The sequence below is a fragment of the Pristiophorus japonicus genome, chromosome 6 (genome assembly GCF_044704955.1).
Source record: "Pristiophorus japonicus isolate sPriJap1 chromosome 6, sPriJap1.hap1, whole genome shotgun sequence".
Lineage (NCBI taxonomy): Eukaryota > Metazoa > Chordata > Chondrichthyes > Pristiophoridae > Pristiophorus > Pristiophorus japonicus.
Window position 1 is genome coordinate 152,796,324 of NC_091982.1, and position 144,179 is coordinate 152,940,502.

Below are 144,179 nucleotides of genomic sequence, written 5' to 3' on the forward strand. Positions count from 1 at the left end.
TCAGTCTGAGCATTGTATGACATCAGTCTGAGCTTGTATGACATCAGTCGGAGCTTGTCTGACATCAGTCGGAGCTTGTCTGACATCAGTCGGAGCTTGTATGACATCGCTCTGAGCTTGTATGACTTCTGACTGAGCCTTGTATGACATGTCTGAGCTTGTTTAACATCAGTCTGAGCCTTGTATGACATGTCTCAGCTTGTATGACATCAGTCGGAACTTATAGACATCAGTCTGAGTTTGCATGACCTCAGTCTGAGCTTGTATGACATCAGTCGGAGCTTGTATGACATTAGTCTGTTTGCATGACATCAGTCTGAGCTTGCATGACATCAGTCGGAGCTTGTATGACATCAGTCTGAGCTTGCATGACATCGCTCTGAGCTTGTATGACATCAGTCTGAGCCTTGTATGACATGTCTCAGCTGATATGACATCAGTCGGAGCTTATAGACATCAGTCTGAGCTTGCATGACATCAGTCTGAGCTTGTATGACATCAGTTGGAGCTTGTATGGCATTAGTCTGTTTGCATGACATCAGTCTGAGCTTCCATGACATCAGTTGGAGCTTGTATGACATCAGTCTGAGCTTACATGACATCAGTCTGAGCTTGTATGACATCAGTCTGAGCTTTTATGACATCAGTCTGAGCTTGCATGACATCAGTCGGAGCTTATATGACATCAGTCGGAACTTGTATGACATCAGTCGGAGCGTGTATGACATCAGTCTGAGCTTTGTATGACATCAGTCTGAGCCTTGCATGACATCAGTCTGAGCTTGTATGACATCAGTCGGAGCTTGTCTGACATCAGTCGGAGCTTGTATGACATCAGTCGGAGCTTGTATGATATCGCTCTGAGCTTGTATGACTTCTGTCTGAGCCTTGTATGACATGTCTGAGCTTGTTTAACATCAGTCTGAGCCTTGTATGACATGTCTCAGCTTGTATGACATCAGTCGGAACTTATAGACATCAGTCTGAGTTTGAATGACCTCAGTCTGAGCTTGTATGACATCAGTCGGAGCTTGTATGACATTAGTCTGTTTGCATGACATCAGTCTGAGCTTACATGACATCAGTCGGAGCTTGTATGACATCAGTCTGAGCTTGCATGACATCGCTCTGAGCTTGTATGACATCAGTCTGAGCCTTGTATGACATGTCTGAGCTTGTATGACATCAGTCTGAGCCTTGTATGACATGTCTCAGCTGATATGACATCAGTCGGAGCTTATAGACATCAATCTGAGCTTGCATGACATCAGTCTGAGCTTGTATGACATCAGTTGGAACTTGTATGGCATTAGTCTGTTTGCATGACATCAGTCTGAGCTTCCATGACATCAGTTGGAGCTTGTATGACATCAGTCTGAGCTTACATGACATCAGTCTGAGCTTGTATGACATCAGTCTGAGCTTTTATGACATCAGTCTGAGCTTGCATGACATCAGTCGGAGCTTATATGACATCAGTCGGAACTTGTATGACATCAGTCGGAGCGTGTATGACATCAGTCTGAGCTTTGTATGACATCAGTCTGAGCCTTGCATGACATCAGTCTGAACTTGTATGACATCAGTCTTAGCTTGTATGACATCAGTCTGAGCTAGTATGACATCAGTCTTAGCTTGTATGACATCAGTCTGAGCATGCATGACATCAGTCTGAGCTTGCATGACATCAGTCGGAGATTGTACGACATCAGTCTGAGCTTGTATGACATCAGCCGGAGCTTGTCTGACATCAGTCGGAACTTGTGTGACATCAGTCGGAGCTGGTATGACATCAGTTGGAGCGTGTATGACATCAGTCTGAGCTTTGTATGACATCAGTCTGAGCCTTGCATGACATCAGTCTGAACTTGTATGACATCAGTCTGAGCTTGCATGACATCAGTCGGAGATTGTACGACATCAGTCTGAGCTTGTATGACATCAGCCGGAGCTTGTCTGACATCAGTCGGAACTTGTGTGACATCAGTCGGAGCTGGTATGACATCAGTTGGAGCGTGTATGACATCAGTCTGAGCTTTGTATGACATCAGTCTGAGCATGCATGACATCAGTCTGAGCTTGCATGACATCAGTCGGAGCTTGTATGACATCAGTCTGAGCTTACATGACATCAGTCTGAGCTTGTATGACATCAGTCTGAGCTTGTATGACATCAGTCTGAGCTTGTATGACATCAGTCGGAGCTTATATGACATCAGTCGGAACTTGTATGACATCAGTCGGAGCGTGTATGACATCAGTCTGAGCTTTGTATGACATCAGTCTGTTTGAAAGACATCAGTCTGAGCTTGCATGACATCAGTCTGAGCTTGTCTTACATCAGTCTGAGCTTGTATGACATCAGTCGGAACTTGTATGACATCAGTCTGAGCTTGTATGACATCAGTCTGAGCTTGTCTTACATCAGTCGGAACTTGTATGACATCAGTCGGAACTTGTATGATATCAGTCTGAGCTTGTATGACATCAGTCTGAGCTTGCCTGACATCAGTCGGAACTTGTATGACATCAGTCGGAACTTATATGAGATCAGTCTGAGTTTGTATGACATCAGTCTGAGATTGTCTGACATCAGTTGGAAATTGTATGACATCACTCGGAGCTGGCATGACATCAGTTGGAGCTTGTATGACATCAGTCTGAGCATTGTAGACATCAGTCTGAGCTTACATGACATCAGTCTGAGCTTGTATGACATCAGTCTGAGCTTGTATGAATATCAGTCTGAGCTTGTATGACATTAGTCGGAATTGTATGACATCAGTCTTAGCTTGCATGACATCGGTCTGAGCTTGCATGAAATTGCTCTGAGCTTGTATGACATCAGTCTGAGTCTTGTATGACATCAGTCGGAGCTTGTATGACCTCAGTCTGAGCATTATAGACATCAGTCTGAGCTTACATGACATCAGTCTGAGCTTGTATGAATATCAGTCTGAGCTTGTATGACATTAGTCGGAACTTGTATGACATCAGTCTGAGCTTGTATGACATCAGTCTTAGCTTGTATGACATCAGTCTGAGGTTGCATGACATCGCTCTGAGCTTGTATGACATCAGTCTGAGCTTGCATGAAATCAGTCCAAGCTGGTATGACCAGTCGGAGCTTGTATGACATCAGTCTGAGCATTGTATGACATCAGTCTGAGCTTGTATGACATCAGTCGGAGCTTGTCTGACATCAGTCCGAGCTTGTCTGACATCAGTCTGAGCTTGCATGACATCAGTCGGAGCTTGTATGACATCGCTCTGAGCTTGTATGACTTCTGTCTGAGCCTTGTATGAGATGTCTGAGCTTGTTTAACATCAGTCTGAGCCTTGTATGACATGTCTCAGCTTGTATGACATCAGTCGGAACTTATAGACATCAGTCTGAGTTTGCATGACCTCAGTCTGAGCTTGTATGACATCAGTCGGAGCTTGTATGACATTAGTCTGTTTGCATGACATCAGTCTGAGCTTGCATGACATCAGTCGGAGCTTGTATGACATCAGTTGGAGCTTGTATGAGATCAATCGGAGCTTATATAACATCAGTCTGAGCTTGCATGACATCGCTCTGAGCTTGTATGACATCAGTCTGAGCCTTTTATGACATGTCTCAGCTGATATGACATCAGTCGGAGCTTATAGACATCAGTCTGAGTTTGCATGACATCAGTCTGAGCTTGTATGACATCAGTTGGAGCTGGTATGGCATTAGTCTGTTTGCATGACATCAGTCTGAGCTTCCATGACATCAGTCGGAGCTTGTATGACATCAGTCTGAGCTTACATGACATCGGTCTGAGCTTGTATGACATAAGTCTGAGCTTGTATGACATCAGTCTGAGCTTGCATGACATCAGTCGGAGCTTATATGACATCAGTCGGAACTTGTATGACATCAGTCGGAGCGTGTATGACATCAGTCTGAGCTTTGTATGACATCAGTCTGAGCATTGAATGACATCAGTCTGAACTTGTATGACATCAGTCTTAGCTTGTATGACATCAGTCTGAGCTTGCATGACATCGCTCTGAGCTTGTATGACATCAGTCTGAGCTTGTATGACATCAGTCTGAGCTTGTATGACATCAGTCTGAGCTTACATGACATCAGACTGAGCTTGTATGACATCAGTCTGAGCTTGTATGAATATCAGTCTTAGCTTGTATGACATCGGTCTGAGCTTGCATGAAATTGCTCTGAGCTTGTATGACATCAGTCTGAGTATTGTATGACATCAGTCGGAGCTTGTATGACCTCAGTCTGAGCATTATAGACATGAGTCGGAACTTGTATGACATCAGTCTGAGCTTGTATGACATCAGTCTTAGCTTGTATGACATCAGTCTGAGCTTGCATGACATCGCTCTGAGCTTGTATGACATCAGTCTGAGCTTGTATGACATCAGTTGGAGCTTGTATGGCATTAGTCTGTTTGCATGACATCAGTCTGAGCTTCCATGTCATCAGTTGGAGCTTGTATGACATCAGTCTGAGCTTACATGACATCAGTCTGAGCTTGTATGACATCAGTCTGAGCTTTTATGACATCAGTCTGAGCTTGCATGACATCAGTCGGAGCTTATATGACATCAGTCGGAACTTGTATGACATCAGTCGGAGCGTGTATGACATCAGTCTGAGCTTTGTATGACATCAGTCTGAGCCTTGCATGACATCAGTCTGAACTTGTATGACATCAGTCTTAGCTTGTATATCAGTCTGAGCTAGTATGACATCAGTCTTAGCTTGTATGACATCAGTCTGAGCATGCATGACATCAGTCTGAGCTTGCATGACATCAGTCGGAGATTGTACGACATCAGTCTGAGCTTGTATGACATCAGCCGGAGCTTGTCTGACATCAGTCGGAACTTGTGTGACATCAGTCGGAGCTGGTATGACATCAGTTGGAGCGTGTATGACATCAGTCTGAGCTTTGTATGACATCAGTCTGAGCCTTGCATGACATCAGTCTGAACTTGTATGACATCAGTCTGAGCTTGTATGACATCAGTCTGAGCTTGTATGACATCAGTCTGAGCTTGTATGACATCAGTCTGAGCATGCATGACATCAGTCTGAGCTTGCATGACATCAGTCGGAGCTTGTATGACATCAGTCTGAGCTTACATGACATCAGTCTGAGCTTGTATGACATCAGTCTGAGCTTGTATGACATCAGTCTGAGCTTGTATGACATCAGTCGGAGCTTATATGACATCAGTCGGAACTTGTATGACATCAGTCGGAGCGTGTATGACATCAGTCTGAGCTTTGTATGACATCAGTCTGTTTGAAAGACATCAGTCTGAGCTTGCATGACATCAGTCTGAGCTTGTCTTACATCAGTCTGAGCTTGTATGACATCAGTCGGAACTTGTATGACATCAGTCTGAGCTTGTATGACATCAGTCTGAGCTTGTCTGACATCAGTCGGAACTTGTATGACATCAGTCGGAACTTGTATGATATCAGTCTGAGCTTGTATGACATCGGTCTGAGCTTGCCTGACATCAGTCGGAACTTGTATGACATCAGTCGGAACTTATATGAGATCAGTCTGAGTTTGTATGACATCAGTCTGAGCTTGTCTGACATCAGTTGGAAATTGTATGACATCACTCGGAGCTGGCATGACATCAGTTGGAGCTTGTATGACATCAGTCTGAGCATTGTAGACATCAGTCTGAGCTTACATGACATCAGTCTGAGCTTGTATGACATCAGTCTGAGCTTGTATGAATATCAGTCTGAGCTTGTATGACATTAGTCGGAATTGTATGACATCAGTCTTAGCTTGCATGACATCGGTCTGAGCTTGCATGAAATTGCTCTGAGCTTGTATGACATCAGTCTGAGTCTTGTATGACATCAGTCGGAGCTTGTATGCCCTCAGTCTGAGCATTATAGACATCAGTCTGAGCTTACATGACATCAGTCTGAGCTTGTATGACATCAGTCTGAGCTTGTATGAATATCAGTCTGAGCTTGTATGACATTAGTCGGAACTTGTATGACATCAGTCTGAGCTTGTATGACATCAGTCTTAGCTTGTATGACATCAGTCTGAGCTTGCATGACATCGCTCTGAGCTTGTATGACATCAGTCTGAGCTTGCATGAAATCAGTCCAAGCTGGTATGACCAGTCGGAGCTTGTATGACATCAGTCTGAGCATTGTATGACATCGGTCTGAGCTTGTATGACATCAGTCGGAGCTTGTCTGACATCAGTCCGAGCTTGTCTGACATCAGTCTGAGCTTGCATGACATCAGTCGGAGCTTGTATGACATCGCTCTGAGCTTGTATGACTTCTGTCTGAGCCTTGTATGACATGTCTGAGCTTGTTTAACATCAGTCTGAGCCTTGTATGACATGTCTCAGCTTGTATGACATCAGTCGGAACTTATAGACATCAGTCTGAGTTTGCATGACCTCAGTCTGAGCTTGTATGACATCAGTCGGAGCTTGTATGACATTAGTCTGTTTGCATGACATCAGTCTGAGCTTGCATGACATCAGTCGGAGCTTGTATGACATCAGTTGGAGCTTGTATGAGATCAATCGGAGCTTATATAACATCAGTCTGAGTTTGCATGACATCAGTCTGAGCTTGTATGACATCAGTTGGAGCTGGTATGGCATTAGTCTGTTTGCATGACATCAGTCTGAGCTTCCATGACATCAGTCGGAGCTTGTATGACATCAGTCTGAGCTTACATGACATCGGTCTGAGCTTGTATGACATAAGTCTGAGCTTGTATGACATCAGTCTGAGCTTGCATGACATCAGTCGGAGCTTATATGACATCAGTCGGAACTTGTATGACATCAGTCGGAGCGTGTATGACATCAGTCTGAGCTTTGTATGACATCAGTCTGAGCATTGCATGACATCAGTCTGAACTTGTGTGACATCAGTCTTAGCTTGTATGACATCAGTCTGAGCTTGCATGACATCGCTCTGAGCTTGTATGACATCAGTCTGAGCTTGTATGACATCAGTCTGAGCTTGTATGACATCAGTCTGAGCTTACATGACATCAGACTGAGCTTGTATGACATCAGTCTGAGCTTGTATGAATATCAGTCTTAGCTTGTATGACATCGGTCTGAGCTTGCATGAAATTGCTCTGAGCTTGTATGACATCAGTCTGAGTATTGTATGACATCAGTCGGAGCTTGTATGACCTCAGTCTGAGCATTATAGACATGAGTCGGAACTTGTATGACATCAGTCTGAGCTTGTATGCCATCAGTCTGAGTTAGCATGATATCAGTCTGAGCTTGCATGAAATCAGTCGGAGCTGGTATGACCAGTCGGAGCTTGTATGACATCAGTCTGACCCTTGCATGACATCTGTCTGAACTTGTATGACATCAGTAGGAGCTTGTATGACATCAGTCTGTTTGCATGACATCGCTCTGACCTTGCATGACATCAGTCTGAGCTTGTCTTACATCAGTCTGAGCTTGTATGACATCAGTCGGAACTTGTATGACATCAGTCTGAGCTTGTATGACATCAGTCGGAACTTGTATGACATCAGTCGGAGCTTGTATGACATTAGTCTGTTTGCATGACATCAGTCTGAGCTTGTCTTACATCAGTCTGAGCTTGTATGACATCAGTCGGAACTTGTATGACATCAGTCTGAGCTTGTATGACATCAGTCTGAGCTTGTCTGACATCAGTCGGAGCTTGTATGACATTAGTCGGAATTGTATGACATCAGTCTTAGCTTGTATGACATCGGTCTGAGCTTGCATGAAATTGCTCTGAGCTTGTATGACATCAGTCTGAGTCTTGTATGACATCAGTCGGAGCTTGTATGACCTCAGTCTGAGCATTGTAGACATCAGTCTGAGCTTACATGACATCAGTCTGAGCTTGTATGACATTAGTCGGAACTTGTATGACATCAGTCTGAGCTTGTATGACATCAGTCTTAGCTTGTATGACATCAGTCTGAGCTTGCATGACATCGCTCTGAGCTTGTATGACATCAGTCTGAGCTTGTATGACATCAGTCTGAGCATGCATGACATCAGTCTGAGCTTGCATGACATCAGTCGGAGCTTGTATGACATCAGTCTGAGCTTGTATGACATCAGTCGGAGCTTATATAAGATCAGTCTGAGCTTGCATGACATCGCTCTGAGCTTGTATGACATCAGTCTGAGCCTTGTATGACATGTCTGAGCTTGTATGACATCAATCTGAGCCTTGTATGACATGTCTCAGCTGATATGACATCAGTCGGAGCTTATAGACATCAGTCCGAGTTTGCATGACATCAGTCTGAGCTTGTATGACATCAGTTGGAGCTTGTATGGCATTAGTCTGTTTGCATGACATCAGTCTGAGCTTCCATGACATCAGTCGGAGCTTGTATGACATCAGTCTGAGCTTACATGACATCAGTCTGAGCTTGTATGACATCAGTCTGAGCTTGTATGACAACAGTCTGAGCTTGCATGACATCAGTCGGAGCTTATGTGACATCAGTCGGAACTTGTATGACATCAGTCGGAGCGTGTATGACATCAGTCTGAGCTTTGTATGACATCAGTCTGAGCCTTGCATGACATCAGTCTGAACTTGTATGACATCAGTCTTAGCTTGAATGACATCAGTCTGAGCTTGCAAGACATCGCTCTGAGCTTGTATGACATCAGTCTGAGCTTGTATGACATCAGTCTGATCATGCATGACATCAGTCGGAGCTTGTATGACATCAGTCTGAGCTTGTATGACATCAGTCGGAGCTTATATAAGATCAGTCTGAGCTTGCATGACATCGCTCTGAGCTTGTATGACATCAGTCTGAGCCTTGTATGACATGTCTGAGCTTGTATGACATCAGTCTGTGCCTTGTATGACATGTCTCAGCTGATATGACATCAATCGGAGCTTATAGACATCAGTCCGAGTTTGCATGACATCAGTCTGAGCTTGTATGACATCAGTTGGAGCTTGTATGGCATTAGTCTGTTTGCATGACATCAGTCTGAGCTTCCATGACATCAGTCGTAGCTTGTATGACATCAGTCTGAGCTTACATGACATCAGTCTGAGCTTGTATGACATCAGTCTGAGCTTGTATGACAACAGTCTGAGCTTGCATGACATCAGTCGGAGCTTATATGACATCAGTAGGAACTTGTATGACATCAGTCGGAGCGTGTATGACATCAGTCTGAGCTTTGTATGACATCAGTCTGAGCCTTCCATGACATCAGTCTGAACTTGTATGACATCAGTCTTAGCTTGAATGACATCAGTCTGAGCTTGCATGACATCGCTCTGAACTTGTATGACATCAGTCTGAGCTTGTATGACATCAGTCTGAGCTTGTATGACATCAGTCTGAGCATGCATGACATCAGTCGGAGCTTGTATGACATCAGTCTGAGCTTGTATGACATCAGTCGGAGCTTATATAACATCAGTCTGAGCTTGTCTTACATCAGTCTGAGCTTGTATGACATCAGTCTGAGATTACATGGCATCAGTCTGAGCTTGTATGCCATAAGTCTGAGTTAGCATGATATCAGTCTGAGCTTGCATGAAATCAGTCGGAGGTGGTATGACCAGTCGGAGCTTGTATGACTTCAGTCTGAGCATTGTATGACATCAGTCTGAGCTTGTATGACATCAGTCGGAGCTTGTCTGACATCAGTCGGAGCTTGTCTGACATCAGTCGGAGCTTGTATGACATCGCTCTGAGCTTGTATGACTTCTGTCTGAGCCTTGTATGACATGTCTGAGCTTGTTTAACATCAGTCTGAGCCTTGTATGACATGTCTCAGCTTGTATGACATCAGTCTGAGCTTGTATGACATCAGTCGGAGCTTGTATGGCATTAGTCTGTTTGCATGACATCAGTCTGAGCTTCCATGACATCAGTCGGAGCTTGTATGATATCAGTCTGAGCTTACATGACATCAGTCTGAGCTTGTATGACATCAGTCTGAGCTTGTATGACATCAGTCTGAGCTTGCATGACATCAGTCGGAGCTTATATGACATCAGTCAGAACTTGTATGACATCAGTCGGAGCGTGTATGACATCAGTCTGAGCTTTGTATGACATCAGTCTGAGCCTTGCATGATATCAGTCTGAACTTGTATGACATCAGTCTGAGCTTTGTATGACATCAGTCTGTTTGCATGACATCAGTCTGAGCTGGCATGACATCAGTCTGAGCTTGTCTGACATCAGTCTGAGCTTGTATGACATAAGTCTGAGCTTGTTTGACATCAGTCGGAACTTGTATGACGTCATTCTGAAATTGTATGACATCAGTCTGAGCTTGTATGACATCAGTCTGAGCTTGTTTGACATCAGTCGGAACTTGTATGACATCAGTCGGAGGTGGTATGACATCAGTTGGAGCTTGTATGACCTCAGTCTGAGCATTGTAGACATCAGTCTGAGCTTACATGACATCAGTCTGAACTTGTATGACATTAGTCGGAACTTGTATGACATCAGTCTGAGCTAGTATGACATCAGTCTGAGCTTGTATGACATCAGTCTGAGCATGCATGACATCAGTCTGAGCTTGCATGACATCAGTCGGAGATTGTACGACATCAGTCCGAGCTTGTATGACATCAGGCAGAGCTTGTCTGACATCAGTCGGAACTTGTATGACATCAATCGGAGCTGGTATGACATCAGTTGGAGCGTGTATGACATCAGTCTGAGCTTTGTATGACATCAGTCTGAGCCTTTCGTGACATCAGTCTGAACTTGTATGACATCAGTCTGAGCTTGTATGACATCAGTCTGAGCATGCATGACATCAGTCTGAGCTTGCATAACATCAGTCGGAGCTTGTATGACATCAGTCTGAGCTTACATGACATCAGTCTGAGCTTGTATGACATCAGTCTGAGCTTGTATGACATCAGTCTGAGCTTGTATGACATCAGTCTGAGCTTGTATGACATCAGTCTGAGCTTGCATGACATCAGTCGGAGATTGTACGACATCAGTCTGAGCTTGTATGACATCAGGCGGAGCTTGTCTGACATCAGTCAGAACTTGTATGACATCAGTCGGAGCTGGTACGACATCAGTTGGAGCGTGTATGACATCAGTCTGAGCTTTGTATGACATCAGTCTGAGCCTTGCATGACATCAGTCTGAACTTGTATGATATCAGTCTGAGCTTGTATGACATCAGTCTGAGCTTGTATGACATCAGTCTGAGCTTGTATGACATCAGTCTGAGCATGCATGACATCATGCTGAGCTTGCATGACATCAGTCGGAGCTTGTATGACATCAGTCTGAGCTAGTATGACATCAGTCTGAGCTTGTATGACATCAGTCTGAGCATGCATGACATCAGTCTGAGCTTGCATGACATCAGTCGGAGATTGTACGACATCAGTCTGAGCTTGTATGACATCAGGCGGAGCTTGTCTGACATCAGTCGGAACTTGTATGACATCAGTCGGAGCTGGTATGACATCAGTCTGAGCTTTGTATGACATCAGTCTGAGCCTTGCATGACATCAGTCTGAACTTGTATGACATCAGTCTGAGCTTGTATGACATCAGTCTGAGCTTGTATGACATCAGTCTGAGCATGCATGACATCATGCTGAGCTTGCATGACATCAGTCGGAGCTTGTATGACATCAGTCTGAGCTTACATGACATCAGTCTGAGCTTGTATGACATCAGTCTGAGCTTGTATGACATCAGTCGGAGCTTGTATGACATCAGTCGGAGCTTATATGACATCAGTCTGAACTTGTATGACATCAGTCGGAGCGTGTATGACATCAGTCTGAGCTTTGTATGACATCAGTCTGTTTGCATGATATCAGTCTGAGCTTGCATGAAATCAGTCGGAGGTGGTATGACCAGTCGGAGCTTGTATGACTTCAGTCTGAGCATTGTATGACATCAGTCTGAGCTTGTATGACATCAGTCGGAGCTTGTCTGACATCAGTCGGAGCTTGTCTGACATCAGTCGGAGCTTGTATGACATCGCTCTGAGCTTGTATGACTTCTGTCTGAGCCTTGTATGACATGTCTGATCTTGTTTAACATCAGTCTGAGCCTTGTATGACATGTCTCAGCTTGTATGACATCAGTCGGAACTTATAGACATCAGTCTGAGTTTGCATGACCTCAGTCTGAGCTTGTATGACATCAGTCGGAGCTTGTATGACATTAGTCTGTTTGCATGACATCAGTCTGAGCTTGCATGACATCAGTCGGAGCTTGTATGACATCAGTCTGAGCTTGCATGACATCGCTCTGAGCTTGTATGACATCAGTCTGAGCTTGTATGACATCAGTCTGAGCTTGCATGACATCAGTCTGAGCTTGTCTGACATCAGTGTGAGCTTGTATGACATCAGTCTGAGTTTGTATGACATCAGTCTGAGCTTGTCTGACATCAGTCTGAACTTGTATGACATTAGTCGGAACTTGTATGACATCAGTCTGAGCTAGTATGACATCAGTCTGAACTTGTATGACATCAGTCTGAGCATGCATGCCATCAGTCTGAGCTTGCATGACATCAGTCGGAGATTGTACGACATCAGTCTGAGCTTGTATGACATCAGGCGGAGCTTGTCTGACATCAGTCGGAACTTGTATGACATCAATCGGAGCTGGTATGACATCAGTTGGAGCGTGTATGACATCAGTCTGAGCTTTGTATGACATCAGTCTGAGCCTTTAATGACATCAGTCTGAACTTGTATGACATCAGTCTGAGCTTGTATGACATCAGTCTGAGCATGCATGACATCAGTCTGAGCTTGCATAATATCAGTCGGAGCTTGTATGACATCAGTCTGAGCTTACATGACATCAGTCTGAGCTTGTATGACATCAGTCTGAGCTTGTATGACATCAGTCTGAGCTTGTATGACATCAGTCTGAGCTTGTATGACATCAGTCTGAGCATGCATGACATCAGTCTGAGCTTGCATGACATCAGTCGGAGATTGTACGACATCAGTCTGAGCTTGTATGACATCAGGCGGAGCTTGTCTGACATCAGTCAGAACTTGTATGACATCAGTCGGAGCTGGTACGACATCAGTTGGAGCGTGTATGACATCAGTCTGAGCTTTGTATGACATCAGTCTGAGCCTTGCATGACATCAGTCTGAACTTGTATGATATCAGTCTGAGCTTGTATGACATCAGTCTGAGCTTGTATGACATCAGTCTGAGCTTGTATGACATCAGTCTGAGCATGCATGACATCATGCTGAGCTTGCATGACATCAGTCGGAGCTTGTATGACATCAGTCTGAGCTAGTATGACATCAGTCTGAGCTTGTATGACATCAGTCTGAGCATGCATGACATCAGTCTGAGCTTGCATGACATCAGTCGGAGATTGTACGACATCAGTCTGAGCTTGTATGACATCAGGCGGAGCTTGTCTGACATCAGTCGGAACTTGTATGACATCAGTCGGAGCTGGTATGACATCAGTCTGAGCTTTGTATGACATCAGTCTGAGCCTTGCATGACATCAGTCTGAACTTGTATGACATCAGTCTGAGCTTGTATGACATCAGTCTGAGCTTGTATGACATCAGTCTGAGCTTGTATGATATCAGTCTGAGCATGCATGACATCATGCTGAGCTTGCATGACATCAGTCGGAGCTTGTATGACATCAGTCTGAGCTTACATGACATCAGTCTGAGCTTGTATGACATCAGTCTGAGCTTGTATGACATCAGTCGGAGCTTGTATGACATCAGTCGGAGCTTATATGACATCAGTCTGAACTTGTATGACATCAGTCGGAGCGTGTATGACAGTCTGAGCTTTGTATGACATCAGTCTGTTTGCATGATATCAGTCTGAGCTTGCATGAAATCAGTCGGAGGTGGTATGACCAGTCGGAGCTTGTATGACTTCAGTCTGAGCATTGTATGACATCAGTCTGAGCTTGTATGACATCAGTCGGAGCTTGTCTGACATCAGTCGGAGCTTGTCTGACATCAGTCGGAGCTTGTATGACATCGCTCTGAGCTTGTATGACTTCTGTCTGAGCCTTGTATGACATGTCTGATCTTGTTTAACATCAGTCTGAGCCTTGTATGACATGTCTCAGCTTGTATGACATCAGTCGGAACTTATAGACATCAGTCTGAGTTTGCATGACCTCAGTCTGAGCTTGTATGACATCAGTCGGAGCTTGTATGACATTAGTCTGTTTGCATGACATCAGTCTGAGCTTGCATGACATCAGTCGGAGCTTGTATGACATCAGTCTGAGCTTGCATGACATCGCTCTGAGCTTGTATGACATCAGTCTGAGCTTGTATGACATCAGTCTGAGCTTGCATGACATCAGTCGGAGCTTATATGACATCAGTCTGAGCTTGCATGACATCAGTCTGAGCTTGTCTGACATCAGTCTGAGCTTGTATGACATCAGTCTGAGTTTGTATGACATCAGTCTGAGCTTGTCTGACATCAGTCTGAACTTGTATGACATTAGTCGGAACTTGTATGACATCAGTCTGAGCTAGTATGACATCAGTCTGAGCTTGTATGACATCAGTCTGAGCATGCATGCCATCAGTCTGAGCTTGCATGACATCAGTCGGAGATTGTACGACATCAGTCTGAGCTTGTATGACATCAGGCGGAGCTTGTCTGACATCAGTCGGAACTTGTATGACATCAATCGGAGCTGGTATGACATCAGTTGGAGCGTGTATGACATCAGTCTGAGCTTTGTATGACATCAGTCTGAGCCTTTAATGACATCAGTCTGAACTTGTATGACATCAGTCTGAGCTTGTATGACATCAGTCTGAGCTTGTATGACATCAGTCTGAGCATGCATGACATCAGTCTGAGCTTGTATGACATCAGTCTGAGCTTGTATGACATCAGTCTGAGCATACATGACATCATGCTGAGCTTGTATGACATCAGACGGAGCTTGTATGACATCAGTCTGAGCTTACATGACATCAGTCTGAGCTTGTATGACATCAGTCGGAGCTTATATGACATCAGTCGGAGCTTATATGACATCAGTCTGAACTTGTATGACATCAGTCGGAGCGTGTATGACATCAGTCTGAGCTTTGTATGACATCAGTCTGTTTGCATGATATCAATCTGAGCTTGCATGAAATCAGTCGGAGGTGGTATGACCAGTCGGAGCTTGTATGACTTCAGTCTGAGCATTGTATGACATCAGTCTGAGCTTGTATGACATCAGTCGGAGCTTGTCTGACATCAGTCGGAGCTTGTCTGACATCAGTCGGAGCTTGTATGACATCGCTCTGAGCTTGTATGACTTCTGTCTGAGCCTTGTATGACATGTCTGAGCTTGTTTAACATCAGTCTGAGCCTTGTATGACATGTCTCAGCTTGTATGACCTCAGTCTGAGCTTGTATGACATCAGTCGGAGCTTGTATGGCATTAGTCTGTTTGCATGACATCAGTCTGAGCTTCCATGACATCAGTCGGAGCTTGTATGATATCAGTCTGAGCTTACATGACATCAGTCTGAGCTTGTATGACATCAGTCTGAGCTTGTATGACATCAGTCTGAGCTTGCATGACATCAGTCGGAGCTTATATGACATCAGTCAGAACTTGTATGACATCAGTCTGAGCTTTGTATGACATCAGTCTGAGCCTTGCATGATATCAGTCTGAACTTGTATGACATCAGTCGGAGCTTGTATGACATCAGTCTGTTTGCATGACATCAGTCTGAGCTTGCATGACATCAGTCTGAGCTTGTCTGACATCAGTCTGAGCTTGTATGACATCAGTCGGAACTTGTATGACATCAGTCTGAGCTTGTATGACATCAGTCTGAGCTTGTCTGACATCAGTCGGAACTTGTATGACATCGTTCGGAACTTGAATGACATCAGTCTGATCTTGTATGACATCAGTCTGAGCTTGTCTGACATCAGTCGGAACTTGTATGACATCAGTCGGAGCTGGTATGACATCAGTTGGAGCTTGTATGACCTCAGTCTGAGTATTGTAGACATCAGTCTGAGCTTACATGACATCAGTCTGAACTTGTATGACATTAGTCGGAACTTGTATGAAATCAGTCTGAGCTAGTATGACATCAGTCTGAGCTTGTATGACTTCAGTCTGAGCATGCATGACATCAGTCTGAGCTTGCATGACATCAGTCGGAGATTGTACGACATCAGTCTGAGCTTGTATGACATCAGGCGGAGCTTGTCTGACATCAGTCGGAACTTGTATGACATCAATCGGAGCTGGTATGACATCAGTTGGAGCGTGTATGACATCAGTCTGAGCTTTGTATGACATCAGTCTGAGCCTTTCATGACATCAGTCTGAGCTTGTATGACATCAGTCTGAGCTTGTATGACATCAGTCTGAGCATGCATGACATCAGTCTGAGCTTGCATGACATCAGTCGGAGCTTGTATGACATTAGTCTGAGCTTACATGACATCAGTCTGAGCTTGTATGACATCAGTCTGAGCTTGTATGACATCAGTCTGAGCTTGTCTGACATCAGTCGGAACTTGTATGACATCAGTCGGAGCTGGTATGACATCAGTTTGAGCTTGTATGACCTCAGTCTGAGCATTGTAGACATCAGCCTGAGCTTACATGACATCAGTCTGAACTTGTATGACATTAGTCGGAACTTGTATGACATCAGTCTGAGCTAGTATGACATCAGTCTGAGCTTGTATGACATCAGTCTGAGCATGCATGACATCAGTCTGAGCTTGCATGACATCAGTCGGAGATTGTACGACATCAGTCTGAGCTTGTATGACATCAGACGGAGCTTGTCTGACATCAGTCGGAGCTTGTATGACATCAGTCGGAGCTTATATGACATCAGTCTGAACTTGTATGACATCAGTCGGAGCTGGTATGACATCAGTCTGAGCTTTGTATGACATCAGTCTGTTTGCATGATATCAGTCTGAGCTTGCATGAAATCAGTCGGAGGTGGTATGACCAGTCGGAGCTTGTATGACTTCAGTCTGAGCATTGTATGACATCAGTCTGAGCTTGTATGACATCAGTCGGAGCTTGTCTGACATCAGTCGGAGCTTGTCTGACATCAGTCGGAGCTTGTATGACATCACTCTGAGCTTGTATGACTTCTGTCTGAGCCTTGTATGACATGTCTGAGCTTGTTTAACATCAGTCTGAGCCTTGTATGACATGTCTCAGCTTGTATAACATCAGTCTGAGCTTGTATGACATCAGTCGGAGCTTGTATGGCATCAGTCTGAGCTTGCATGACATCAATCGGAGCTTATATGACATCAGTCAGAACTTGTATGACATCAGTCGGAGCGTGTATGACATCAGTCTGAGCTTTGTATGACATCAGTCTGAGCCTTGCATGATATCAGTCTGAACTTGTATGACATCAGTCGGAGCTTGTATGACATCAGTCTGTTTGCATGACATCAGTCTGAGCTTGCATGACATCAGTCTGAGCTTGTCTGACATCAGTCTGAGCTTGTATGACATCAGTCGGAACTTGTATGACATCAGTCTGAGCTTGTATGACATCAGTCTGAGCTTGTCTGACATCAGTCGGAACTTGTATGACATCATTCGGAACTTGAATGACATCAGTCTGATCTTGTATGACATCAGTCTGAGCTTGTCTGACATCAGTCGGAACTTGTATGACATCAGTCGGAGCTTGTATGACATCGCTCTGAGCTTGTATGACTTCTGTCTGAGCCTTGTATGACATGTCTGATCTTGTTTAACATCAGTCTGAGCCTTGTATGACATGTCTCAGCTTGTATGACATCAGTCGGAACTTATAGACATCAGTCTGAGTTTGCATGACCTCAGTCTGAGCTTGTATGACATCAGTCGGAGCTTGTATGACATTAGTCTGTTTGCATGACATCAGTCTGAGCTTCCATGACATCAGTCGTAGCTTGTATGACATCAGTCTGAGCTTACATGACATCAGTCTGAGCTTGTATGACATCAGTCTGAGCTTGTATGACAACAGTCTGAGCTTGCATGACATCAGTCGGAGCTTATATGACATCAGTAGGAACTTGTATGACATCAGTCGGAGCGTGTATGACATCAGTCTGAGCTTTGTATGACATCAGTCTGAGCCTTCCATGACATCAGTCTGAACTTGTATGACATCAGTCTTAGCTTGAATGACATCAGTCTGAGCTTGCATGACATCAGGCTGAACTTGTATGACATCAGTCTGAGCTTGTATGACATCAGTCTGAGCTTGTATGACATCAGTCTGAGCATGCATGACATCAGTCGGAGCTTGTATGACATCAGTCTGAGCTTGTATGACATCAGTCGGAGCTTATATAACATCAGTCTGAGCTTGTCTTACATCAGTCTGAGCTTGTATGACATCAGTCTGAGATTACATGGCATCAGTCTGAGCTTGTATGCCATAAGTCTGAGTTAGCATGATATCAGTCTGAGCTTGCATGAAATCAGTCGGAGGTGGTATGACCAGTCGGAGCTTGTATGACTTCAGTCTGAGCATTGTATGACATCAGTCTGAGCTTGTATGACATCAGTCGGAGCTTGTCTGACATCAGTCGGAGCTTGTCTGACATCAGTCGGAGCTTGTATGACATCGCTCTGAGCTTGTATGACTTCTGTCTGAGCCTTGTATGACATGTCTGAGCTTGTTTAACATCAGTCTGAGCCTTGTATGACATGTCTCAGCTTGTATGACATCAGTCTGAGCTTGTATGACATCAGTCGGAGCTTGTATGGCATTAGTCTGTTTGCATGACATCAGTCTGAGCTTCCATGACATCAGTCGGAGCTTGTATGATATCAGTCTGAGCTTACATGACATCAGTCTGAGCTTGTATGACATCAGTCTGAGCTTGTATGACATCAGTCTGAGCTTGCATGACATCAGTCGGAGCTTATATGACATCAGTCAGAACTTGTATGACATCAGTCGGAGCGTGTATGACATCAGTCTGAGCTTTGTATGACATCAGTCTGAGCCTTGCATGATATCAGTCTGAACTTGTATGACATCAGTCTGAGCTTTGTATGACATCAGTCTGTTTGCATGACATCAGTCTGAGCTGGCATGACATCAGTCTGAGCTTGTCTGACATCAGTCTGAGCTTGTATGACATAAGTCTGAGCTTGTTTGACATCAGTCGGAACTTGTATGACGTCATTCTGAAATTGTATGACATCAGTCTGAGCTTGTATGACATCAGTCTGAGCTTGTTTGACATCAGTCGGAACTTGTATGACATCAGTCGGAGGTGGTATGACATCAGTTGGAGCTTGTATGACCTCAGTCTGAGCATTGTAGACATCAGTCTGAGCTTACATGACATCAGTCTGAACTTGTATGACATTAGTCGGAACTTGTATGACATCAGTCTGAGCTAGTATGACATCAGTCTGAGCTTGTATGACATCAGTCTGAGCATGCATGACATCAGTCTGAGCTTGCATGACATCAGTCGGAGATTGTACGACATCAGTCCGAGCTTGTATGACATCAGGCAGAGCTTGTCTGACATCAGTCGGAACTTGTATGACATCAATCGGAGCTGGTATGACATCAGTTGGAGCGTGTATGACATCAGTCTGAGCTTTGTATGACATCAGTCTGAGCCTTTCGTGACATCAGTCTGAACTTGTATGACATCAGTCTGAGCTTGTATGACATCAGTCTGAGCATGCATGACATCAGTCTGAGCTTGCATAACATCAGTCGGAGCTTGTATGACATCAGTCTGAGCTTACATGACATCAGTCTGAGCTTGTATGACATCAGTCTGAGCTTGTATGACATCAGTCTGAGCTTGTATGACATCAGTCTGAGCTTGTATGACATCAGTCTGAGCTTGCATGACATCAGTCGGAGATTGTACGACATCAGTCTGAGCTTGTATGACATCAGGCGGAGCTTGTCTGACATCAGTCAGAACTTGTATGACATCAGTCGGAGCTGGTACGACATCAGTTGGAGCGTGTATGACATCAGTCTGAGCTTTGTATGACATCAGTCTGAGCCTTGCATGACATCAGTCTGAACTTGTATGATATCAGTCTGAGCTTGTATGACATCAGTCTGAGCTTGTATGACATCAGTCTGAGCTTGTATGACATCAGTCTGAGCATGCATGACATCATGCTGAGCTTGCATGACATCAGTCGGAGCTTGTATGACATCAGTCTGAGCTAGTATGACATCAGTCTGAGCTTGTATGACATCAGTCTGAGCATGCATGACATCAGTCTGAGCTTGCATGACATCAGTCGGAGATTGTACGACATCAGTCTGAGCTTGTATGACATCAGGCGGAGCTTGTCTGACATCAGTCGGAACTTGTATGACATCAGTCGGAGCTGGTATGACATCAGTCTGAGCTTTGTATGACATCAGTCTGAGCCTTGCATGACATCAGTCTGAACTTGTATGACATCAGTCTGAGCTTGTATGACATCAGTCTGAGCTTGTATGACATCAGTCTGAGCATGCATGACATCATGCTGAGCTTGCATGACATCAGTCGGAGCTTGTATGACATCAGTCTGAGCTTACATGACATCAGTCTGAGCTTGTATGACATCAGTCTGAGCTTGTATGACATCAGTCGGAGCTTGTATGACATCAGTCGGAGCTTATATGACATCAGTCTGAACTTGTATGACATCAGTCGGAGCGTGTATGACATCAGTCTGAGCTTTGTATGACATCAGTCTGTTTGCATGATATCAGTCTGAGCTTGCATGAAATCAGTCGGAGGTGGTATGACCAGTCGGAGCTTGTATGACTTCAGTCTGAGCATTGTATGACATCAGTCTGAGCTTGTATGACATCAGTCGGAGCTTGTCTGACATCAGTCGGAGCTTGTCTGACATCAGTCGGAGCTTGTATGACATCGCTCTGAGCTTGTATGACTTCTGTCTGAGCCTTGTATGACATGTCTGATCTTGTTTAACATCAGTCTGAGCCTTGTATGACATGTCTCAGCTTGTATGACATCAGTCGGAACTTATAGACATCAGTCTGAGTTTGCATGACCTCAGTCTGAGCTTGTATGACATCAGTCGGAGCTTGTATGACATTAGTCTGTTTGCATGACATCAGTCTGAGCTTGCATGACATCAGTCGGAGCTTGTATGACATCAGTCTGAGCTTGCATGACATCGCTCTGAGCTTGTATGACATCAGTCTGAGCTTGTATGACATCAGTCTGAGCTTGCATGACATCAGTCTGAGCTTGTCTGACATCAGTGTGAGCTTGTATGACATCAGTCTGAGTTTGTATGACATCAGTCTGAGCTTGTCTGACATCAGTCTGAACTTGTATGACATTAGTCGGAACTTGTATGACATCAGTCTGAGCTAGTATGACATCAGTCTGAACTTGTATGACATCAGTCTGAGCATGCATGCCATCAGTCTGAGCTTGCATGACATCAGTCGGAGATTGTACGACATCAGTCTGAGCTTGTATGACATCAGGCGGAGCTTGTCTGACATCAGTCGGAACTTGTATGACATCAATCGGAGCTGGTATGACATCAGTTGGAGCGTGTATGACATCAGTCTGAGCTTTGTATGACATCAGTCTGAGCCTTTAATGACATCAGTCTGAACTTGTATGACATCAGTCTGAGCTTGTATGACATCAGTCTGAGCATGCATGACATCAGTCTGAGCTTGCATAATATCAGTCGGAGCTTGTATGACATCAGTCTGAGCTTACATGACATCAGTCTGAGCTTGTATGACATCAGTCTGAGCTTGTATGACATCAGTCTGAGCTTGTATGACATCAGTCTGAGCTTGTATGACATCAGTCTGAGCATGCATGACATCAGTCTGAGCTTGCATGACATCAGTCGGAGATTGTACGACATCAGTCTGAGCTTGTATGACATCAGGCGGAGCTTGTCTGACATCAGTCAGAACTTGTATGACATCAGTCGGAGCTGGTACGACATCAGTTGGAGCGTGTATGACATCAGTCTGAGCTTTGTATGACATCAGTCTGAGCCTTGCATGACATCAGTCTGAACTTGTATGATATCAGTCTGAGCTTGTATGACATCAGTCTGAGCTTGTATGACATCAGTCTGAGCTTGTATGACATCAGTCTGAGCATGCATGACATCATGCTGAGCTTGCATGACATCAGTCGGAGCTTGTATGACATCAGTCTGAGCTAGTATGACATCAGTCTGAGCTTGTATGACATCAGTCTGAGCATGCATGACATCAGTCTGAGCTTGCATGACATCAGTCGGAGATTGTACGACATCAGTCTGAGCTTGTATGACATCAGGCGGAGCTTGTCTGACATCAGTCGGAACTTGTATGACATCAGTCGGAGCTGGTATGACATCAGTCTGAGCTTTGTATGACATCAGTCTGAGCCTTGCATGACATCAGTCTGAACTTGTATGACATCAGTCTGAGCTTGTATGACATCAGTCTGAGCTTGTATGACATCAGTCTGAGCTTGTATGATATCAGTCTGAGCATGCATGACATCATGCTGAGCTTGCATGACATCAGTCGGAGCTTGTATGACATCAGTCTGAGCTTACATGACATCAGTCTGAGCTTGTATGACATCAGTCTGAGCTTGTATGACATCAGTCGGAGCTTGTATGACATCAGTCGGAGCTTATATGACATCAGTCTGAACTTGTATGACATCAGTCGGAGCGTGTATGACAGTCTGAGCTTTGTATGACATCAGTCTGTTTGCATGATATCAGTCTGAGCTTGCATGAAATCAGTCGGAGGTGGTATGACCAGTCGGAGCTTGTATGACTTCAGTCTGAGCATTGTATGACATCAGTCTGAGCTTGTATGACATCAGTCGGAGCTTGTCTGACATCAGTCGGAGCTTGTCTGACATCAGTCGGAGCTTGTATGACATCGCTCTGAGCTTGTATGACTTCTGTCTGAGCCTTGTATGACATGTCTGATCTTGTTTAACATCAGTCTGAGCCTTGTATGACATGTCTCAGCTTGTATGACATCAGTCGGAACTTATAGACATCAGTCTGAGTTTGCATGACCTCAGTCTGAGCTTGTATGACATCAGTCGGAGCTTGTATGACATTAGTCTGTTTGCATGACATCAGTCTGAGCTTGCATGACATCAGTCGGAGCTTGTATGACATCAGTCTGAGCTTGCATGACATCGCTCTGAGCTTGTATGACATCAGTCTGAGCTTGTATGACATCAGTCTGAGCTTGCATGACATCAGTCGGAGCTTATATGACATCAGTCTGAGCTTGCATGACATCAGTCTGAGCTTGTCTGACATCAGTCTGAGCTTGTATGACATCAGTCTGAGTTTGTATGACATCAGTCTGAGCTTGTCTGACATCAGTCTGAACTTGTATGACATTAGTCGGAACTTGTATGACATCAGTCTGAGCTAGTATGACATCAGTCTGAGCTTGTATGACATCAGTCTGAGCATGCATGCCATCAGTCTGAGCTTGCATGACATCAGTCGGAGATTGTACGACATCAGTCTGAGCTTGTATGACATCAGGCGGAGCTTGTCTGACATCAGTCGGAACTTGTATGACATCAATCGGAGCTGGTATGACATCAGTTGGAGCGTGTATGACATCAGTCTGAGCTTTGTATGACATCAGTCTGAGCCTTTAATGACATCAGTCTGAACTTGTATGACATCAGTCTGAGCTTGTATGACATCAGTCTGAGCTTGTATGACATCAGTCTGAGCATGCATGACATCAGTCTGAGCTTGTATGACATCAGTCTGAGCTTGTATGACATCAGTCTGAGCATACATGACATCATGCTGAGCTTGTATGACATCAGACGGAGCTTGTATGACATCAGTCTGAGCTTACATGACATCAGTCTGAGCTTGTATGACATCAGTCGGAGCTTATATGACATCAGTCGGAGCTTATATGACATCAGTCTGAACTTGTATGACATCAGTCGGAGCGTGTATGACATCAGTCTGAGCTTTGTATGACATCAGTCTGTTTGCATGATATCAATCTGAGCTTGCATGAAATCAGTCGGAGGTGGTATGACCAGTCGGAGCTTGTATGACTTCAGTCTGAGCATTGTATGACATCAGTCTGAGCTTGTATGACATCAGTCGGAGCTTGTCTGACATCAGTCGGAGCTTGTCTGACATCAGTCGGAGCTTGTATGACATCGCTCTGAGCTTGTATGACTTCTGTCTGAGCCTTGTATGACATGTCTGAGCTTGTTTAACATCAGTCTGAGCCTTGTATGACATGTCTCAGCTTGTATGACCTCAGTCTGAGCTTGTATGACATCAGTCGGAGCTTGTATGGCATTAGTCTGTTTGCATGACATCAGTCTGAGCTTCCATGACATCAGTCGGAGCTTGTATGATATCAGTCTGAGCTTACATGACATCAGTCTGAGCTTGTATGACATCAGTCTGAGCTTGTATGACATCAGTCTGAGCTTGCATGACATCAGTCGGAGCTTATATGACATCAGTCAGAACTTGTATGACATCAGTCTGAGCTTTGTATGACATCAGTCTGAGCCTTGCATGATATCAGTCTGAACTTGTATGACATCAGTCGGAGCTTGTATGACATCAGTCTGTTTGCATGACATCAGTCTGAGCTTGCATGACATCAGTCTGAGCTTGTCTGACATCAGTCTGAGCTTGTATGACATCAGTCGGAACTTGTATGACATCAGTCTGAGCTTGTATGACATCAGTCTGAGCTTGTCTGACATCAGTCGGAACTTGTATGACATCGTTCGGAACTTGAATGACATCAGTCTGATCTTGTATGACATCAGTCTGAGCTTGTCTGACATCAGTCGGAACTTGTATGACATCAGTCGGAGCTGGTATGACATCAGTTGGAGCTTGTATGACCTCAGTCTGAGTATTGTAGACATCAGTCTGAGCTTACATGACATCAGTCTGAACTTGTATGACATTAGTCGGAACTTGTATGAAATCAGTCTGAGCTAGTATGACATCAGTCTGAGCTTGTATGACTTCAGTCTGAGCATGCATGACATCAGTCTGAGCTTGCATGACATCAGTCGGAGATTGTACGACATCAGTCTGAGCTTGTATGACATCAGGCGGAGCTTGTCTGACATCAGTCGGAACTTGTATGACATCAATCGGAGCTGGTATGACATCAGTTGGAGCGTGTATGACATCAGTCTGAGCTTTGTATGACATCAGTCTGAGCCTTTCATGACATCAGTCTGAGCTTGTATGACATCAGTCTGAGCTTGTATGACATCAGTCTGAGCATGCATGACATCAGTCTGAGCTTGCATGACATCAGTCGGAGCTTGTATGACATTAGTCTGAGCTTACATGACATCAGTCTGAGCTTGTATGACATCAGTCTGAGCTTGTATGACATCAGTCTGAGCTTGTCTGACATCAGTCGGAACTTGTATGACATCAGTCGGAGCTGGTATGACATCAGTTTGAGCTTGTATGACCTCAGTCTGAGCATTGTAGACATCAGCCTGAGCTTACATGACATCAGTCTGAACTTGTATGACATTAGTCGGAACTTGTATGACATCAGTCTGAGCTAGTATGACATCAGTCTGAGCTTGTATGACATCAGTCTGAGCATGCATGACATCAGTCTGAGCTTGCATGACATCAGTCGGAGATTGTACGACATCAGTCTGAGCTTGTATGACATCAGACGGAGCTTGTCTGACATCAGTCGGAGCTTGTATGACATCAGTCGGAGCTTATATGACATCAGTCTGAACTTGTATGACATCAGTCGGAGCTGGTATGACATCAGTCTGAGCTTTGTATGACATCAGTCTGTTTGCATGATATCAGTCTGAGCTTGCATGAAATCAGTCGGAGGTGGTATGACCAGTCGGAGCTTGTATGACTTCAGTCTGAGCATTGTATGACATCAGTCTGAGCTTGTATGACATCAGTCGGAGCTTGTCTGACATCAGTCGGAGCTTGTCTGACATCAGTCGGAGCTTGTATGACATCACTCTGAGCTTGTATGACTTCTGTCTGAGCCTTGTATGACATGTCTGAGCTTGTTTAACATCAGTCTGAGCCTTGTATGACATGTCTCAGCTTGTATAACATCAGTCTGAGCTTGTATGACATCAGTCGGAGCTTGTATGGCATCAGTCTGAGCTTGCATGACATCAATCGGAGCTTATATGACATCAGTCAGAACTTGTATGACATCAGTCGGAGCGTGTATGACATCAGTCTGAGCTTTGTATGACATCAGTCTGAGCCTTGCATGATATCAGTCTGAACTTGTATGACATCAGTCGGAGCTTGTATGACATCAGTCTGTTTGCATGACATCAGTCTGAGCTTGCATGACATCAGTCTGAGCTTGTCTGACATCAGTCTGAGCTTGTATGACATCAGTCGGAACTTGTATGACATCAGTCTGAGCTTGTATGACATCAGTCTGAGCTTGTCTGACATCAGTCGGAACTTGTATGACATCATTCGGAACTTGAATGACATCAGTCTGATCTTGTATGACATCAGTCTGAGCTTGTCTGACATCAGTCGGAACTTGTATGACATCAGTCGGAGCTTGTATGACATCGCTCTGAGCTTGTATGACTTCTGTCTGAGCCTTGTATGACATGTCTGATCTTGTTTAACATCAGTCTGAGCCTTGTATGACATGTCTCAGCTTGTATGACATCAGTCGGAACTTATAGACATCAGTCTGAGTTTGCATGACCTCAGTCTGAGCTTGTATGACATCAGTCGGAGCTTGTATGACATTAGTCTGTTTGCATGACATCAGTCTGAGCTTGCATGACATCAGTCGGAGCTTGTATGACATCAGTCTGAGCTTGCATGACATCGCTCTGAGCTTGTATGACATCAGTCTGAGCTTGTATGACATCAGTCTGAGCTTGCATGACATCAGTCGGAGCTTATATGACATCAGTCTGAGCTTGCATGACATCAGTCTGAGCTTGTCTGACATCAGTCTGAGCTTGTATGACATCAGTCTGAGTTTGTATGACATCAGTCTGAGCTTGTCTGACATCAGTCTGAACTTGTATGACATTAGTCGGAACTTGTATGACATCAGTCTGAGCTAGTATGACATCAGTCTGAGCTTGTATGACATCAGTCTGAGCATGCATGCCATCAGTCTGAGCTTGCATGACATCAGTCGGAGATTGTACGACATCAGTCTGAGCTTGTATGACATCAGGCGGAGCTTGTCTGACATCAGTCGGAACTTGTATGACATCAATCGGAGCTGGTATGACATCAGTTGGAGCGTGTATGACATCAGTCTGAGCTTTGTATGACATCAGTCTGAGCCTTTAATGACATCAGTCTGAACTTGTATGACATCAGTCTGAGCTTGTATGACATCAGTCTGAGCTTGTATGACATCAGTCTGAGCATGCATGACATCAGTCTGAGCTTGTATGACATCAGTCTGAGCTTGTATGACATCAGTCTGAGCATACATGACATCATGCTGAGCTTGTATGACATCAGACGGAGCTTGTATGACATCAGTCTGAGCTTACATGACATCAGTCTGAGCTTGTATGACATCAGTCGGAGCTTATATGACATCAGTCGGAGCTTATATGACATCAGTCTGAACTTGTATGACATCAGTCGGAGCGTGTATGACATCAGTCTGAGCTTTGTATGACATCAGTCTGTTTGCATGATATCAATCTGAGCTTGCATGAAATCAGTCGGAGGTGGTATGACCAGTCGGAGCTTGTATGACTTCAGTCTGAGCATTGTATGACATCAGTCTGAGCTTGTATGACATCAGTCGGAGCTTGTCTGACATCAGTCGGAGCTTGTCTGACATCAGTCGGAGCTTGTATGACATCGCTCTGAGCTTGTATGACTTCTGTCTGAGCCTTGTATGACATGTCTGAGCTTGTTTAACATCAGTCTGAGCCTTGTATGACATGTCTCAGCTTGTATGACCTCAGTCTGAGCTTGTATGACATCAGTCGGAGCTTGTATGGCATTAGTCTGTTTGCATGACATCAGTCTGAGCTTCCATGACATCAGTCGGAGTTTGTATGATATCAGTCTGAGCTTACATGACATCAGTCTGAGCTTGTATGACATCAGTCTGAGCTTGTATGACATCAGTCTGAGCTTGCATGACATCAGTCGGAGCTTATATGACATCAGTCAGAACTTGTATGACATCAGTCTGAGCTTTGTATGACATCAGTCTGAGCCTTGCATGATATCAGTCTGAACTTGTATGACATCAGTCGGAGCTTGTATGACATCAGTCTGTTTGCATGACATCAGTCTGAGCTTGCATGACATCAGTCTGAGCTTGTCTGACATCAGTCTGAGCTTGTATGACATCAGTCGGAACTTGTATGACATCAGTCTGAGCTTGTATGACATCAGTCTGAGCTTGTCTGACATCAGTCGGAACTTGTATGACATCGTTCGGAACTTGAATGACATCAGTCTGATCTTGTATGACATCAGTCTGAGCTTGTCTGACATCAGTCGGAACTTGTATGACATCAGTCGGAGCTGGTATGACATCAGTTGGAGCTTGTATGACCTCAGTCTGAGTATTGTAGACATCAGTCTGAGCTTACATGACATCAGTCTGAACTTGTATGACATTAGTCGGAACTTGTATGAAATCAGTCTGAGCTAGTATGACATCAGTCTGAGCTTGTATGACTTCAGTCTGAGCATGCATGACATCAGTCTGAGCTTGCATGACATCAGTCGGAGATTGTACGACATCAGTCTGAGCTTGTATGACATCAGGCGGAGCTTGTCTGACATCAGTCGGAACTTGTATGACATCAATCGGAGCTGGTATGACATCAGTTGGAGCGTGTATGACATCAGTCTGAGCTTTGTATGACATCAGTCTGAGCCTTTCATGACATCAGTCTGAGCTTGTATGACATCAGTCTGAGCTTGTATGACATCAGTCTGAGCATGCATGACATCAGTCTGAGCTTGCATGACATCAGTCGGAGCTTGTATGACATTAGTCTGAGCTTACATGACATCAGTCTGAGCTTGTATGACATCAGTCTGAGCTTGTATGACATCAGTCTGAGCTTGTCTGACATCAGTCGGAACTTGTATGACATCAGTCGGAGCTGGTATGACATCAGTTTGAGCTTGTATGACCTCAGTCTGAGCATTGTAGACATCAGCCTGAGCTTACATGACATCAGTCTGAACTTGTATGACATTAGTCGGAACTTGTATGACATCAGTCTGAGCTAGTATGACATCAGTCTGAGCTTGTATGACATCAGTCTGAGCATGCATGACATCAGTCTGAGCTTGCATGACATCAGTCGGAGATTGTACGACATCAGTCTGAGCTTGTATGACATCAGACGGAGCTTGTCTGACATCAGTCGGAGCTTGTATGACATCAGTCGGAGCTTATATGACATCAGTCTGAACTTGTATGACATCAGTCGGAGCTGGTATGACATCAGTCTGAGCTTTGTATGACATCAGTCTGTTTGCATGATATCAGTCTGAGCTTGCATGAAATCAGTCGGAGGTGGTATGACCAGTCGGAGCTTGTATGACTTCAGTCTGAGCATTGTATGACATCAGTCTGAGCTTGTATGACATCAGTCGGAGCTTGTCTGACATCAGTCGGAGCTTGTCTGACATCAGTCGGAGCTTGTATGACATCACTCTGAGCTTGTATGACTTCTGTCTGAGCCTTGTATGACATGTCTGAGCTTGTTTAACATCAGTCTGAGCCTTGTATGACATGTCTCAGCTTGTATAACATCAGTCTGAGCTTGTATGACATCAGTCGGAGCTTGTATGGCATCAGTCTGAGCTTGCATGACATCAATCGGAGCTTATATGACATCAGTCAGAACTTGTATGACATCAGTCGGAGCGTGTATGACATCAGTCTGAGCTTTGTATGACATCAGTCTGAGCCTTGCATGATATCAGTCTGAACTTGTATGACATCAGTCGGAGCTTGTATGACATCAGTCTGTTTGCATGACATCAGTCTGAGCTTGCATGACATCAGTCTGAGCTTGTCTGACATCAGTCTGAGCTTGTATGACATCAGTCGGAACTTGTATGACATCAGTCTGAGCTTGTATGACATCAGTCTGAGCTTGTCTGACATCAGTCGGAACTTGTATGACATCATTCGGAACTTGAATGACATCAGTCTGATCTTGTATGACATCAGTCTGAGCTTGTCTGACATCAGTCGGAACTTGTATGACATCAGTCGGAGCTGGTATGACATCAGTTGGAGCTTGTATGACCTCAGTCTGAGCATTGTAGACATCAGTCTGAGCTTACATGACATCAGTCTGAACTTGTATGACATTAGTCGGAACTTGTATGACATCAGTCTGAGCTAGTATGACATCAGTCTGAGCTTGTATGACATCAGTCTGAGCATGCATGACATCAGTCTGAGCTTGCATGACATCAGTCGGAGATTGTACGACATCAGTCTGAGCTTGTATGACATCAGGCGGAGTTTGTCTGACATCAGTCGGAACTTGTATGACATCAATCGGAGCTGGTATGACATCAGTTGGAGCGTGTATGACATCAGTCTGAGCTTTGTATGACATCAGTCTGAGCCTTTCATGACATCAGTCTGAGCTTGTATGACATCAGTCTGAGCTTGTATGACATCAGTCTGAGCATGCATGACATCAGTCTGAGCTTGCATGACATCAGTCGGAGCTTGTATGACATCAGTCTGAGCTTACATGACATCAGTCTGAGCTTGTATGACATCAGTCTGAGCTTGGATGACATCAGTCTGAGCTTGTATGACATCAGTCTGAGCTTGTCTGACATCAGTCGGAACTTGTATGACATCAGTCGGAGCTGGTATGACATCAGTTGGAGCTTGTATGACCTCAGTCTGAGCATTGTAGACATCAGCCTGAGCTTACATGACATCAGTCTGAACTTGTATGACATTAGTCGGAACTTGTATGACATCAGTCTGAGCTAGTATGACATCAGTCTGAGCTTGTATGACATCAGTCTGAGCATGCATGACATCAGTCTGAGCTTGCATGACATCAGTCGGAGATTGTACGACATCAGTCTGAGCTTGTATGACATCAGGCGGAGCTTGTCTGACATCAGTCGGAACTTGTATGACATCAGTCGGAGCTGGTATGACATCAGTTGGAGCGTGTATGACATCAGTCTGAGCTTTGTATGACATCAGTCTGAGCCTTGCATGACATCAGTCTGAACTTGTATGACATCAGTCTGAGCTTGTATGACATCAGTCTGAGCTTGTATGACATCAGTCTGAGCATGCATGACATCATGCTGAGCTTGCATGACATTAGTCGGAGCTTGTATGACATCAGTCTGAGCTTACATGACATCAGTCTGAGCTTGTATGACATCAGTCTGAGCTTGTATGACATCAGTCGGAGCTTGTATGACATCAGTCGGAGCTTATATGACATCAGTCTGAACTTGTATGACATCAGTCGGAGCGTGTATGACATCAGTCTGAGCTTTGTATGACATCAGTCTGTTTGCATGATATCAGTCTGAGCTTGCATGAAATCAGTCGGAGGTGGTATGACCAGTCGGAGCTTGACCAGTCAGTCGAGGAGGCGGGAGCTCGGAGCAGCGTGAGTCCGGGGTCGGCGAGAGGCCTATAAAGGCCAGCGGGAGTCGAGCAGTCAGTCGAGGAGGCGGGAGCTCGGAGCAGCGTGTGTCCGGGGTCGGCGAGAGGCCTATAAAGGCCAGCGGGAGTCGAGCAGTCAGTCGAGGAGGCGGGAGCTCGGAGCAGCGCGAGTCCGGGGTCGGCGAGAGGCCTATAAAGGCCAGCGGGAGTCGAGCAGTCAGTCGAGGAGGCGGGAGCTCGGAGCAGCGCGAGTCCGGGGTCGGCGAGAGGCCTATAAAGGCCAGCGGGAGTCAGGCAGTTCGAGCAGGTCGAGGAGGCGGGAGCTCGGAGCAGCGCGAGTCCGGGGTCGGCGAGAGGCCTATAAAGGCCAGCGGGAGTCGAGCAGTCAGTCGAGGAGGCGGGAGCTCGGAGCAGCGCGAGTCCGGGGTCGGCGAGAGGCCTATAAAGGCCAGCGGGAGTCAGGCAGTTCGAGCAGGTCGAGGAGGCGGGAGCTCGGAGCAGCGCGAGTCCGGGGTCGGCGAGAGGCCTATAAAGGCCAGCGGGAGTCGAGCAGTTCGAGCAGTCAGTCGAGGAGGCGGGAGCTCGGAGCAGCGCGAGTCCGGGGTCGGCGAGAGGCGTACCGGTGCAGCTACAGGGAGAAGGCAAAGATACAAAGGTGACGTCACAGCCTAGGGGGTAAGTGATTGGCTGGTGATTGGTGAGTAGTTTTTCTTTTTCTTCTTATATTGGTCAGTAACTTTTAACATTGTTATTACCAGTTTAAGTGTATCTAAGGGTTAAGACATGGCAGGAGAGCTCGGTCGGGTGTTATGCTCCTCCTGTACCATGTGGGAACTCAGGGACACTTTCGGTGTCCCTGACGACTACGTGTGCGGGAAGTGTGTCCACCTCCGGCTCCTGACGGACCGCGTTACGGAATTGGAGCTGAGGGTGGATTTACTCTGGAGCATCCACGATGCTGAGAATGACGTGAGTATCACGTGTAGTGAGTTGGTCTTACCGCAGGGAAAGGGTCCACAGCCAGATAGGGAATGGAAGACCAGCAGGAAGAGTAGTGCAAGGAAGGTAGTGCAGGGGTCCCCTGTGGTCATCCCCCTGCAAAACAGATACACCGCTTTGGGTACTGTTGAGGGGAATGACTCATCAGGGGAGGGCAGCAGCAGCCAAGTTCATGGCACCGTGGCTGGCTCTGCTGCACAGGAGGGAAGAAAAAGAGTGGGAGAGCGATAGTGATAGGGGATTCAATTGTGAGGGGAATAGATAGGCGTTTCTGCGGCCGCAACCGAGACTCCAGGATGGTATGTTGCCTCCCTGGTGCAAGGGTCAAGGATGTCTCGGAGCGGGTGCAGGACATTCTGAAATGGGAGGGAGAACAGCCAGTTGTCGTGGTGCACATTGGTACCAACGACATAGGTAAAAAAAGGGATGAGGTCCTACGAAACGAATTTAAGGAGCTAGGAGCTAAATTAAAAAGTAGGACCTCAAAAGTAGTAATCTCGGGATTGCTACCAGTGCCACGTGCTAGTCAGAGTAGGAATCGCAGGATAGCGCAGATGAATACGTGGCTTGAGCAGTGGTGCAGCAGGGAGGGATTCAAATTCCTGGGGCATTGGGACCGGTTCTGGGGGAGGTGGGACCAGTACAAACCAGACGGTCTGCACCTGGGCAGGACCGGAACCAATGTCCTAGGGGGAGTGTTTGCTAGTGCTGTTGGGGAGGATTTAAACTAATATGGCAGGGGGATGGGAACCAATGCAGGGAGACAGAGGGAAACAAAAAGGAGACAAAAGCAAAAGACAGAAAGGAGATGAGGAAAAGTGGAGGGCAGAGAAACCCAAGGCAAAGAACAAAAAGGGCCACTGTACAGCAAAATTCTAAAAGGACAAAGGGTGTTAATAAAACAAGCCTGAAGGCTTTGTGTCTTAATGCAAGGAGTATCCGCAATAAGGTGGATGAATTAATTGTGCAAATAGATGTTAACAAATATGATGTGATTGGGATTACGGAGACGTGGCTCCAGGATGATCAGGGCTGGGAACTCAACATTCAGGGGTATTCAACATTCAGGAAGGATAGAATAAAAGGAAAAGGAGGTGGGGTAGCATTGCTGGTTAAAGAGGAGATTAATGCAATAGTTAGGAAAGACATTAGCTTGGATGATGTGGAATCTATATGGGTAGAGCTGCAGAACACCAAAGGGCAAAAAACGTTAGTAGGAGTTGTGTACAGACCTCCAAACAGTAATAGGGATGTTGGGGAGGGCATCAAACAGGAAATTAGGGGTGCATGCAATAAAGGTGTAGCAGTTATAATGGGTGACTTTAATATGCACATAGATTGGGCTAGCCAAACTGGAAGCAATACGGTGGAGGAGGATTTCCTGGAGTGCATAAGGGATGGTTTTCTAGACCAATATGTTGAGGAACCAACTAGGGGGGAGGCCATCTTAGACTGGGTGTTGTGTAATGAGAGAGGATTAATTAGCAATCTCATTGTACGAGGCCCCTTGGGGAAGAGTGACCATAATATGGTGGAATTCTGCATTAGGATGGAGAATGAAACAGTAATTTCAGAGACCATGGTCCAGAACTTAAAGAAGGGTAACTTTGAAGGTATGAGGCGTGAATTGGCTAGGATAGATTGGCGAATGATACTTAGGGGGTTGACTGTGGATGGGCAATGGCAGACATTTGGAGACCGCATGGATGAATTACAACAATTGTACATTCCTGTCTGGCGTAAAAATAAAAAAGGGAAGGTGGCTCAACCTGGGCTATCTAGGGAAATCAGGGATAGTATTAAAGCCAAGGAAGTGGCATACAAATTGGCCAGAAATAGCAGCGAACCTGGGGACTGGGAGAAATTTAGAACTCAGCAGAGGAGGACAAAGGGTTTGATTAGGGCAGGGAAAATGGAGTACGAGAAGAAGCTTGCAGGGAACATTAAGACGGATTGCAAAAGTTTCTATCGGTATGTAAAGAGAAAAAGGTTGGTGAAGACAAACGTAGGTCCCCTGCAGTCAGAATCAGGGGAAGTCATAACGGGGAACAAAGAAATGGCAGACCAATTGAACAAGTACTTTGGTTCGGTATTCACTAAGGAGGATACAAACAACCTTCCGGATATAAAAGGGGTCAGAGGGTCTAGTAAGGAGGGGGAACTGAGGGAAATCTTTATTAGTCGGGAAATTGTGTTGGGGAAATTGATGGGATTGAAGGCCGATAAATCCCCAGGGCCTGATGGACTGCATCCTAGAGTACTTAAGGAGGTGGCCTTGGAAATAGCGGATGCATTGACAGTCATTTTCCAACATTCCATTGACTCTGGATCAGTTCCTATGGAGTGGAGGGTAGCCAATGTAACCCCACTTTTTAAAAAAGGAGGGAGAGAGAAAACAGGGAATTATAGACCGGTCAGCCTGACCTCAGTAGTGGGTAAAATGATGGAATCAATTATTAAGGATGTCATAGCAGTGCATCTGGAAAATGGTGACATGATAGGTCCAAGTCAGCATGGATTTGTGAAAGGGAAATCATGCTTGACAAATCTTCTGGAATTTTTTGAGGATGTTTCCAGTAAAGTGGACAAAGGAGAACCAGTTGATGTGGTATATTTGGACTTTCAGAAGGCTTTCGACAAGGTCCCACACAAGAGATTAATGTGCAAAGTTAAAGCACATGGGATTGGGGGTAGTGTGCTGACGTGGATTGAGAACTGGTTGTCAGACAGGAAGCAAAGAGTAGGAGTAAACGGGTACTTTTCAGAATGGCAGGCAGTGACTAGTGGAGTGCCGCAAGGTTCTGTGCTGGGGCCCCAGCTGTTTACATTGTACATTAATGATTTAGACGAGGGGATTAAATGCAGTATCTCCAAATTTGCGGATGATACTAAGTTGGGTGGCAGTGTGAGCTGCGAGGAGGATGCTATGAGGCTGCAGAGTGACTTGGATAGGTTAGGTGAGTGGGCAAATGCATGGCAGATGAAGTATAATGTGGTTAAATGTGAGGTTATCCACTTTGGTGGTAAAAACAGAGAGACAGACTATTATCTGAATGGTGACAGATTAGGAAAAGGGAAGGTGCAACGAGACCTGGGTGTCATGGTACATCAGTCATTGAAGGTTAGCATGCAGGTACAGCAGGCGGTTAAGAAAGCAAATGGCATGTTGGCCTTCATAGCGAGGGGATTTGAATACAGGGGCAGGGAGGTGTTACTACAGTTGTACAGGGCCTTGGTGAGGCCACACCTGGAGTATTGTGTACAGTTTTGGTCTCCTAACTTGAGGAAGGACATTCTTGCTATTGAGGGAGTGCAGCGAAGGTTCACCAGACTGATTCCCGGGATGGCGGGACTGACCTATCAAGAAAGATTGGATCAACTGGGCTTGTATTCACTGGAGTTCAGAAGAATGAGAGGGGACCTCATAGAAACGTTTAAAATTCTGACGGGTTTAGACAGGTTAGATGCAGAAAGAATGTTCCCAATTTTGGGGAAGTCCAGAACCAGAGGTCACAGTCTGAGGATAAGGGGTAAGCCATTTAGGACCGAGATGAGGAGAAACTTCTTCACCCAGAGAGTGGTGAACCTGTGGAATTCTCTACCACAGAAAGTAGTTGAGGCCAATTCACTAAATATATTCAAAAGGGAGTTAGATGAAGTCCTTACTACTCGGGGGATCAAGGGTTATGGCGAGAAAGCAGGAAGGGGGTACTGAAGTTTCATGTTCAGCCATGAACTCATTGAATGGCGGTGCAGGCTAGAAGGGCTGAATGGCCTGCTCCTGCACCTATTTTCTATGTTTCTATGTTTCTATGTATGACTTCAGTCTGAGCATTGTATGACATCAGTCTGAGCTTGTATGACATCAGTCGGAGCTTGTCTGACATCAGTCGGAGCTTGTCTGACATCAGTCGGAGCTTGTATGACATCGCTCTGAGCTTGTATGACTTCTGTCTGAGCCTTGTATGACATGTCTGAGCTTGTTTAACATCAGTCTGAGCCTTGTATGACATGTCTCAGCTTGTATGACATCAGTCTGAGCTTGTATGACATCAGTCGGAGCTTGTATGGCATTAGTCTGTTTGCATGACATCAGTCTGAGCTTCCATGACATCAGTCGGAGCTTGTATGATATCAGTCTGAGCTTACATGACATCAGTCTGAGCTTGTATGACATCAGTCTGAGCTTGCATGACATCAGTCGGAGCTTATATGACATCAGTCAGAACTTGTATGACATCAGTCGGAGCGTGTATGACATCAGTCGGAGCTTTGTATGACATCAGTCTGAGCCTTGCATGATATCAGTCTGAACTTGTATGACATCAGTCGGAGCTTGTATGACATCAGTCTGTTTGCATGACATCAGTCTGAGCTTGCATGACATCAGTCTGAGCTTGTCTGACATCAGTCTGAGCTTGTATGACATCAGTCGGAACTTGTATGACATCAGTCTGAGCTTGTATTACATCAGTCTGAGCTTGTCTGACATCAGTCGGAACTTGTATGACATCATTCGGAACTTGTCTGACATCAGTCGGAACTTGTATGACATCAGTCAGAGCTGGTATGACATCAGTTGGAGCTTGTATGACCTCAGTCTGAGCATTGTAGACATCAGTCTGAGCTTACATGACATCAGTCTGAACTTGTATGACATTTGTCGGAACTTGTATGACATCAGTCTGAGCTATTATGACATCAGTCTGAGCTTGTATGACATCAGTCTGAGCATGCATGACATCAGTCTGAGCTTGCATGACATCAGTCGGAGATTGTACGACATCAGTCTGAGCTTGTATGACATCAGGCGGAGCTTGTCTGACATCAGTCGGAACTTGTATGACATCAATCGGAGCTGGTATGACATCAGTTGGAGCGTGTATGACATCAGTCTGAGCTTTGTATGACATCAGTCTGAGCCTTTCATGACATCAGTCTGAGCTTGTATGACATCAGTCTGAGCTTGTATGACATCAGTCTGAGCATGCATGACATCAGTCTGAGCTTGCATGACATCAGTCGGAGCTTGTACGACATCAGTCTGAACTTACATGACATCAGTCTGAGCTTGTATGACATCAGTCTGAGCTTGTATGACATCAGTCTGAGCTTGTCTGACATCAGTCGGAACTTGTATGACATCAGTCGGAGCTGGTATGACATCAGTTGGAGCTTGTATGACCTCAGTCTGAGCATTGTAGACATCAGTCTGAGCTTACATGACATCAGTCTGAACTTGTATGACATTAGTCGGAACTTGTATGACATTAGTCTGAGCTAGTATGACATCAGTCTGAGCTTGTATGACATCATTCTGAGCATGCATGACATCAGTCTGAGCTTGCATGACATCAGTCGGAGATTGTACGACATCAGTCTGAGCTTGTATGACATCAGGCGGAGCTTGTCTGACATCAGTCGGAACTTGTATGACATCAGTCGGAGCTGGTATGACATCAGTTGGAGCGTGTATGACATCAGTCTGAGCTTTGTATGACATCAGTCTGAGCCTTGCATGACATCAGTCTGAACTTGTATGACATCAGTCTGAGCTTGTATGACATCAGTCTGAGCTTGTATGACATCAGTCTGAGCTTACATGACATCAGTCTGAGTTTGTATGACATCAGTCTGAGCTTGTATGACATCAGTCGGAGCTTGTATGAGATCAGTCGGAGCTTATATGACATCAGTCTGAACTTGTATGACATCAGTCGGAGCATGTATGACATCAGTCTGAGCTTTGTATGACATCAGTCTGTTTGCATGACATCAGTCTGAGCTTGCATGACATCAGTCTGAGCTTGTCTTACATCAGTCTGAGCTTGTATGACATCAGTCGGAACTTGTATGACATCAGTCTGAGCTTGTATGACATCAGTCTGAGCTTGTCTGACATCAGTCGGAACTTGTATGACATCAGTCGGAGCTGGCATGACATCAGGTGGAGCTTGTATGACCTCAGTCTGAGCATTGTAGACATCAGTCTGAGCTTACATGACATCAGTCTGAGCTTGTATGACATCAGTCTGAGCTTGTATGAATATCAGTCGGAGCTAGTATGATATTAGTCGGAATTGTATGACATCAGTCTTAGCTTGTATGACATCGGTCTGAGCTTGCATGAAATTGCTCTGAGCTTGTATGACATCAGTCTGAGTCTTGTATGACATCAGTCGGAGCTTGTATGACCTCAGTCTGAGCATTATAGACATCAGTCTGAGCTTACATGACATCAGTCTGAGCTTGTATGACATTAGTCGGAACTTGTATGACATCAGTCTGAGCTTGTATGACATCAGTCTTAGCTTGTATGACATCAGTCTGAGCTTGCATGACATCGCTCTGAGCTTGTATGACATCAGTCTTAGCTTGTATGACATCAGTCAGAGCTGGTATGACATCAGTTGGAGCGTGTATGACATCAGTCTGAGCTTGTATGACATCAGTCTGAGCATGCATGACATCAGTCTGAGCTTGCATGACATCAGTCGGAGCTTGTATGACATCAGTCTGAGCTTACATGACATCAGCCTGAGCTTGTATGACATCAGTCTGAGCTTGTATGACATCAGTCTGAGCTTGTCTGACATCAGTCGGAACTTGTATGACATCAGTCTGAGCTTTGTATGACATCAGTCTGTTTGCATGACATCAGTCTGAGCTTGCATGACATCAGTCTGAGCTTGTCTGACATCAGTCGGAACTTGTATGACATCAGTCGGAACTTGTATGTGATCAGTCTGAGCTTGTATGACATCAGTCTGAGCTTGTCTGACATCAGTCGGAACTTGTATGACATCAGTCTGAGCTTGTATGACATCAGTCTTAGCTTGTATGACATCAGTCTGAGCTTGCATGACATCGCTCTGAGCTTGTATGACATCAGTCTGAGCTGCATGACATCAGTCGGAGCTTGTATGACATCAGTCTGAGCTTGTATGACATCAGTCGGAGCTTATATAACATCAGTCTGAGCTTGTCTTACATCAGTCTGAGCTTGTATGACATCAGTCTGAGATTACATGGAATCAGTCTGAGCTTGTATGCCATCAGTCTGAGTTAGCATGATATCAGTCTGAGCTTGCATGAAATCAGTCGGAGCTGGTATGACCAGTCGGAGCTTGTATGACATCAGTCTGTTTGCATGACATCGCTCTGACCTTGCATGACATCAGTCTGAGCTTGTCTTACATCAGTCTGAGCTTGTCTGACATCAGTCGGAACTTGTATGACATCAGTCTGAGCTTGTATGACATCAGTCGGATCTTGTATGACATCAGTCGGAGCTTGTATGACATTAGTCTGTTTGCATGATATCAGTCTGAGCTTGTCTTACATCAGTCTGAGCTTGTATGACATCAGTCGGAACTTGTATGACATCAGTCTGAGCTTGTATGACATCAGTCTGAGCTTGTCTGACATCAGTCGGTGCTTGTATGACATTAGTCGGAATTGTATGACATCAGTCTTAGCTTGTATGACATCGGTCTGAGCTTGCATGAAATTGCTCGGAGCTTGTATGACATCAGTCTGAGTCTTGTATGACATCAGTCGGAGCTTGTATGACCTCAGTCTGAGCATTGTAGTCATCAGTCTGAGCTTACATGACATCAGTCTGAGCTTGTATGACATTAGTCGGAACATGTATGACATCAGTCTGAGCTTGTATGACATCCGTCTTAGCTTGTATGACATCAGTCTGAGCTTGCATGACATCGCTCTGAGCTTGTATGACATCAGTCTGAGCTTGTATGACATCAGTCTGAGCTTGTATGACATCAGTCTGAGCATGCATGACATCAGTCTGAGCTGCATGACATCAGTCGGAGCTTGTATGACATCAGTCTGAGCTTGTATGACATCAGTCGGAGCTTATATAACATCAGTCTGAGCTTGTCTTACATCAGTCTGAGCTTGTATGACATCAGTCTGAGATTACATGGCATCAGTCTGAGCTTGTATGCCATCAGTCTGAGTTAGCATGATATCAGTCTGAGCTTGCATGAAATCAGTCGGAGGTGGTATGACCAGTCGGAGCTTGTATGACATTAGTCTGAGCATTGTATGACATCAGTCTGAGCTTGTATGACATCAGTCGGAGCTTGTCTGACATCAGTCGGAGCTTGTCTGACATCAGTCGGAGCTTGTCTGACATCAGTCGGAGCTTGTATGACATCGCTCTGAGCTTGTATGACTTCTGTCTGAGCTTGTATGACATTAGTCTGTTTGCATGACATCAGTCTGAGCTTGCATGACATCAGTCGGAGCTTGTATGACATCAGTTGGAGCTTGTATGAGATCAATCGGAGCTTATATAACATCAGTCTGAGCTTGCATGACATCGCTCTGAGCTTGTATGACATCAGTCTGAGCCTTGTATGACATGTCTGAGCTTGTATGACATCAGTCTGAGCCTTGTATGACATGTCTCAGCTGATATGACATCAGTCGGAGCTTATAGACATCAGTCTGAGTTTGCATGACATCAGTCTGAGCTTGTATGACATCAGTTGGAGCTTCTATGGCATTAGTCTGTTTGCATGACATCAGTCTGAGCTTCCATGACATCAGTCGGAGCTTGTATGACATCAGTCTGAGCTTACATGACATCAGTCGGAGCTTGTATGACATCAGTCTGAGCTTACATGACATCAGTCTGAGATTGTATGACATCAGTCTGAGCTTGTATGACATCAGTTTGAGCTTGCATGACATCAGTCGGAGCTTATATGACATCAGTAGGAACTTGTATGACATCAGTCGGAGCGTGTATGACATCAGTCTGAGCTTTGTATGACCTCAGTCTGAGCCTTGCATGACATCTGTCTGAACTTGTATGACATCAGTCTTAGCTTGAATGACATCAGTCTGAGCTTGCATGACATCGCTCTGAGCTTGTATGACATCAGTCTGAGCTTGTATGACATCAGTCTGAGCATGCATGACATCAGTCTGAGCTGCATGACATCAGTCGGAGCTTGTATGACATCAGTCTGAGCTTGTATGACATCAGTCGGAGCTTATATAACATCAGTCTGAGCTTGTCTTACATCAGTCTGAGCTTGTATGACATCAGTCTGAGATTACATGGCATCAGTCTGAGCTTGTATGCCATCAGGCTGAGTTAGCATGATATCAGTCTGAGCTGGCATGAAATCAGTCGGAGGTGGTATGACCAGTCGGAGCTTGTATGACATCAGTCTGAGCATTGTATGACATCAGTCTGAGCTTGTATGACATCAGTCGGAGCTTGTCTGACATCAGTCGGAGCTTGTCTGACATCAGTCGGAGCTTGTATCACATCGCTCTGAGCTTGTATGACTTCTATCTGATCCTTGTATGACATGTCTGAGCTTGTATGACATCAGTCTGAGCCTTGTATGACATGTCTCAGCTTGTATGACATCAGTCTGAGCTTGTATGACATCAGTCGGAGCTTGTATGGCATTAGTCTGTTTGCATGACATCAGTCTGAGCTTCCATGACATCAGTCGGAGCTTGTATGACATCAGTCTGAGCTTGTATGACATCAGTCTGAACTTGTATGACATCAGTCTGTTTGCAAGACATCAGTCTGAGCTTGCATGACATCAGTCTGAGCTTGTCTGACATCAGTCTGAGCTTGTATGACATCAGTCGGAACTTGTATGACATCAGTCTGAGCTTGTATGACATCAGTCTGAGCTTGTCTGACATCAGTCAGAACTTGTATGACATCAGTCGGAACTTGTATGACATCAGTCTGAGCTTGTATGACATCAGTCTGAGCTTGTCTGACAACAGTCGGAACTTGTATGACATCAGTCGGAGCTGGTATGACATCAGTTGGAGCTTGTATGACCTCAGTCTGAGCATTGTAGGCATCAGTCTGAGCTTACATGACATCAGTCTGAACTTGTATGACATTAGTCGGAACCTGTATGACATCAGTCTGAGCTAGTATGACATCAGTCTGAGCTTGTATGACATCAGTCTGAGCATGCATGACATCAGTCTGAGCTTGCATGACATCAGTCGGAGATTGTACGACATCAGTCTGAGCTTGTATGACATCAGGCGGAGCTTGTCTGACATCAGTCGGAACTTGTATGACATCAGTCGAAGCTGGTATGACATCAGTTGGAGCGTGTATGACATCAGTCTGAGCTTTGTATGACATCAGTCTGAGCCTTTCATGACATCAGTCTGAACTTGTATGACATCAGTCTGAGCTTGTTTGACATCAGTCTGAGCTTGTATGACATCAGCCTGAGCTTGTATGACATCAGTCTGAGCTTGTATGACATCAGTCTGAGCTTGTATGACATCAGTCTGAGATTGTATGACATCAGTCTGAGCTTGTATGACATCAGTCTGAGCTTGTCTGACATCAGTCTGAGCTTGTATGACATCAGTCGGAGCTGGTATGACATCAGTTGGAGCTTGTATGACCTCAGTCTGAGCATTGTAGACATCAGTCTGAGCTTACATGACATCAGTCTGAACTTGTATGACATTAGTCGGAACTTGTATGACATCAGTCTGAGCTAGTATGACATCAGTCTGAGCTTGTATGACATCAGTCTGAGCATGCATGACATCAGTCCGAGCTTGCATGACATCAGTCGGAGATTGTACGACATCAGTCTGAGTTTGTATGACATCAGGCGGAGCTTGTCTGACATCAGTCGGAACTTGTATGACATCAGTCGGAGCTGGTATGACATCAGTTGGAGCGTGTATGACATCAGTCTGAGCTTTGTATGACATCAGTCTGAGCCTTGCATGACATCAGTCTGAACTTGTATGACATCAGTCTGAGCTTGTATGACATCAGTCTGAGCTTGTATGACATCAGTCTGAACATGCATGACATCAGTCTGAGCTTGCATGACATCAGTCGGAGCTTGTATGACATCAGTCTGAGCTTACATGACATCAGTCTGAGCTTGTATGACATCAGTCTGAGCTTGTATGACATCAGTCTGAGCTTGTATGACATCAGTCGGAGCTTATATGACATCAGTCGGAACTTGTATGACATAAGTCGGAGCGTGTATGACATCAGTCTGAGCTTTGTATGACATCAGTCTGTTTGCATGACATCAGTCTGAGCTTGCATGACATCAGTCTGAGCTTGTCTTACATCTGTCTGAGCTTGTATGACATCAGTCGGAAATTGTATGACATCAGTCTGAGCTTGTATGACATCAGTCTGAGCTTGTCTGACATCAGTCGGAACTTGTATGACATCAGTCGGAGCTGGCATGACCTCAGTTGGAGTTTGTATGACCTCAGTCTGAGCATTGTAGACATCAGTCTGAGCTTACATGACATCAGTCTGAGCTTGTATGACATCAGTCTGAGCTTGTATGAATATCAGTCGGAGCTTGTATGATATTAGTCGGAATTGTATGACATCAGTCTTAGCTTGTATGACATCGGTCTGAGCTTGCATGAAATTGCTCTGAGCTTGTATGACATCAGTCTGAGTCTTGTATGACATCAGTCGGAGCTTGTATGACCTCAGTCTGAGCATTATAGACATCAGTCTGAGCTTACATGACATCAGTCTGAGCTTGTATGACATTAGTCGGAACTTGTATGACATCAGTCTGAGCTTGTATGACATCAGTCTTAGCTTGTATGACATCAGTCTGAGCTTGCATGACATCGCTCTGAGCTTGTATGACATCAATCTGAGCTTGTATGACATCAGTCTGAGCTGCATGACATCAGTCGGAGCTTGTATGACATCAGTCTGAGCTTGTATGACATCAGTCGGAGCTTATATAACATCAGTCTGAGCTTGTCTTACATCAGTCTGAGCTTGTATGACATCAGTCTGAGATTACATGGAATCAGTCTGAGCTTGTATGCCATCAGTCTGAGTTAGCATGATATCAGTCTGAGCTTGCATGAAATCAGTCCAAGCTGGTATGACCAGTCGGAGCTTGTATGACATCAGTCTGACCCTTGCATGACATCTGTCTGAACTTGTATGACATCAGTCGGAGTTGTATGACATCAGTCTGTTTGCATGACATCGCTCTGACCTTGCATGACATCAGTCTGAGCTTGTCTTACATCAGTCTGAGCTTGTATGACATCAGTCGGAAGTTGTATGACATCAGTCGGAGCTTGTATGACATTAGTCTGTTTGCATGACCTCAGTCTGAGCTTGTCTTACATCAGTCTGAGCTTGTATGACATCAGTCGGAACTTGTATGACATCAGTCTGAGCTTGTATGACATCAGTCTGAGCTTGTCTGACATCAGTCGGAGCTTGTATGACATTAGTCGGAATTGTATGACATCAGTCTTAGCTTGTATGACATCGGTCTGAGCTTGCATGAAATTGCTCTGAGCTTGTATGACATCAGTCTGAGTCTTGTATGACATCAGTCGGAGCTTGTATGACCTCAGTCTGAGCATTGTAGACATCAGTCTGAGCTTACATGACATCAGTCTGAGCTTGTATGACATTAGTCGGAACTTGTATGACATCAGTCTGAGCTTGTATGACATCAGTCTGAGCATGCATGACATCAGTCTGAGCTGCATGACATCAGTCGGAGCGTGTATGACATCAGTCTGAGCTTGTATGACATCAGTCGGAGCTTATATAACATCAGTCTGAGCTTGTCTTACATCAGCCTGAGCTTGTATGACATCAGTCTGAGATTACTTGGCATCAGTCTGAGCTTGTATGACATCAGTCTGAGCTTGCATGACATCAGTCGGAGCTTGTATGGCATCAGTTGGAGCTTGTATGACATCAGTCTGAGCTTGCATGACATCAGTCGGAGCTTATATAACATCAGTCTGAGCTTGCATGACATCGCTCTGAGCTTGTATGACATCAGTCTGAGCCTTGTATGACATGTCTGAGCTTGTATGACATCAGTCTGAGCCTTGTATGACATGTTTCAGCTGATATGACATCAGTCGGAGCTTATAGACATCAGTCTGAGTTTGCATGACATCAGTCTGAGCTTGTATGACATCAGTTGGAGCTTGTATGGCATTAGTCTGTTTGCATGACATCAGTCTGAGCTTCCATGACATCAGTCGGAGCTTGTATGACATCAGTCTGAGCTTACATGACATCAGTCTGAGCCTGTATGACATCAGTCTGAGCTTTGTATGACATCAGTCTGAGCCTTGCATGACATCAGTCTGAACTTGTATGACATCAGTCGGAGCTTGTATGACATCAGTCTGTTTGCATGACATCAGTCTGAGCTTGCATGACATCAGTCTGAGCTTGTCTTACATCAGTCTGAGTTTGTATGACATCAGTCGGAACTTCTATCACATCAGTCTGAGCTTGTATGACATCAGTCTGAGCTTGTCTGACATCAGTCGGAACTTGTATGACATCAGTCAGAACTTGTATGACTTCAGTCTGAGCTTGTATGACATCAGTCTGAGCTGGTATGACATCAGTTGGAGCTTGTATGACCTCAGTCTGAGCATTGTAGACATCAGTCTGAGCTTACATGACATCAGTCTGAACTTGTATGACATTAGTCGGAACTTGTATGACATCAGTCTGAGCTAGTATGACATCAGTCTGAGCTTGTATGACATCAGTCTGAGCATGCATGACATCAGTCTGAGCTTGCATGACATCAGTCGGAGATTGTACGACATCAGTCTGAGCTTGTATGACATCAGGCGGAGCTTGTCTGACATCAGTCGGAACTTGTATGACATCAGTCGGAGCTGGTATGACATCAGTTGGAGCGTGTATGACATCAGTCTGAGCTTTGTATGACATCAGTCTGAGCCTTGCATGACATCAGTCTGAACTTGTATGACATCAGTCTGAGCTTGTATGACATCAGTCTGAGCTTGTATGACATCAGTCTGAACATGCATGACATCAGTCTGAGCTTGCATGACATCAGTCGGAGCTTGCATGACATCAGTCTGAGCTTACATGACATCAGTCTGAGCTTGTATGACATCAGTCTGAGCTTGTATGACATCAGTCTGAGCTTGTATGACATCAGTCGGAGCTTATATGACATCAGTCGGAACTTGTATGACATAAGTCGGAGCGTGTATGACATCAGTCTGAGCTTTGTATGACATCAGTCTGTTTGCATGACATCAGTCTGAGCTTGCATGACATCAGTCTGAGCTTGTCTTACATCTGTCTGAGCTTGTATGACATCAGTCGGAAATTGTATGACATCAGTCTGAGCTTGTATGACATCAGTCTGAGCTTGTCTGACATCAGTCGGAACTTGTATGACATCAGTCGGAGCTGGCATGACATCAGTTGGAGCTTGTATGACCTCAGTCTGAGCATTGTAGACATCAGTCTGAGCTTACATGACATCAGTCTGAGCTTGTATGACATCAGTCTGAGCTTGTATGAATAGCAGTCGGAGCTTGTATGATATTAGGCGGAATTGTATGACATCAGTCTTAGCTTGTATGACATCGGTCTGAGCTTGCATGAAATTGCTCTGAGCTTGTATGACATCAGTCTGAGTCTTGTATGACATCAGTCGGAACTTGTATGACCTCAGTCTGAGCATTATAGACATCAGTCTGAGCTTACATGACATCAGTCTGAGCTTGTATGACATTAGTCGGAACTTGTATGACATCAGTCTGAGCTTGTATGACATCAGTCTTAGCTTGTATGACATCAGTCTGAGCTTGCATGACATCGCTCTGAGCTTGTATGACATCAGTCTGAGCTTGTATGACATCAGTCTGAGCTGCATGACATCAGTCGGAGCTTGTATGACATCAGTCTGAGCTTGTATGACATCAGTCGGAGCTTATATAACATCAGTCTGAGCTTGTCTTACATCAGTCTGAGCTTGTATGACATCAGTCTGAGATTACATGGAATCAGTCTGAGCTTGTATGCCATCAGTCTGAGTTAGCATGATATCAGTCTGAGCTTGCATGAAATCAGTCCAAGCTGGTATGACCAGTCGGAGCTTGTATGACATCAGTCTGACCCTTGCATGACATCTGTCTGAACTTGTATGACATCAGTCGGAGTTGTATGACATCAGTCTGTTTGCATGACATCGCTCTGACCTTGCATGACATCAGTCTGAGCTTGTCTTACATCAGTCTGAGCTTGTATGACATCAGTCGGAAGTTGTATGACATCAGTCGGAGCTTGTATGACATTAGTCTGTTTGCATGACCTCAGTCTGAGCTTGTCTTACATCAGTCTGAGCTTGTATGACATCAGTCGGAACTTGTATGACATCAGTCTGAGCTTGTATGACATCAGTCTGAGCTTGTCTGACATCAGTCGGAGCTTGTATGACATTAGTCGGAATTGTATGACATCAGTCTTAGCTTGTATGACATCGGTCTGAGCTTGCATGAAATTGCTCTGAGCTTGTATGACATCAGTCTGAGTCTTGTATGACATCAGTCGGAGCTTGTATGACCTCAGTCTGAGCATTGTAGACATCAGTCTGAGCTTACATGACATCAGTCTGAGCTTGTATGACATTAGTCGGAACTTGTATGACATCAGTCTGAGCTTGTATGTCATCAGTCTGAGCATGCATGACATCAGTCTGAGCTGCATGACATCAGTCGGAGCTTGTATGACATCAGTCTGAGCTTGTATGACATCAGTCGGAGCTTATATAACATCAGTCTGAGCTTGTCTTACATCAGCCTGAGCTTGTATGACATCAGTCTGAGATTACTTGGCATCAGTCTGAGCTTGTATGCCATCAGTCTGAGTTAGCATGATATCAGTCTGAGCTTGCATGAAATCAGTCGGAGGTGGTATGACCAGTTGGAGCTTGTATGACATCAGTCTGAGCATTGTATGACATCAGTCTGAGCTTGTATGACATCAATCGGAGCTTGTCTGACATCATTCGGAGCTTGTCTGACATCAGTCGGAGCTTGTATGACATCGCTCTGAGCTTGTATGACTTCTGTCTGAACCTTGTATGACATGTCTGAGCTTGTTTAACATCAGTCTGAGCCTTGTATGACATGTCTCAGCTTGTATGACATCGGTCTGAGCTTGCATGAAATTGCTCTGAGCTTGTATGACATCAGTCTGAGTCTTGTATGACATCAGTCGGAGCTTGTATGACCTCAGTCTGAGCATTGTAGACATCAGTCTGAGCTTACATGACATCAGTCTGAGCTTGTATGACATTAGTCGGAACTTGTATGACATCAGTCTGAGCTTGTATGACATCAGTCTGAGCATGCATGACATCAGTCTGAGCTGCATGACATCAGTCGGAGCGTGTATGACATCAGTCTGAGCTTGTATGACATCAGTCGGAGCTTATATAACATCAGTCTGAGCTTGTCTTACATCAGCCTGAGCTTGTATGACATCAGTCTGAGATTACTTGGCATCAGTCTGAGCTTGTATGACATCAGTCTGAGCTTGCATGACATCAGTCGGAGCTTGTATGACATCAGTTGGAGCTTGTATGACATCAGTCTGAGCTTGCATGACATCAGTCGGAGCTTATATAACATCAGTCTGAGCTTGCATGACATCGCTCTGAGCTTGTATGACATCAGTCTGAGCCTTGTATGACATGTCTGAGCTTGTATGACATCAGTCTGAGCCTTGTATGACATGTTACAGCTGATATGACATCAGTCGGAGCTTATAGACATCAGTCTGAGTTTGCATGACATCAGTCTGAGCTTGTATGACATCAGTTGGAGCTTGTATGGCATTAGTCTGTTTGCATGACATCAGTCTGAGCTTCCATGACATCAGTCGGAGCTTGTATGACATCAGTCTGAGCTTACATGACATCAGTCTGAGCGTGTATGACATCAGTCTGAGCTTTGTATGACATCAGTCTGAACTTGTATGACATCAGTCGGAGCTTGTATGACATCAGTCTGTTTGCATGACATCAGTCTGAGCTTGCATGACATCAGTCTGAGCTTGTCTTACATCAGTCTGAGCTTGTATGACATCAGTCGGAACTTCTATCACATCAGTCTGAGCTTGTATGACATCAGTCTGAGCTTGTCTGACATCAGTCGGAACTTGTATGACATCAGTCAGAACTTGTATGACTTCAGTCTGAGCTTGTATGACATCAGTCTGAGCTGGTATGACATCAGTTGGAGCTTGTATGACCTCAGTCTGAGCATTGTAGACATCAGTCTGAGCTTACATGACATCAGTCTGAACTTGTATGACATTAGTCGGAACTTGTATGACATCAGTCTGAGCTAGTATGACATCAGTCTGAGCTTGTATGACATCAGTCTGAGCATGCATGACATCAGTCTGAGCTTGCATGACATCAGTCGGAGATTGTACGACATCAGTCTGAGCTTGTATGACATCAGGCGGAGCTTGTCTGACATCAGTCGGAACTTGTATGACATCAGTCGGAGCTGGTATGACATCAGTTGGAGCGTGTATGACATCAGTCTGAGCTTTGTATGACATCAGTCTGAGCCTTGCATGACATCAGTCTGAACTTGTATGACATCAGTCTGAGCTTGTATGACATCAGTCTGAGCTTGTATGACATCAGTCTGAACATGCATGACATCAGTCTGAGCTTGCATGACATCAGTCGGAGCTTGCATGACATCAGTCTGAGCTTACATGACATCAGTCTGAGCTTGTATGACATCAGTCTGAGCTTGTATGACATCAGTCTGAGCTTGTATGACATCAGTCGGAGCTTATATGACATCAGTCGGAACTTGTATGACATAAGTCGGAGCGTGTAAGACATCAGTCTGAGCTTTGTATGACATCAGTCTGTTTGCATGACATCAGTCTGAACTTGCATGACATCAGTCTGAGCTTGTCTTACATCTGTCTGAGCTTGTATGACATCAGTCGGAAATTGTATGACATCAGTCTGAGCTTGTATGACATCAGTCTGAGCTTGTCTGACATCAGTCGGAACTTGTATGACATCAGTCGGAGCTGGCATGACATCAGTTGGAGCTTGTATGACCTCAGTCTGAGCATTGTAGACATCAGTCTGAGCTTACATGACATCAGTCTGAGCTTGTATGACATCAGTCTGAGCTTGTATGAATATCAGTCGGAGCTTGTATGATATTAGTCGGAATTGTATGACATCAGTCTTAGCTTGTATGACATCGGTCTGAGCTTGCATGAAATTGCTCTGAGCTTGTATGACATCAGTCTGAGTCTTGTATGACATCAGTCGGAGCTTGTATGACCTCAGTCTGAGCATTGTAGACATCAGTCTGAGCTTACATGACATCAGTCTGAGCTTGTATGACATTAGTCGGAACTTGTATGACATCAGTCTGAGCTTGTATGACATCAGTCTGAGCATGCATGACATCAGTCTGAGCTGCATGACATCAGTCGGAGCGTGTATGACATCAGTCTGAGCTTGTATGACATCAGTCGGAGCTTATATAACATCAGTCTGAGCTTGTCTTACATCAGCCTGAGCTTGTATGACATCAGTCTGAGATTACTTGGCATCAGTCTGAGCTTGTATGACATCAGTCTGAGCTTGCATGACATCAGTCGGAGCTTGTATGACATCAGTTGGAGCTTGTATGACATCAGTCTGAGCTTGCATGACATCAGTCGGAGCTTATATAACATCAGTCTGAGCTTGCATGACATCGCTCTGAGCTTGTATGACATCAGTCTGAGCCTTGTATGACATGTCTGAGCTTGTATGACATCAGTCTGAGCCTTGTATGACATGTTTTAGCTGATATGACATCAGTCGGAGCTTATAGACATCAGTCTGAGTTTGCATGACATCAGTCTGAGCTTGTATGACATCAGTTGGAGCTTGTATGGCATTAGTCTGTTTGCATGACATCAGTCTGAGCTTCCATGACATCAGTCGGAGCTTGTATGACATCAGTCTGAGCTTACATGACATCAGTCTGAGCGTGTATGACATCAGTCTGAGCTTTGTATGACATCAGTCTGAACTTGTATGACATCAGTCGGAGCTTGTATGACATCAGTCTGTTTGCATGACATCAGTCTGAGCTTGCATGACATCAGTCTGAACTTGTCTTACATCAGTCTGAGCTTGTATGACATCAGTCGGAACTTCTATCACATCAGTCTGAGCTTGTATGACATCAGTCTGAGCTTGTCTGACATCAGTCGGAACTTGTATGACATCAGTCAGAACTTGTATGACTTCAGTCTGAGCTTGTATGACATCAGTCTGAGCTGGTATGACATCAGTTGCAGCTTGTATGACCTCAGTCTGAGCATTGTAGACATCAGTCTGAGCTTACATGACATCAGTCTGAACTTGTATGACATTAGTCGGAACTTGTATGACATCAGTCTGAGCTAGTATGACATCAGTCTGAGCTTGTATGACATCAGTCTGAGCATGCATGACATCAGTCTGAGCTTGCATGACATCAGTCGGAGATTGTACGACATCAGTCTGAGCTTGTATGACATCAGGCGGAGCTTGTCTGACATCAGTCGGAACTTGTATGACATCAGTTGGAGCTGGTATGACATCAGTTGGAGCGTGTATGACATCAGTCTGAGCTTTGTATGACATCAGTCTGAGCCTTGCATGACATCAGTCTGAACTTGTATGACATCAGTCTGAGCTTGTATGACATCAGTCTGAGCTTGTATGACATCAGTCTGAACATGCATGACATCAGTCTGAGCTTGCATGACATCAGTCGGAGCTTGCATGACATCAGTCTGAGCTTACATGACATCAGTCTGAGCTTGTATGACATCAGTCTGAGCTTGTATGACATCAGTCTGAGCTTGTATGACATCAGTCGGAGCTTTTATGACATCAGTCGGAACTTGTATGACATAAGTCGGAGCGTGTATGACATCAGTCTGAGCTTTGTATGACATCAGTCTGTTTGCATGACATCAGTCTGAGCTTGCATGACATCAGTCTGAGCTTGTCTTACATCTGTCTGAGCTTGTATGACATCAGTCGGAAATTGTATGACATCAGTCTGAGCTTGTATGACATCAGTCTGAGCTTGTCTGACATCAGTCGGAACTTGTATGACATCAGTCGGAGCTGGCATGACATCAGTTAGAGCTTGTATGACCTCAGTCTGAGCATTGTAGACATCAGTCTGAGCTTACATGACATCAGTCTGAGCTTGTATGACATCAGTCTGAGCTTGTATGAATATCAGTCGGAGCTTGTATGATATTAGTCGGAATTGTATGACATCAGTCTTAGCTTGTATGACATCGGTCTGAGCTTGCATGAAATTGCTCTGAGCTTGTATGACATCAGTCTGAGTCTTGTATGACATCAGTCGGAGCTTGTATGACCTCAGTCTGAGCATTATAGACATCAGTCTGAGCTTACATGACATCAGTCTGAGCTTGTATGACATTAGTCGGAACTTGTATGACATCAGTCTGAGCTTGTATGACATCAGTCTTAGCTTGTATGACATCAGTCTGAGCTTGCATGACATCGCTCTGAGCTTGTATGACATCAGTCTGAGCTTGTATGACATCAGTCTGAGCTGCATGACATCAGTCGGAGCTTGCATGACATCAGTCTGAGCTTACATGACATCAGTCTGAGCTTGTATGACATCAGTCTGAGCTTGTATGACATCAGTCTGAGCTTGTATGACATCAGTCGGAGCTTATATGACATCAGTCGGAACTTGTATGACATAAGTCGGAGCGTGTAAGACATCAGTCTGAGCTTTGTATGACATCAGTCTGTTTGCATGACATCAGTCTGAACTTGCATGACATCAGTCTGAGCTTGTCTTACATCTGTCTGAGCTTGTATGACATCAGTCGGAAATTGTATGACATCAGTCTGAGCTTGTATGACATCAGTCTGAGCTTGTCTGACATCAGTCGGAACTTGTATGACATCAGTCGGAGCTGGCATGACATCAGTTGGAGCTTGTATGACCTCAGTCTGAGCATTGTAGACATCAGTCTGAGCTTACATGACATCAGTCTGAGCTTGTATGACATCAGTCTGAGCTTGTATGAATATCAGTCGGAGCTTGTATGATATTAGTCGGAATTGTATGACATCAGTCTTAGCTTGTATGACATCGGTCTGAGCTTGCATGAAATTGCTCTGAGCTTGTATGACATCAGTCTGAGTCTTGTATGACATCAGTCGGAGCTTGTATGACCTCAGTCTGAGCATTGTAGACATCAGTCTGAGCTTACATGACATCAGTCTGAGCTTGTATGACATTAGTCGGAACTTGTATGACATCAGTCTGAGCTTGTATGACATCAGTCTGAGCATGCATGACATCAGTCTGAGCTGCATGACATCAGTCGGAGCGTGTATGACATCAGTCTGAGCTTGTATGACATCAGTCGGAGCTTATATAACATCAGTCTGAGCTTGTCTTACATCAGCCTGAGCTTGTATGACATCAGTCTGAGATTACTTGGCATCAGTCTGAGCTTGTATGACATCAGTCTGAGCTTGCATGACATCAGTCGGAGCTTGTATGACATCAGTTGGAGCTTGTATGGCATTAGTCTGTTTGCATGACATCAGTCTGAGCTTCCATGACATCAGTCGGAGCTTGTATGACATCAGTCTGAGCTTACATGACATCAGTCTGAGCGTGTATGACATCAGTCTGAGCTTTGTATGACATCAGTCTGAACTTGTATGACATCAGTCGGAGCTTGTATGACATCAGTCTGTTTGCATGACATCAGTCTGAGCTTGCATGACATCAGTCTGAACTTGTCTTACATCAGTCTGAGCTTGTATGACATCAGTCGGAACTTCTATCACATCAGTCTGAGCTTGTATGACATCAGTCTGAGCTTGTCTGACATCAGTCGGAACTTGTATGACATCAGTCAGAACTTGTATGACTTCAGTCTGAGCTTGTATGACATCAGTCTGAGCTGGTATGACATCAGTTGGAGCTTGTATGACCTCAGTCTGAGCATTGTAGACATCAGTCTGAGCTTACATGACATCAGTCTGAACTTGTATGACATTAGTCGGAACTTGTATGACATCAGTCTGAGCTAGTATGACATCAGTCTGAGCTTGTATGACATCAGTCTGAGCATGCATGACATCAGTCTGAGCTTGCATGACATCAGTCGGAGATTGTACGACATCAGTCTGAGCTTGTATGACATCAGGCGGAGCTTGTCTGACATCAGTCGGAACTTGTATGACATCAGTTGGAGCTGGTATGACATCAGTTGGAGCGTGTATGACATCAGTCTGAGCTTTGTATGACATCAGTCTGAGCCTTGCATGACATCAGTCTGAACTTGTATGACATCAGTCTGAGCTTGTATGACATCAGTCTGAGCTTGTATGACATCAGTCTGAACATGCATGACATCAGTCTGAGCTTGCATGACATCAGTCGGAGCTTGCATGACATCAGTCTGAGCTTACATGACATCAGTCTGAGCTTGTATGACATCAGTCTGAGCTTGTATGACATCAGTCTGAGCTTGTATGACATCAGTCGGAGCTTTTATGACATCAGTCGGAACTTGTATGACATAAGTCGGAGCGTGTATGACATCAGTCTGAGCTTTGTATGACATCAGTCTGTTTGCATGACATCAGTCTGAGCTTGCATGACATCAGTCTGAGCTTGTCTTACATCTGTCTGAGCTTGTATGACATCAGTCGGAAATTGTATGACATCAGTCTGAGCTTGTATGACATCAGTCTGAGCTTGTCTGACATCAGTCGGAACTTGTATGACATCAGTCGGAGCTGGCATGACATCAGTTAGAGCTTGTATGACCTCAGTCTGAGCATTGTAGACATCAGTCTGAGCTTACATGACATCAGTCTGAGCTTGTATGACATCAGTCTGAGCTTGTATGAATATCAGTCGGAGCTTGTATGATATTAGTCGGAATTGTATGACATCAGTCTTAGCTTGTATGACATCGGTCTGAGCTTGCATGAAATTGCTCTGAGCTTGTATGACATCAGTCTGAGTCTTGTATGACATCAGTCGGAGCTTGTATGACCTCAGTCTGAGCATTATAGACATCAGTCTGAGCTTACATGACATCAGTCTGAGCTTGTATGACATTAGTCGGAACTTGTATGACATCAGTCTGAGCTTGTATGACATCAGTCTTAGCTTGTATGACATCAGTCTGAGCTTGCATGACATCGCTCTGAGCTTGTATGACATCAGTCTGAGCTTGTATGACATCAGTCTGAGCTGCATGACATCAGTCGGAGCTTGCATGACATCAGTCTGAGCTTACATGACATCAGTCTGAGCTTGTATGACATCAGTCTGAGCTTGTATGACATCAGTCTGAGCTTGTATGACATCAGTCGGAGCTTATATGACATCAGTCGGAACTTGTATGACATAAGTCGGAGCGTGTAAGACATCAGTCTGAGCTTTGTATGACATCAGTCTGTTTGCATGACATCAGTCTGAACTTGCATGACATCAGTCTGAGCTTGTCTTACATCTGTCTGAGCTTGTATGACATCAGTCGGAAATTGTATGACATCAGTCTGAGCTTGTATGACATCAGTCTGAGCTTGTCTGACATCAGTCGGAACTTGTATGACATCAGTCGGAGCTGGCATGACATCAGTTGGAGCTTGTATGACCTCAGTCTGAGCATTGTAGACATCAGTCTGAGCTTACATGACATCAGTCTGAGCTTGTATGACATCAGTCTGAGCTTGTATGAATATCAGTCGGAGCTTGTATGATATTAGTCGGAATTGTATGACATCAGTCTTAGCTTGTATGACATCGGTCTGAGCTTGCATGAAATTGCTCTGAGCTTGTATGACATCAGTCTGAGTCTTGTATGACATCAGTCGGAGCTTGTATGACCTCAGTCTGAGCATTGTAGACATCAGTCTGAGCTTACATGACATCAGTCTGAGCTTGTATGACATTAGTCGGAACTTGTATGACATCAGTCTGAGCTTGTATGACATCAGTCTGAGCATGCATGACATCAGTCTGAGCTGCATGACATCAGTCGGAGCGTGTATGACATCAGTCTGAGCTTGTATGACATCAGTCGGAGCTTATATAACATCAGTCTGAGCTTGTCTTACATCAGCCTGAGCTTGTATGACATCAGTCTGAGATTACTTGGCATCAGTCTGAGCTTGTATGACATCAGTCTGAGCTTGCATGACATCAGTCGGAGCTTGTATGACATCAGTTGGAGCTTGTATGACATCAGTCTGAGCTTGCATGACATCAGTCGGAGCTTATATAACATCAGTCTGAGCTTGCATGACATCGCTCTGAGCTTGTATGACATCAGTCTGAGCCTTGTATGACATGTCTGAGCTTGTATGACATCAGTCTGAGCCTTGTATGACATGTTTTAGCTGATATGACATCAGTCGGAGCTTATAGACATCAGTCTGAGTTTGCATGACATCAGTCTGAGCTTGTATGACATCAGTTGGAGCTTGTATGGCATTAGTCTGTTTGCATGACATCAGTCTGAGCTTCCATGACATCAGTCGGAGCTTGTATGACATCAGTCTGAGCTTACATGACATCAGTCTGAGCGTGTATGACATCAGTCTGAGCTTTGTATGACATCAGTCTGAACTTGTATGACATCAGTCGGAGCTTGTATGACATCAGTCTGTTTGCATGACATCAGTCTGAGCTTGCATGACATCAGTCTGAACTTGTCTTACATCAGTCTGAGCTTGTATGACATCAGTCGGAACTTCTATCACATCAGTCTGAGCTTGTATGACATCAGTCTGAGCTTGTCTGACATCAGTCGGAACTTGTATGCCATCAGTCAGAACTTGTATGACTTCAGTCTGAGCTTGTATGACATCAGTCTGAGCTGGTATGACATCAGTTGGAGCTTGTATGACCTCAGTCTGAGCATTGTAGACATCAGTCTGAGCTTACATGACATCAGTCTGAACTTGTATGACATTAGTCGGAACTTGTATGACATCAGTCTGAGCTAGTATGACATCAGTCTGAGCTTGTATGACATCAGTCTGAGCATGCATGACATCAGTCTGAGCTTGCATGACATCAGTCGGAGATTGTACGACATCAGTCTGAGCTTGTATGACATCAGGCGGAGCTTGTCTGACATCAGTCGGAACTTGTATGACATCAGTTGGAGCTGGTATGACATCAGTTGGAGCGTGTATGACATCAGTCTGAGCTTTGTATGACATCAGTCTGAGCCTTGCATGACATCAGTCTGAACTTGTATGACATCAGTCTGAGCTTGTATGACATCAGTCTGAGCTTGTATGACATCAGTCTGAACATGCATGACATCAGTCTGAGCTTGCATGACATCAGTCGGAGCTTGCATGACATCAGTCTGAGCTTACATGACATCAGTCTGAGCTTGTATGACATCAGTCTGAGCTTGTATGACATCAGTCTGAGCTTGTATGACATCAGTCGGAGCTTATATGACATCAGTCGGAACTTGTATGACATAAGTCGGAGCGTGTATGACATCAGTCTGAGCTTTGTATGACATCAGTCTGTTTGCATGACATCAGTCTGAGCTTGCATGACATCAGTCTGAGCTTGTCTTACATCTGTCTGAGCTTGTATGACATCAGTCGGAAATTGTATGACATCAGTCTGAGCTTGTATGACATCAGTCTGAGCTTGTCTGACATCAGTCGGAACTTGTATGACATCAGTCGGAGCTGGCATGACATCAGTTAGAGCTTGTATGACCTCAGTCTGAGCATTGTAGACATCAGTCTGAGCTTACATGACATCAGTCTGAGCTTGTATGAATATCAGTCGGAGCTTGTATGATATTAGTCGGAATTGTATGACATCAGTCTTAGCTTGTATGACATCGGTCTGAGCTTGCATGAAATTGCTCTGAGCTTGTATGACATCAGTCTGAGTCTTGTATGACATCAGTCGGAGCTTGTATGACCTCAGTCTGAGCATTATAGACATCAGTCTGAGCTTACATGACATCAGTCTGAGCTTGTATGACATTAGTCGGAACTTGTATGACATCAGTCTGAGCTTGTATGACATCAGTCTTAGCTTGTATGACATCAGTCTGAGCTTGCATGACATCGCTCTGAGCTTGTATGACATCAGTCTGAGCTTGTATGACATCAGTCTGAGCTGCATGACATCAGTCGGAGCTTGTATGACATCAGTCTGAGCTTGTATGACATCAGTCGGAGCTTATATAACATCAGTCTGAGCTTGTCTTACATCAGTCTGAGCTTGTATGACATCAGTCTGAGATTACATGGAATCAGTCTGAGCTTGTATGCCATCAGTCTGAGTTAGCATGATATCAGTCTGAGCTTGCATGAAATCAGTCCAAGCTGGTATGACCAGTCGGAGCTTGTATGACATCAGTCTGACCCTTGCATGACATCTGTCTGAACTTGTATGACATCAGTCGGAGTTGTATGACATCAGTCTGTTTGCATGACATCGCTCTGACCTTGCATGACATCAGTCTGAGCTTGTCTTACATCAGTCTGAGCTTGTATGACATCAGTCGGAAGTTGTATGACATCAGTCGGAGCTTGTATGACATTAGTCTGTTTGCATGACCTCAGTCTGAGCTTGTCTTACATCAGTCTGAGCTTGTATGACATCAGTCGGAACTTGTATGACATCAGTCTGAGCTTGTATGACATCAGTCTGAGCTTGTCTGACATCAGTCGGAGCTTGTATGACATTAGTCGGAATTGTATGACATCAGTCTTAGCTTGTATGACATCGGTCTGAGCTTGCATGAAATTGCTCTGAGCTTGTATGACATCAGTCTGAGTCTTGTATGACATCAGTCGGAGCTTGTATGACCTCAGTCTGAGCATTGTAGACATCAGTCTGAGCTTACATGACATCAGTCTGAGCTTGTATGACATTAGTCGGAACTTGTATGACATCAGTCTGAGCTTGTATGTCATCAGTCTGAGCATGCATGACATCAGTCTGAGCTGCATGACATCAGTCGGAGCTTGTATGACATCAGTCTGAGCTTGTATGACATCAGTCGGAGCTTATATAACATCAGTCTGAGCTTGTCTTACATCAGCCTGAGCTTGTATGACATCAGTCTGAGATTACTTGGCATCAGTCTGAGCTTGTATGCCATCAGTCTGAGTTAGCATGATATCAGTCTGAGCTTGCATGAAATCAGTCGGAGGTGGTATGACCAGTTGGAGCTTGTATGACATCAGTCTGAGCATTGTATGACATCAGTCTGAGCTTGTATGACATCAATCGGAGCTTGTCTGACATCATTCGGAGCTTGTCTGACATCAGTCGGAGCTTGTATGACATCGCTCTGAGCTTGTATGACTTCTGTCTGAACCTTGTATGACATGTCTGAGCTTGTTTAACATCAGTCTGAGCCTTGTATGACATGTCTCAGCTTGTATGACATCTGTCTGAGCTTGTATGACATCAGTCTGAGCTTGTATGGCATTAGTCTGTTTGCATGACATCAGTCTGAGCGTGTATGACATCAGTCTGAGCTTTGTATGACATCAGTCTGAACTTGTATGACATCAGTCGGAGCTTGTATGACATCAGTCTGTTTGCATGACATCAGTCTGAGCTTGCATGACATCAGTCTGAGCTTGTCTTACATCAGTCTGAGCTTGTATGACATCAGTCGGAACTTCTATCACATCAGTCTGAGCTTGTATGACATCAGTCTGAGCTTGTCTGACATCAGTCGGAACTTGTATGACATCAGTCAGAACTTGTATGACTTCAGTCTGAGCTTGTATGACATCAGTCTGAGCTGGTATGACATCAGTTGGAGCTTGTATGACCTCAGTCTGAGCATTGTAGACATCAGTCTGAGCTTACATGACATCAGTCTGAACTTGTATGACATTAGTCGGAACTTGTATGACATCAGTCTGAGCTAGTATGACATCAGTCTGAGCTTGTATGACATCAGTCTGAGCATGCATGACATCAGTCTGAGCTTGCATGACATCAGTCGGAGATTGTACGACATCAGTCTGAGCTTGTATGACATCAGCCGGAGCTTGTCTGACATCAGTCGGAACTTGTATGACATCAGTCGGAGCTGGTATGACATCAGTTGGAGCGTGTATGACATCAGTCTGAGCTTTGTATGACATCAGTCTGAGCCTTGCATGACATCAGTCTGAACTTGTATGACATCAGTCTGAGCTTGTATGACATCAGTCTGAGTTGTATGACATCAGTCTGAACATGCATGACATCAGTCTGAGCTTGCATGACATCAGTCGGAGCTTGCATGACATCAGTCTGAGCTTACATGACATCAGTCTGAGCTTGTATGACATCAGTCTGAGCTTGTATGACATCAGTCTGAGCTTGTATGACATCAGTCGGAGCTTATATGACATCAGTCGGAACTTGTATGACATAAGTCGGAGCGTGTATGACATCAGTCTGAGCTTTGTATGACATCAGTCTGTTTGCATGACATCAGTCTGAGCTTGCATGACATCAGTCTGAGCTTGTCTTACATCTGTCTGAGCTTGTATGACATCAGTCGGAAATTGTATGACATCAGTCTGAGCTTGTATGACATCAGTCTGAGCTTGTCTGACATCAGTCGGAACTTGTATGACATCAGTCGGAGCTGGCATGACATCAGTTGGAGCTTGTATGACCTCAGTCTGAGCATTGTAGACATCAGTCTGAGCTTACATGACATCAGTCTGAGCTTGTATGACATCAGTCTGAGCTTGTATGAATATCAGTCGGAGCTTGTATGATATTAGTCGGAATTGTATGACATCAGTCTTAGCTTGTATGACATCGGTCTGAGCTTGCATGAAATTGCTCTGAGCTTGTATGACATCAGTCTGAGTCTTGTATGACATCAGTCGGAGCTTGTATGACCTCAGTCTGAGCATTGTAGACATCAGTCTGAGCTTACATGACATCAGTCTGAGCTTGTATGACATTAGTCGGAACTTGTATGACATCAGTCTGAGCTTGTATGACATCAGTCTGAGCATGCATGACATCACTCTGAGCTGCATGACATCAGTCGGAGCGTGTATGACATCAGTCTGAGCTTGTATGACATCAGTCGGAGTTTATATAACATCAGTCTGAGCTTGTCTTACATCAGCCTGAGCTTGTATGACATCAGTCTGAGATTACTTGGCATCAGTCTGAGCTTGTATGACATCAGTCTGAGCTTGCATGACATCAGTCGGAGCTTGTATGACATCAGTTGGAGCTTGTATGACATCAGTCTGAGCTTGCATGACATCAGTCGGAGCTTATATAACATCAGTCTGAGCTTGCATGACATCGCTCTGAGCTTGTATGACATCAGTCTGAGCCTTGTATGACATGTCTGAGCTTGTATGACATCAGTCTGAGCCTTGTATGACATGTTTTAGCTGATATGACATCAGTCGGAGTTTATAGACATCAGTCTGAGTTTGCATGACATCAGTCTGAGCTTGTATGACATCAGTTGGAGCTTGTATGGCATTAGTCTGTTTGCATGACATCAGTCTGAGCTTCCATGACATCAGTCGGAGCTTGTATGACATCAGTCTGAGCTTACATGACATCAGTCTGAGCGTGTATGACATCAGTCTGAGCTTTGTATGACATCAGTCTGAACTTGTATGACATCAGTCGGAGCTTGTATGACATCAGTCTGTTTGCATGACATCAGTCTGAGCTTGCATGACATCAGTCTGAGCTTGTCTTACATCAGTCTGAGCTTGTATGACATCAGTCGGAACTTCTATCACATCAGTCTGAGCTTGTATGACATCAGTCTGAGCTTGTCTGACATCAGTCGGAACTTGTATGACATCAGTCAGAACTTGTATGACTTCAGTCTGAGCTTGTATGACATCAGTCTGAGCTGGTATGACATCAGTTGGAGCTTGTATGACCTCAGTCTGAGCATTGTAGACATCAGTCTGAGCTTACATGACATCAGTCTGAACTTGTATGACATTAGTCGGAACTTGTATGACATCAGTCTGAGCTAGTATGACATCAGTCTGAGCTTGTATGACATCAGTCTGAGCATGCATGACATCAGTCTGAGCTTGCATGACATCAGTCGGAGATTGTACGACATCAGTCTGAGCTTGTATGACATCAGGCGGAGCTTGTCTGACATCAGTCGGAACTTGTATGACATCAGTCGGAGCTGGTATGACATCAGTTGGAGCGTGTATGACATCAGTCTGAGCTTTGTATGACATCAGTCTGAGCCTTGCATGACATCAGTCTGAACTTGTATGACATCAGTCTGAGCTTGTATGACATCAGTCTGAGCTTGTATGACATCAGTCTGAACATGCATGACATCAGTCTGAGCTTGCATGACATCAGTCGGAGCTTGCATGACATCAGTCTGAGCTTACATGACATCAGTCTGAGCTTGTATGACATCAGTCTGAGCTTGTATGACATCAGTCTGAGCTTGTATGACATCAGTCGGAGCTTATATGACATCAGTCGGAACTTGTATGACATAAGTCGGAGCGTGTATGACATCAGTCTGAGCTTTGTATGACATCAGTCTGTTTGCATGACATCAGTCTGAGCTTGCATGACATCAGTCTGAGCTTGTCTTACATCTGTCTGAGCTTGTATGACATCAGTCGGAAATTGTATGACATCAGTCTGAGCTTGTATGACATCAGTCTGAGCTTGTCTGACATCAGTCGGAACTTGTATGACATCAGTCGGAGCTGGCATGACATCAGTTGGAGCTTGTATGACCTCAGTCTGAGCATTGTAGACATCAGTCTGAGCTTACATGACATCAGTCTGAGCTTGTATGACATCAGTCTGAGCTTGTATGAATATCAGTCGGAGCTTGTATGATATTAGTCGGAATTGTATGACATCAGTCTTAGCTTGTATGACATCGGTCTGAGCTTGCATGAAATTGCTCTGAGCTTGTATGACATCAGTCTGAGTCTTGTATGACATCAGTCGGAGCTTGTATGACCTCAGTCTGAGCATTATAGACATCAGTCTGAGCTTACATGACATCAGTCTGAGCTTGTATGACATTAGTCGGAACTTGTATGACATCAGTCTGAGCTTGTATGACATCAGTCTTAGCTTGTATGACATCAGTCTGAGCTTGCATGACATCGCTCTGAGCTTGTATGACATCAGTCTGAGCTTGTATGACATCAGTCTGAGCTGCATGACATCAGTCGGAGCTTGTATGACATCAGTCTGAGCTTGTATGACATCAGTCGGAGCTTATATAACATCAGTCTGAGCTTGTCTTACATCAGTCTGAGCTTGTATGACATCAGTCTGAGATTACATGGAATCAGTCTGAGCTTGTATGCCATCAGTCTGAGTTAGCATGATATCAGTCTGAGCTTGCATGAAATCAGTCCAAGCTGGTATGACCAGTCGGAGCTTGTATGACATCAGTCTGACCCTTGCATGACATCTGTCTGAACTTGTATGACATCAGTCGGAGTTGTATGACATCAGTCTGTTTGCATGACATCGCTCTGACCTTGCATGACATCAGTCTGAGCTTGTCTTACATCAGTCTGAGCTTGTATGACATCAGTCGGAAGTTGTATGACATCAGTCGGAGCTTGTATGACATTAGTCTGTTTGCATGACCTCAGTCTGAGCTTGTCTTACATCAGTCTGAGCTTGTATGACATCAGTCGGAACTTGTATGACATCAGTCTGAGCTTGTATGACATCAGTCTGAGCTTGTCTGACATCAGTCGGAGCTTGTATGACATTAGTCGGAATTGTATGACATCAGTCTTAGCTTGTATGACATCGGTCTGAGCTTGCATGAAATTGCTCTGAGCTTGTATGACATCAGTCTGAGTCTTGTATGACATCAGTCGGAGCTTGTATGACCTCAGTCTGAGCATTGTAGACATCAGTCTGAGCTTACATCAGTCTGAGCTTGTATGACATTAGTCGGAACTTGTATGACATCAGTCTGAGCTTGTATGTCATCAGTCTGAGCATGCATGACATCAGTCTGAGCTGCATGACATCAGTCGGAGCTTGTATGACATCAGTCTGAGCTTGTATGACATCAGTCGGAGCTTATATAACATCAGTCTGAGCTTGTCTTACATCAGCCTGAGCTTGTATGACATCAGTCTGAGATTACTTGGCATCAGTCTGAGCTTGTATGCCATCAGTCTGAGTTAGCATGATATCAGTCTGAGCTTGCATGAAATCAGTCGGAGGTGGTATGACCAGTTGGAGCTTGTATGACATCAGTCTGAGCATTGTATGACATCAGTCTGAGCTTGTATGACATCAATCGGAGCTTGTCTGACATCAGTCGGAGCTTGTATGACATCGCTCTGAGCTTGTATGACTTCTGTCTGAGCCTTGTATGACATGTCTGAGCTTGTTTAACATCAGTCTGAGCCTTGTATGACATGTCTCAGCTTGTATGACATCTGTCTGAGCTTGTATGACATCAGTCTGAGCTTGTATGGCATTAGTCTGTTTGCATGACATCAGTCTGAGCTTCCATGACATCAGTCGGAGCTTGTATGACATCAGTCTGAGCTTACATGACATCAGTCTGAGCTTGTATGACATCAGTCTGAGCTTGCATGACATCAGTCTGAGCTTATGTGACATCAGTCGGAACTTGTATGACATCAGTCGGAGCGTGTATGTCATCAGTCTGAGCTTTGTATGTCATCAGTCTGAGCCTTGCATGATATCAGTCTGAACTTGTATGACATCAGTCTGAGCTTGCATGACATCAGTCTGAGCTTGTCTTACATCAGTCTGAGCTTGTATGACATCAGTCGGAACTTGTATGACATCAGTCTGAGCTAGTATGACATCAGTCTGAGCTTGTATGACATCAGTCTGAGCATGCATGACATCAGTCTGAGCTTGCATGACATCAGTCGGAGATTGTACGACATCAGTCTGAGCTTGTATGACATCAGGCGGAGCTTGTCTGACATCAGTCGGAACTTGTATGACATCAGTCGGAGCTGGTATGACATCAGTTGGAGCGTGTATGACATCAGTCTGAGCTTGTTTGACATCAGTCTGAGCATGCATGACATCAGTCTGAGCTTGCATGACATCAGTCGGAGCTTGTATGGCATCAGTCTCAGCTTACATGACATCAGTCTGAGCTTGTATGACATCAGTCTGAGCTTGTATGACATCAGTCTGAGCTTGCATGACATCAGTCGGAGCTTATATAACATCAGTCTGAGCTTGCATGACATCGCTCTGAGCTTGTATGACATCAGTCTGAGCCTTGTATTACATGTCTGAGCTTGTATGACATCAGTCTGAGCCTTGTATGACATGTTTTAGCTGATATGACATCAGTCGGAGCTTATAGACATCAGTCTGAGTTTGCATGACATCAGTCTGAGCTTGTATGACATCAGTTGGAGCTTGTATGGCATTAGTCTGTTTGCATGACATCAGTCTGAGCTTCCATGACATCAGTCGGAGCTTGTATGACATCAGTCTGAGCTTGTATGACATCAGTCGGAAGTTGTATGACATCAGTCGGAGCTTGTATGACATTAGTCTGTTTGCATGACCTCAGTCTGAGCTTGTCTTACATCAGTCTGTTTGCATGACATCAGTCTGAGCTTGCATGACATCAGTCTGAGCTTGTCTTACATCAGTCTGAGCTTGTATGACATCAGTCGGAACTTCTATCACATCAGTCTGAGCTTGTATGACATCAGTCTGAGCTTGTCTGACATCAGTCGGAACTTGTATGACATCAGTCAGAACTTGTATGACTTCAGTCTGAGCTTGTATGACATCAGTCTGAGCTGGTATGACATCAGTTGGAGCTTGTATGACCTCAGTCTGAGCATTGTAGACATCAGCCTGAGCTTACATGACATCAGTCTGAACTTGTATGACATTAGTCGGAACTTGTATGACATCAGTCTGAGCTAGTATGACATCAGTCTGAGCTTGTATGACATCAGTCTGAGCATGCATGACATCAGTCTGAGCTTGCATGACATCAGTCGGAGATTGTACGACATCAGTCTGAGCTTGTATGACATCAGGCGGAGCTTGTCTGACATCAGTCGGAACTTGTATGACATCAGTCGGAGCTGGTATGACATCAGTTGGAGCGTGTATGACATCAGTCTGAGCTTTGTATGACATCAGTCTGAGCCTTGCATGACATCAGTCTGAACTTGTATGACATCAGTCTGAGCTTGTATGACATCAGTCTGAGCTTGTATGACATCAGTCTGAACATGCATGACATCAGTCTGAGCTTGCATGACATCAGTCGGAGCTTGCATGACATCAGTCTGAGCTTACATCACATCAGTCTGAGCTTGTATGACATCAGTCTGAGCTTGTATGACATCAGTCTGAGCTTGTATGACATCAGTTGGAGCTTATATGACATCAGTCGGAACTTGTATGACATAAGTCGGAGCGTGTATGACATCAGTCTGAGCTTTGTATGACATCAGTCTGTTTGCATGACATCAGTCTGAGCTTGTATGACATCAGTCGGAAATTGTATGACATCAGTCTGAGCTTGTATGACATCAGTCTGAGCTTGTCTGACATCAGTCGGAACTTGTATGACATCAGTCGGAGCTGGCATGACATCAGTTGGAGCTTGTATGACCTCAGTCTGAGCATTGTAGACATCAGTCTGAGCTTACATGACATCAGTCTGAGCTTGTATGACATCAGTCTGAGCTTGTATGAATAGCAGTCGGAGCTTGTATGATATTAGTCGGAGATTGTACGACATCAGTCTGAGCTTGTATGACATCAGGCGGAGCTTGTCTGACATCAGTCGGAACTTGTATGACATCAGTCGGAGCTGGTATGACATCAGTTGGAGCGTGTATGACATCAGTCTGAGCTTGTTTGACATCAGTCTGAGCATGCATGACATCAGTCTGAGCTTGCATGACATCAGTCGGAGCTTGTATGGCATCAGTGTCAGCTTACATGACATCAGTCTGAGCTTGTATGACATCAGTCTGAGCTTGTATGACATCAGTCTGAGCTTGCATGACATCAGTCGGAGCTTATATAACATCAGTCTGAGCTTGCATGACATCGCTCTGAGCTTGTATGACATCAGTCTGAGCCTTGTATGACATGTCTGAGCTTGTATGACATCAGTCTGAGCCTTGTATGACATGTTTTAGCTGATATGACATCAGTCGGAGCTTATAGACATCAGTCTGAGTTTGCATGACATCAGTCTGAGCTTGTATGACATCAGTTGGAGCTTGTATGGCATTAGTCTGTTTGCATGACATCAGTCTGAGCTTCCATGACATCAGTCGGAGCTTGTATGACATCAGTCTGAGCTTACATGACATCAGTCTGAGCGTGTATGACATCAGTCTGAGCTTTGTATGACATCAGTCTGAACTTGTATGACATCAGTCGGAGCTTGTATGACATCAGTCTGTTTGCATGACATCAGTCTGAGCTTGCATGACATCAGTCTGAGCTTGTCTTACATCAGTCTGAGCTTGTATGACATCAGTCGGAACTTCTATCACATCAGTCTGAGCTTGTATGACATCAGTCTGAGCTTGTCTGACATCAGTCGGAACTTGTATGACATCAGTCAGAACTTGTATGACTTCAGTCTGAGCTTGTATGACATCAGTCTGAGCTGGTATGACATCAGTTGGAGCTTGTATGACCTCAGTCTGAGCATTGTAGACATCAGTCTGAGCTTACATGACATCAGTCTGAACTTGTATGACATTAGTCGGAACTTGTATGACATCAGTCTGAGCTAGTATGACATCAGTCTGAGCTTGTATGACATCAGTCTGAGCATGCATGACATCAGTCTGAGCTTGCATGACATCAGTCGGAGATTGTACGACATCAGTCTGAGCTTGTATGACATCAGCCGGAGCTTGTCTGACATCAGTCGGAACTTGTATGACATCAGTCGGAGCTGGTATGACATCAGTTGGAGCGTGTATGACATCAGTCTGAGCTTTGTATGACATCAGTCTGAGCCTTGCATGACATCAGTCTGAACTTGTATGACATCAGTCTGAGCTTGTATGACATCAGTCTGAGCTTGTATGACATCAGTCTGAACATGCATGACATCAGTCTGAGCTTGCATGACATCAGTCGGAGCTTGCATGACATCAGTCTGAGCTTACATGACATCAGTCTGAGCTTGTATGACATCAGTCTGAGCTTGTATGACATCAGTCCGAGCTTGTATGACATCAGTCGGAGCTTATATGACATCAGTCGGAACTTGTATGACATAAGTCGGAGCGTGTATGACATCAGTCTGAGCTTTGTATGACATCAGTCTGTTTGCATGACATCAGTCTGAGCTTGCATGACATCAGTCTGAGCTTGTCTTACATCTGTCTGAGCTTGTATGACATCAGTCGGAAATTGTATGACATCAGTCTGAGCTTGTATGACATCAGTCTGAGCTTGTCTGACATCAGTCGGAACTTGTATGACATCAGTCGGAGCTGGCATGACATCAGTTGGAGCTTGTATGACCTCAGTCTGAGCATTGTAGACATCAGTCTGAGCTTACATGACATCAGTCTGAGCTTGTATGACATCAGTCTGAGCTTGTATGAATATCAGTCGCAGCTTGTATGATATTAGTCAGAATTGTATGACATCAGTCTTAGCTTGTATGACATCGGTCTGAGCTTGCATGAAATTGCTCTGAGCTTGTATGACATCAGTCTGAGTCTTGTATGACATCAGTCGGAGCTTGTATGACCTCAGTCTGAGCATTATAGACATCAGTCTGAGCTTACATGACATCAGTCTGAGCTTGTATGACATTAGTCGGAACTTGTATGACATCAGTCTGAGCTTGTATGACATCAGTCTTAGCTTGTATGACATCAGTCTGAGCTTGCATGACATCGCTCTGAGCTTGTATGACATCAGTCTGAGCTTGTATGACATCAGTCTGAGCTGCATGACATCAGTCGGAGCTTGTATGACATCAGTCTGAGCTTGTATGACATCAGTCGGAGCTTATATAACATCAGTCTGAGCTTGTCTTACATCAGTCTGAGCTTGTATGACATCAGTCTGAGATTACATGGAATCAGTCTGAGCTTGCATGACATCAGTCGGAGCTTATATAACATCAGTCTGAGCTTGCATGACATCGCTCTGAGCTTGTATGACATCAGTCTGAGCCTTGTATGACATGTCTGAGCTTGTATGACATCAGTCTGAGCCTTGTATGACATGTTTTAGCTGATATGACATCAGTCGGAGCTTATAGACATCAGTCTGAGTTTGCATGACATCAGTCTGAGCTTGTATGACATCAGTTGGAGCTTGTATGGCATTAGTCTGTTTGCATGACATCAGTCTGAGCTTCCATGACATCAGTCGGAGCTTGTATGACATCAGTCTGAGCTTACATGACATCAGTCTGAGCGTGTGTGACATCAGTCTGAGCTTTGTATGACATCAGTCTGAACTTGTATGACATCAGTCGGAGCTTGTATGACATCAGTCTGTTTGCATGACATCAGTCTGAGCTTGCATGACATCAGTCTGAACTTGTCTTACATCAGTCTGAGCTTGTATGACATCAGTCGGAACTTCTATCACATCAGTCTGAGCTTGTATGACATCAGTCTGAGCTTGTCTGACATCAGTCGGAACTTGTATGACATCAGTCAGAACTTGTATGACTTCAGTCTGAGCTTGTATGACATCAGTCTGAGCTGGTATGACATCAGTTGGAGCTTGTATGACCTCAGTCTGAGCATTGTAGACATCAGTCTGAGCTTACATGACATCAGTCTGAACTTGTATGACATTAGTCGGAACTTGTATGACATCAGTCTGAGCTAGTATGACATCAGTCTGAGCTTGTATGACATCAGTCTGAGCATGCATGACATCAGTCTGAGCTTGCATGACATCAGTCGGAGATTGTACGACATCAGTCTGAGCTTGTATGACATCAGGCGGAGCTTGTCTGACATCACTCGGAACTTGTATGACATCAGTTGGAGCTGGTATGACATCAGTTGGAGCGTGTATGACATCAGTCTGAGCTTTGTATGACATCAGTCTGAGCCTTGCATGACATCAGTCTGAACTTGTATGACATCAGTCTGAGCTTGTATGACATCAGTCTGAGCTTGTATGACATCAGTCTGAACATGCATGACATCAGTCTGAGCTTGCATGACATCAGTCGGAGCTTGCATGACATCAGTCTGAGCTTACATGACATCAGTCTGAGCTTGTATGACATCAGTCTGAGCTTGTATGACATCAGTCTGAGCTTGTATGACATCAGTCGGAGCTTATATGACATCAGTCGGAACTTGTATGACATAAGTCGGAGCGTGTATGACATCAGTCTGAGCTTTGTATGACATCAGTCTGTTTGCATGACATCAGTCTGAGCTTGCATGACATCAGTCTGAGCTTGTCTTACATCTGTCTGAGCTTGTATGACATCAGTCGGAAATTGTATGACATCAGTCTGAGCTTGTATGACATCAGTCTGAGCTTGTCTGACATCAGTCGGAACTTGTATGACATCAGTCGGAGCTGGCATGACATCAGTTAGAGCTTGTATGACCTCAGTCTGAGCATTGTAGACATCAGTCTGAGCTTACATGACATCAGTCTGAGCTTGTATGACATCAGTCTGAGCTTGTATGAATATCAGTCGGAGCTTGTATGATATTAGTCGGAATTGTATGACATCAGTCTTAGCTTGTATGACATCGGTCTGAGCTTGCATGAAATTGCTCTGAGCTTGTATGACATCAGTCTGAGTCTTGTATGACATCAGTCGGAGCTTGTATGACCTCAGTCTGAGCATTATAGACATCAGTCTGAGCTTACATGACATCAGTCTGAGCTTGTATGACATTAGTCGGAACTTGTATGACATCAGTCTGAGCTTGTATGACATCAGTCTTAGCTTGTATGACATCAGTCTGAGCTTGCATGACATCGCTCTGAGCTTGTATGACATCAGTCTGAGCTTGTATGACATCAGTCTGAGCTGCATGACATCAGTCGGAGCTTGCATGACATCAGTCTGAGCTTACATGACATCAGTCTGAGCTTGTATGACATCAGTCTGAGCTTGTATGACATCAGTCTGAGCTTGTATGACATCAGTCGGAGCTTATATGACATCAGTCGGAACTTGTATGACATAAGTCGGAGCGTGTAAGACATCAGTCTGAGCTTTGTATGACATCAGTCTGTTTGCATGACATCAGTCTGAACTTGCATGACATCAGTCTGAGCTTGTCTTACATCTGTCTGAGCTTGTATGACATCAGTCGGAAATTGTATGACATCAGTCTGAGCTTGTATGACATCAGTCTGAGCTTGTCTGACATCAGTCGGAACTTGTATGACATCAGTCGGAGCTGGCATGACATCAGTTGGAGCTTGTATGACCTCAGTCTGAGCATTGTAGACATCAGTCTGAGCTTACATGACATCAGTCTGAGCTTGTATGACATCAGTCTGAGCTTGTATGAATATCAGTCGGAGCTTGTATGATATTAGTCGGAATTGTATGACATCAGTCTTAGCTTGTATGACATCGGTCTGAGCTTGCATGAAATTGCTCTGAGCTTGTATGACATCAGTCTGAGTCTTGTATGACATCAGTCGGAGCTTGTATGACCTCAGTCTGAGCATTGTAGACATCAGTCTGAGCTTACATGACATCAGTCTGAGCTTGTATGACATTAGTCGGAACTTGTATGACATCAGTCTGAGCTTGTATGACATCAGTCTGAGCATGCATGACATCAGTCTGAGCTGCATGACATCAGTCGGAGCGTGTATGACATCAGTCTGAGCTTGTATGACATCAGTCGGAGCTTATATAACATCAGTCTGAGCTTGTCTTACATCAGCCTGAGCTTGTATGACATCAGTCTGAGATTACTTGGCATCAGTCTGAGCTTGTATGACATCAGTCTGAGCTTGCATGACATCAGTCGGAGCTTGTATGACATCAGTTGGAGCTTGTATGACATCAGTCTGAGCTTGCATGACATCAGTCGGAGCTTATATAACATCAGTCTGAGCTTGCATGACATCGCTCTGAGCTTGTATGACATCAGTCTGAGCCTTGTATGACATGTCTGAGCTTGTATGACATCAGTCTGAGCCTTGTATGACATGTTTTAGCTGATATGACATCAGTCGGAGCTTATAGACATCAGTCTGAGTTTGCATGACATCAGTCTGAGCTTGTATGACATCAGTTGGAGCTTGTATGGCATTAGTCTGTTTGCATGACATCAGTCTGAGCTTCCATGACATCAGTCGGAGCTTGTATGACATCAGTCTGAGCTTACATGACATCAGTCTGAGCGTGTATGACATCAGTCTGAGCTTTGTATGACATCAGTCTGAACTTGTATGACATCAGTCGGAGCTTGTATGACATCAGTCTGTTTGCATGACATCAGTCTGAGCTTGCATGACATCAGTCTGAACTTGTCTTACATCAGTCTGAGCTTGTATGACATCAGTCGGAACTTCTATCACATCAGTCTGAGCTTGTATGACATCAGTCTGAGCTTGTCTGACATCAGTCGGAACTTGTATGACATCAGTCAGAACTTGTATGACTTCAGTCTGAGCTTGTATGACATCAGTCTGAGCTGGTATGACATCAGTTGGAGCTTGTATGACCTCAGTCTGAGCATTGTAGACATCAGTCTGAGCTTACATGACATCAGTCTGAACTTGTATGACATTAGTCGGAACTTGTATGACATCAGTCTGAGCTAGTATGACATCAGTCTGAGCTTGTATGACATCAGTCTGAGCATGCATGACATCAGTCTGAGCTTGCATGACATCAGTCGGAGATTGTACGACATCAGTCTGAGCTTGTATGACATCAGGCGGAGCTTGTCTGACATCAGTCGGAACTTGTATGACATCAGTTGGAGCTGGTATGACATCAGTTGGAGCGTGTATGACATCAGTCTGAGCTTTGTATGACATCAGTCTGAGCCTTGCATGACATCAGTCTGAACTTGTATGACATCAGTCTGAGCTTGTATGACATCAGTCTGAGCTTGTATGACATCAGTCTGAACATGCATGACATCAGTCTGAGCTTGCATGACATCAGTCGGAGCTTGCATGACATCAGTCTGAGCTTACATGACATCAGTCTGAGCTTGTATGACATCAGTCTGAGCTTGTATGACATCAGTCTGAGCTTGTATGACATCAGTCGGAGCTTATATGACATCAGTCGGAACTTGTATGACATAAGTCGGAGCGTGTATGACATCAGTCTGAGCTTTGTATGACATCAGTCTGTTTGCATGACATCAGTCTGAGCTTGCATGACATCAGTCTGAGCTTGTCTTACATCTGTCTGAGCTTGTATGACATCAGTCGGAAATTGTATGACATCAGTCTGAGCTTGTATGACATCAGTCTGAGCTTGTCTGACATCAGTCGGAACTTGTATGACATCAGTCGGAGCTGGCATGACATCAGTTAGAGCTTGTATGACCTCAGTCTGAGCATTGTAGACATCAGTCTGAGCTTACATGACATCAGTCTGAGCTTGTATGACATCAGTCTGAGCTTGTATGAATATCAGTCGGAGCTTGTATGATATTAGTCGGAATTGTATGACATCAGTCTTAGCTTGTATGACATCGGTCTGAGCTTGCATGAAATTGCTCTGAGCTTGTATGACATCAGTCTGAGTCTTGTATGACATCAGTCGGAGCTTGTATGACCTCAGTCTGAGCATTATAGACATCAGTCTGAGCTTACATGACATCAGTCTGAGCTTGTATGACATTAGTCGGAACTTGTATGACATCAGTCTGAGCTTGTATGACATCAGTCTTAGCTTGTATGACATCAGTCTGAGCTTGCATGACATCGCTCTGAGCTTGTATGACATCAGTCTGAGCTTGTATGACATCAGTCTGAGCTGCATGACATCAGTCGGAGCTTGTATGACATCAGTCTGAGCTTGTATGACATCAGTCGGAGCTTATATAACATCAGTCTGAGCTTGTCTTACATCAGTCTGAGCTTGTATGACATCAGTCTGAGATTACATGGAATCAGTCTGAGCTTGTATGCCATCAGTCTGAGTTAGCATGATATCAGTCTGAGCTTGCATGAAATCAGTCCAAGCTGGTATGACCCGTCGGAGCTTGTATGACATCAGTCTGACCCTTGCATGACATCTGTCTGAACTTGTATGACATCAGTCGGAGTTGTATGACATCAGTCTGTTTGCAGGACATCGCTCTGACCTTGCATGACATCAGTCTGAGCTTGTCTTACATCAGTCTGAGCTTGTATGACATCAGTCGGAAGTTGTATGACATCAGTCGGAGCTTGTATGACATTAGTCTGTTTGCATGACCTCAGTCTGAGCTTGTCTTACATCAGTCTGAGCTTGTATGACATCAGTCGGAACTTGTATGACATCAGTCTGAGCTTGTATGACATCAGTCTGAGCTTGTCTGACATCAGTCGGAGCTTGTATGACATTAGTCGGAATTGTATGACATCAGTCTTAGCTTGTATGACATCGGTCTGAGCTTGCATGAAATTGCTCTGAGCTTGTATGACATCAGTCTGAGTCTTGTATGACATCAGTCGGAGTTTGTATGACCTCAGTCTGAGCATTGTAGACATCAGTCTGAGCTTACATGACATCAGTCTGAGCTTGTATGACATTAGTCGGAACTTGTATGACATCAGTCTGAGCTTGTATGTCATCAGTCTGAGCATGCATGACATCAGTCTGAGCTGCATGACATCAGTCGGAGCTTGTATGACATCAGTCTGAGCTTGTATGACATCAGTCGGAGCTTATATAACATCAGTCTGAGCTTGTCTTACATCAGCCTGAGCTTGTATGACATCAGTCTGAGATTACTTGGCATCAGTCTGAGCTTGTATGCCATCAGTCTGAGTTAGCATGATATCAGTCTGAGCTTGCATGAAATCAGTCGGAGGTGGTATGACCAGTTGGAGCTTGTATGACATCAGTCTGAGCATTGTATGACATCAGTCTGAGCTTGTATGACATCAATCGGAGCTTGTCTGACATCATTCGGAGCTTGTCTGACATCAGTCGGAGCTTGTATGACATCGCTCTGAGCTTGTATGACTTCTGTCTGAACCTTGTATGACATGTCTGAGCTTGTTTAACATCAGTCTGAGCCTTGTATGACATGTCTCAGCTTGTATGACATCTGTCTGAGCTTGTATGACATCAGTCTGAGCTTGTATGGCATTAGTCTGTTTGCATGACATCAGTCTGAGCGTGTATGACATCAGTCTGAGCTTTGTATGACATCAGTCTGAACTTGTATGACATCAGTCGGAGCTTGTATGACATCAGTCTGTTTGCATGACATCAGTCTGAGCTTGCATGACATCAGTCTGAGCTTGTCTTACATCAGTCTGAGCTTGTATGACATCAGTCGGAACTTCTATCACATCAGTCTGAGCTTGTATGACATCAGTCTGAGCTTGTCTGACATCAGTCGGAACTTGTATGACATCAGTCAGAACTTGTATGACTTCAGTCTGAGCTTGTATGACATCAGTCTGAGCTGGTATGACATCAGTTGGAGCTTGTATGACCTCAGTCTGAGCATTGTAGACATCAGTCTGAGCTTACATGACATCAGTCTGAACTTGTATGACATTAGTCGGAACTTGTATGACATCAGTCTGAGCTAGTATGACATCAGTCTGAGCTTGTATGACATCAGTCTGAGCATGCATGACATCAGTCTGAGCTTGCATGACATCAGTCGGAGATTGTACGACATCAGTCTGAGCTTGTATGACATCAGCCGGAGCTTGTCTGACATCAGTCGGAACTTGTATGACATCAGTCGGAGCTGGTATGACATCAGTTGGAGCGTGTATGACATCAGTCTGAGCTTTGTATGACATCAGTCTGAGCCTTGCATGACATCAGTCTGAACTTGTATGACATCAGTCTGAGCTTGTATGACATCAGTCTGAGTTGTATGACATCAGTCTGAACATGCATGACATCAGTCTGAGCTTGCATGACATCAGTCGGAGCTTGCATGACATCAGTCTGAGCTTACATGACATCAGTCTGAGCTTGTATGACATCAGTCTGAGCTTGTATGACATCAGTCTGAGCTTGTATGACATCAGTCGGAGCTTATATGACATCAGTCGGAACTTGTATGACATAAGTCGGAGCGTGTATGACATCAGTCTGAGCTTTGTATGACATCAGTCTGTTTGCATGACATCAGTCTGAGCTTGCATGACATCAGTCTGAGCTTGTCTTACATCTGTCTGAGCTTGTATGACATCAGTCGGAAATTGTATGACATCAGTCTGAGCTTGTATGACATCAGTCTGAGCTTGTCTGACATCAGTCGGAACTTGTATGACATCAGTCGGAGCTGGCATGACATCAGTTGGAGCTTGTATGACCTCAGTCTGAGCATTGTAGACATCAGTCTGAGCTTACATGACATCAGTCTGAGCTTGTATGACATCAGTCTGAGCTTGTATGAATATCAGTCGGAGCTTGTATGATATTAGTCGGAATTGTATGACATCAGTCTTAGCTTGTATGACATCGGTCTGAGCTTGCATGAAATTGCTCTGAGCTTGTATGACATCAGTCTGAGTCTTGTATGACATCAGTCGGAGCTTGTATGACCTCAGTCTGAGCATTGTAGACATCAGTCTGAGCTTACATGACATCAGTCTGAGCTTGTATGACATTAGTCGGAACTTGTATGACATCAGTCTGAGCTTGTATGACATCAGTCTGAGCATGCATGACATCACTCTGAGCTGCATGACATCAGTCGGAGCGTGTATGACATCAGTCTGAGCTTGTATGACATCAGTCGGAGTTTATATAACATCAGTCTGAGCTTGTCTTACATCAGCCTGAGCTTGTATGACATCAGTCTGAGATTACTTGGCATCAGTCTGAGCTTGTATGACATCAGTCTGAGCTTGCATGACATCAGTCGGAGCTTGTATGACATCAGTTGGAGCTTGTATGACATCAGTCTGAGCTTGCATGACATCAGTCGGAGCTTATATAACATCAGTCTGAGCTTGCATGACATCGCTCTGAGCTTGTATGACATCAGTCTGAGCCTTGTATGACATGTCTGAGCTTGTATGACATCAGTCTGAGCCTTGTATGACATGTTTTAGCTGATATGACATCAGTCGGAGTTTATAGACATCAGTCTGAGTTTGCATGACATCAGTCTGAGCTTGTATGACATCAGTTGGAGCTTGTATGGCATTAGTCTGTTTGCATGACATCAGTCTGAGCTTCCATGACATCAGTCGGAGCTTGTATGACATCAGTCTGAGCTTACATGACATCAGTCTGAGCGTGTATGACATCAGTCTGAGCTTTGTATGACATCAGTCTGAACTTGTATGACATCAGTCGGAGCTTGTATGACATCAGTCTGTTTGCATGACATCAGTCTGAGCTTGCATGACATCAGTCTGAGCTTGTCTTACATCAGTCTGAGCTTGTATGACATCAGTCGGAACTTCTATCACATCAGTCTGAGCTTGTATGACATCAGTCTGAGCTTGTCTGACATCAGTCGGAACTTGTATGACATCAGTCAGAACTTGTATGACTTCAGTCTGAGCTTGTATGACATCAGTCTGAGCTGGTATGACATCAGTTGGAGCTTGTATGACCTCAGTCTGAGCATTGTAGACATCAGTCTGAGCTTACATGACATCAGTCTGAACTTGTATGACATTAGTCGGAACTTGTATGACATCAGTCTGAGCTAGTATGACATCAGTCTGAGCTTGTATGACATCAGTCTGAGCATGCATGACATCAGTCTGAGCTTGCATGACATCAGTCGGAGATTGTACGACATCAGTCTGAGCTTGTATGACATCAGGCGGAGCTTGTCTGACATCAGTCGGAACTTGTATGACATCAGTCGGAGCTGGTATGACATCAGTTGGAGCGTGTATGACATCAGTCTGAGCTTTGTATGACATCAGTCTGAGCCTTGCATGACATCAGTCTGAACTTGTATGACATCAGTCTGAGCTTGTATGACATCAGTCTGAGCTTGTATGACATCAGTCTGAACATGCATGACATCAGTCTGAGCTTGCATGACATCAGTCGGAGCTTGCATGACATCAGTCTGAGCTTACATGACATCAGTCTGAGCTTGTATGACATCAGTCTGAGCTTGTATGACATCAGTCTGAGCTTGTATGACATCAGTCGGAGCTTATATGACATCAGTCGGAACTTGTATGACATAAGTCGGAGCGTGTATGACATCAGTCTGAGCTTTGTATGACATCAGTCTGTTTGCATGACATCAGTCTGAGCTTGCATGACATCAGTCTGAGCTTGTCTTACATCAGTCTGAGCTTGTATGACATCAGTCGGAAGTTGTATGACATCAGTCGGAGCTTGTATGACATTAGTCTGTTTGCATGACCTCAGTCTGAGCTTGTCTTACATCAGTCTGAGCTTGTATGACATCAGTCGGAACTTGTATGACATCAGTCTGAGCTTGTATGACATCAGTCTGAGCTTGTCTGACATCAGTCGGAGCTTGTATGACATTAGTCGGAATTGTATGACATCAGTCTTAGCTTGTATGACATCGGTCTGAGCTTGCATGAAATTGCTCTGAGCTTGTATGACATCAGTCTGAGTCTTGTATGACATCAGTCGGAGCTTGTATGACCTCAGTCTGAGCATTGTAGACATCAGTCTGAGCTTACATCAGTCTGAGCTTGTATGACATTAGTCGGAACTTGTATGACATCAGTCTGAGCTTGTATGTCATCAGTCTGAGCATGCATGACATCAGTCTGAGCTGCATGACATCAGTCGGAGCTTGTATGACATCAGTCTGAGCTTGTATGACATCAGTCGGAGCTTATATAACATCAGTCTGAGCTTGTCTTACATCAGCCTGAGCTTGTATGACATCAGTCTGAGATTACTTGGCATCAGTCTGAGCTTGTATGCCATCAGTCTGAGTTAGCATGATATCAGTCTGAGCTTGCATGAAATCAGTCGGAGGTGGTATGACCAGTTGGAGCTTGTATGACATCAGTCTGAGCATTGTATGACATCAGTCTGAGCTTGTATGACATCAATCGGAGCTTGTCTGACATCAGTCGGAGCTTGTATGACATCGCTCTGAGCTTGTATGACTTCTGTCTGAGCCTTGTATGACATGTCTGAGCTTGTTTAACATCAGTCTGAGCCTTGTATGACATGTCTCAGCTTGTATGACATCTGTCTGAGCTTGTATGACATCAGTCTGAGCTTGTATGGCATTAGTCTGTTTGCATGACATCAGTCTGAGCTTCCATGACATCAGTCGGAGCTTGTATGACATCAGTCTGAGCTTACATGACATCAGTCTGAGCTTGTATGACATCAGTCTGAGCTTGCATGACATCAGTCTGAGCTTATGTGACATCAGTCGGAACTTGTATGACATCAGTCGGAGCGTGTATGTCATCAGTCTGAGCTTTGTATGTCATCAGTCTGAGCCTTGCATGATATCAGTCTGAACTTGTATGACATCAGTCTGAGCTTGCATGACATCAGTCTGAGCTTGTCTTACATCAGTCTGAGCTTGTATGACATCAGTCGGAACTTGTATGACATCAGTCTGAGCTAGTATGACATCAGTCTGAGCTTGTATGACATCAGTCTGAGCATGCATGACATCAGTCTGAGCTTGCATGACATCAGTCGGAGATTGTACGACATCAGTCTGAGCTTGTATGACATCAGGCGGAGCTTGTCTGACATCAGTCGGAACTTGTATGACATCAGTCGGAGCTGGTATGACATCAGTTGGAGCGTGTATGACATCAGTCTGAGCTTGTTTGACATCAGTCTGAGCATGCATGACATCAGTCTGAGCTTGCATGACATCAGTCGGAGCTTGTATGGCATCAGTCTCAGCTTACATGACATCAGTCTGAGCTTGTATGACATCAGTCTGAGCTTGTATGACATCAGTCTGAGCTTGCATGACATCAGTCGGAGCTTATATAACATCAGTCTGAGCTTGCATGACATCGCTCTGAGCTTGTATGACATCAGTCTGAGCCTTGTATGACATGTCTGAGCTTGTATGACATCAGTCTGAGCCTTGTATGACATGTTTTAGCTGATATGACATCAGTCGGAGCTTATAGACATCAGTCTGAGTTTGCATGACATCAGTCTGAGCTTGTATGACATCAGTTGGAGCTTGTATGGCATTAGTCTGTTTGCATGACATCAGTCTGAGCTTCCATGACATCAGTCGGAGCTTGTATGACATCAGTCTGAGCTTACATGACATCAGTCTGAGCGTGTATGACATCAGTCTGAGCTTTGTATGACATCAGTCTGAACTTGTATGACATCAGTCGGAGCTTGTATGACATCAGTCTGTTTGCATGACATCAGTCTGAGCTTGCATGACATCAGTCTGAGCTTGTCTTACATCAGTCTGAGCTTGTATGACATCAGTCGGAACTTCTATCACATCAGTCTGAGCTTGTATGACATCAGTCTGAGCTTGTCTGACATCAGTCGGAACTTGTATGACATCAGTCAGAACTTGTATGACTTCAGTCTGAGCTTGTATGACATCAGTCTGAGCTGGTATGACATCAGTTGGAGCTTGTATGACCTCAGTCTGAGCATTGTAGACATCAGTCTGAGCTTACATGACATCAGTCTGAACTTGTATGACATTAGTCGGAACTTGTATGACATCAGTCTGAGCTAGTATGACATCAGTCTGAGCTTGTATGACATCAGTCTGAGCATGCATGACATCAGTCTGAGCTTGCATGACATCAGTCGGAGATTGTACGACATCAGTCTGAGCTTGTATGACATCAGGCGGAGCTTGTCTGACATCAGTCGGAACTTGTATGACATCAGTCGGAGCTGGTATGACATCAGTTGGAGCGTGTATGACATCAGTCTGAGCTTTGTATGACATCAGTCTGAGCCTTGCATGACATCAGTCTGAACTTGTATGACATCAGTCTGAGCTTGTATGACATCAGTCTGAGCTTGTATGACATCAGTCTGAACATGCATGACATCAGTCTGAGCTTGCATGACATCAGTCGGAGCTTGCATGACATCAGTCTGAGCTTACATGACATCAGTCTGAGCTTGTATGACATCAGTCTGAGCTTGTATGACATCAGTCGGAGCTTATATGACATCAGTCGGAACTTGTATGACATAAGTCGGAGCGTGTATGACATCAGTCTGAGCTTTGTATGACATCAGTCTGTTTGCATGACATCAGTCTGAGCTTGCATGACATCAGTCTGAGCTTGTCTTACATCTGTCTGAGCTTGTATGACATCAGTCGGAAATTGTATGACATCAGTCTGAGCTTGTATGACATCAGTCTGAGCTTGTCTGACATCAGTCGGAACTTGTATGACATCAGTCGGAGCTGGCATGACATCAGTTGGAGCTTGTATGACCTCAGTCTGAGCATTGTAGACATCAGTCTGAGCTTACATGACATCAGTCTGAGCTTGTATGACATCAGTCTGAGCTTGTATGAATAGCAGTCGGAGCTTGTATGATATTAGTCGGAGATTGTACGACATCAGTCTGAGCTTGTATGACATCAGGCGGAGCTTGTCTGACATCAGTCGGAACTTGTATGACATCAGTCGGAGCTGGTATGACATCAGTTGGAGCGTGTATGACATCAGTCTGAGCTTGTTTGACATCAGTCTGAGCATGCATGACATCAGTCTGAGCTTGCATGACATCAGTCGGAGCTTGTATGGCATCAGTGTCAGCTTACATGACATCAGTCTGAGCTTGTATGACATCAGTCTGAGCTTGTATGACATCAGTCTGAGCTTGCATGACATCAGTCGGAGCTTATATAACATCAGTCTGAGCTTGCATGACATCGCTCTGAGCTTGTATGACATCAGTCTGAGCCTTGTATGACATGTCTGAGCTTGTATGACATCAGTCTGAGCCTTGTATGACATGTTTTAGCTGATATGACATCAGTCGGAGCTTATAGACATCAGTCTGAGTTTGCATGACATCAGTCTGAGCTTGTATGACATCAGTTGGAGCTTGTATGGCATTAGTCTGTTTGCATGACATCAGTCTGAGCTTCCATGACATCAGTCGGAGCTTGTATGACATCAGTCTGAGCTTACATGACATCAGTCTGAGCGTGTATGACATCAGTCTGAGCTTTGTATGACATCAGTCTGAACTTGTATGACATCAGTCGGAGCTTGTATGACATCAGTCTGTTTGCATGACATCAGTCTGAGCTTGCATGACATCAGTCTGAGCTTGTCTTACATCAGTCTGAGCTTGTATGACATCAGTCGGAACTTCTATCACATCAGTCTGAGCTTGTATGACATCAGTCTGAGCTTGTCTGACATCAGTCGGAACTTGTATGACATCAGTCAGAACTTGTATGACTTCAGTCTGAGCTTGTATGACATCAGTCTGAGCTGGTATGACATCAGTTGGAGCTTGTATGACCTCAGTCTGAGCATTGTAGACATCAGTCTGAGCTTACATGACATCAGTCTGAACTTGTATGACATTAGTCGGAACTTGTATGACATCAGTCTGAGCTAGTATGACATCAGTCTGAGCTTGTATGACATCAGTCTGAGCATGCATGACATCAGTCTGAGCTTGCATGACATCAGTCGGAGATTGTACGACATCAGTCTGAGCTTGTATGACATCAGCCGGAGCTTGTCTGACATCAGTCGGAACTTGTATGACATCAGTCGGAGCTGGTATGACATCAGTTGAGCCTTGCATGACATCAGTCTGAACTTGTATGACATCAGTCTGAGCTTGTATGACATCAGTCTGAGCTTGTATGACATCAGTCTGAACATGCATGACATCAGTCTGAGCTTGCATGACATCAGTCGGAGCTTGCATGACATCAGTCTGAGCTTACATGACATCAGTCTGAGCTTGTATGACATCAGTCTGAGCTTGTATGACATCAGTCTGAGCTTGTATGACATCAGTCGGAGCTTATATGACATCAGTCGGAACTTGTATGACATAAGTCGGAGCGTGTATGACATCAGTCTGAGCTTTGTATGACATCAGTCTGTTTGCATGACATCAGTCTGAGCTTGCATGACATCAGTCTGAGCTTGTCTTACATCTGTCTGAGCTTGTATGACATCAGTCGGAAATTGTATGACATCAGTCTGAGCTTGTATGACATCAGTCTGAGCTTGTCTGACATCAGTCGGAACTTGTATGACATCAGTCGGAGCTGGCATGACATCAGTTGGAGCTTGTATGACCTCAGTCTGAGCATTGTAGACATCAGTCTGAGCTTACATGACATCAGTCTGAGCTTGTATGACATCAGTCTGAGCTTGTATGAATATCAGTCGCAGCTTGTATGATATTAGTCAGAATTGTATGACATCAGTCTTAGCTTGTATGACATCGGTCTGAGCTTGCATGAAATTGCTCTGAGCTTGTATGACATCAGTCTGAGTCTTGTATGACATCAGTCGGAGCTTGTATGACCTCAGTCTGAGCATTATAGACATCAGTCTGAGCTTACATGACATCAGTCTGAGCTTGTATGACATTAGTCGGAACTTGTATGACATCAGTCTGAGCTTGTATGACATCAGTCTTAGCTTGTATGACATCAGTCTGAGCTTGCATGACATCGCTCTGAGCTTGTATGACATCAGTCTGAGCTTGTATGACATCAGTCTGAGCTGCATGACATCAGTCGGAGCTTGTATGACATCAGTCTGAGCTTGTATGACATCAGTCGGAGCTTATATAACATCAGTCTGAGCTTGTCTTACATCAGTCTGAGCTTGTATGACATCAGTCTGAGATTACATGGAATCAGTCTGAGCTTGTATGCCATCAGTCTGAGTTAGCATGATATCAGTCTGAGCTTGCATGAAATCAGTCCAAGCTGTTATGACCAGTCGGAGCTTGTATGACATCAGTCTGACCCTTGCATGACATCTGTCTGAACTTGTATGACATCAGTCGGAGTTGTATGACATCAGTCTGTTTGCATGACATCGCTCTGACCTTGCATGACATCAGTCTGAGCTTGTCTTACATCAGTCTGAGCTTGTATGACATCAGTCGGAAGTTGTATGACATCAGTCGGAGCTTGTATGACATTAGTCTGTTTGCATGACCTCAGTCTGAGCTTGTCTTACATCAGTCTGAGCTTGTATGACATCAGTCGGAACTTGTATGACATCAGTCTGAGCTTGTATGACATCAGTCTGAGCTTGTCTGACATCAGTCGGAGCTTGTATGACATTAGTCGGAATTGTATGACATCAGTCTTAGCTTGTATGACATCGGTCTGAGCTTGCATGAAATTGCTCTGAGCTTGTATGACATCAGTCTGAGTCTTGTATGACATCAGTCGGAGCTTGTATGACCTCAGTCTGAGCATTGTAGACATCAGTCTGAGCTTACATGACATCAGTCTGAGCTTGTATGACATTAGTCGGAACTTGTATGACATCAGTCTGAGCTTGTATGTCATCAGTCTGAGCATGCATGACATCAGTCTGAGCTGCATGACATCAGTCGGAGCTTGTATGACATCAGTCTGAGCTTGTATGACATCAGTCGGAGCTTATATAACATCAGTCTGAGCTTGTCTTACATCAGCCTGAGCTTGTATGACATCAGTCTGAGATTACTTGGCATCAGTCTGAGCTTGTATGCCATCAGTCTGAGTTAGCATGATATCAGTCTGAGCTTGCATGAAATCAGTCGGAGGTGGTATGACCAGTTGGAGCTTGTATGACATCAGTCTGAGCATTGTATGACATCAGTCTGAGCTTGTATGACATCAATCGGAGCTTGTCTGACATCATTCGGAGCTTGTCTGACATCAGTCGGGCTTGTATGACATCGCTCTGAGCTTGTATGACTTCTGTCTGAGCCTTGTATGACATGTCTGAGCTTGTTTAACATCAGTCTGAGCCTTGTATGACATGTCTCAGCTTGTATGACATCTGTCTGAGCTTGTATGACATCAGTCTGAGCTTGTATGGCATTAGTCTGTTTGCATGACATCAGTCTGAGCTTCCATGACATCAGTCGGAGCTTGTATGACATCAGTCTGAGCTTACATGACATCAGTCTGAGCTTGTATGACATCAGTCTGAGCTTGCATGACATCAGTCTGAGCTTATGTGACATCAGTCGGAACTTGTATGACATCAGTCGGAGCGTGTATGTCATCAGTCTGAGCTTTGTATGTCATCAGTCTGAGCCTTGCATGATATCAGTCTGAACTTGTATGACATCAGTCTGAGCTTGCATGACATCAGTCTGAGCTTGTCTTACATCAGTCTGAGCTTGTATGACATCAGTCGGAACTTGTATGACATCAGTCTGAGCTAGTATGACATCAGTCTGAGCTTGTATGACATCAGTCTGAGCATGCATGACATCAGTCTGAGCTTGCATGACATCAGTCGGAGATTGTACGACATCAGTCTGAGCTTGTATGACATCAGGCGGAGCTTGTCTGACATCAGTCGGAACTTGTATGACATCAGTCGGAGCTGGTATGACATCAGTTGGAGCGTGTATGACATCAGTCTGAGCTTGTTTGACATCAGTCTGAGCATGCATGACATCAGTCTGAGCTTGCATGACATCAGTCGGAGCTTGTATGGCATCAGTCTCAGCTTACATGACATCAGTCTGAGCTTGTATGACATCAGTCTGAGCTTGTATGACATCAGTCTGAGCTTGTATGACATCAGTCGGAGCTTATATGACATCAGTCGGAACTTGTATGGCATCAGTCGGAGCGTGTATGACATAAGTCTGAGCTTTGTATGACATCAGTCTGTTTGCATGACATCAGTCTGAGCTTGCATGACATCAGTCTGAGCTTGTCTTACATCAGTCTGAGCTTGTATGACATCAGTCGGAACTTGTATGACATCAGTCTGAGCTTGTATGACATCAGTCTGAGCTTGTCTGACATCAGTCTGAGCTTGTATGACATCAGTCGGAACTTGTATGAGATCAGTCTGAGCTTGTATGACATCAGTCTGAGCTTGTCTGACATCAGTCGGAAATTGTATGACATCAGTCGGAGCTGGCATGACATCAGGTGGAGCTTGTATGACCTCAGTCTGAGCATTGTAGACATCAGTCTGCGCTTACATGACATCAGTCTGAGCTTGTATGACATCAGTCTGAGCTTGTATGAATATCAGTCGGAGCTTGTATGACATTAGTCGGAATTGTATGACATCAGTCTGAGCTTATATAACATCAGTCTGAGCTTGCATGAAATTGCTCTGAGCTTGTATGACATCAGTCTGAGTCTTGTATGACATCAGTCGGAGCTTGTATGACCTCAGTCTGAGCATTATAGACATCAGTCTGAGCTTACATGACATCAGTCTGAGCTTGTATGATATTAGTCGGAACTTGTATGACATCAGTCTGAGCTTGTCTTACATCAGTCTGAGCTTGTATGACATCAGTCTGAGATTACATGGAATCAGTCTGAGCTTGTATGACATCAGTCTGAGTTAGCATGATATCAGTCTGAGCTTCATTGAAATCAGTCCAAGCTGGTATGACCCGTCGGAGCTTGTATGACATCAGTCTGAGCATTGTATGACATCAGTCTGAGCTTGTATGACATCAGTCTGAGCTTGTATGACATCAGTCGGAGCTTGTCTGACATCAGTCGGAGCTTGTCTGACATCAGTCGGAGCTTGTATGACATCGCTCTGAGCTTGTATGACTTCTGTCTGAGCCTTGTATGACATGTCTGAGCTTGTTTAACATCAGTCTGAGCCTTGTATGACATGTCTCAGCTTGTATGACATCAGTCGGAACTTATAGACATCAGTCTGAGTTTGCATGACCTCAGTCTGAGCTTGTATGACATCAGTCGGAGCTTGTATGACATTAGTCTGTTTGCATGACATCAGTCGGAGCTTGTATGACATCAGTCTGAGCTTGCATGACATCGCTCTGAGCTTGTATGACATCAGTCTGAGCCTTGTATGACATGTCTGAGCTTGTATGACATCAGTCTGAGCCTTGTATGACATGTCTCAGCTGATATGACATCAGTCGGAGCTTATAGACATCAGTCTGAGTTTGCATGACATCAGTGTGAGCTTGTATGACATCAGTTGGAGCTTGTATGGCATTAGTCTGTTTGCATGACATCAGTCTGAGCTTCCATGACATCAGTCGGAGCTTGTATGACATCAGTCTGAGCTTGCATGACATCAGTCTGAGCTTGTATGACATCAGTCTGAGCTTGTATGACATCAGTCTGAGCTTGCATGACATCAGTCGGAGCTTATATGACATCAGTCGGAACTTGTATGACATCAGTCGGAGCGTGTATGACATCAGTCTGAGCTTATATAACATCAGTCTGAGCTTGTCTTACATCAGTCTGAGCTTGTATGACATCAGTCTGAGATTACATGGCATCAGTCTGAGTTGGCATGATATCAGTCTGAGCTTGCATGAAATCAGTCGGAGGTGGTATGACCAGTCGAAGCTTGTATGACATCAGTCTGAGCATTGTATGACATCGCTCTGAGCTTGTATGACTTCTGTCTGAGCCTTGTATGACATGTCTGAGCTTGTTTAACATCAGTCTGAGCCTTGTATGACATGTCTCAGCTTGTATGACATCAGTCGGAACTTATAGACATCAGTCTGAGTTTGCATGACCTCAGTCTGAGCTTGTATGACATCAGTCGGAGCTTGTATGACATTAGTCTGCTTGCATGACATCAGTCTGAGGTTGCATGACATCAGTCGGAGCTTGTATGACATCAGTCTGAGCTTGTGACATCAGTCGGAGCTTGTATGACATCAGTCGGAGCATTGTATGACATCAGTCTGAGCTTGCATGACATCAGTCGGAGCTTGTATGACATCAGTTGGAGCTTGTATGACATCAGTCTGAGCTTGCATGACATCAGTCGGAGCTTATATAACATCAGTCTGAGCTTGCATGACATCGCTCTGAGCTTGTATGACATCAGTCTGAGCCTTGTATGACATGTCTGAGCTTGTATGACATCAGTCTGAGTCTTGTATGACATGTCTCAGCTGATATGACATCAGTCGGAGCTTATAGACATCAGTCTGAGTTTGCATGACATCAGTCTGAGCTTGTATGACATCAGTTGGAGCTTGTATGGCATTAGTCTGTTTGCATGACATCAGTCTGAGCTTCCATGACATCAGTCGGAGCTTGTATGACATCAGTCTGAGCTTACATGACATCAGTCTGAGCGTGTATGACATCAGTCTGAGCTTTGTATGACATCAGTCTGAGCCTTGCATGACATCAGTCTGAACTTGTATGACATCAGTCGGAGCTTGTATGACATCAGTCTGTTTGCATGACATCAGTCTGAGCTTGCATGACATCAGTCTGAGCTTGTCTTACATCAGTCTGAGCTTGTATGACATCAGTCGGAACTTCTATCACATCAGTCTGAGCTTGTATGACATCAGTCTGAGCTTGTCTGACATCAGTCAGAACTTGTATGACATCAGTCAGAACTTGTATGACTTCAGTCTGAGCTTGTATGACATCAGTCTGAGCTTGTCTGACATCAGTCGGAACGTATGACATCAGTCGGAGCTGGTATGACATCAGTTGGAGCTTGTATGACCTCAGTCTGAGCATTGTAGACATCAGTCTGAGCTTACATGACATCAGTCTGAACTTGTATGACATTAGTCGGAACTTGTATGACATCAGTCTGAGCTTGTCTGACATCAGTCGGAACTTGTATGACATCAGTCAGACCTTGTATGACTTCAGTCTGAGCTTGTATGACATCAGTCTGAGCATGTCTGACATCAGTCGGAACTTGTATGACATCAGTCGGAGCTGGTATGACATCAGTTGGAGCTTGTATGACCTCAGTCTGAGCATTGTAGACATCAGTCTGAGCTTACATGACATCAGTCTGAACTTGTATGACATTAGTCGGAACTTGTATGACATCAGTCTGAGCTTGTATGACATCAGTCTGAGCTTGTATGACATCAGTCTGAGCATGCATGACATCAGTCTGAGCTTGCATGACATCAGTCGGAGATTGTACGACATCAGTCTGAGCTTGTATGACATCAGGCGGAGCTTATGTAACATCAGTCTGAGCCTGTCTTACATCAGGCGGAGCTTGTATGACATCAGTCTGAGCCTTTTATGACATCAGTCTGAGCTTGTATGACATCAGTCTGAGATTACATGACATCAGTCTGAGCTTGTATGCCATCAGTCTGAGTTAGCATGACATCAGTCTGAGCTTGCATGACATCAGTCAGAGCTTGTATGACATCAGTCTGAGCTTGTATGACATCAGTCGGAGTTTGCATGACATCAGTCTGAGCTTGTATGACATCAGTCTGAGCTTGTATGACATCAGTCTGAGCTTGTATGACATCAGTCGGAGCTTATATGACATCAGTCGGACTTGTATGACATCAGTCGGAGCTTGTATGACATCAGTCTGAGCTTTGTATGACATCAGTCTGTTTGCATGACATCAGTCTGAGCTTGCATGACATCAGTCTGAGCTTGTCTTACATCAGTCTGAGCTTGTATGACATCAGTCGGAACTTGTATGACATCAGTCTGAGCTTGTATGACATCAGTCTGAGCTTGTCTGACATCAGTCGAAACTTGTATGATATCAGTCGGAACTTGTATGAGATCAGTCTGAGCTTGTATGACATCAGTCTGAGCTTGTCCGACATCAGTCGGAAATTGTATGACATCAGTCGGAGCTGGCATGACATCAGGTGGAGCTTGTATGACCTCAGTCTGAGCATTGTAGACATCAGTCTGAGCTTACATGACATCAGTCTGAGCTTGTATGACATCAGTCTGAGCTTGTATGAATATCAGTCGGAGCTTGTATGACATTAGTCGGAATTGTATGACATCAGTCTTAGCTTGTATGACATCGGTCTGAGCTTGCATGAAATTGCTCTGAGCTTGTATGACATCAGTCTGAGTCTTGTATGACATCAGTCGGAGCTTGTATGACCTCAGTCTGAGCATTATAGACATCAGTCTGAGCTTACATGACATCAGTCTGAGCTTGTATGACATTAGTCGGAACTTGTATGACATCAGTCTGAGCTTGTATGACATCAGTCTTAGCTTGTATGACATCAGTCTGAGCTTGCATGACATCGCTCTGAGCTTGTATGACATCAGTCTGAGCTTGTATGACATCAGTCTGAGCTGCATGACATCAGTCGGAGCTTGTATGACATCAGTCTGAGCTTGTATGACATCAGTCGGAGCTTATATAACATCAGTCTGAGCTTGTCTTACATCAGTCTGAGCTTGTATGACATCAGTCTGAGATTACATGGAATCAGTCTGAGCTTGTATGCCATCAGTCTGAGTTAGCATGATATCAGTCTGAGCTTGCATGAAATCAGTCCAAGCTGGTATGACCAGTCGGAGCTTGTATGACATCAGTCTGACCCTTGCATGACATCTGTCTGAACTTGTATAACATCAGTCGGAGCTTGTATGACATCAGTCTGTTTGCATGACATCGCTCTGACCTTGCATGACTTCAGTCTGAGCTTGTCTTACATCAGTCTGAGCTTGTATGACATCAGTCGGAACTTGTATGACATCACTCGGAGCTTGTATGACATTAGTCTGTTTGCATGACATCAGTCTGAGCTTGTCTTACATCAGTCTGAGCTTGTATGACATCAGTCGGAACTTGTATGACATCAGTCTGAGCTTGTATTACATCAGTCTGAGATTACATGGAATCAGTCTGAGCTTGTATGCCATCAGTCTGAGTTAGCATGATATCAGTCTGAGCTTGCATGAAATCAGTCGGAGGTGGTATGACCAGTCGGAGCTTGCATGACATCAGTCTGACCCTTGCATGACATCTGGCTGAACTTGTATAACATCAGTCGGAGCTTGTATGACATCAGTCTGTTTGCATGACATCGCTCTGACCTTGCATGACATCAGTCTGAGCTTGTCTTACATCAGTCTGAGCTTGTATGACATCAGTCGGAACTTGTATGACATCAGTCGGAGCTTGTATGACATTAGTCTGTTTGCATGACATCAGTCTGAGCTTGTATGACATCAGTCGGAACTTGTATGACATCAGTCTGAGCTTGTATGACATCAGTCTGAGCTTACATGACATCAGTCTGAGCTTGTATGACATTAGTCGGAACTTGTATGACATCAGTCTGAGATTACATGGAATCAGTCTGAGCTTGTATGCCATCAGTCTGAGTTAGCATGATATCAGTCTGAGCTTGCATGAAATCAGTCCAAGCTGGTATGACCAGTCGGAGCTTGTATGACATCAGTCTGACCCTTGCATGACATCTGTCTGAACTTGTATAACATCAGTCGGAGCTTGTATGACATCAGTCTGTTTGCATGACATCGCTCTGACCTTGCATGACATCAGTCTGAGCTTGTCTTACATCAGTCTGAGCTTGTATGACATCAGTCGGAACTTGTATGACATCAGTCGGAGCTTGTATGACATTAGTCTGTTTGCATGACATCAGTCTGAGCTTGTCTTACATCAGTCTGAGCTTGTATGACATCAGTCGGAACTTGTATGACATCAGTCTGAGCTTGTATGACATCAGTCTGAGCTTGTCTGACATCAGTCGGAGCTTGTATGACATTAGTCGGAATTGTATGACATCAGTCTTAGCTTGTATGACATCGGTCTGAGCTTGCATGAAATTGCTCTGAGCTTGTATGACATCAGTCTGAGTCTTGTATGACATCAGTCGGAGCTTGTATGACCTCAGTCTGAGCATTGTAGACATCAGTCTGAGCTTACATGACATCAGTCTGAGCTTGTATGACATTAGTCGGAACTTGTATGACATCAGTCTGAGCTTGTATGACATCAGTCGGAACTTGTATGACATCAGTCTGAGCTTGTATGACATCAGTCTGAGCTTGTCTGACATCAGTCGGAGCTTGTATGACATTAGTCGGATTTGTATGACATCAGTCTTAGCTTGTATGACATCGGTCTGAGCTTGCATGAAATTGCTCTGAGCTTGTATGACATCAGTCTGAATCTTGTATGACATCAGTCGGAGCTTGTATGATCTCAGTCTGAGCATTGTAGACATCAGTCTGAGCTTACATGACATCAGTCTGAGCTTGTATGACATTAGTCGGAACTTGTATGACATCAGTCTGAGATTACATGGAATCAGTCTGAGCTTGTATGCCATCAGTCTGAGTTAGCATGATATCAGTCTGAGCTTGCATGAAATCAGTCCAAGCTGGTATGACCAGTCGGAGCTTGTATGACATCAGTCTGACCCTTGCATGACATCTGTCTGAACTTGTATAACATCAGTCGGAGCTTGTATGACATCAGTCTGTTTGCATGACATCGCTCTGACCTTGCATGACATCAGTCTGAGCTTGTCTTAAATCAGTCTGAGCTTGTATGACATCATTCGGAACTTGTATGACATCAGTCGGAGCTTGTATGACATTAGTCTGTTTGCATGACATCAGTCTGAGCTTGTCTTACATCAGTCTGAGCTTGTATGACATCAGTCGGAACTTGTATGACATCAGTCTGAGCTTGTATGACATCAGTCTGAGATTACATGGAATCAGTCTTAGCTTGTATGCCATCAGTCTGAGTTAGCATGATATCAGTCTGAGCTTGCATGAAATCAGTCCAAGCTGGTATGACCAGTCGGAGCTTGTATGACATCAGTCTGACCCTTGCATGACATCTGCCTGAACTTGTATAACATCAGTCGGAGCTTGTATGACATCAGTCTGTTTGCATGACATCGCTCTGACCTTGCATGACATCAGTCTGAGCTTGTCTTACATCAGTCTGAGCTTGTATGACATCAGTCGGAACTTGTATGACATCAGTCGGAGCTTGTATGAAATTAGTCTGTTTGCATGACATCAATCTGAGCTTGTCTTACATCAGTCTGAGCTTGTATGACATCAGTCGGAACTTGTATGACATCAGTCTGAGCTTGTATGACATCAGTCTGAGCTTGTCTGACATCAGTCGGAGCTTGTATGACATTAGTCGGAATTGTATGACATCAGTCTTAGCTTGTATGACATCGGTCTGAGCTTGCATGAAATTGCTCTGAGCTTGTATGACATCAGTCTGAGTCTTGTATGACATCAGTCGGAGCTTGTATGACCTCAGTCTGAGCATTGTAGACATCAGTCTGAGCTTACATGACATCAGTATGAGCTTGTATGACATCAGTCGGAACTTGTATGACATCAGTCTGAGCTTGTATGACATCAGTCTGAGCCTTGTATGACATGTCTGAGCTTGTATGACATCAGTCAGAGCCTTGTATGACATGTCTCAGCTGATATGACATCAGTCGTACTTATAGACATCAGTCTGAGTTTGCATGACATCAGTCTGAGCTTGTGTGACATCAGTTGGAGCTTGTATGGCATTAGTCTGTTTGCATGACATCAGTCTGAGCTTCCATGACATCAGTCGGAGCTTGAATGACATCAGTCTGAGCTTACATGACATCAGTCTGAGCGTGTATGACATCAGTCTGAGCTTTGTATGACATCAGTCTGAGCCTTGCATGACATCAGTCTGAACTTGTATGACATCAGTCGGAGCTTGTATGACATCAGTCTGTTTGCATGACATCAGTCTGAGCTTGCATGACATCAGTCTGAGCTTGTCTTACATCAGTCTGAGCTTGTATGACATCAGTCGGAACTTCTATCACATCAGTCTGAGCTTGTATGACATCAGTCTGAGCTTGTCTGACATCAGTCGGAACTTGTATGACATCAGTCAGAACTTGTATGACTTCAGTCTGAGCTTGTATGACATCAGTCTGAGCTTGTCTGACATCAGTCGGAACTTGTATGACATCAGTCGGAGCTGGTATGACATCAGTTGGAGCTTGTATGACCTCAGTCTGAGCATTGTAGACATCAGTCTGAGCTTACATGACATCAGTCTGAACTTGTATGACATTAGTCGGAACTTGTATGACATCAGTCTGAGCTTGTATGGCATCAGTCTGAGCTTGTATGACATCAGTCTGAGCATGCATGACGTCAGTCTGAGCTTGCATGACATCAGTCGGAGATTGTACGACATCAGTCTGAGCTTGTATGACATCAGGCGGAGCTTATATAACATCAGTCTGAGCCTGTCTTACATCAGTCTGATCTTGTATGACACCAGTCTGAGCCTTTTATGATATCAGTCTCAGCTTGTATGACATCAGTCTGAGATTACATGACATCAGTCTGAGCTTGTATGCCATCAGTCTGAGTTAGCATGACATCAGTCTGAGCTTGTATGACATCAGTCAGAGCTTGTATGAAATCAGTCTGAGCTTGTATGACATCAGTCGGAGTTTGCATGACATCAGTCTGAGCTTGTATGACATCAGTCTGAGCTTGTATGACATCAGTCTGAGCTTGTATGACATCAGTCGGAGCTTATATGACATCAGTCGGACTTGTATGACATCAGTCGGAGCTTGTATGACATCAGTCTGAGCTTTGTATGACATCAGTCTGTTTGCATGACATCAGTCTGAGCTTGCATGACATCAGACTGAGCTTGTCTTACATCAGTCTGAGCTTGTATGACATCAGTCGGAACTTGTATGACATCAGTCTGAGCTTGTATGACATCAGTCTGAGCTTGTCTGACATCAGTCGAAACTTGTATGATATCAGTCGGAACTTGTATGAGATCAGTCTGAGCTTGTATGACATCAGTCTGAGCTTGTCTGACATCAGTCGGAAATTGTATGACATCAGTCGGAGCTGGCATGACATCAGGTGGAGCTTGTATGACCTCAGTCTGAGCATTGTAGACATCAGTCTGAGCTTACATGACATCAGTCTGAGCTTGTATGACATCAGTCTGAGCTTGTATGAATATCAGTCGGAGCTTGTATGACATTAGTCGGAATTGTATGACATCAGTCTTAGCTTGTATGACATCGGTCTGAGCTTGCATGAAATTGCTCTGAGCTTGTATGACATCAGTCTGAGTCTTGTATGACATCAGTCGGAGCTTGTATGACCTCAGTCTGAGCATTATAGACATCAGTCTGAGCTTACATGACATCAGTCTGAGCTTGTATGACATTAGTCGGAACTTGTATGACATCAGTCTGAGCTTGTATGACATCAGTCTTAGTTTGCATGACATCAGTCTGAGCTTGTCTTACATCAGTCTGAGCTTGTATGACATCAGTCGGAACTTGTATGACATCAGTCTGAGCTTGTATTACATCAGTCTGAGATTACATGGAATCAGTCTGAGCTTGTATGCCATCAGTCTGAGTTAGCATGATATCAGTCTGAGCTTGCATGAAATCAGTCGGAGGTGGTATGACCAGTCGGAGCTTGCATGACATCAGTCTGACCCTTGCATGACATCTGGCTGAACTTGTATAACATCAGTCGGAGCTTGTATGACATCAGTCTGTTTGCATGACATCGCTCTGACCTTGCATGACATCAGTCTGAGCTTGTCTTACATCAGTCTGAGCTTGTATGACATCAGTCGGAACTTGTATGACATCAGTCGGAGCTTGTATGACATTAGTCTGTTTGCATGACATCAGTCTGAGCTTGTATGACATCAGTCGGAACTTGTATGACATCAGTCTGAGCTTGTATGACATCAGTCTGAGCTTACATGACATCAGTCTGAGCTTGTATGACATTAGTCGGAACTTGTATGACATCAGTCTGAGATTACATGGAATCAGTCTGAGCTTGTATGCCATCAGTCTGAGTTAGCATGATATCAGTCTGAGCTTGCATGAAATCAGTCCAAGCTGGTATGACCAGTCGGAGCTTGTATGACATCAGTCTGACCCTTGCATGACATCTGTCTGAACTTGTATAACATCAGTCGGAGCTTGTATGACATCAGTCTGTTTGCATGACATCGCTCTGACCTTGCATGACATCAGTCTGAGCTTGTCTTACATCAGTCTGAGCTTGTATGACATCAGTCGGAACTTGTATGACATCAGTCGGAGCTTGTATGACATTAGTCTGTTTGCATGACATCAGTCTGAGCTTGTCTTACATCAGTCTGAGCTTGTATGACATCAGTCGGAACTTGTATGACATCAGTCTGAGCTTGTATGACATCAGTCTGAGCTTGTCTGACATCAGTCGGAGCTTGTATGACATTAGTCGGAATTGTATGACATCAGTCTTAGCTTGTATGACATCGGTCTGAGCTTGCATGAAATTGCTCTGAGCTTGTATGACATCAGTCTGAGTCTTGTATGACATCAGTCGGAGCTTGTATGACCTCAGTCTGAGCATTGTAGACATCAGTCTGAGCTTACATGACATCAGTCTGAGCTTGTATGACATTAGTCGGAACTTGTATGACATCAGTCTGAGCTTGTATGACATCAGTCGGAACTTGTATGACATCAGTCTGAGCTTGTATGACATCAGTCTGAGCTTGTCTGACATCAGTCGGAGCTTGTATGACATTAGTCGGATTTGTATGACATCAGTCTTAGCTTGTATGACATCGGTCTGAGCTTGCATGAAATTGCTCTGAGCTTGTATGACATCAGTCTGAATCTTGTATGACATCAGTCGGAGCTTGTATGATCTCAGTCTGAGCATTGTAGACATCAGTCTGAGCTTACATGACATCAGTCTGAGCTTGTATGACATTAGTCGGAACTTGTATGACATCAGTCTGAGATTACATGGAATCAGTCTGAGCTTGTATGCCATCAGTCTGAGTTAGCATGATATCAGTCTGAGCTTGCATGAAATCAGTCCAAGCTGGTATGACCAGTCGGAGCTTGTATGACATCAGTCTGACCCTTGCATGACATCTGTCTGAACTTGTATAACATCAGTCGGAGCTTGTATGACATCAGTCTGTTTGCATGACATCGCTCTGACCTTGCATGACATCAGTCTGAGCTTGTCTTAAATCAGTCTGAGCTTGTATGACATCATTCGGAACTTGTATGACATCAGTCGGAGCTTGTATGACATTAGTCTGTTTGCATGACATCAGTCTGAGCTTGTCTTACATCAGTCTGAGCTTGTATGACATCAGTCGGAACTTGTATGACATCAGTCTGAGCTTGTATGACATCAGTCTGAGATTACATGGAATCAGTCTTAGCTTGTATGCCATCAGTCTGAGTTAGCATGATATCAGTCTGAGCTTGCATGAAATCAGTCCAAGCTGGTATGACCAGTCGGAGCTTGTATGACATCAGTCTGACCCTTGCATGACATCTGCCTGAACTTGTATAACATCAGTCGGAGCTTGTATGACATCAGTCTGTTTGCATGACATCGCTCTGACCTTGCATGACATCAGTCTGAGCTTGTCTTACATCAGTCTGAGCTTGTATGACATCAGTCGGAACTTGTATGACATCAGTCGGAGCTTGTATGAAATTAGTCTGTTTGCATGACATCAATCTGAGCTTGTCTTACATCAGTCTGAGCTTGTATGACATCAGTCGGAACTTGTATGACATCAGTCTGAGCTTGTATGACATCAGTCTGAGCTTGTCTGACATCAGTCGGAGCTTGTATGACATTAGTCGGAATTGTATGACATCAGTCTTAGCTTGTATGACATCGGTCTGAGCTTGCATGAAATTGCTCTGAGCTTGTATGACATCAGTCTGAGTCTTGTATGACATCAGTCGGAGCTTGTATGACCTCAGTCTGAGCATTGTAGACATCAGTCTGAGCTTACATGACATCAGTATGAGCTTGTATGACATCAGTCGGAACTTGTATGACATCAGTCTGAGCTTGTATGACATCAGTCTGAGCCTTGTATGACATGTCTGAGCTTGTATGACATCAGTCAGAGCCTTGTATGACATGTCTCAGCTGATATGACATCAGTCGTACTTATAGACATCAGTCTGAGTTTGCATGACATCAGTCTGAGCTTGTGTGACATCAGTTGGAGCTTGTATGGCATTAGTCTGTTTGCATGACATCAGTCTGAGCTTCCATGACATCAGTCGGAGCTTGAATGACATCAGTCTGAGCTTACATGACATCAGTCTGAGCGTGTATGACATCAGTCTGAGCTTTGTATGACATCAGTCTGAGCCTTGCATGACATCAGTCTGAACTTGTATGACATCAGTCGGAGCTTGTATGACATCAGTCTGTTTGCATGACATCAGTCTGAGCTTGCATGACATCAGTCTGAGCTTGTCTTACATCAGTCTGAGCTTGTATGACATCAGTCGGAACTTCTATCACATCAGTCTGAGCTTGTATGACATCAGTCTGAGCTTGTCTGACATCAGTCGGAACTTGTATGACATCAGTCAGAACTTGTATGACTTCAGTCTGAGCTTGTATGACATCAGTCTGAGCTTGTCTGACATCAGTCGGAACTTGTATGACATCAGTCGGAGCTGGTATGACATCAGTTGGAGCTTGTATGACCTCAGTCTGAGCATTGTAGACATCAGTCTGAGCTTACATGACATCAGTCTGAACTTGTATGACATTAGTCGGAACTTGTATGACATCAGTCTGAGCTTGTATGGCATCAGTCTGAGCTTGTATGACATCAGTCTGAGCATGCATGACGTCAGTCTGAGCTTGCATGACATCAGTCGGAGATTGTACGACATCAGTCTGAGCTTGTATGACATCAGGCGGAGCTTATATAACATCAGTCTGAGCCTGTCTTACATCAGTCTGATCTTGTATGACACCAGTCTGAGCCTTTTATGATATCAGTCTCAGCTTGTATGACATCAGTCTGAGATTACATGACATCAGTCTGAGCTTGTATGCCATCAGTCTGAGTTAGCATGACATCAGTCTGAGCTTGTATGACATCAGTCAGAGCTTGTATGAAATCAGTCTGAGCTTGTATGACATCAGTCGGAGTTTGCATGACATCAGTCTGAGCTTGTATGACATCAGTCTGAGCTTGTATGACATCAGTCTGAGCTTGTATGACATCAGTCGGAGCTTATATGACATCAGTCGGACTTGTATGACATCAGTCGGAGCTTGTATGACATCAGTCTGAGCTTTGTATGACATCAGTCTGTTTGCATGACATCAGTCTGAGCTTGCATGACATCAGACTGAGCTTGTCTTACATCAGTCTGAGCTTGTATGACATCAGTCGGAACTTGTATGACATCAGTCTGAGCTTGTATGACATCAGTCTGAGCTTGTCTGACATCAGTCGAAACTTGTATGATATCAGTCGGAACTTGTATGAGATCAGTCTGAGCTTGTATGACATCAGTCTGAGCTTGTCTGACATCAGTCGGAAATTGTATGACATCAGTCGGAGCTGGCATGACATCAGGTGGAGCTTGTATGACCTCAGTCTGAGCATTGTAGACATCAGTCTGAGCTTACATGACATCAGTCTGAGCTTGTATGACATCAGTCTGAGCTTGTATGAATATCAGTCGGAGCTTGTATGACATTAGTCGGAATTGTATGACATCAGTCTTAGCTTGTATGACATCGGTCTGAGCTTGCATGAAATTGCTCTGAGCTTGTATGACATCAGTCTGAGTCTTGTATGACATCAGTCGGAGCTTGTATGACCTCAGTCTGAGCATTATAGACATCAGTCTGAGCTTACATGACATCAGTCTGAGCTTGTATGACATTAGTCGGAACTTGTATGACATCAGTCTGAGCTTGTATGACATCAGTCTTAGTTTGTATGACATCAGTCTGAGCTTGCATGACATCGCTCTGAGCTTGTATGACATCAGTCTGAGCTTGTATGACATCAGTCTGAGCTGCATGACATCAGTCGGAGCTTGTATGACATCAGTCTGAGCTTGTATGACATCAGTCGGAGCTTATATAACATCAGTCTGAGCTTGTCTTACATCAGTCTGAGCTTGTATGACATCAGTCTGAGATTACATGGAATCAGTCTGAGCTTGTATGCCATCAGTCTGAGTTAGCATGATATCAGTCTGAGCTTGCATGAAATCAGTCGGAGGTGGTATGACCAGTCGGAGCTTGTATGACATCAGTCTGACCCTTGCATGACATCTGTCTGAACTTGTATAACATCAGTCGGAGCTTGTATGACATCAGTCTGTTTGCATGACATCGCTCTGACCTTGCATGACATCAGTCTGAGCTTGTCTTACATCAGTCTGAGCTTGTATGACATCAGTCGGAACTTGTATGACATCAGTCTGAGCTTGTATGACATTAGTCTGTTTGCATGACATCAGTCTGAGCTTGTATGACATCAGTCGGAACTTGTATGACATCAGTCTGAGCTTGTATGACATCAGTCTGAGCTTACATGACATCAGTCTGAGCTTGTATGACATTAGTCGGAACTTGTATGACATCAGTCTGAGATTACATGGAATCAGTCTGAGCTTGTATGCCATCAGTCTGAGTTAGCATGATATCAGTCTGAGCTTGCATGAAATCAGTCCAAGCTGGTATGACCAGTCGGAGCTTGTATGACATCAGTCTGTTTGCATGACATCGCTCTGACCTTGCATGACATCAGTCTGAGCTTGTCTTACATCAGTCTGAGCTTGTATGACATCAGTCGGAACTTGTATGACATCAGTCTGAGCTTGTATGACATTAGTCTGTTTGCATGACATCAGTCTGAGCTTGTATGACATCAGTCGGAACTTGTATGACATCAGTCTGAGCTTGTATGACATCAGTCTGAGCTTACATGACATCAGTCTGAGCTTGTATGACATTAGTCGGAACTTGTATGACATCAGTCTGAGATTACATGGAATCAGTCTGAGCTTGTATGCCATCAGTCTGAGTTAGCATGATATCAGTCTGAGCTTGCATGAAATCAGTCCAAGCTGGTATGACCAGTCGGAGCTTGTATGACATCAGTCTGACCCTTGCATGACATCTGTCTGAACTTGTATAACATCAGTCGGAGCTTGTATGACATCAGTCTGTTTGCATGACATCGCTCTGACCTTGCATGACATCAGTCTGAGCTTGTCTTACATCAGTCTGAGCTTGTATGACATCAGTCGGAACTTGTATGACATCAGTCGGAGCTTGTATGACATTAGTCTGTTTGCATGACATCAGTCTGAGCTTGTCTTACATCAGTCTGAGCTTGTATGACATCAGTCGGAACTTGTATGACATCAGTCTGAGCTTGTATGACATCAGTCTGAGCTTGTCTGACATCAGTCGGAGTTTGTATGACATTAGTCGGAATTGTATGACATCAGTCTTAGCTTGTATGACATCGGTCTGAGCTTGCATGAAATTGCTCTGAGCTTGTATGACATCAGTCTCAGTCTTGTATGACATCAGTCGGAGCTTGTATGACCTCAGTCTGAGCATTGTAGACATCAGTCTGAGCTTACATGACATCAGTCTGAGCTTGTATGACATTAGTCGGAACATGTATGACATCAGTCTGAGCTTGTATGACATCAGTCGGAACTTGTATGACATCAGTCTGAGCTTGTATGACATCAGTCTGAGCTTGTCTGACATCAGTCGGAGCTTGTATGACATTAGTCGGAATTGTATGACATCAGTCTTAGCTTGTATGACATCGGTCTGAGCTTGCATGAAATTGCTCTGAGCTTGTATGACATCAGTCTGAGTCTTGTATGACATCAGTCGGAGCTTGTATGACATCAGTCTGACCCTTGCATGACATCTGTCTGAACTTGTATAACATCAGTCGGAGCTTGTATGACATCAGTCTGTTTGCATGACATCGCTCTGACCTTGCATGACATCAGTCTGAGCTTGTCTTACATCAGTCTGAGCTTGTATGACATCAGTCGGAACTTGTATGACATCAGTCGGAGCTTGTATGACATTAGTCTGTTTGCATGACATCAGTCTGAGCTTGTCTTACATCAGTCTGAGCTTGTATGACATCAGTCGGAACTTGTATGACATCAGTCTGAGCTTGTATGACATCAGTCTGAGCTTGTCTGACATCAGTCGGAGTTTGTATGACATTAGTCGGAATTGTATGACATCAGTCTTAGCTTGTATGACATCGGTCTGAGCTTGCATGAAATTGCTCTGAGCTTGTATGACATCAGTCTCAGTCTTGTATGACATCAGTCGGAGCTTGTATGACCTCAGTCTGAGCATTGTAGACATCAGTCTGAGCTTACATGACATCAGTCTGAGCTTGTATGACATTAGTCGGAACATGTATGACATCAGTCTGAGCTTGTATGACATCAGTCGGAACTTGTATGACATCAGTCTGAGCTTGTATGACATCAGTCTGAGCTTGTCTGACATCAGTCGGAGCTTGTATGACATTAGTCGGAATTGTATGACATCAGTCTTAGCTTGTATGACATCGGTCTGAGCTTGCATGAAATTGCTCTGAGCTTGTATGACATCAGTCTGAGTCTTGTATGACATCAGTCGGAGCTTGTATGACCTCAGTCTGAGCATTGTAGACATCAGTCTGAGCTTACATGACATCAGTCTGAGCTTGTATGACATTAGTCGGAACTTGTATGACATCAGTCTGAGATTACATGGAATCAGTCTGAGCTTGTATGCCATCAGTCTGAGTTAGCATGATATCAGTCTGAGCTTGCATGAAATCAGTCCAAGCTGGTATGACCAGTCGGAGCTTGTATGACATCAGTCTGACCCTTGCATGACATCTGTCTGAACTTGTATAACATCAGTCGGAGCTTGTATGACATCAGTCTGTTTGCATGACATCGCTCTGACCTTGCATGACATCAGTCTGAGCTTGTCTTACATCAGTCTGAGCTTGTATGACATCAGTCGGAACTTGTATGACATCAGTCGGAGTTTGTATGACATTAGTCTGTTTGCATGACATCAGTCTGAGCTTGTCTTACATCAGTCTGAGCTTGTAAGACATCAGTCGGAACTTGTATGACATCAGTCTGAGCTTGTATGACATCAGTCTGAGATTACATGGAATCAGTCTGAGCTTGTATGCCATCAGTCTGAGTTAGCATGATATCAGTCTGAGCTTGCATGAAATCAGTCCAAGCTGGTATGACCAGTCGGAGCTTGCATGACATCAGTCTGACCCTTGCATGACATCTGTCTGAACTTGTATAACATCAGTCGGAGCTTGTATGACATCAGTCTGTTTGCATGACATCGCTCTGACCTTGCATGACATCAGTCTGAGCTTGTCTTACATCAGTCTGAGCTTGTATGACATCAGTCGGAACTTGTATGACATCAGTCGGAGCTTGTATGACATTAGTCTGTTTGCATGACATCAGTCTGAGCTTGTCTTACATCAGTCTGAGCTTGTATGACATCAGTCGGAACTTGTATGACATCAGTCTGAGCTTGTATGACATCAGTCTGAGCTTGTCTGACATCAGTCGGAGCTTGTATGACATTAGTCGGAATTGTATGACATCAGTCTTAGCTTGTATGACATCAGTCTGAGCTTGCATGAAATTGCTCTGAGCTTGTATGACATCAGTCGGAGCTTGTATGACCTCAGTCTGAGCATTGTTGACATCAGTCTGAGCTTACATGACATCAGTCTGAGCTTGTATGACATTAGTCGGAACTTGTATGACATCAGTCTGAGCTTGTATGACATCAGTCTTAGCATGTATGACATCAGTCTGAGCTTGCATGACATCGCTCTGAGCTTGTATGACCTCAGTCTGAGCATTGTAGACATCAGTCTGAGCTTACATGACATCAGTCTGAGCTTGTATGACATTAGTCGGAACTTGTATGACATCAGTCTGAGCTTGTAGGACATCAGTCTGAGCTTGTATGACATCAGTCTGAGCATGCATGACATCAGTCTGAGCTGCATGACATCAGTCGGAGCTTGTATGACATCAGTCTGAGCTTGTGTGACATAAGTCGGAGCTTATATAACATCAGTCTGAGCTTGTCTTACATCAGTCTGAGCTTGTATGACATCAGTCTGAGATTAAATGGCATCAGTCTGAGCTTGTGTGCCATCAGTCTGAGTTAGCATGATATCAGTCTGAGCTTGCATGAAATCAGTCGGAGGTGGTATGACCAGTCGGAGCTTGTATGACATCAGTCTGAGCATTGTATGACATCAGTCTGAGCTTGTATGACATCAGTCGGAGCTTGTCTGACATCAGACGGAGCTTGTCTGACATCAGTCGGAGCTTGTATGACATCGCTCTGAGCTTGTATGACTTCTGTCTGAGCCTTGTATGACATGTCTGAGCTTGTATGACATCAGTCTGAGCTTGTCTGACATCAGTCGAAACTTGTATGACATCAGTCGGAACTTGTATGAGATCAGTCTGAGCTTGTATGACATCAGTCTGAGCTTGTCTGACATCAGTCGGAAATTGTATGACATCAGTCGGAGCTGGCATGACATCAGGTGGAGCTTGTATGACCTCAGTCTGAGCATTGTAGACATCAGTCTGAGCTTACATGACATCAGTCTGAGCTTGTATGACATCAGTCTGAGCTTGTATGAATATCAGTCGTTGCTTGTATGACATTAGTCGGAGCGTGTATGACATCAGTCTGAGCTTGTATGACATCAGTCTGAGTTTGCATGACATCAGTCTGAGCTTGCATGACATCAGTCGGAGCTTGTATGACGTCAGTCGGAGCTTATATGACATCAGTCGGAGCTTGTATGACATCAGTCTGAGCTTGTCTGACATCAGTCGGAGCGTGTATGACGTCAGTCTGAGCTTGTCTGACATGAGTCGGAGCGTGTATGACATCAGTCTGAGCTTGCATGACATCAGTCTAAGTTTGCATGACATCAGTCGGAGCTTGTATGACATCAGTCGGAGCTTGTCTGACATCAGTCGGAGCTTGTATGACATCAGTCAGAACTTGTATGACATCAGTCGGAGCTTAAAATGCATCAGTCTGAGCTTGTATGACATCAGTCTGAGCTTTGTATGACATCAATCTGAGCTTGTGTGACATCAGTCTGAGCCTTGCATGACATCAGTCTGAGCTGGTATGAATATCAGTCTGAGCTTGTATGACATCAGTCGGAACTTGTATGACATGAGTCTGAGCTTGTATGACAGCAGTCGGAGCTTGTATGACATCAATCGGAGCTTGTATGACATCAGTCTGAGCTTGGCTGACATCAGTCTGAGCTTTGTATGACATCAGTCTGAGCCTTGTATGACATCAGTCTAAGTTTGCATGACATCAGTCTGAGATTGCATGACATCAGTCGGAGCTTGTATGACATCAGTCGGAGCTTGTATGGCATCAGTCTGAGCTTGTCTGACATCAGTCGGAGCGTGTATGACATCAGTCTGAGCTTGTATGACATCAGTCTGAGTTTGCATGCCATCAGTCTGAGCTTGCATGACATTAGTCTGAGTTTGCATGACATCAGTGTGAGCTTGCATGACATCAGTCGGAGCAAGTATGACATCAGTCGGAGCTTGCTTGACATCGGTCGGAGCTTGTATGACATCAGTCCGAAGTTATATGACATCAGTCGGAGCTTAAAATGCATCAGTCTGAGCTTGTCTGACATCAGTCTGAGTTTGCATGCCATCAGTCTGAGCTTGCATGACATCAGTCGGAGCTTGTATGACATCAATCGGAGCTTGTATGACATCAGTCTGAGCTTGTATGACATCAGTCTGAGCTTTGTATGACATCAATCTGAGCTTGTGTGACATCAGTCTGAGCCTTGCATGACATCAGTATGAGCTGGTATGAATATCAGTCTGAGCTTGTATGACATCAGTCGGAACTTGTATGACATGAGTCTGAGCTTGTATGACAGCAGTCGGAGCTTGTATGACATTAGTCGGAACTTGTATGACATCAGTCTTAGCTTGTATGACATCGGTCTGAGCTTGCATGAAATCGCTCTGAGCTTGTATGACATCAGTCTGAGCCTTGTATGACATCAGTCTGAACTTGTATGACATCAGTCTGAGCATGCATGACATCAGTCGGAGCTTGTATGACATCAATCGGAGCTTGTATGACATCAGTCTGACCTTGGCTGACATCAGTCTGAGCTTTGTATGACATCAGTCTGAGTCTTGTATGACATCAGTCTAAGTTTGCATGACATCAGTCTGAGCTTGCATGACATCAGTCGGAGCTTGTATGACATCAGTCGGAGCTTGTATGGCATCAGTCTGAGCTTGTATGACATCAGTCTGAGTTTGCATGCCATCAGTCTGAGCTTGCATGACATCAGTCGGAGCTTGTATGACATCAATCGGAGCTTGTATGACATCAGTCTGAGCTTGGCTGACATCAGTCTGAGCTTTGTATGGCATCAGTCTGAGCCTTGTATGACATTAGTCTGAGTTTGCATGACATCAGTCTGAGCCTTGTATGACATTAGTCTGAGTTTGCATGACATCAGTGTGAGCTTGCATGACATCAGTCGGAGCATGTATGACATCAGTCGGAGCTTGTTTGACATCGGTCGGAGCTTGTATGACATCAGTCCGAAGTTGTATGACATCAGTCGGAGCTTAAAATGCATCAGTCTGAGTTTGCATGACATCAGTCTGAGCTTGTATGACATCAGTCTGAGCTTTGTATGACATCAGTCTGAGCATTGTATAACATCAGTCTGAGCTTGTATGACATCAGTCTGAGATTGCATGACATCAGTCTGAGCTTGTATGACATCAGTTGGAATTTGTATGACATCAGTCTCAGCTTGCATGACATCAGTCGGAGCTTGTATGACATCAGTCTGAGCTTGTCTGACATCAGTCGGAGCGTGTATGACATCAGTCTGAGCTTGTATGACATCAGTCTGAGTTTGCATGACATCAGTCTGAGCTTGCATGACATCAGTCGGAGCTTGTATGACGTCAGTCGGAGCTTATATGACATCAGTCGGAGCTTGTATGACATCAGTCTGAGCTTGTCTGACATCAGTCAGAGCGTGTATGACATCAGTCTGAGCTTGTATGACATCAGTCTGAGTTTGCATGACATCAGTCTGAGCATGCATGACATCAGTCGGAGCTTGTATGACATCATTCGGAGCTTGTCTGACATCAGTCGGAGCTTGTATGACATCAGTCGGAACTTGTATGACATCAGTCGGAGCTTAAAATGCATCAGTCTGAGTTTGCATGACATCAGTCTGAGCTTGTATGACATCAGTCTGAGCTTTGCATGACATCAATCTGAGCTTGTGTGACATCAGTCTGAGCCTTGCATGACATCAGTCTGAGCTGGTATGAATATCAGTCTGAGCTTGTATGACATCAGTCGGAACTTGTATGACATGAGTCTGAGCTTGTATGACAGCAGTCGGAGCTTGTATGACATTAGTCGGAACTTGTATGACATCAGTCTTAGCTTGTATGACATCGGTCTGAGCTTGCATGAAATCGCTCTGAGCTTGTATGACATCAGTCTGAGCCTTGTATGACATCAGTCTGAACTTGTATGACATCAGTCTGAGCATGCATGACATCAGTCGGAGCTTGTATGACATCAGTCGGAGCTTGTCTGACATCAGTCGGAGCTTGTATGACATCAGTCGGAACTTGTATGACATCAGTCGGAGCTTAAAATGCATCAGTCTGAGTTTGCACGACATCAGTCTGAGCTTGTATCACATCAGTCTGAGCTTTGTGTGACATCAGTCTGAGCCTTGTATGACATCAATCTGAGCTTGTATGACATCAGTCTGAGCCTTGCATGACATCAGTCTGAGCTGGTATGAATATCAGTCTGAGCTTGTATGACATCAGTCGGAACTTGTATGACATGTGTCTGAGCTTGTATGACAGCAGTCGGAGCTTGTATGACATCAGTCGGAACTTGTATGACATCAGTCGGAACTTGTATGACATGTGTCTGAGCTTGCATGAAATCGCTCTGAGCTTGTATGACATCAGTCTGAGCCTTGTATGACATCAGTCTGAACTTGTACGACATCAGTCTGAGCTTGTATGACATCAGTTGGAACTTGTATGACATCAGTCTGAGCTTTTATGACAGCAGTCGGAGCTTGTATGACATCAGTCTGAGATTACATGACATCCGTCTGAGGTTGTATGACATCAGTCTGAGTTAGCATGACATCAGTCTGAGGTTGCATGACATCAGTCAGAGCTAGAATGACCTCAGTCTGAGCATTGTAGACATCAGTCTGAGCTTACATGACATCAGTCTGAGCTTGTATGACATTAGTCAGAACTTGTATGACATCAGTCTGAGCTTGTATGACATCAGTCTTAGCTTGTATGACATCTGTCTGAGCTTGCATGACATCGCTCTGATCTTGTATGACATCAGTCTGAGCTTGCATGACATCAGTCTGAGCTTGCATGACATCAGTCTGAGCTTGTATGACATCAGTCTGAGCTTGTCTGACATCAGTCGGAACTTGTATGACATCAGTCTGAGTTTGCATGACATCAGTCTGAGCTTGTATGACATCAGTCTGAGCTTGTATGACACCAGTCTGAGTTTGCATGACATCAGTCTGAGTTTGCATGACATCAGTCTGAGCTTGTATGACATCAGTCTGAGCTTGCATGACATTAGTCGGAGCTTGTATGACATCAGTCGGAATTTGTATGACATCAGTCAGAGAAGGTATGACATCAGTCGGAGCTTGCATGACATCAGTCGGAGCTTGTATGACATCAGTCTGAGCTTGTCTGACATCAGTCGGAGCGTGTATGACATCAGTCTGAGCTTGTATGACATCAGTCTGAGTTTGCATGACATCAGTCTGAGCTTGCATGACATCAGTCGGAGCATGTATGACATCAGTCGGAGCTTGTATGGCATCAGTCTGAGCTTGTCTGACATCAGACGGAGCGTGTATGACATCAGTCTGAGCTTGTATGACAGCAGTCTGAGTTTGCATGCCATCAGTCTGAGCTTGCATGACATCAGTCGGAGCTTGTATGACATCAATCGGAGCTTGTATGACATCAGTCTGAGCTTGGCTGACATCAGTCTGAGCTTTGTATGACATCAGTCTGAGCCTTGTATGACATTAGTCTGAGTTTGCATGACATCAGTCTGAGCCTTGTATGACATTAGTCTGAGTTTGCATGACATCAGTCTGAGCTTGCATGACATCACTCGGAGCATGTATGACATCAGTCGGAGCTTGTTTGACATCGGTCGGAGCTTGTATGACATCAGTCCGAAGTTGTATGACATCAGTCGGAGCTTAAAATGCATCAGTCTGAGTTTGCATGACATCAGTCTGAGCTTGTATGACATCAGTCTGAGCTTTGTATGACATCAGTCTGAGCCTTGTATGACATCAGTCTAAGTTTGCGTGACATCAGTCTGAGCTTGCATGACATCAGTCGGAGCTTGTATGACATCAGTCGGAGCTTGTATGGCATCAGTCTGAGCTTGTCTGACATCAGTCGGAGCGTGTATGACATCAGTCTGAGATTGTATGACATCAGTCTGAGTTTGCATGCCATCAGTCTGAGCTTGCATGACATCAGTCGGAGCTTGTATGAAATCAATCGGAGCTTGTATGACATCAGTCTGAGCTTGGCTGACATCAGTCTGAGCTTTGTATGACATCAGTCTGAGCCTTGTATGACATTAGTCTGAGTTTGCATGACATCAGTCTGAGCCTTGTATGACATTAGTCTGAGTTTGCATGACATCAGTGTGAGCTTGCATGACATCAGTCGGAGCATGTATGACATCAGTCGGAGCTTGTTTGACATCGGTCGGAGCTTGTATGACATCAGTCCGAAGTTGTATGACATCAGTCGGAGCTTAAAATGCATCAGTCTGAGTTTGCATGACATCAGTCTGAGCTTGTATGACATCAGTCTGAGCTTTGTATGACATCAGTCTGAGCCTTGTATGACATCAGTCTGAGCTTGTATGACATCAGTCTGAGATTGCATGACATCAGTCTGAGCTTGTATGACATCAGTTGGAATTTGTATGACATCAGTCTCAGCTTGCATGACATCAGTCGGAGCTTGTATGACATCAGTCTGTGCTTGTCTGACATCAGTCGGAGCGTGTATGACATCAGTCTGAGCTTGTATGACATCAGTCTGAGTTTGCATGACATCAGTCTGAGCTTGCATGACATCAGTCGGAGCTTGTATGACGTCAGTCGGAGCTTATATGACATCAGTCGGAGCTTGTATGACATCAGTCTGAGATTGCATGACATCAGTCTGAGCTTGTATGACATCAGTTGGAATTTGTATGACATCAGTCTCAGCTTGCATGACATCAGTCGGAGCTTGTATGACATCAGTCTGAGCTTGTCTGACATCAGTCGGAGCGTGTATGACATCAGATGAGCTTGTATGACATCAGTCTGAGTTTGCATGACATCAGTCTGAGCTTGCATGACATCAGTCGGAGCTTGTATGACGTCAGTCGGAGCTTATATGACATCAGTCGGAGCTTGTATGACATCAGTCTGAGCTTGTCTGACATCAGTCAGAGCGTGTATGACATCAGTCTGAGCTTGTATGACATCAGTCTGAGTTTGCATGACATCAGTCTGAGCATGCATGACAGCAGTCGGAGCTTGTATGACATCATTCGGAGCTTGTCTGACATCAGTCGGAGCTTGTATGACATCGGTCAGAACTTGTATGACATCAGTCGGAGCTTAAAATGCATCAGTCTGAGCTTGTATGACATTAGTCTGAGCTTTGTATGACATCAATCTGAGCTTGTGTGACATCAGTCTGAGCCTTGCATGACATCAGTCTGAGCTGGTATGAATATCAGTCTGAGCTTGTATGACATCAGTCGGAACTTGTATGACATGAGTCTGAGCTTGTATGACAGCAGTCGGAGCTTGTATGACATTAGTCGGAACTTGTATGACATCAGTCTTAGCTTGTATGACATCGGTCTGAGCTTGCATGAAATCGCTCTGAGCTTGTATGACATCAGTCTGAGCCTTGTATGACATCAGTCTGAACTTGTATGACATCAGTCTGAGCATTGTATGACATCAGTCTGAGCCTTGTATGACATCAGTCTAATTTTGCATGACATCAGTCTGAGCTTGCATGACATCAGTCGGAGCTTGTATGACATCAGTCGAAGCTTGTATGGCATCAGTCTGAGCTTGTCTGACATCAGTCGGAGCGTGTATGACATCAGTCTGAGATTGTATGACATCAGTCTGAGTTTGCATGCCATCAGTCTGAGCTTGCATGACATCAGTCGGAGCTTGTATGACATCAATCGGAGCTTGTATGACATCAGTCTGAGCTTGGCTGACATCAGTCTGAGCTTTGTATGACATCAGTCTGAGCCTTGTATGACATTAGTCTGAGTTTGCATGACATCAGTCTGAGCCTTGTATGCCATTAGTCTGAGTTTGCATGACATCAGTGTGAGCTTGCATGACATCAGTGGGAGCATGTATGACATCAGTCGGAGCTTGTTTGACATCGGTCGGAGCTTGTATGACATCAGTCCGAAGTTGTATGACATCAGTCGGAGCTTAAAATGCATCAGTCTGAGTTTGCATGGCATCAGTCTGAGCTTGTATGACATCAGTCTGAGCTTTGTATGACATCAGTCTGAGCCTTGTATGACATCAGTCTGAGCTTGTATGACATCAGTCTGAGATTGCATGACATCAGTCTGAGCTTGTATGACATCAGTTGGAATTTGTATGACATCAGTCTCAGCTTGCATGACATCAGTCGGAGCTTGTATGACATCAGTCTGAGCTTGTCTGACATCAGTCGGAGCGTGTATGACATCAGTCTGAGCTTGTATGACATCAGTCTGAGTTTGCATGACATCAGTCTGAGCTTGCATGACATCAGTCGGAGCTTGTATGACGTCAGTCGGAGCTTATATGACATCAGTCGGAGCTTGTATGACATCAGTCTGAGATTGCATGACATCAGTCTGAGCTTGTATGACATCAGTTGGAATTTGTATGACATCAGTCTCAGCTTGCATGACATCAGTCGGAGCTTGTATGACATCAGTCTGAGCTTGTCTGACATCAGTCGGAGCGTGTATGACATCAGTCTGAGCTTGTATGACATCAGTCTGAGTTTGCATGACATCAGTCTGAGCTTGCATGACATCAGTCGGAGCTTGTATGACGTCAGTCGGAGCTTATATGACATCAGTCGGAGCTTGTATGACATCAGTCTGAGCTTGTCTGACATCAGTCGGAGCATGCATGACATCAGTCGGAGCTTGTATGACATCAATCGGAGCTTGTATGACATCAGTCTGAGCTTGGCTGACATCAGTCTGAGCTTTGTATGACATCAGTCTGAGCCTTGTATGACATCAGTCTAAGTTTGCATGACATCAGTCTGAGCTTGCATGACATCAGTCGGAGCTTGTATGACATCAGTCGGAGCTTGTATGGCATCAGTCTGAGCTTGTCTGACATCAGTCGGAGCGTGTATGACATCAGTCTGAGCTTGTATGACATCAGTCTGAGTTTGCATGCCATCAGTCTGAGCTTGCATGACATCAGTCGGAGCTTGTATGACATCAATCGGAGCTTGTATGACATCAGTCTGAGCTTGGCTGACATCAGTCTGAGCTTTGTATGACATCAGTCTGAGCCTTGTATGATATTAGTCTGAGTTTGCATGACATCAGTCTGAGCCTTGTATGACATTAGTCTGAGTTTGCATGACATCAGTGTGAGCTTGCATGACATCAGTCTGAGCCTTGTATGACATCAGTCTAAGTTTGCATGACATCAGTCTGAGCTTGCATGACATCAGTCGGAGCTTGTATGACATCAGTCGGAGCTTGTATGGCATCAGTCTGAGCTTGTCTGACATCAGTCGGAGCGTGTATGACATCAGTCTGAGCTTGTATGACATCAGTCTGAGTTTGCATGCCATCAGTCTGAGCTTGCATGACATCAGTCGGAGCTTGTATGACATCAATCGGAGCTTGTATGACATCAGTCTGAGCTTGTATGACATCAGTCTGAGCTTTGTATGACATCAATCTGAGCTTGTGTGACATCAGTCTGAGCCTTGCATGACATCAGTCTGAGCTGGTATGAATATCAGTCTGAGCTTGTATGACATCAGTCGGAACTTGTATGACATGAGTCTGAGCTTGTATGACAGCAGTCGGAGCTTGTATGACATTAGTCGGAACTTGTATGACATCAGTCTTAGCTTGTATGACATCGGTCTGAGCTTGCATGAAATCGCTCTGAGCTTGTATGACATCAGTCTGAGCCTTGTATGACATAAGTCTGAACTTGTATGACATCAGTCTGAGCATGCATGACATCAGTCGGAGCTTGTATGACATCAATCGGAGCTTGTATGACATCAGTCTGAGCTTGGCTGACATCAGTCTGAGCTTTGTATGACATCAGTCTGAGCCTTGTATGACATCAGTCTAAGTTTGCATGACATCAGTCTGAGCTTGCATGACATCAGTCGGAGCTTGTATGACATCAGTCGGAGCTTGTATGGCATCAGTCTGAGCTTGTCTGACATCAGTCGGAGCGTGTATGACATCAGTCTTAGCTTGTATGACATCAGTCTGAGTTTGCATGCCATCAGTCTGAGCTTGCATGACATCAGTCGGAGCTTGTATGACATCAATCGGAGCTTGTATGACATCAGTCTGAGCTTGGCTGACATCAGTCTGAGCTTTGTATGACATCAGTCTGAGCCTTGTATGACATTAGTCTGAGTTTGCATGACATCAGTCTGAGCCTTGTATGACATTAGTCTGAGTTTGCATGACATCAGTGTGAGCTTGCATGACATCAGTCGGAGCATGTATGACATCAGTCGGAGCTTGTTTGACATCGGTCGGAGCTTGTATGACATCAGTCCGAAGTTGTATGACATCAGTCGGAGCTTAAAATGCATCAGTCTGAGTTTGCATGACATCAGTCTGAGCTTGTATGACATCAGTCTGAGCTTTGTATGACATCAGTCTGAGCCTTGTATGACATCAGTCTAAGTTTGCATGACATCAGTCTGAGCTTGCATGACATCAGTCGGAGCTTGTATGACATCAGTCGGAGCTTGTATGGCATCAGTCTGAGCTTGTCTGACATCAGTCGGAGCGTGTATGATATCAGTCTGAGCTTGTATGACATCAGTCTGAGTTTGCATGCCATCAGTCTGAGCTTGCATGACATCAGTCGGAGCTTGTATGACATTAATCGGAGCTTGTATGACATCAGTCTGAGCTTGGCTGACATCAGTCTGAGCTTTGTATGACATCAGTCTGAGCCTTGTATGACATTAGTCTGAGTTTGCATGACATCAGTCTGAGCCTTGTATGACATTAGTCTGAGTTTGCATGACATCAGTGTGAGCTTGCATGACATCAGTCGGAGCTTGTATGACATCAGTCGGAGCTTGTTTGACATCGGTCGGAGCTTGTATGACATCAGTCCGAAGTTGTATGACATCAGTCGGAGCTTAAAATGCATCAGTCTGAGTTTGCATGACATCAGTCTGAGCTTGTATGACATCAGTCTGAGCTTTGTATGACATCAGTCTGAGCCTTGTATGACATCAGTTGGAATTTGTATGACATCAGTCTCAGCTTGCATGACATCAGTCGGAGCTTGTATGACATCAGTCTGAGCTTGTCTGACATCAGTCGGAGCGTGTATGACATCAGTCTGAGCTTGTATGACATCAGTCTGAGTTTGCATGACATCAGTCTGAGCTTGCATGACATCAGTCGGAGCTTGTATGACGTCAGTCGGAGCTTATATGACATCAGTCGGAGCTTGTATGACATCAGTCTGAGATTGCATGACATCAGTCTGAGCTTGTATGACATCAGTTGGAATTTGTATGACATCAGTCTCAGCTTGCATGACATCAGTCGGAGCTTGTATGACATCAGTCTGAGCTTGTCTGACATCAGTCGGAGCTTGTATGACATCAGTCTGAGTTTGCATAACATCAGACTGAGCTTGCATGACATCAGTCGGAGCTTGTATGACGTCAGTCGGAGCTTATATGACATCAGTCGGAGCTTGTATGACATCAGTCTGAGCTTGTCTGACATCAGTCAGAGCGTGTATGACATCAGTCTGAGCTTGTATGACATCAGTCTGAGTTTGCATGACATCAGTCTGAGCATTTATGACATCAGTCGGAGCTTGTATGACATCATTCGGAGCTTGTCTGACATCAGTCGGAGCTTGTATGACATCAGTCAGAACTTGTATGACATCAGTCGGAGCTTAAAATGCATCAGTCTGAGCTTGTATGACATTAGTCTGAGCTTTGTATGACATCAATCTGAGCTTGTGTGACATCAGTCTGAGCCTTGCATGACATCAGTCTGAGCTGGTATGAATATCAGTCTGAGCTTGTATGACATCAGTCGGAACTTGTATGACATGAGTCTGAGCTTGTATGACAGCAGTCGGAGCTTGTATGACATTAGTCGGAACTTGTATGACATCAGTCTTAGCTTGTATGACATCGGTCTGAGCTTGCATGAAATCGCTCTGAGCTTGTATGACATCAGTCTGAGCCTTGTATGACATCAGTCTGAACTTGTATGACATCAGTCTGAGCATGCATGACATCAGTCGGAGCTTGTATGACATCAATCGGAGCTTGTATGAAAGCAGTCTGAGCTTGGCTGACATCAGTCTGAGCTTTGTATGACATCAGTCTGAGCCTTGTATGACATCAGTCTAAGTTTGCATGACATCAGTCTGAGCTTGCATGACATCAGTCGGAGCTTGTATGACATCAGTCTGAGCTTGTCTGACATTAGTCGGAGCGTGTATGACATCAGTCTGAGCTTGTATGACATCAGTCTGAGTTTGCATGCCATTAGTCTGAGCTTGCATGACATCAGTCGGAGCTTGTATGACATCAATCGGAGCTTGTATGACATCAGTCTGAGCTTGGCTGACATCAATCTGAGCTTTGTATGACATCAGTCTGAGCCTTGTATGATATTCGTCTGAGTTTGCATGACATCAGTCTGAGCCTTGTATGACATTAGTCTGAGTTTGCATGACATCAGTGTGAGCTTGCATGACATCAGTCGGAGCATGTATGACATCAGTCGGAGCTTGTTTGACATCGGTCGGAGCTTGTATGACATCAGTCCGAAGTTGTATGACATCAGTCGGAGCTTAAAATGCATCAGTCTGAGCTTGTCTGACATCAGTCGGAGCGTGTATGACATCAGTCTGAGCTTGTATGACATCAGTCTGAGTTTGCATGCCATCAGTCTGAGCTTGCATGACATCAGTCGGAGCTTGTATGACATCAATCGGAGCTTGTATGACATCAGTCTGAGCTTGTATGACATCAGTCTGAGCTTTGTATGACATCAATCTGAGCTTGTGTGACATCAGTCTGAGCCTTGCATGACATCAGTCTGAGCTGGTATGAATATCAGTCTGAGCTTGTATGACATCAGTCGGAACTTGTATGACATGAGTCTGAGCTTGTATGACAGCAGTCGGAGCTTGTATGACATTAGTCGGAACTTGTATGACATCAGTCTTAGCTTGTATGACATCGGTCTGAGCTTGCATGAAATCGCTCTGAGCTTGTATGACATCAGTCTGAGCCTTGTATGACATAAGTCTGAACTTGTATGACATCAGTCTGAGCATGCATGACATCAGTCGGAGCTTGTATGACATCAATCGGAGCTTGTATGACATCAGTCTGAGCTTGGCTGACATCAGTCTGAGCTTTGTATGACATCAGTCTGAGCCTTGGATGACATCAGTCTAAGTTTGCATGACATCAGTCTGAGCTTGCATGACATCAGTCGGAGCTTGTATGACATCAGTTGGAGCTTGTATGGCATCAGTCTGAGCTTGTCTGACATCAGTCGGAGCGTGTATGACATCAGTCTGAGCTTGTATGACATCAGTCTGAGTTTGCATGCCATCAGTCTGAGCTTGCATGACATCAGTCGGAGCTTGTATGACATCAATCGGAGCTTGTATGACATCAGTCTGAGCTTGGCTGACATCAGTCTGAGCTTTGTATGACATCAGTCTGAGCCTTGTATGACATTAGTCTGAGTTTGCATGACATCAGTCTGAGACTTGTATGACATTAGTCTGAGTTTGCATGACATCAGTGTGAGCTTGCATGACATCAGTCGGAGCATGTATGACATCAGTCGGAGCTTGTTTGACATCGGTCGGAGCTTGTATGACATCAGTCTAAGTTTGCATGACATCAGTCTGAGCTTGCATGACATCAGTCGGAGCTTGTATGACATCAGTCGGAGCTTGTATGGCATCAGTCTGAGCTTGTCTGACATCAGTCGGAGCGTGTATGATATCAGTCTGAGCTTGTATGACATCAGTCTGAGTTTGCATGCCATCAGTCTGAGCTTGCATGACATCAGTCGGAGCTTGTATGACATCTATCGGAGCTTGTATGACATCAGTCTGAGCTTGGCTGACATCAGTCTGAGCTTTGTATGACATCAGTCTGAGCCTTGTATGACATTAGTCTGAGTTTGCATGACATCAGTCTGAGCCTTGTATGACATTAGTCTGAGTTTGCATGACATCAGTGTGAGCTTGCATGACATCAGTCGGAGCATGTATGACATCAGTCGGAGCTTGTTTGACATCGGTCGGAGCTTGTATGACATCAGTCCGAAGTTGTATGACATCAGTCGGAGCTTAAAATGCATCAGTCTGAGTTTGCATGACATCAGTCTGAGCTTGTATGACATCAGTCTGAGCTTTGTATGACATCAGTCTGAGCCTTGTATGACATCAGTCTGAGCTTGTATGACATCAGTCTGAGATTGCATGACATCAGTCTGAGCTTGTATGACATCAGTTGGAATTTGTATGACATCAGTCTCAGCTTGCATGACATCAGTCGGAGCTTGTATGACATCAGTCTGAGCTTGTCTGACATCAGTCGGAGCGTGTATGACATCAGTCTGAGCTTGTATGACATCAGTCTGATTTGCATGACATCAGTCTGAGCTTGCATGACATCAGTCGGAGCTTGTATGACGTCAGTCGGAGCTTATATGACATCAGTCGGAGCTTGTATGACATCAGTCTGAGATTGCATGACATCAGTCTGAGCTTGTATGACATCAGTTGGAATTTGTATGACATCAGTCTCAGCTTGCATGACATCAGTCGGAGCTTGTATGACATCAGTCTGAGCTTGTCTGACATCAGTCGGAGCGTGTATGACATCAGTCTGAGCTTGTATGACATCAGTCTGAGTTTGCATGACATCAGTCTGAGCTTGCATGACATCAGTCGGAGCTTGTATGACGTCAGTCGGAGCTTATATGACATCAGTCGGAGCTTGTATGACATCAGTCTGAGCTTGTCTGACATCAGTCAGAGCGTGTATGACATCAGTCTGAGCTTGTATGACATCAGTCTGAGTTTGCATGACATCAGTCTGAGCATTTATGACAGCAGTCGGAGCTTGTATGACATCATTCGGAGCTTGTCTGACATCAGTCGGAGCTTGTATGACATCAGTCAGAACTTGTATGACATCAGTCGGAGCTTAAAATGCATCAGTCTGAGCTTGTATGACATTAGTCTGAGCTTTGTATGACATCAATCTGAGCTTGTGTGACATCAGTCTGAGCCTTGCATGACATCAGTCTGAGCTGGTATGAATATCAGTCTGAGCTTGTATGACATCAGTCGGAACTTGTATGACATGAGTCTGAGCTTGTATGACAGCAGTCGGAGCTTGTATGACATTAGTCGGAACTTGTATGACATCAGACTTAGCTTGTATGACATCGGTCTGAGCTTGCATGAAATCGCTCTGAGCTTGTATGACATCAGTCTGAGCCTTGTATGACATCAGTCTGAACTTGTATGACATCAGTCTGAGCATGCATGACATCAGTCGGAGCTTGTATGACATCAATCGGAGCTTGTATGAAAGCAGTCTGAGCTTGGCTGACATCAGTCTGAGCTTTGTATGACATCAGTCTGAGCCTTGTATGACATCAGTCTAAGTTTGCATGACATCAGTCTGAGTTTGCATGCCATCAGTCTGAGCTTGCATGACATCAGTCGGAGCTTGTATGACATCAATCGGAGCTTGTATGACATCAGTCTGAGCTTGGCTGACATCAGTCTGAGCTTTGTATGACATCAGTCTGAGCCTTGTATGACATTAGTCTGAGTTTGCATGACATCAGTCTGAGCCTTGTATGACATTAGTCTGAGTTTGCATGACATCAGTCTGATCTTGCATGACATCAGTCGCAGCAAGTATGACATCAGTGGGAGCTTGCTTGACATCGGTCGGAGCTTGTATGACATCAGTCCGAAGTTGTATGACATCAGTCGGAGCTTAAAATGCATCAGTCTGAGCTTGTCTGACATCAGTCGGAGCGTGTATGACATCAGTCTGAGCTTGTATGACATCAGTCTGAGTTTGCATGCCATCAGTCTGAGCTTGCATGACATCAGTCGGAGCTTGTATGACATCAATCGGAGCTTGTATGACATCAGTCTGAGCTTGTATGACATCAGTCTGAGCTTTGTATGACATCAATCTGAGCTTGTGTGACATCAGTCTGAGCCTTGCATGACATCAGTCTGAGCTGGTATGAATATCAGTCTGAGCTTGTATGACATCAGTCGGAACTTGTATGACATGAGTCTGAGCTTGTATGACAGCAGTCGGAGCTTGTATGACATTAGTCGGAACTTGTATGACATCAGTCTTAGCTTGTATGACATCAGTCTGAGCTTGCATGAAATCGCTCTGAGCTTGTATGACATCAGTCTGAGCCTTGTATAACATCAGTCTGAACTTGTATGACATCAGTCTGAGCATGCATGACATCAGTCGGAGCTTGTATGACATCAATCGGAGCTTGTATGACATCAGTCTGAGCTTGGCTGACATCAGTCTGAGCTTTGTATGACATCAGTCTGAGCCTTGTATGACATCAGTCTAAGTTTGCATGACATCAGTCTGAGCTTGCATGACATCAGTCAGAGCTTGTATGACATCAGTCGGAGCTTGTATGGCATCAGTCTGAGCTTGTCTGACATCAGTCGGAGCGTGTATGACATCAGTCTGAGCTTGTATGACATCAGTCTGAGTTTGCATGCCATCAGTCTGAGCTTGCATGACATCAGTCGGAGCTTGTATGACATCAATCGGAGCTTGTATGACATCAGTCTGAGCTTGGCTGACATCAGTCTGAGCTTTGTATGACATCAGTCTGAGCCTTGTATGACATTAGTCTGAGTTTGCATGACCTCAGTCTGAGCCTTGTATGACATTAGTCTGAGTTTGCATGACATCAGTGTGAGCTTGCATGACATCAGTCGGAGCATGTATGACATCAGTCGGAGCTTGTTTGACATCGGTCGGAGCTTGTATGACATCAGTCCGAAGTTGTATGACATCAGTCGGAGCTTAAAATGCATCAGTCTGAGCTTGTCTGACATCAGTCGGAGCGTGTATGACATCAGTCTGAGCTTGTATGACATCAGTCTGAGTTTGCATGCCATCAGTCTGAGCTTGCATGACATCAGTCGGAGCTTGTATGACATCAATCGGAGCTTGTATGACATCAGTCTGAGCTTGTATGACATCAGTCTGAGCTTTGTATGACATCAGTCTGAGCTTGTGTGACATCAGTCTGAGCCTTGCATGACATCAGTATGAGCTGGTATGAATATCAGTCTGAGCTTGTATGACATCAGTCGGAACTTGTATGACATGAGTCTGAGCTTGTATGACAGCAGTCGGAGCTTGTATGACATTAGTCGGAACTTGTATGACATCAGTCTTAGCTTGTATGACATCGGTCTGAGCTTGCATGAAATCGCTCTGAGCTTGTATGACATCAGTCTGAGCCTTGTATGACATCAGTCTGAACTTGTATGACATCAGTCTGAGCATGCATGACATCAGTCGGAGCTTGTATGACATCAATCGGAGCTTGTATGACATCAGTCTGACCTTGGCTGACATCAGTCTGAGCTTTGTATGACATCAGTCTGAGCCTTGTATGACATCAGTCTAAGTTTGCATGACATCAGTCTGAGCTTGCATGACATCAGTCGGAGCTTGTATGACATCAGTCGGAGCTTGTATGGCATCAGTCTGAGCTTGTCTGACATCAGTCGGAGCGTGTATGACATCAGTCTGAGCTTGTATGACATCAGTCTGAGTTTGCATGCCATCAGTCTGAGCTTGCATGACATCAGTCGGAGCTTGTATGACATCAATCGGAGCTTGTATGATATCAGTCTGAGCTTGGCTGACATCAGTCTGAGCTTTGTATGGCATCAGTCTGAGCCTTGTATGACATTAGTCTGAGTTTGCATGACATCAGTGTGAGCTTGCATGACATCAGTCGGAGCATGTATGACATCAGTCGGAGCTTGTTTGACATCGGTCGGAGCTTGTATGACATCAGTCCGAAGTTGTATGACATCAGTCGGAGCTTAAAATGCATCAGTCTGAGTTTGCATGACATCAGTCTGAGCTTGTATGACATCAGTCTGAGCTTTGTATGACATCAGTCTGAGCCTTGTATGACATCAGTCTGAGCTTGTATGACATCAGTCTGAGATTGCATGACATCAGTCTGAGCTTGTATGACATCAGTTGGAATTTGTATGACGTCAGTCTCAGCTTGCATGACATCAGTCGGAGCTTGTATGACATCAGTCTGAGCTTGTCTGACATCAGTCTGAGTTTGCATGACATCAGTCTGAGCTTGAATGACATCAGTCGGAGCTTGTATGACATCATTCGGAGCTTGTCCGACATCAGTCGGAGCTTGTATGACATCAGTCAGAACTTGTATAACATCAGTCGGAGCTTAAAATGCATCAGTCTGAGTTTGCATGACATCAGTCTGAGCTTGTATGACATCAGTCTGAGCTTTGCATGACATCAATCTGAGCTTGTGTGACATCAGTCTGAGCCTTGCATGACATCAGTCTGAGCTGGTATGAATATCAGTCTGAGCTTGTATGACATCAGTCTGAACTTGTATGACATCAGTCTGAGCATGCATGACATCAGTCGGAGCTTGTATGACATCAGTCGGAGCTTGTCTGACATCAGTCGGAGCGTGTATGACATCAGTCTGAGCTTGTATGACATCAATCTGAGTTTGCATGACATCAGTCTGAGCTTGCATGACATCAGTCGGAGCTTGTATGACGTCAGTCGGAGCTTATATGACATCAGTCGGAGCTTGTATGACATCAGTCTGAGCTTGTCTGACATGAGTCGGAACGTGTATGACATCAGTCTGAGCTTGCATGACATCAGTCTAAGTTTGCATGACATCAGTCGGAGCTTGTATGACATCAGTCGGAGCTTGTCTGACATCAGTCGGAGCTTGTATGACATCAGTCAGAACTTGTATGACATCAGTCGGAGCTTAAAATGCATCAGTCTGAGCTTGTATGACATCAGTCTGAGCTTTGTATGACATCAATCTGAGCTTGTGTGACATCAGTCTGAGCCTTGCATGACATCAGTCTGAGCTGGTATGAATATCAGTCTGAGCTTGTATGACATCAGTCGGAACTTGCATGACATGAGTCTGAGCTTGTATGACAGCAGTCGGAGCTTGTATGACATTAGTCGGAACTTGTATGACATCAGTCTTAGCTTGTATGACATCGGTCTGAGCTTGCATGAAATCGCTCTGAGCTTGTATGACATCAGTCTGAGCCTTGTATGACATCAGTCTGAACTTGTATGACATCAGTCTGAGCATGCATGACATCAGTCGGAGCTTGTATGACATCAGTCGGAGCTTGTCTGACATCAGTCGGAGCGTGTATGACATCAGTCTGAGCTTGTATGACATCAGTCTGAGTTTGCATGACATCAGTCTGAGCTTGCATGACATCAGTCGGAGCTTGTATGACGTCAGTCGGAGCTTATATGACATCAGTCGGAGCTTGTATGACATCAGTCTGAGCTTGTCTGACATGAGTCGGAGCTTGTATGACATCAATCGGAGCTTGTATGACATCAGTCTGAGCTTGTATGACATCAGTCTGAGCTTTGTATGACATCAATCTGAGCTTGTGTGACATCAGTCTGAGCCTTGCATGACATCAGTCTGAGCTGGTATGAATATCAGTCTGAGCTTGTATGACATCAGTCGGAACTTGTATGACATGAGTCTGAGCTTGTATGACAGCAGTCGGAGCTTGTATGACATTAGTCGGAACTTGTATGACATCAGTCTTAGCTTGTATGACATCGGTCTGAGCTTGCATGAAGTCGCTCTGAGCTTGTATGACATCAGTCTGAGCCTTGTATGACATCAGTCTGAACTTGTATGACATCAGTCTGAGCATGCATGACATCAGTCGGAGCTTGTATGACATCAATCGGAGCTTGTATGACATCAGTCTGAGCTTGGCTGACATCAGTCTGAGCTTTGTATGACATCAGTCTGAGCCTTGTATGACATCAGTCTAAGTTTGCATGACATCAGTCTGAGCTTGCATGACATCAGTCGGAGCTTGTATGACATCAGTCGGAGCTTGTATGGCATCAGTCTGAGCTTGTCTGACATCAGTCGGAGCGTGTATGACATCTGTCTGAGCTTGCATGCCATCAGTCTGAGCATGCATGACATCAGTCGGAGCTTGTATGACATCAATCGGAGCTTGTATGACATCAGTCTGAGATTGGCTGACATCAGTCTGAGCTTTGTATGACATCAGTCTGAGCCTTGTATGACATTAGTCTGAGTTTGCATGACATCAGTCTGAGCCTTGTATGACATTAGTCTGAGTTTGCATGACATCAGTGTGAGCTTGCATGACATCAGTCGGAGCATGTATGACATCAGTCGGAGCTTGTTTGACATCGGTCGGAGCTTGTATGACATCAGTCCGAAGTTGTATGACATCAGTCGGAGCTTAAAATGCATCAGTCTGAGCTTGTCTGACATCAGTCGGAGCGTGTATGACATCAGTCTGAGCTTGTATGACATCAGTCTGAGTTTGCATGCCATCAGTCTGAGCTTGCATGACATCAGTCGGAGCTTGTATGACATCAATCGGAGCTTGTATGACATCAGTCTGAGCTTGTATGACATCAGTCTGAGCTTTGTATGACATCAATCTGAGCTTGTGTGACATCAGTCTGAGCCTTGCATGACATCAGTATGAGCTGGTATGAATATCAGTCTGAGCTTGTATGACATCAGTCTGAGCTTTGTATGACATCAATCTGAGCTTGTGTGACATCAGTCTGAGCCTTGCATGACATCAGTCTGAGCTTGGCTGACATCAGTCTGAGCTTTGTATGACATCAGTCTGAGCCTTGTATGACATTAGTCTGAGTTTGCATGACATCAGTCTGAGCGTTGTATGACATTAGTCTGAGTTTGCATGACATCAGTGTGAGCTTGCATGTCATCAGTCGGAGCATGTATGACATCAGTCGGAGCTTGTTTGACATCGGTCGGAGCTTGTATGACATCAGTCCGAAGTTGTATGACATCAGTCGGAGCTTAAAATGCATCAGTCTGAGTTTGCATGACATCAGTCTGAGCTTGTATGACATCAGTCTGAGCTTTGTATGACATCAGTCTGAGCCTTGTATGACATCAGTCTGAGTTTGCATGACATCAGTCTGAGCTTGCATGACATCAGTCGGAGCATGTATGACATCAGTCGGAGCTTGTATGGCATCAGTCTGAGCTTGTCTGACATCAGACGGAGCGTGTATGACATCAGTCTGAGCTTGTATGACAGCAGTCTGAGTTTGCATGCCATCAGTCTGAGCTTGCATGACATCAGTCGGAGCTTGTATGACATCAATCGGAGCTTGTATGACATCAGTCTGAGCTTGGCTGACATCAGTCTGAGCTTTGTATGACATCAGTCTGAGCCTTGTATGACATTAGTCTGAGTTTGCATGACATCAGTCTGAGCCTTGTATGACATTAGTCTGAGTTTGCATGACATCAGTGTGAGCTTGCATGACATCAGTCGGAGCATGTATGACATCAGTCGGAGCTTGTTTGACATCGGTCGGAGCTTGTATGACATCAGTCCGAAGTTGTATGACATCAGTCGGAGCTTAAAATGCATCAGTCTGAGTTTGCATGACATCAGTCTGAGCTTGTATGACATCAGTCTGAGCTTTGTATGACATCAGTCTGAGCCTTGTATGACATCAGTCTGAGCTTGTATGACATCAGTCTGAGATTGTATGACATCAGTCTGAGCTTGTATGACATCAGTTGGAATTTGTATGACATCAGTCTCAGCTTGCATGACATCAGTCGGAGCTTGTATGACATCAGTCTGAGCTTGTCTGACATCAGTCGGAGCGTGTATGACATCAGTCTGAGCTTGTATGACATCAGTCTGAGTTTGCATGACATCAGTCTGAGCTTGCATGACATCAGTCGGAGCTTGTAGGACGTCAGTCGGAGCTTATATGACATCAGTCGGAGCGTGTATGACATTAGTCTGAGCTTGTATGACATCAGTCTGAGTTTGCATGACATCAGTCTGAGCTTGCATGACATCAGTCGGAGCTTGTATGACGTCAGTCGGAGCTTATATGACATCAGTCGGAGCTTGTATGACATCAGTCTGAGCTTGTCTGACATCAGTCAGAGCGTGTATGTCATCAGTCTGAGCTTGTATGACATCAGTCTGAGTTTGCATGACATCAGTCTGAGCATGCATGACATCAGTCGGAGCTTGTATGACATCATTCGGAGCTTGTCTGACATCAGTCGGAGCTTGTATGACATCAGTCGGAACTTGTATGACCTCAGTCGGAGCTTAAAATGCATCAGTCTGAGTTTGCATGACATCAGTCTGAGCTTGTATGACATCAGTCTGAGCTTTGCATGACATCAATCTGAGCTTGTGTGACATCAGTCTGAGCCTTGCATGACATCAGTCTGAGCTGGTACGAATATCAGTCTGAGCTTGTATGACATTAGTCGGAACTTGTATGACATCAGTCTTAGCTTGTATGACATCGGTCTGAGCTTGCATGAAATCGCTCTGAGCTTGTATGACATCAGTCTGAGCCTTGTATGACATCAGTCTGAACTTGTATGACATCAGTCTGAGCATGCATGACATCAGTCGGAGCTTGTCTGACATCAGTCGGAGCTTGTATGACATCAGTCGAAACTTGTATGACATCAGTCGGAGCTTAAAATGCATCAGTCTGAGTTTGCACGACATCAGTCTGAGCTTGTATCACATCAGTCTGAGCTTTGTGTGACATCAGTCTGAGCCTTGTATGACATCAATCTTAGCTTGTATGACATCAGTCTGAGCCTTGCATGACATCAGTCTGAGCTGGTATGAATATCAGTCTGAGCTTGTATGACAGCAGTCGGAGCTTGTATGACATCAGTCGGAACTTGTATGACATCAGTCTTAGCTTGTATGACATCGGTCTGAGCTTGCATGAAATCGCTCTGAGCTTGTATGACATCAGTCTGAGCCTTGTATGACATCAGTCTGAACTTGTATGACATCAGTCTGAGCATGCATGACATCAGTCGGAGCTTGTATGACATCAGTCGGAGCTTGTCTGACATCAGTCGGAGCTTGTATGACATCAGTCGGAACTTGTATGACATCAGTCGGAGCTTAAAATGCATCAGTCTGAGTTTGCACGACATCAGTCTGAGCTTGTATCACATCAGTCTGAGCTTTGTGTGACATCAGTCTGAGCCTTGTATGACATCAATCTGAGCTTGTATGACATCAGTCTGAGCCTTGCATGACATCAGTCTGAGCTGGTATGAATATCAGTCTGAGCTTGTATGACATCAGTTGGAACTTGTATGACATGTGTCTGAGCTTGTATGACAGCAGTCGGAGCTTGTATGACATCAGTCGGAACTTGTATGACATCAGTCTTAGCTTGTATGACATCGGTCTGAGCTTGCATGAAATCGCTCTGAGCTTGTATGACATCAGTTGGAATTTGTATGACATCAGTCTCAGCTTGCATGACATCAGTCGGAGCTTGTATGACATCAGTCTGAGCTTGTCTGACATCAGTCGGAGCGTGTATGACATCAGTCTGAGCTTGTATGACATCAGTCTGAGTTTGCATGACATCAGTCTGAGCTTGCATGACATCAGTCGGAGCTTGTAGGACGTCAGTCGGAGCTTATATGACATCAGTCGGAGCGTGTATGACATTAGTCTGAGCTTGTATGACATCAGTCTGAGTTTGCATGACATCAGTCTGAGCTTGCATGACATCAGTCGGAGCTTGTATGACGTCAGTCGGAGCTTATATGACATCAGTCGGAGCTTGTATGACATCAGTCTGAGCTTGTCTGACATCAGTCAGAGCGTGTATGTCATCAGTCTGAGCTTGTATGACATCAGTCTGAGTTTGCATGACATCAGTCTGAGCATGCATGACATCAGTCGGAGCTTGTATGACATCATTCGGAGCTTGTCTGACATCAGTCGGAGCTTGTATGACATCAGTCGGAACTTGTATGACCTCAGTCGGAGCTTAAAATGCATCAGTCTGAGTTTGCATGACATCAGTCTGAGCTTGTATGACATCAGTCTGAGCTTTGCATGACATCAATCTGAGCTTGTGTGACATCAGTCTGAGCCTTGCATGACATCAGTCTGAGCTGGTACGAATATCAGTCTGAGCTTGTATGACATTAGTCGGAACTTGTATGACATCAGTCTTAGCTTGTATGACATCGGTCTGAGCTTGCATGAAATCGCTCTGAGCTTGTATGACATCAGTCTGAGCCTTGTATGACATCAGTCTGAACTTGTATGACATCAGTCTGAGCATGCATGACATCAGTCGGAGCTTGTCTGACATCAGTCGGAGCTTGTATGACATCAGTCGAAACTTGTATGACATCAGTCGGAGCTTAAAATGCATCAGTCTGAGTTTGCACGACATCAGTCTGAGCTTGTATCACATCAGTCTGAGCTTTGTGTGACATCAGTCTGAGCCTTGTATGACATCAATCTTAGCTTGTATGACATCAGTCTGAGCCTTGCATGACATCAGTCTGAGCTGGTATGAATATCAGTCTGAGCTTGTATGACAGCAGTCGGAGCTTGTATGACATCAGTCGGAACTTGTATGACATCAGTCTTAGCTTGTATGACATCGGTCTGAGCTTGCATGAAATCGCTCTGAGCTTGTATGACATCATTCTGAGCCTTGTATGACATCAGTCTGAACTTGTACGACATCAGTCTGAGCTTGTATGACATCAGTTGGAACTTGTATGACATCAGTCTGAGCTTTTATGACAACAGTCGGAGCTTGTATGACATCAGTCTGAGATTACATGACATCAGTCTGAGGTTGTATGACATCAGTCTGAGTTAGCATGACATCAGTCTGAGGTTGCATGACATCAGTCAGAGCTAGAATGACCTCAGTCTGAGCATTGTAGACATCAGTCTGAGCTTACATGACATCAGTCTGAGCTTGTATGACATTAGTCAGAACTTGTATGACATCAGTCTGAGCTTGTATGACATCAGTCTTAGCTTGTATGACATCTGTCTGAGCTTGCATGACATCGCTCTGAGCTTGTATGACATCAGTCTGAACTTGCATGACATCAGTCTGAGCTTGCATGACATCAGTCTGAGCTTGTATGACATCAGTCTGAGCTTGTCTGACATCAGTCGGAACTTGTATGACATCAGTCTGAGTTTGCATGACATCAGTCTGAGCTTGTATGACATCAGTCTGAGCTTGTATGACACCAGTCTGAGTTTGCATGACATCAGTCTGAGCTTGCATGACATTAGTCGGAGCTTGTATGACATCAGTCGGAATTTGTATGACATCAGTCAGAGAATGTATGACATCAGTCGGAGCTTGCATGACATCAGTCGGAGCTTGTATGACATCAGTCTGAGCTTGTCTGACATCAGTCGGAGCGTGTATGACATCAGTCTGAGCTTGTATGACATCAGTCTGAGTTTGCATGACATCAGTCTGAGCTTGCATGACCTCAGTCGGAGCATGTATGACATCAGTCGGAGCTTGTATGGCATCAGTCTGAGCTTGTCTGACATCAGACGGAGCGTGTATGACATCAGTCTGAGCTTGTATGACATCAGTCTGAGTTTGCATGCCATCAGTCTGAGCTTGCATGACATCAGTCGGAGCTTGTATGACATCAATCGGAGCTTGTATGACATCAGTCTGAGCTTGGCTGACATCAGTCTGAGCTTTGTATGACATCAGTCTGAGCCTTGTATGACATTAGTCTGAGTTTGCATGACATCAGTCTGAGCCTTGTATGACATTAGTCTGAGTTTGCATGACATCAGTCTGAGCTTGCATGACATCAGTCGGAGCATGTATGACATCAGTCGGAGCTTGTTTGACATCGGTCGGAGCTTGTATGACATCAGTCCGAAGTTGTATGACATCAGTCGGAGCTTAAAATGCATCAGTCTGAGTTTGCATGACATCAGTCTGAGCTTGTATGACATCAGTCTGAGCTTTGTATGACATCAGTCTGAGCCTTGTATGACATCAGTCTGAGCTTGTATGACATCAGTCTGAGATTGTATGACATCAGTCTGAGCTTGTATGACATCAGTTGGAATTTGTATGACATCAGTCTCAGCTTGCATGACATCAGTCGGAGCTTGTATTACATCAGTCTGAGCTTGTCTGACATCAGTCGGAGCGTGTATGACATCAGTCTGAGCTTGTATGACATCAGTCTGAGTTTGCATGACATCAGTCTGAGCTTGCATGACATCAGTCGGAGCTTATATGACATCAGTCGGAGCATGTATGACATCAGTCGGAGCTTGTATGACATCAGGCTGAGTTTGCATGACATCAGTCTGAGCTTGCATGACATCAGTCGGAGCATGTATGACATCAGTCGGAGCTTGTATGGCATCAGTCTGAGCTTGTCTGACATCAGTCGGAGCGTATATGACATCAGTCTGAGCTTGTATGACATCAGTCTGAGTTTGCATGACATCAGTCTGAGCTTGCATGACATCAGTCGGAGCTTGTAGGACGTCAGTCGGAGCTTATATGACATCAGTCGGAGCTTGTATGGCATCAGTCTGAGATTGCATGACATCAGTCTGAGCTTGTATGACATCAGTTGGAATTTGTATGACATCAGTCTCAGCTTGCATGACATCAGTCGGAGCTTGTATGACATCAGTCTGAGCTTGTCTGACATTAGTCGGAGCGTGTATGACATCAGTCTGAGCTTGTATGACATCAGTCTGAGTTTGCATGACGTCAGTCGGAGCTTATATGACATCAGTCGGAGCTTGTATGACATCAGTCTGAGCTTGTCTGACATCAGTCAGAGCGTGTATGACATCAGTCTGAGCTTGTATGACATCAGTCTGAGTTTGCATGACATCAGCCTGAGCATGCATGACATCAGTCGGAGCTTGTATGACATCATTCGGAGCTTGTCTGACATCAGTCGGAGCTTGTATGACATCAGTCGGAACTTGTATGACCTCAGTCGGAGCTTAAAATGCATCAGTCTGAGTTTGCATGACATCAGACTGAGCTTGTATGACATCAGTCTGAGCTTTGCATGACATCAATCTGAGCTTGTGTGACATCAGTCTGAGCCTTGCATGACATCAGTCTGAGCTGGTATGAATATCAGTCTGAGCTTGTATGACATCAGTCGGAACTTGTATGACATGAGTCTGAGCTTGTATGACAGCAGTCGGAGCTTGTATGACATTAGTCGGAACTTGTATGACATCAGTCTTTGCTTGTATGACATCGGTCTGAGCTTGCATGAAATCGCTCTGAGCTTGTATGACATCAGTCTGAGCCTTGTATGACATCAGTCTGAACTTGTATGACATCAGTCTGAGCATGCATGACATCAGTCGGAGCTTGTATGACATCAGTCGGAGCTTGTCTGACATCAGTCGGAGCTTGTATGACATCAGTCGGAACTTGTATGACATCAGTCGGAGCTTAAAATGCATCAGTCTGAGTTTGCACGACATCAGTCTGAGCTTGTATCACATCAGTCTGAGCTTTGTGTGACATCAGTCTGAGCCTTGTATGACATCAATCTGAGCTTGTATGACATCAGTCTGAGCCTTGCATGACATCAGTCTGAGCTGGTATGAATATCAGTCTGAGCTTGTATGACATCAGTTGGAACTTGTATGACATGTGTCTGAGCTTGTATGACAGCAGTCGGAGCTTGTATGACATCAGTCGGAACTTGTATGACATCAGTCTTAGCTTGTATGACATCGGTCTGAGCTTGCATGAAATCGCTCTGAGCTTGTATGACATCATTCTGAGCCTTGTATGACATCAGTCTGAACTTGTACGACATCAGTCTGAGCTTGTATGACATCAGTTGGAACTTGTATGACATCAGTCTGAGCTTTTATGACAACAGTCGGAGCTTGTATGACATCAGTCTGAGATTACATGACATCAGTCTGAGGTTGTATGACATCAGTCTGAGTTAGCATGACATCAGTCTGAGGTTGCATGACATCAGTCAGAGCTAGAATGACCTCAGTCTGAGCATTGTAGACATCAGTCTGAGCTTACATGACATCAGTCTGAGCTTGTATGACATTAGTCAGAACTTGTATGACATCAGTCTGAGCTTGTATGACATCAGTCTTAGCTTGTATGACATCTGTCTGAGCTTGCATGACATCGCTCTGAGCTTGTATGACATCAGTCTGAACTTGCATGACATCAGTCTGAGCTTGCATGACATCAGTCTGAGCTTGTATGACATCAGTCTGAGCTTGTCTGACATCAGTCGGAACTTGTATGACATCAGTCTGAGTTTGCATGACATCAGTCTGAGCTTGTATGACATCAGTCTGAGCTTGTATGACACCAGTCTGAGTTTGCATGACATCAGTCTGAGCTTGCATGACATTAGTCGGAGCTTGTATGACATCAGTCGGAATTTGTATGACATCAGTCAGAGAATGTATGACATCAGTCGGAGCTTGCATGACATCAGTCGGAGCTTGTATGACATCAGTCTGAGCTTGTCTGACATCAGTCGGAGCGTGTATGACATCAGTCTGAGCTTGTATGACATCAGTCTGAGTTTGCATGACATCAGTCTGAGCTTGCATGACCTCAGTCGGAGCATGTATGACATCAGTCGGAGCTTGTATGGCATCAGTCTGAGCTTGTCTGACATCAGACGGAGCGTGTATGACATCAGTCTGAGCTTGTATGACATCAGTCTGAGTTTGCATGCCATCAGTCTGAGCTTGCATGACATCAGTCGGAGCTTGTATGACATCAATCGGAGCTTGTATGACATCAGTCTGAGCTTGGCTGACATCAGTCTGAGCTTTGTATGACATCAGTCTGAGCCTTGTATGACATTAGTCTGAGTTTGCATGACATCAGTCTGAGCCTTGTATGACATTAGTCTGAGTTTGCATGACATCAGTCTGAGCTTGCATGACATCAGTCGGAGCATGTATGACATCAGTCGGAGCTTGTTTGACATCGGTCGGAGCTTGTATGACATCAGTCCGAAGTTGTATGACATCAGTCGGAGCTTAAAATGCATCAGTCTGAGTTTGCATGACATCAGTCTGAGCTTGTATGACATCAGTCTGAGCTTTGTATGACATCAGTCTGAGCCTTGTATGACATCAGTCTGAGCTTGTATGACATCAGTCTGAGATTGTATGACATCAGTCTGAGCTTGTATGACATCAGTTGGAATTTGTATGACATCAGTCTCAGCTTGCATGACATCAGTCGGAGCTTGTATTACATCAGTCTGAGCTTGTCTGACATCAGTCGGAGCGTGTATGACATCAGTCTGAGCTTGTATGACATCAGTCTGAGTTTGCATGACATCAGTCTGAGCTTGCATGACATCAGTCGGAGCTTATATGACATCAGTCGGAGCATGTATGACATCAGTCGGAGCTTGTATGACATCAGGCTGAGTTTGCATGACATCAGTCTGAGCTTGCATGACATCAGTCGGAGCATGTATGACATCAGTCGGAGCTTGTATGGCATCAGTCTGAGCTTGTCTGACATCAGTCGGAGCGTATATGACATCAGTCTGAGCTTGTATGACATCAGTCTGAGTTTGCATGACATCAGTCTGAGCTTGCATGACATCAGTCGGAGCTTGTAGGACGTCAGTCGGAGCTTATATGACATCAGTCGGAGCTTGTATGGCATCAGTCTGAGATTGCATGACATCAGTCTGAGCTTGTATGACATCAGTTGGAATTTGTATGACATCAGTCTCAGCTTGCATGACATCAGTCGGAGCTTGTATGACATCAGTCTGAGCTTGTCTGACATTAGTCGGAGCGTGTATGACATCAGTCTGAGCTTGTATGACATCAGTCTGAGTTTGCATGACGTCAGTCGGAGCTTATATGACATCAGTCGGAGCTTGTATGACATCAGTCTGAGCTTGTCTGACATCAGTCAGAGCGTGTATGACATCAGTCTGAGCTTGTATGACATCAGTCTGAGTTTGCATGACATCAGCCTGAGCATGCATGACATCAGTCGGAGCTTGTATGACATCATTCGGAGCTTGTCTGACATCAGTCGGAGCTTGTATGACATCAGTCGGAACTTGTATGACCTCAGTCGGAGCTTAAAATGCATCAGTCTGAGTTTGCATGACATCAGACTGAGCTTGTATGACATCAGTCTGAGCTTTGCATGACATCAATCTGAGCTTGTGTGACATCAGTCTGAGCCTTGCATGACATCAGTCTGAGCTGGTATGAATATCAGTCTGAGCTTGTATGACATCAGTCGGAACTTGTATGACATGAGTCTGAGCTTGTATGACAGCAGTCGGAGCTTGTATGACATTAGTCGGAACTTGTATGACATCAGTCTTTGCTTGTATGACATCGGTCTGAGCTTGCATGAAATCGCTCTGAGCTTGTATGACATCAGTCTGAGCCTTGTATGACATCAGTCTGAACTTGTATGACATCAGTCTGAGCATGCATGACATCAGTCGGAGCTTGTATGACATCAGTCGGAGCTTGTCTGACATCAGTCGGAGCTTGTATGACATCAGTCGGAACTTGTATGACATCAGTCGGAGCTTAAAATGCATCAGTCTGAGTTTGCACGACATCAGTCTGAGCTTGTATCACATCAGTCTGAGCTTTGTGTGACATCAGTCTGAGCCTTGTATGACATCAATCTGAGCTTGTATGACATCAGTCTGAGCCTTGCATGACATCAGTCTGAGCTGGTATGAATATCAGTCTGAGCTTGTATGACATCAGTCGGAACTTGAATGACATGAGTCTGAGCTTGTATGACAGCAGTCGGAGCTTGTATGACATTAGTCGGAACTTGTATGACATCAGTCTTAGCTTGTATGACATCGGTCTGAGCTTGCATGAAATCGCTCTGAGCTTGTATGACATCAGTCTGAGCCTTGTATGACATCAGTCTGAACTTGTACGACATCAGTCTGAGCTTGTATGACATCAGTTGGAACTTGTATGACATCAGTCTGAGCTTTTATGACAGCAGTCGGAGCTTGTATGACATCAGTCTGAGATTACATGACATCAGTCTGAGGTTGTATGACATCAGTCTGAGTTAGCATGACATCAGTCTGAGGTTGCATGACATCAGTCAGAGCTAGAATGACCTCAGTCTGAGCATTGTAGACATCAGTCTGAGCTTACATGACATCAGTCTGAGCTTGTATGACATTAGTCAGAACTTGTATGACATCAGTCTGAGCTTGTATGACATCAGTCTTAGCTTGTATGACATCTGTCTGAGCTTGCATGACATCGCTCTGAGCTTGTATGACATCAGTCTGAGCTTGCATGACATCAGTCTGAGCTTGCATGACATCAGTCTGAGCTTGTATGACATCAGTCTGAGCTTGTCTGACATCAGTCGGAACTTGCATGACATCAGTCTGAGTTTGCATGACTTCAGTCTGAGCTTGCATGACATCTGTCTGAGCTTGTATGACATCAGTCTGAGTTTGCATGACATCAGTCTGAGCTTGCATGACATCAGTCGGAGCTTGTATGACATCAGTCGGAACTTGTATGACATCAGTCAGGGCATGTATGACATCATTCTGAGCTTGTATGACATCAGTCGGAGCGTGTATGACATCAGTCTGAGCTTGTATGACATCAGTCTGAGTTTGCATGACATCAATCTGAGCTTTCATGACATCAGTCGGAGCTTGTATGACATCAGTCGGAGCTTGTATGACATCAATCTTAGCTTGTCTGACATCAGTCAGAGCGTGTATGACATCAGTCGGAACTTGTATGACATCAGTCGGAGCTTAAAATGCATCAGTGTGAGTTTGCATGACATCAGTCTGAGCTTGTATGACATCAGTCTGAGCTTTGTATGACATCAGTCTGAGCCTTGTATGACATCAGTCTGAGCTTGTATGACATCGGTCTGAGCCTTGCATGACATCAGTCTGAGCTGGTATGAATATCAGTCTGAGCTTGTATGACATCAGTCGGAACTTGAATGACATGAGTCTGAGCTTGTATGACAGCAGTCGGAGCTTGTATGACATTAGTCGGAACTTGTATGACATCAGTCTTAGCTTGTATGCATCGGTCTGAGCTTGCATGAAATCGCTCTGAGCTTGTATGACATCAGTCTGAGCCTTGTATGACATCAGTCTGAGCTTGTATGACATCAGTCTGAGCTTGTATGACATCAGTTGGAACTTGTATGACATCAGTCTGAGCTTTTATGACAGCAGTCGGAGCTTGTATGACATCAGTCTGAGATTACATGACATCAGTCTGAGGTTGTATGACATCAGTCTGAGTTAGCATGACATCAGTCTGAGGTTGCATGACATCAGTCAGAGCTAGAATGACCTCAGTCTGAGCATTGTAGACATCAGTCTGAGCTTACATGACATCAGTCTGAGCTTGTATGACATTAGTCAGAACTTGTATGACATCAGTCTGAGCTTGTATGACATCAGTCTTAGCTTGTATGACATCTGTCTGAGCTTGCATGACATCGCTCTGAGCTTGTATGACATCAGTCTGAGCTTGCATGACATCCGTTTAAGTTTGCATGACATCAGTCTGAGCTTGCATGACATCAGTCGGAGCTTGTATGACATCAGTCGCAGCTTGTATGACATCAGTCTGAGCTTGTCTGACATCAGTCGGAGCTTGTATGACATCAGTCGGAACTTGTATGACATCAGTCGGAGCTCAAAATGCATCAGTCTGAGTTTGCATGACATCAGTCTGAGCTTCTTTGACATCAGTCGGAGCTTATATGACATTAGTCTGTTTGCATGACATCAGTCTGAGCTTGCATGACATCATTCTGAGCTTGTATGACATCAGTCTGAGCTTGTCTGACTTCAGTCTGAACTTTGTATGACATCAGTCTGAGCCTTGTATGACATCAGTCTGAGCTTGTATGACATCAGTCTTAGCTTTTATGACATCGGTCTGAGCTTGCATGAAATCGCTCTGAGCTTGTATGACATCAGTCTGAGCCTTGTATGACATCAGTCTGAGCTTGTATGACATCAGTTGCAACTTGTATGACATCAGTCTGAGCTTTTATGACAGCAGTCGGAGCTTGTATGACTTCAGTCTGAGATTACATGACATCAGTCTGAGGTTGTATGACATCGGTCTGAGTTAGCATGACATCAGTCTGAGCTTGAATGACATCAGTCGGAGCTGGTATGACATCAGTCGGAGCTGGTATGACATCAGTCGGAAATTGTATGACATCAGTCTGAGCTTTGTATGACATCAGTTTGAGCTTGTATGACAGCAGTCTGAGCCTTGTGTGACATCAGTCTGAGCTTGTATGACATCAGTCTGAGCTTGTATGACATCAGTCTTAACTTTGTTAGACATCAGTCTGAGCTTGTAGAACATCAGTCTGAGCTTGCATGACATCAGTCTGAGTTTGCATGACATCAGTCGGAGCTTGTATGACATCAGTCTGAGCTTGTCTGACATCAGTCGGAAATTGTATGACATCTGTCTGAGCTTTGTATGACATCAGTCTGAGCTTGTATGACAGCAGTCTGAGCCTTGTATGATATCAGTCTGAGCCTTGTATGACATCAGTCTGAGCCTTGTATGACATCAGTGTGAGCTTGTATGACATCAGTGTGAGCTTGTATGACATCAGTGTGAGCTTGTATGACATCAGTGTGAGCTTGTATGACAGCTCTCAGAGGTTGGGTGGATGCTGCCTGTGCTGAAATTGAAGCTGAGACACTGGCCATCAGACGCTGCATCATAGTGGGTTCCACAGATGTGCTGACAGAGGTGGCCATCCATTCCATGCTGGTAAGGATGGGCTCCAAGCTCTGTGCAAAGCTCTGTGCCAAGTTGGGTGTGTACACCCATCAGCCTTCTTCTGTAGGCTGGCCCACCGAAGTCCTCACCTGTTTCCTTTGCAGCAGAGCTAGTGTGCGACCTTGCCCTCCGGCGAGCTGGAACCTGCACTGTCCTTTCCCCTCTGCACTTATGCCCAGTGCTTCACCATGTACAGTTCCCTCCTCTGTCCTAGCCTCTGAAATACGCACAGTGTCAGTATCTGAGCCGGTGGCTGCGACTGTGATATCGAGTGACAGTGTCTCTTCATCTTCACTTTCTTCTTCCTCCTCCTCCGCCAACTGGACAGGTTCCAGTTCTCGAGTATCTGAAATGAAAAAGAGACAAGAGTAAGGTTGTGGTGAGGGGAGAGGAGAAAGTAAGAAGTGTGTGCTTGCACCCTCTGCAGCCTCTCACTCAGAAGTGATTGAAGGATGAGAGAAACAGGATTAGGTATGCTGATACCCTCATCATCGATTATCTCTTCAGCCAGTGGCCATGGCCTCAGCGATGCCCCTTCCCACAGTGGCCAGCACTGTCTCCTCCATGGGGGTTAAAACATGCAGGTGCACCTGTCCTCCTCCATTTATGTGTTGCTGCCTGCTATTGTGCGCCACCTTCTCCTGCAAGAGGGAAGTGTGTCAATGAGTGTCCTGCAGTATGTTTGGGTGATATGACTGTCATGGTTGAATAGCTGCCAGTGTGTGCAAGCCATCAGATGTAGGCGTGAGGTTTGCAAAAGTGCTAAGTATGTGAGGGTAAGGTAAATCATAAGAATATTTGGTATGAGGCCTAATTGATAGAGATTGTTGGAAGGCGGGTGATGGGTGTGTGGTGAATTGAGCAGTGGATTAGGTTAGTGGTGCAGTTGGGAGGAAATGGCATTTGAAGTTGAACTCGCTCACCTTGACCATTAAACTTCTTCCTGCACTGCATCCATGTTCTTGAAGCAACACACCTGGCATTGACATCTGCCGCTATTTCTTCCCACTGCTTCCTGAGCATGAGTCTGGAGGGCCTCCTGCCCCCCTGCGAATACAGGACATTTCTCCTTCTTTCCCCCTGTTGCACCATGACCTCCAGTACATTGTCTAAAAAACGTTAAAGTATCACAGCACTGATTCAGTTTTGGAAAAAAAAACTCCCACCACTTGCTACAACCACAATGTTCCTCTCCTTTAAGAGGTGCAGGCTGTATTTAAGTAGCGGTAGATACTCATGATATTGGGCCATCCTGCTAAGGTGTGTGTGTTTGTGAGTGCCGGGGAGGATAAGATCGGGCTTGTTGTGCCCCCTACAGTAGAATAGCACACCATCTTCGCGGCTCACGCATGAAGACTGATCATTTGGGTATGGCACTGGAGGAACCCTTGGATCCCGGAACTGCATCACTGCAGGAGGGAGTGCCTTCAGGAGATGGTGGTCGGGGACGGGAGATTCCTATACACACCTCTCAGTGGGATGGTCTCACTCATTGCAAACACTTTGCGTATTTCTATTATTCTCTTATGTTGATTGTGTCTCAAGACCACCCTAGTTGTCCCCAACACCCCCGCCCTCTCGCATCCGTTTCCCCCCCACTCCCCAACCAAAAGTTCCAGATCACTAATACAAACAGGCAGGAAATTATGTTTCCAATTACGTTCAAAGTGCATGTCTCAACCAAATTTTCTTTGTAGCATTTTCACAAATATTTTCTGCATGAAGGACCCAGAATCAAGTTTGCCAAATCAATTTATATTTGAAGAGAAAACTGTAAGAGAAAACTCATTAGTATCCTGATACAACCAGAAATATAACCAGGTGTTTTGAACTAATTTTTTAAGGTCCAAAACCCCTCAATGTTTCTTTTAAACTCTCATCGTGCACTCTCCAGGACCCTCCACCACAGAGCATTGGAATGTGGATCTGTTCCCACAGTTTCTCACGTGGGTGAGTGATTAAAATAGGAATTGCTGACTTGGTGTTATGGTTCAGACAGCTCGGGCTTAAAATGGAGGCTGTTATTTACACCGAGCACAAAATGATGGCCTCAAAGAGATGCTTATCTGTCTGGAGCAGACAGGGTTCCTGTCCATGGTTTAGCTTCCCGTCGATGGGCGCTGGAACGTGTTTAAAATATTGATCAGAGCAGGGTCGTGGGAATTGTCGGTGAGCAGGCACAACTTCATCCAAGAGAAACAGGGAGGATGGGGCAGAAGCTGGGCGCACACCTGGTTAAAGTGGAGATGTTCTCCATCACTGCCACTTCTCTTGACCCCTCCACGGTCTCTAAATTGTTAGACTGCTTGTCCGACATCCAGTTCTGGATGAGCAGAAATTTTCTCCAATTGAAAATTGGGAAGATCAAAGCCATTGTTTTTGGTCCCCACCACAAACTCCGTCCCTAGCCACTGACTCCATCCTGTAATGTCCTTACACACTACTATAAATTCACACGAGGCACATTCTGCAGACAAGGTCACTCCGTGACCTGAACCTTTATTCACAGGACCAAGAAATGATGACCCTGCGTAGGACTTCCCTTTATATACCTGGATAACCAGATGAGGAGTGTCTCCCACAAGTTCACCCCCTGTGGTCAAGGTGTGCATTTCTTAGGTGTATACAGTATGCAGTGTTGATATGAAGTTACATGAAGGTTACATACATGACACATCCTTATCCCCACTCCAGTCTGAAGCTGAACCAGACTGTTTGCAACCTTGATATCATATTTAACCCTGAAATTAGCTTTCGACCACATATCTGCAGCGTAACTAAGACCGCCTATTCCCACCTCCGTAACATTGCTCGTTTCTGCCATTGCCTCAGCTCATCCGCTGCTGAAACCCTCACACATGCCTATGTTACCTCTAGACTGGACTATTCCAATGCACTTCTGGCTGCCCCCCCACATTCTACCCTATGTAAACTAGAGGTCATCCAAAACTCGGATACCCGTGTCCCAACTTGCAAAAAGTCCCGCTCACCCATCACCCCTGTGCTCGCTGACCTACATTGGCTTCCAGTTAACCAACGCCTCGATTTCAAAATTCCCGTCTTTTGGATGAGACGTTAAACTGAGGCCCCGTCTGCTCTCTCAAATTAATGTAAAAGATCCCATGGCACTATTTTGAAGAAGAGCAGGGGCGTTATCCCCGGTGTCCTTGACCAATATTTATCCATCAATCAACATCACAAAAATAGATTATCTGGTCATTATCACATTACTGTTTGTGGGAGCTTGCTTGTGCGCAAATTAGCTGCCGCATTTCCCACATTACAACAGTGACAACTACTTCATTGACTGTAAAGACATCTGATGGTCGTGAAAGTCTTTATAAATCCAAGTCTTTCTTTTCTTTCTTTCATCCTTATTTTCAAATCCCTCCATGGCCTCGCCCCTCCTATCTCTGTAATCTCCTCCAGCCTGACAACCCCCGAGATGTCTGCGCTCCTCTAATTCTGCCCTCTTGAGCATCCCTGATTGTGATTGCTCAACCATTGGTGGCCGTGCCTTCAACTGCCTAGGCCCCGAGCTCTGGAACTCCCTGCCTAAATCTCTCTGCCTCTCTACCTCTCTTTTCTCCTCTTTGACCAAGCATTTGATCACTCACGTTAATTTCTACTTATGTGGCTCGGTGTCAAATTTTTATCTCACAACACTCCTGTTAAGGGCCTTTGGACTTTTCAGTATGTTAAAGGCGCTATACAAATACAATTTGTTGTTGTTGAATGTTCTCCGATTGTCAGGGTATGTCTTCACAGTCCAAACTCTGTATGTCTACACAGTGCTGCATCTCCTCTAGCTCTACGACTCTCCGAGAACTCTGTGTTCCTCCAACTCTGGCCTCTTGTGCATCCCTACTAGCCCCCACTATTGGCGGCCGTGCTTTCAGCCATCTCGGCCCTAAACTCTAGAATTCCCTCCCCAAACCTCTCCTCTCTCTTCCTTTAAGACCTTCCTTAAAAACCCACCCTTTGACCAAGCTCCCGTCCTAATGTCTCCTTCTTTAGCTCGGTGTCACTTCCGTCTGATTTACACTCCTGTGAAGTGCCGGGGACCTTTTTCCCACCTTAAAGGTGCCGTATAAATGCAAGTTGTTGTTGAGCCTGGGAACTGCCAGTTCGGAAGCTGCAGGAATAATGTCTGAGATGCATGACTGGATAACAGATGGACCAATAATCCAATAAAGGACAGAACGTCAGACACTTCAGATGAACATGAACAAAGACAGTCCTGAAGGGAATGACAGAACATTACTAATTAAAAAAAGCAGAGCTGATCTATGGCAACAGGAAAAAAGGTGTACCTCTTTAATCTGTTGTCTCACATTATACTTGTGTACTTTTTTATTTGTATTTTTTATTTTTTACTTGTATATTTTTATTTTTTACTTGTATATTTTTTTACTTCACAGATTGATAACAGAAAATGAGCATTGCACAGAGCAAACTTGCTGCTTTTAGATTAATCGATTGAGTGGATATTTTTTTTTAATTCGTTCCTGGGATGTTTGCGTCACTATAAAGGCCGGCAGTTATTGCCCATTCCTAATTGTCCTTGAGAAGGTGGTGGTGAGCCGCCTTCTTGAACCGCTGCAGTCCGTGTAGTGAAGGTACTCCCACAGTGTTGTTAGGGAGGGAGTTTCAGGATTTACGTTGAAGGAATGGCCGATATATTTCCAAGTCAGGATGGTGTGTGACTTGGAAGGGAACGTGGAGGTGATAGTGTTCCCATGCACCTGCTGACCTTGTCCTTCTGGGTAGTAGAGGTCGCAGGTTGGGAGGTGCTGCCGAAGAAACCTTGGTGAGTTGCTGCAGCCACGATGTGCTGATGGTGGAGGGAGTGAATGTCTAAGGTGGTGGATGGGGTGCCAATGAAATGGGTTGCTTTATCCTGGATGGTGTCGCGCTTCTTGAGTGTTGTTGGAGCTGCACTTATCCAGGCAAGTGGAGAGTATTCCATCACACCCTGACTTGTGCCTGGTAGATGGTGGAAAGGTTTTGGGGAGTCAGGAGGTAAGACACTCACCGCAGAATACCCAGCCTCTGACCCACTCTTGTTGCCACAGTATTTATGTGGCTGGTCCAGTTAAGTTTCTGGTCAATGGTGACCCCCAGGATGTTGATGGTGGGGGGATTCGCTGATGGTAATGTTGCTGAATGTCAAGGGGCAGTGGTTAAACTCTAGCTTGTTGGAGATGGTCATTGCCTGGCACTTGTGTGGCATGAATATTATTTGCTACTTATCAGTACAAGCCTGAATGTCATTCAGGTCTTGCTGCATGCGGGCATGGACTGCTCCATTATCTGAGGGATTGCGATGGCACTGAACACAGTGCAGTCATCAGCGAACATCCCCACTTCTGACCATATGATGGAGGGAAGGTGATTAATGAAGCAGCTGAAGATGGTTGGGCCTAGGACACTGCCCTGAGTAACTCCTGCAGTGATATCCTGGGGCTGTGACCTCCAACCACCACAACCATATTCCTTTGTGCTAGATATGACTGCAGCCAATCAAGAGTTTCTCCCCTGATTTCCATTGACTTCAATTTTACTAGGGTTCCTTGATGCCGCACTCGGTCAAATGCTGCCTTGATGTCAAGTGCAATCATTCTTACCTCGCCTCTGGAATTCAGTTCTTTTGTCCATGTTTGGACCAAGGCTGTAATGAGGTCTGGAGCCGAGTGGTCTTGGCGGAATGCAAACTGGGCATCGGTGAGCAGGTTATTGGTAAGTGCCGCTTGATAGCACTGTTGACGACACCTTCCATCACTATGCTGATGATTGAGAGTAGACTGATAGGGCGGTAATTGGCCTGATTGGATTTGTCCCGCTTTTTGTGTACAGGACATACCTGGGCAGTTTTCCATATTGTCGGTTAGATGCCAGTGTTGTAGCTGTACTGGAACAGCTTGGCTAGAGGCACAGCTAGTTCTGGAACACAAGTCCTCAGCACGACAGCAGGGATGTTGTCGGGGCCCATAGCCTTTGCTGTATTCAGTGCATTTATCCTTTTCTGGATATATTTATCTAATAACCTACTATAACAGCAATGTTAAACTCAAGCTAATCAGATAGAATATATGGATTAAAAGTAGTTGGAGGCAGTTGGAGTTTTGCATTGCACTTTCGTTGTGGGTTTCATTGTAGTCCGTTG

The 144,179-nt window shown here is 44.6% G+C and overlaps 1 protein-coding gene across 1 annotated transcript; it reads left to right on the forward strand.

Moving 5' to 3' along the window:
• The first annotated feature begins 16,942 nt into the window (after positions 1 to 16,942).
• On the forward strand, positions 16,943 to 105,245 carry LOC139266198 (methyl-accepting chemotaxis protein 2-like). The gene is made up of 11 exons (XM_070884030.1): positions 16,943 to 17,001; positions 17,557 to 17,712; positions 19,104 to 19,280; positions 24,744 to 24,899; positions 26,464 to 26,619; positions 28,429 to 28,584; positions 30,149 to 30,304; positions 90,327 to 90,587; positions 95,377 to 95,637; positions 99,908 to 100,168; positions 105,083 to 105,245. Exons 1-11 carry the CDS (start codon positions 16,943 to 16,945, stop codon positions 105,243 to 105,245), a joined length of 1,962 nt encoding a protein of 653 aa, XP_070740131.1.
• The last annotated feature ends 38,934 nt before the right edge of the window (positions 105,246 to 144,179 follow it).

Bases quoted from the DNA above. Each gene is read 5' to 3' on its own strand.
- LOC139266198 (XM_070884030.1), top strand. From the start codon at position 16,943: ATGACATCAGTCTGTTTGCATGATATCAGTCTGAGCTTGCATGAAATC. The intron at 19,281-24,743 runs GTATGACATCAG...GTATGACATCAG, and splicing joins TTTGACATCAGTCGGAACTT to TCTGAGCTTGTATGACATCA. The intron at 100,169-105,082 runs GTATGACATCAG...GTCTGACATCAG, and splicing joins CATGACATCAGTCTGAGCTT to TCGGAAATTGTATGACATCA.